The sequence below is a fragment of the Tinamus guttatus genome, unplaced genomic scaffold (genome assembly GCF_059628265.1).
Source record: "Tinamus guttatus ecotype Peru unplaced genomic scaffold, ASM5962826v1 Tinamus_guttatus_pri_ptg000909l, whole genome shotgun sequence".
NCBI lineage: Eukaryota > Metazoa > Chordata > Aves > Tinamiformes > Tinamidae > Tinamus > Tinamus guttatus.
Window position 1 is genome coordinate 216165 of NW_028289443.1, and position 125002 is coordinate 341166.

General features: G+C 40.1%; 5 protein-coding genes and 1 non-coding gene across 6 annotated transcripts; 2 read left to right on the forward strand and 4 right to left on the reverse strand.

The window, feature by feature from the left end:
* The first annotated feature begins 10724 nt into the window (after positions 1-10724).
* PTGER4 (prostaglandin E receptor 4) lies at positions 10725-20765 on the forward strand. The gene is made up of 2 exons (XM_010219150.2): positions 10725-11583; positions 19865-20765. Exons 1-2 carry the CDS (start codon positions 10759-10761, stop codon positions 20456-20458), a joined length of 1419 nt encoding a protein of 472 aa, XP_010217452.2. The 5' UTR covers positions 10725-10758; the 3' UTR covers positions 20459-20765.
* A 6654-nt stretch (positions 20766-27419) lies between these two features.
* TTC33 (tetratricopeptide repeat domain 33) lies at positions 27420-56970 on the reverse strand. Its single transcript, XM_010219148.2, has 4 exons — positions 56744-56970; positions 41702-41783; positions 34837-34968; positions 27420-28238 (listed from the first exon to the last, which is right to left on the reverse strand). The coding sequence occupies exons 1-4, from the start codon at positions 56962-56964 to the stop codon at positions 27891-27893; spliced, it is 783 nt and encodes a 260-aa protein (XP_010217450.2). The 5' UTR covers positions 56965-56970; the 3' UTR covers positions 27420-27890.
* Positions 56971-59997: 3027 nt separating this feature from the next.
* PRKAA1 (protein kinase AMP-activated catalytic subunit alpha 1) lies at positions 59998-74687 on the reverse strand. The gene is made up of 9 exons (XM_088537945.1): positions 74558-74687; positions 68620-68761; positions 67317-67410; positions 66787-66931; positions 65156-65243; positions 64199-64423; positions 62954-63440; positions 62429-62555; positions 59998-60675 (listed from the first exon to the last, which is right to left on the reverse strand). The coding sequence occupies exons 1-9, from the start codon at positions 74685-74687 to the stop codon at positions 60431-60433; spliced, it is 1683 nt and encodes a 560-aa protein (XP_088394071.1). The 3' UTR covers positions 59998-60430.
* A 4945-nt stretch (positions 74688-79632) lies between these two features.
* RPL37 (ribosomal protein L37) lies at positions 79633-81925 on the reverse strand. The gene is made up of 4 exons (XM_088537946.1): positions 81858-81925; positions 81331-81466; positions 81033-81117; positions 79633-79750 (listed from the first exon to the last, which is right to left on the reverse strand). Exons 1-4 carry the CDS (start codon positions 81858-81860, stop codon positions 79681-79683), a joined length of 294 nt encoding a protein of 97 aa, XP_088394072.1. The 5' UTR covers positions 81861-81925; the 3' UTR covers positions 79633-79680.
* Positions 79833-79913, reverse strand: LOC148591237 (small nucleolar RNA SNORD72). Its single transcript, XR_015914104.1, has one exon. It is a non-coding gene; the product is annotated as a small nucleolar RNA SNORD72 (small nucleolar RNA).
* A 6600-nt stretch (positions 81926-88525) lies between the features above and the next one.
* Positions 88526-110444, forward strand: C7 (complement C7). The gene is made up of 18 exons (XM_010211316.2): positions 88526-88636; positions 88945-89000; positions 89608-89683; positions 90460-90601; positions 91437-91578; positions 91654-91792; positions 92620-92754; positions 93911-94154; positions 94756-94869; positions 95619-95785; positions 96732-96960; positions 97770-97941; positions 98313-98400; positions 99734-99866; positions 101180-101371; positions 106253-106349; positions 108723-108907; positions 110029-110444. The coding sequence occupies exons 1-18, from the start codon at positions 88631-88633 to the stop codon at positions 110214-110216; spliced, it is 2505 nt and encodes an 834-aa protein (XP_010209618.2). The 5' UTR covers positions 88526-88630; the 3' UTR covers positions 110217-110444.
* The last annotated feature ends 14558 nt before the right edge of the window (positions 110445-125002 follow it).

Here is a 125002-nt window from a genome sequence, read left to right on the forward strand (position 1 = left end):
TACGGTGCCAGTTAAGAATTAGAGAAGGGATCCAGGAGTGAGGTACCTTTGCCAGAGTGGAGAAATACACTGATGACTGGTGGGAGCAAGAATCTGGGTAGACACCAGACAATAGAGTGTAAAACTCATCAGATGAAATTGACAGCACTTACAGTAATCCAGAAGAAAGGCATGAGAAAACAGCAAGAAGTCATCTGGATATACAAGGAGTGAAGCATCAGAGGAAAGAAACTGCACCTACAAAATAAGTCTTTTCCAGTTCTGCTTGTGGTTTTCTCTTCCACCAATTCCATCTTTTTATGCCACACCAACTGCCTTCTTGAAAGCTAGCATCTTTCCACAGCCTTACACATAATACCACTTCTCTCATCGCACTAATATAATTAACATGATTAGCCATTAATCATTAAAGTAAAACATTCCACGTGACTCTCTCTCCCTGAACATAGAAGAAATTGTTTTAGATTATTTGTAACTCAGATTGTAACCTCTCTAATTAGGGATACTGGACTAGATTCTCAATTGTGATTATGAGCTAGCACACTTGCAAGTATCCAATTTATATCATATGAGGATCTTACTTATCTAATTAGTATGGATCAGAGCATTATGCAGGAATGCTCTCCACATGGCATACATGTGCTTGAGCTGAGCAATCCATCACACACATTCCTTCGTGACTGAGATGTCGGTGTCTCACAGCATGGCTATATTTGCCCCACTGCTGTTCAGTTAGGTGTGGTGGAAGAATTGCTGCAATAAGCATATTTCAGATATATGTGCGGGAAGAAATCTCAAATGAGAAGGCATAAGCCTTTGTGATTTCCATAGGCTACTACCGTCCAAAAAGAAACACTGCTCCTTTGAATTGTTTTCCTCCTCCTTTCCTGACAGTGTGTCTCAAATTATCTCCCACAGCACAGAAATATTTGATACAAAACTTAATGCATCCTGAGCTATTGTCTTCCTGAGAACTGCCTGACCATTTGCAGGATTAGGTAATGTGTGTCATGCACCTGAAAGTTAGTTTACCCAGAAAAGAGGGAAGCACAGGGAAACTTCAGTTCCCATACTATAAATAATAGTTCTAACGGATGCTTGTCCACATAATGCAGTGGCAGTCTCAGGCTCCTTCCTTTCTTCCTCTCAGATGAGACCTGCAGCCACTTCACCCTAAATCCACCCTCAATTTCTTAAACAATTCTTCAGACATAAGCAAAATAATAATAATAAAAAAAAACACTACAAAAAACATTAGTGCAACACTGTAGGGATAGCAGTTACTTTTTTCCTACATAAGTAGGAAAGAATACCCTTGAGTCTACTCAGACCTTAGCCACTAGCATTTCTGAAATTAATATCAGGCTTAGCAGCACTGCACAAGATTATCACAGGCCTGTGTGATCACAGGTAATTACTCATACAGAGTGTAAATTGAGATTTCATCACAATCCCAAAACTGTTACAGCTGCATACAGTAGCTGTAGTAACTGAGCATTTAATCAAGAATACTTAATGATCTAAATGTTTCATCTTAAATGCGTACACATGTAAAATCCATTTACAATTTAGTAATACACATACTGAAAATACAGGGAAAATACATAAGAAACCATAAACCAAGGTTTATCTTGTGAAAATTTAGATTCCTGTCGACATGTGGAAGTTCAGGCTGTTGCAATCAAAAGGCGTGTTTGCAAGCCTAACATTTATAATTACACAAACATTCCCCCACCCTTATGTCAAACAGACCGAATGCTTTTCCAGCATTAAGAGGCTTTCCAGCTGGTGAAGAAAACAGCACCAGGAATTCAATTTGTGCGATATTATTACCTATCTACATTTCTAAAGAGAACAGAGTACATTTTTTATTCCTATTTGCTATTCTACTACAGCCAGACACTATAATGATGGATATGACATGTATATACCAGACACACACAGAATCACAGAATGCTCAGGGTTGGAAGGGACTTCTAGCGGTCATTTAGTCCAACCCCCTGCACACGCAGGGTCACCTAGAGCACGTGGCACAGGACTGCGTCCAAGCGGGTTTGGAAGATCTCCAGAGAAGGAGAGGGAGAAGGAGCACCCACGTGCGGGGACCCCCCTGTGCAGGGGGGTGCAGCCCCCCTACAGCGGCCACCCCGCGGCAGCCCCCCCGGCCGGCACTACATAGATCTTAGATCTTTGCCAAAATTTCTAAAGGCAAATACCAAAATTTATAAATATAAAGTTTCAAAGCCATTTTAAGTCAGTTCTCAGAGCAGGTAGTTCTGCATTTTCTCTCCTCATCTCAGTCTACTCTTTCTTGCCCATACTTTTCATCAGCATAAACACTTTTGTGCTTGTGATCCAAGTCATCAATCTAATCGAGACACATCCATATATATAAGGTCTCACCTATAAATGTCTCAAAAATATTACTATATTAACCTTGAATAAATGTTTAACTGATTATCGTAGAATACAGTAGTTTGCAGTAGATCTATGGCTATTTAGAGTACATTAACTGGTAACACGTATATTCTCCATCTGTAACCTATCTACAGCGACAGCCAACTAGCCACTAGCCCTTGCAAACTGCTTATCAGTGAAACAGTCTTAAGTTCAAGCTTAACCTTAAATCAACTATAAATGAGTCTATCTTCTCCAGACAAAGCCGTCTCCACTTTGGAAGGCAATCCAGGCAACTGAGATTGCAATGGACTAAAAAATTACAATTCTGGCACTGGAAAAGCTATTTCTGGTTCCTTCACCTGCCTTGGCCTGTTTCATGTTTAGGCAACAACTTTGGAGAAGCATTCAGCCCTGGCATCATTCCACATAAATACGATACGTAACCAAAGTGTCTGACCTAAGAGATTTGTTGTATAGGCTTCTTGTATAATCAGCAGAGAACATGACAAAAATCTTCTTCTACCAACCCGTGTAACAGTTTTTCTGTATTCCTTTGATTACAGAATTTGGGTCAAAAGTGGAAAAAAAAAGTAGTTCATTAGATTAGTTTAATCAGGAAACAAAACAAAATAAAAACAACAACAAAAAAACCTTCTAAAAACAAGTTAGATCCATTATTCATTTCTGGTATATTCTGTTTATATACAGTAACAATAATGTGTCATTTCTGAATGCAGACCCAAAATTGGAGGGAGCAAGGAGCTGAGGATGGGGAGGAGAAGGCTGGAACAGAGAAAGATACAAGTAAACTTGCCTTACAAATCAGCTGGCTGACTAGATACATTTTTAAAAAAGGAAAACAAAGTCCCATATACCAGAAAGGAAACACAAAAGTCATGAAAGTATCTTTATGGATGTTGGACACCAACCAGAGGTTATCATAGGTAAAGGGTTCGTAACTATAGGAAACAACAGGTTTCTTAAGGGATATTATGTTTTTTTTCTGGAGCAAATAGTATAGCAGTTCAAAACTGAAATATCAGCACAGTGGTCATTGTTTTTGATTTTTGAGTAGTCAAATGAATTGCAATAAAATACTAAATACCGGTTATTGATATATTGTTGTTCAGTTAAGTGGTTTATTAGTGGCAGGGCTAAAAATTCATGTGGCAACTGCAAGGTCCACAGAGTCCCACGGTGACATGAAGTACAAAACTGTGCTAAGTTTTCTCTGTGGGGCTTGTTATCAAAAATTCCCAGTGGACTAAACCACTCTCACTAGAAATCAGATTTAAAAAGCTAATATCTGTGAGAAAATGTATGATATCTAATGCTAATATCTATGAGGAGCTGCAGTGTTGCTTGGAATGGGAACAAATTCTGAATGATTAGGTTTCATCTGAACATGGCAGCAGAATAACTGCAGATCAACATCACTTTTTGTGATGTCCTTGCAAGGATTTGGTGCTCTCTGCATTCTTTAGTGCTTCCACCACAGAACTGCTGCTACTGCAGCAGTCACCCTCACCTCATGGGTGAGGGTGACAAAGGTACATGGACAGGACTATTGTGATGGCTGTTTTAAAATAAAGTATCAGGCCAGAGCAGAGCTCACAGGGTAGCCCCAGAGCCACTACACACTATCAGTGCATCAGAGAGCAGACGCAGCTCTGTACTGTGACAAAAAGCTCAGCTGTGACCACTGCAGCAGAGGCTACGCAGGCTCAGCTGAGGATGATATGGATGCTTAAGGGCTCACTGCTAGCAGGACCCCTGCCAGCTCGGCACTGTGTGCCTCTCTCCCCCAGTTAAGATACCCCTGTCCTAGAGTAAAGGACTCAGAACAGAAGCCATCACATTAGACCCCACCACAACACATTTTTAAGCATCTGTAAACAAGTCTAATACTCTTTGGCCAGAACGATTCTATGTATTCGGTATGAGAAGTTTGAAGCTCTATTTTATTAGCTTCCAGAAGAAACTAGCTCTTATGCACCAGGCTGATGACAAAACTGTTCTTTGCAGAAGCAGCAAACTGCAGAAATCCTTACAGGATAAAGGAAGTGCTTGGTAGCAGCACGTTGAATTTTACTTTACTCAGGTCCAGTCCCAAAAAAAATATGTTGTCACCTAAAAATGTCTCTGCATTTGTTAATCTGATGAGGTCAATCTGTTGAAGTTAATTTTTATTGCCCTGTCTCCAGATGAAAGGAAATGGGAATCATCCAGGCATCTTTCCTCATCATTCCTTCAACACACCTAGCTTCCCAGAGGATAAACTACCCTCTACTGGAATAACAGAGAATTTGCAGGCGAGAAAATATTTCCTTTATGACAATTTTGCACAGACCTTTCAGAAAAGCATGCAATTGTAAGTATAGTTTGCCTTTTGCTGCAGGCTTTCTAAAGCTTAGGTTCATTCCAGTGATTTTTAGCCTGTGTTCTCTTAGTGAAAGATAACTGACTCACCTAATAAATGAATCATTCCCACAAAATTAGCCATTCTTAAATGAGCACACATAGACTTTTTTCTTTTCTAAGAACCAAGCTGGCCTGCTGATTTACAGATAGTATCTAGTAGGTTGTTGGTGTGTCTTATTTTTCTTGGTCCTGGAATCTGTCAGAATTCAAAGCTAAACATGCTTCACATCATACAAGATCTGGCTACATAAAAGCTTCCTAAATTTATAGAATTCTAGACTTCGCCTTAGAATTACTGACATCTTTGGAGAATTCCTCACTAGTACAGAAAGCTGGAACACGACTTGCACAGAGGTGGTAGCTTTTCCAGAGGAACGTAGGCTTATTTTACAAGATCTTGAATAAAACTAAGCCAAGTATGACAACAAAGAAAGGAATATTACCAAATCATATCATGAACTGAGCCACTTCCATGAATTCTAATCTGGTTGCAAAAACCCCAGATCCACTGATTTCTTTAGAAGCACATTTAGCAGCCAGTTTCTAGCACTCGACAAAAGTTTCACCTTTCAAGTGGAAAATAACTTTTTTCTTCCAGCTACAGAGGCTGACTTTTTAATACACTACCAGGTCCAATTATCACACTTCAAGTGGAAAAAAAAAAAGACCAACACTTCATTTGAAAACCTGGCACACAGATATCATCAAAGAATTATAGACAATATCCCTAGAAAGAGTTTTGAGATTTCTCACCAAATATCTGTAGAACAGCTAGTCACCGGCAAGACCTGCCAGATATCTACTTCCTGTCAATGCTAGATTGATTCTTCTTCCATCACAAGCATGAAGTACCACCCCAGTTTACAACAAATTAAACCCCTCCACACTCAACTGTAGAAAACTAAACAAATATCAAAATTTTCAATTATTAGTGTTTATAAAATACCCCATAAATATGTTAAAGTTCCTTGTAAAATCAATCCAGCATATATTTTGAAAAGATATTAATTTACTTTAATGAAGCTGTGATAGCTTGTGCCTAAAAGGAATTTAGTTTATAGCAATTTTGTAGGAACTTACCTGCCTATTGGTAATTTGTCAGGTAAGATGTGAAATAGTTGGAATTATTTTAACAGCTTTGATATTAATAAACTATGTTGAAAGTTAATTACTAGCACTCTTTTATGAACTTTCCTTTAATGCTCTCTGAAAACTAAGAACTTCCAATCTTAAAAAAATCAGAAGCTATAAAATACAGCTATAAGCGACAATTAAAACAGAAGCTAATTTCATGTGTATAGCTCCAAAGAAATAGCTTGGGAAAAAATATCAGTTAAAAGTATTTTAACTGTTAATACAGACATAACTGCAAAATAGAACTATATGCTACTACAGGGACACATGTCAGTTAAAGAAAATGAATCATTCATTATCTTATGAAGTTTAATACTATAATTTGAACAGAAAAAAAATCCTTAAGCAACTTCAGTAGTGTGACTGACATACCCCATGACTGCGCAGTAAGGTGAGGGCAGTTTTGGCATGACAGTGCCCTATCAGGGTGCCCAAGTGCCCCGTCAGATGCTCCTGCAGTTCCCATTGAGGAGCCCTGCGGTGACAGTGCTGCAACTGGGCTGACCCCTCAGCACGGGAGATTCCTCCCCACCCCCCGCCCTGCTCAGGGAATTCCCCCATTCATCAAATTGTTTCATTAGGGATAAAGGAAAGGGTCAAGAAATACTAGTAATAATACTAGTCATATTAATAGTAACCAGACTTCTTGAAGTAAATTTAGTGTAAATACTGTATGCAAGGGCTTTACAAGAAAAGCAGTGGCAGGTTTAAAATATAAAAAGTTTTTTTTACTTACAGTGTTGTATTACAGAATTTCCCACATCCCTTTAAACTTGTTTTCAAGATGCTCCTTGTGTATTTTTCCTTCCTTTTGATCAACTGAAGAAAGACTTATGTAACATTTGGTTCTGTCTACTCCCATTGTCTATTAATAATGATTTTATTTTGGCATACAAAACATAGACGTAGTCTGGTAGTATTCATGTTAATGCTTCTTTTTTTCCTGGGGAAAAGAGGAAAAAAAAAAAAAAAAGACAAGCACATGGTAATTGAATTAGAATTGCTTACAGAAGAAACAAGAAAGTTTACCATAATCAAATTTCCCACTTTTGGTGGAAGGTTCACAAACTCTTGTGTAATTCAAACTGCTACTGAATCTCAAGTGTTAATGGGAGTTTAGCATGCAAAACATTTTTCAGACCTGCAACATGATAAGAACTCAGGCCACAGCTTTCAAAACTGGCTGTGTGCCAGCAATGAGGTTCTCCCACCTGATTTAGGAAGATGCTGAAAGCATAGCTCCTCTGTAAGCGGAGCTAACAGCAGCACCCCCAAACCAGAAATACCAATTTTGATGCCTACATGGGCATCAACACTACAAACAATTATTCCAACAACCTCTATGCAGTGCAAATAAGGCCTCAGAACACTACTTTGTCTAAAGTAGCTTTAAAGGGGTTATCATGTGGCAGCTGAGACAGGCTGAATAATTATGAGTTTCTCACCACACCACAGGGAAAAAAAAAAAAAAAGAAGTATGCTATTTTAAATGTCTTTCAGTGAGCAAAAACCACAATTAGTTATACAACTCAGCTAATCAAGCCATAGTAGTTCACTCATATATGTGAGTATAAATCCTCTAACAATTTAAAAGCATTGGAATCAGGAAGAAAATTTGCTCTGATGCAAGTAAAAGATTATCCTAACCGTTTTCATTAAATTTGATAATTCTGCTAGAGCTATAGGATATCACAATATATATCTGGCTTGATTTAAATACAACAAATGATAAAGAAAACAAAAACAATTCTAAATAATCTTCTTATATTTTTGTGCTGAATTAACCACATAAATACATTTATATTACTAATACTACATTTTTATACAGTATTTTTAATGAGGTATTTTCTTCCATAAATAATTATTTTTAACTTCAAAGCTTTTCTTTTTTCTTCATTATATTTTGACTTGTCACCCAAGTGGTTTTCACACAGACAGCTCCTTTGTGGTTACTCAATGTGTGACATTACAGCTATGACAACATGACTGCTCATGTTGCAGTGGAATTTCTTCAGTTTTTCGGTTCCACTTTAAGTCTCTTCTTTTATCTGAAGATTAAGTCTTTTGTGCAGTTATGATTCTCATCTTGACTAGGAACTCTAGATATAAGAACCATTAATTCAAAGGGACACTCCTAAAACTTAATATATTTTTGTAACAACTCTAAAAAAATTACACAATGTGTAGATATCGAAAGATCACATGTAAGCTGGTCCACAGTTCTCTGCCTGACTTCTACAGGGCTCTGCAGTTAATGAACTAACACTGTTTCAAGAAACTAATTTTAACATCCTTGCATTCAAAACCTGTTGTCTCTTCATTGATTCATCTTGTTTACTTGCATTATTAACCAGTTCTTTAGAAATATTCACTATAAAACAGACCTTGTGGAACAAAAAATGACACACATTCCTCCTCACCTAAACACGCACCCACAGGAGCACTCAAGCCTCTGCTGCTGCAGACTGAGGCTGCTCAAGACAAATACCCCGTTGAGAGATTGTCAAAATACCACGAGACTGCATCCGTGGATAAGCAAAAAGTCAAAAAAGCAGCAGTGCAGAAACACAAATCACTTCCTCTGCCCTAAGTCGCTACAAATCTTTGCATTGCTTAGAGGGAAACGGTAATTATTTTCCTGTACTAGTAATAACCTCTGCACCTGTTTTACCTTAATCCCACAATATTACCTCTCTCTAATGCCAGAGCACCAAAGTCTCAGCATATAAAACAAGGATCATTGAGAAAACAAGTATAATTACAGAGCTCGAATTTAGTGCTGCATACTTAGGACAACCTCCCTGGAACACCTGGGCCTGTGCTAACAAGGAAACACACAAAAGTATTTAAAAGATAAGAAAAGAGCAACCTGAGTACGGTGCTTTCTTTTGAAAGTGTTTTGAGTTGCTTAGAATTTGCCTCTGACATTTAGGCAACCTAATGGGACAGTCTCTGCTCCTGCATGTAGCTGTGCATTCTTCTGTGCTGCGGCAGAAGGATTTCTTAAAGCTAAAGTTAAAGCTAAAGATATTAGCAAAATATTAGCAGCACCTATATATAAAAAATATTTTCTCTGAGCACACCACCAGTTTCCAATTCAACTATTTATTTTTTAAACGGAATTTCTTTTTCAAAGTAATAAGATGACAACACTAAGCAACACTAAAAAAGCTAAATTATCAAATAATAAAAATTGCCTTTTTTTCTCCATATGGGCATAAAGCATTCAAAATGAAATTATTCATTTTCTCTCACATATTTTGTTCTGGCATTATATCATAACATTACCCAGAAATAAAGTGAAATATTTTAAGGAACACTAGTAAGCCCATAGGCATTACTGTCTATATTTTTTTTGTTTGTTTTGGGACGATATGATAATAATGTGTGAAAAAGAACAGACTTTTTCTTGAATTTGACAATTTGCTGCTATAGCAGAGAAAAGGTTTTTGCAAGGCCATAAACCCCGTGCTTCAGGGTACATGGTTTCTACCGCCTGCCAGCTAAAGTAAGAGAAAGGGCACGAGACCAGCCAGACCCACGTGGCTGACCCAATGTAACAGTCCCAAGGCTTTTTGTTTCTGACCTGACAAGAGTAGCACTAACCATTCCTGCTTTTCATTTCTCACCGAAATATCACTGTAAGCATCTGATAGGGTCGTAGCTTTTTGTTTTGCTTTTTGTTTTGCTTTTTGTGCGCACTTCCGCACTAGGGGCTCCACATTCACAGCTACTTTCACGAAAGCCCCCGCACGGGCATCAGATAAAGATAATTTGGGGCCCTCCATCAGTGCAGCTGGGAACAGAATTACACCCATCACGCTTTACCAGCAAGTGTTATCCTATTACCAGTCCCCTACGTGATCTTTCCACGGTCCGGAGAAGACGGGTGCTCGAAACAAACATCCAGCCGCCCCCGCGGGGCTCGCGCGCTCTCTGCGGGTCTGGCAGCGCGGGGCCGGGCACGGCGCAGAGGCAGCGCTGCGCGCGGGCGCCACGTTGACCCAGCGGCGCTTCGTCCTCGCTCCTCCGCCTCGCGCTCCCGCCTCCCTGCCCTCTCGCTTATCTTCCCGACAAGCGGCCCGCGGGGCTGCTCCCGGGGAAGGAGCGAGGGGCGAAGCGGGTTTCGCGCCGCGGGCGCTCGCGCTGCCGCGGCCGCCTCGCACCTTCCCCCGCAAGGGGAAGGCGGCTGCGAGCGGAGCGCTCGGGCAGGCGGCGCGCAGGTGGGGCCGGGGGCACGCGGCGCGTAACGGCCGGGAACGGCCAGTAACGGCCGCCAACGGCCGCGCCGCGGGCCGGGGCGCCCCCACGACCTGCCAATGGGGCGCGAGGGCGGGAAGGGGCGGCCGGGGCTGCTGCCCCCGCGCTCCCCGCCGCCAAGCGCGCCGGGAGCCCGCGCGGCCCCGCTCCCCTCCGCTCCGCTCCGCGCACGGGCGGCGGCGCCCGCGCTCTGCGAGGCGGCCGCGAGGGGCGGCGGGGCGGGCCGGGCGCGACCCCCGTGGCGGGCGGCGCCCGGCGGGGTGGGACGGGGGCGGAGGCAGCGGCGGGCGGGCGGGCAGGAGGGCAGGAGGCGGCGGCTCCCTCCGCCCCGCGCCCGCTGCCGCGCCGGGACCGCGCCGCGCCGGCCGCCGCCTCGGCTCCGCCTGAAATACGGCAGGGTTTTCTTCGCCCCTCTCGCATTTGAACTTTTGTTTTCACGCTGAACTTCCTCCCCTCCCCAGCCGGTCCCGGACTTTTTTTTTCTTTTTTTTTTTTTTTCTTCACTCTGCTCGCTGCCATCCAGCGGCGAGCAGCGCGGTCATCATGTCCTTCGACCCCACCTTGATGCCACCTGTGAACGGCTCCGCCAACGGGACAGCGAGCGAGGGCGGGAAGCCCCCCACCATCCCCACCGTCATGTTCATCTTCGGCGTCGTGGGCAACCTCATAGCCATCGTGGTGCTCTGCAAGTCCCGCAAGGAGCAGAAGGAGACCACTTTCTACACGCTGGTCTGCGGGCTGGCGGTCACCGACCTGCTGGGGACCTGCCTGGTGAGCCCGGTCACTATCGCCACTTACCTGCAGAATCGCTGGCCGGGAGGACCGGCGCTGTGTGAGTACAGCTCCTTCATCCTCCTCTTCTTCGGACTCTCTGGCCTCAGCATTATCTGTGCCATGTCTATAGAGAGGTATCTGGCCATCAACCATGCCTATTTCTACAACCACTATGTAGATAAGAAGCTGGCAGGGCTCACGCTCTTTGCCATCTACGCTTCCAACGTGCTGTTCTGCGCCCTCCCCAGCATGGGGCTCAGCAAATCCACCTTGCAGTACCCCGAGACTTGGTGTTTCATAGACTGGCGAGCCAAGGAGGCCACTCACGCAGCATACTCCTACATGTACGCCGGCTTTAGCTCCTTCCTGATCATGGTCACTGTGATCTGCAACATCCTGGTGTGCGTGGCCCTCATCCGCATGCACCGCCAGTTCATGCGGCGCACATCCTTGGGCACGGACACCACCTCCAGCCGCTTATCTGACTTTCGCAGACGCCGGAGCTTCCGTCGTATGGCTGGAGCGGAGATCCAGATGGTTATTCTGCTCATTGCCACTTCCCTGGTGGTGCTCATCTGCTCCATTCCTCTGGTGGTGAGTAATGTTGTGCAACCCTTCTCCTTCTCCATCACCCACACTGCTGAGTCTCTCTCTTCTGCTCATCACATTTAGCCAGTGCGGCTAACTGTCAGAGTAACTGCAACAAACCTACCTACCTCCTGATATAAATATGTTTTAATTTACATTTAGAAGAGGAAAAGGAGCACACATTCAAACCTCTAGGCTCTGATTGCTAAAAATTCAGTATCAGCAAACTTTTAAATATTTTTTTTTCTGTTTAAGTGGAATCCACACAGCAGAAAATGTAGTCAGAGCTCAAGATGCTTCAAAGTTCACCTGTAAAATTAATTTGTGACGAGTGAGTCTTGGGGCTAACCTGCATTTCTGCATAGTACCATGTTTTTTAAAGGGCTCACAATTTATTACCATGAGGAAGGAGGAGAGATCTGTGCATGTGCCAACAAACTTAGTGCTTTGCACCCCGCCATGAGACAGAGTTCTCCCACCCTGAGCTATTCACTGTCTTCGGGGTCAATCCTGCCACAACCTCCTAGGGAGAGAGGGCTAAAATCAGCTAAACCACTTGTTGGTATAATTTTCAGTTAAGAGAGAGTTCAAGAATCTGGCCCGCATAAGCCTCAAGATCTCACCAAACTGTCAGACAACATCACCACTAATTGCTTGCTAATTTCCTGAATCAGCTGATACTGTAATTGTCATTGAACCAAATGTGTGGGATCCACTTTCTTATATTCCTCCACCTTATCCCCAAGGAAGGGGGGGAAAAGGGAAGAAAAACAACAGAGCTCCGGGCTCGGTTCCCGCTTGCCACCCACCGCTATAAAGCTTGGCGAACGCCTCTCCTCTTCTGGCATGGAGATGTTAAACACGCAGTTGGCTTGACGTACTCGCCACCTTCCAAATACAACTCGGGAGCCAAGCAGTAGCTGTTAGACAAAAAGTGGTTTTAGAAGACGTTTAATTATGAGGGGAATTATCATAGGTAGGAACGTTCCTGCGGTAGTCCTGCATAGAGGGGTTACGCTGTGTGGGAAATACACTTGGCCAACTAGTGTCAAGAGAAAAAAACACCATGTAAAATGCAATACAGAGGTTTAGAAAAATCAGTCTGAAGGTGTTTGCGAGGTCAGTGAGTCCACCCCCCGCTCCAAAGGCGGCTCTAGATGTCAGGGACAGGCCAGTTTAGCCACATTACTGGCATATAGAGCAGGCAGTGAAGTGTGGCTGTGCCGCAGCGGGTTCTCCAGCTGCCGCTCAAGCCCCTTGTCCTTCAGGGCTGTCATTGCGCGTTGCATAGCCGAGCACGTTGCCGTGTGCCCGTTGCTGGTCGTCTGCAGGAAATGGGCCGTGCTGCTGGGGTTGCACACAGGGTGTCTCTGCGGGGAGCGGGTCCGTCAGCCCTAGGAACCTGCTCCGCGGCTTGCGGCAGCCGGAGGCTCCGCTCGCGGGCTGGGCAGCCCTGGACAGGGCCCGCGGGTGGACACAGCTTCATTAAACTAGTGCTGCAGCAGCCATTTCACAAAAGCATGATACTGTATTTTCAGAAGAGATGCTTGTAAATGCAAAGAATAGCTCCTGGGAGTGAAATAGAGTGATGTAAGGTGATACAGGATATCAGTTAATGGGCTCCAGCAGTTCTAGAAAAAAACCCAAGTCTGTAGCCACTGGAGGAACAGCTGAGGAAGGCTGAGAAGTCCACATGTAAAATACAAAAATTAAACTGTCCATATTCATTAGGAGTAGGTAGGCTCTTACAGAATAGCTTTAAAAAAAAGAGTGGGGGGAAGGGACTACCAGAAAGGGAACTGGATTGTTGACAATTAAAATTAATGAAGCTGGGTGGGGCAAAAGGTTTACCATTTAAACAGTTGCTGGTGGATAAGTTGCATATATCAGGTGGTGTGTGAAGGTGCAGGTGATGAAGTTCTGTAGTTCTCTCAGACCTTGATTCCCACTGCTTTAAAAGGCACCTTGTTGCCTTGGAACTGTTCGCACATGTCAGCTTTTCACAGATAAAGCAGCACACCTTTTCTGTATTTAAGATGGAATTAAAGACTTGGTCATTTCACTGTGTTTGTATTTCACTTAGAAGCACAATTTAAGAAAAAAAAAATGTTTTTTAAAAAAGAAAACCCACATATGGATTAATCATTATGATGTCCAGTATAATGAAGTTATGTTATTACAAAAGTAGCTTAAGTAATTTTGCCTCTCCTTGTGGGGAGAAAGCTGTAGCCATGCATTGCACATTAATACCACAACGTGCTACTGTGCAAACCACTTCATGCTGCACCCTCTGCTGTTGCATATAGATTGAGTTTACAAGTTCCAAAATAAGTTAAGAAGTAGCCATAGAAGCAATATCTCTATGATATAATTCCTTAGAAAGAAAGAATTCTATCTCTAGTCCTTAGAAAGAGGAATATAAGTAAGTCCCTCTTTCTAAGAGACAGGAAGATCACTCGTGTATGTATGTTTTTAATGACTCAAAGGAGTTCTGCAGAATTAAACGTGAGAGCTCTTCCGGCAAAGAAGGAAGAGAAGCAGCCTGGCAAACACACAGAAAAAGTGCAAGTAGTAAGTGGCGGTGGAGGCAAAGTTCAGTTACATAAAGCAGGCACAGAGTGTGCTTTGTGACTTACATTTTTCTGATGGCTGATTTCCTACTGATGATTTAACCAGAATAAAGTAAAGTTTAAGACAAAGCAAAACAACTTATGAAAGGGACCCAAAATTAACATTCTTTTTAAAAGTAAAAGTTATTTTGTAATTTCATAAAATTGTAGACAGAAATGATCTATGGGGTTATATTAGAGTTTGACCAAAAAAAAATCTTAGTCTTGAAATATTAAATAATATTTCAATAATATAAGTATAGGCTTGTCTGGTGTTGAAGTGTATAAAGAGCAGCAAACTGAGTCACAGAAAGTGGCAGTTTTTCATAATGAGATACTCCAGCCTGCAGTTGAAGCCGTCAGTGTTTGAGTGATTTATTCAGAAAATCAGCACGTCTTTACGACAAGTACTGTAACAAAATCATAAAGGATTGTCTAAAGTGAACTCGGCAGAACTGAAAGTTGATCAAATTTATCTACAATAGCATTGGAAGAAATGCATATTACTAAAAATAAACTTGCCATATAACCCGATGTGGTGTTGATATGCAGGAAAGTGATGTGGAAGGCATGAGCAAGAATCTGACAATAGTTTAAAAATGAAATAAGAAAAAAAAATGTACGCTGGGCTCTTATCCGCACTCTGGTTTGGTTATCTCACTTTTCTAAAAAAAAATAAAAATCAGAAATAGTTAAGTAGGGAATAAGTTATATTTAGAGAAAGTTCGTGAGAAATACAGAAGAAATTATTAACCAGCCTTAAAAAAAAATCTGGTTTTGTAAGGACATGAACATTTTCTGATTCGGATGGCTGAAAATTGTTGTTAAATCAAAATGAAAGAGAAGATATAAAATAGCATGCTCTAGATCTCATTGATCACACAAAAGAACTAGGAATTTAACTTAATGTTTAATGGATCTAAAAGTTTGGATTTGGCTTGGCTCGGTTTGCTTTTTCTTCTCCGCCATATCAGAGACTGCACGCAGGCAAGAGCAAGGTGGCAGACAGAGGTTTGGAGCAATGGGGTGATCTCCTACAGCAGGCACCAAGCCCTTGGAGGACAAAGGTTATTGGCTTGTAGAGCTGAAAAACTTGTTTCCTGCTTACTACTGTACCGTTTTCAAAGCTATTGGTATGTGTGGACATATATTATGAGAACAGCTGGAAATTACGGAGACAACTACTCCTCAAGTATTCTGTGCGAATCACTATAACTATGTATATATATGTATATGTGTGTGTGTATACGTATATCTATATATAAAACTGAAACAAGTCACTTGACAGTACTTCATAGAAATGGAAATTTTGATTATTTGTATTTTGTAAACAGAAAAGGGGGGCAGCAAACAGCACAGGGCTGTAGTTGATCCTACAATTACCCGTCACTTGAAGATAAACAATTGCAAACAAGCCTGTTCTACATGAAGTTCTACGTGAAAAAAATACATTTTCCACACTATGTTTTTCTTTTCTTCTAGTTTGCCTCTTTCCTAATTCGATTGAATTAATATGACTGTAAATTAAAATTCACATTGCATATATTCAAGCATCAGATTAGCTTCTGGTGTGTGAAGAAATGAAGAAAAAAAGATTTTTTTATCATATTTTGATTAAGACTCAGTCCAGCCAGGAGGCTGGAATTGCGGAATGCATTTAACATTCTTTGGGCTTGTATTAAGAGATGGCATAACCTTTCTGGCAAGTTGAAGCAGCTGTGCACAGTCCAAAGTTTTCCCTACATAGGATGATGTTAGGATTCTTATGCCCACATATCACACACCTGTCAAAAGGATATAAAGTGTCCAGAGATAAAAGATGTGCTGAGCAGTTAAACACTGTCCTTCCCAGCCACCGAACCAGTATTTAAACGTATTTTTGTCTTTCCATGAACTCTGCCAGATAGAGTGCCAGAAAGGTGAATTGGATACCTGCATTTCAGATATTTTCCTCAAAACAACAATCCCACAATTAAATTTCTAATGTATAGAAATCTGTAGCTACATTTTTAAAAAAGAAGGAAAGAATAGAAACATCTATGAAGTTGGACTATGTACTTCTTCAGCTATCAGAGTATAACTTCTGACTCAGTGATCTGGGTGAATTTATCAGTAAATACCCTTCCCTATCACTCCTCTAATCTTCCTGGTAATTAGTGCAGTTAGTAGTATTAGCTTTTGGAAGGTCTGCACTCCCACAGTGCTGTCCTTTGGACTCATACGTCTAACGGCAGGTACCTGTTCAATAGAAATGATCAAATACTTTGGCCAGCATTTACAGATCTCCAAGATGTATCCCTCTGCATGAGGAAGATCTCCTTACAGAATATAGGGAGGAAAATCTGGAAAGAACTGTAATGTAACTGTAAATCCTCTATTAAAAAAAATCTGTATCTAAAACCTTTCACCAGTTAGGGGAGGAGAAAAATCTCACACAAATGGCCAGTAGATATTTCAAGAACGGAGTTTAGCTGATGTTAAATGCACTCACATAAACTCACTTTTCATCCTTTCCATTTCAGAGTCTGACTGCTGCCTTTCAGGTTAGAGCTTGTGTCAGAAAAGAGCAGTTTTACTTGCCCAAACTTATAAATGAAGTCACAAAACTTTCACACAGCTGCGAAGTGTATCATTAGTAGCACACTTACTTTTGCTCACTCTCTTATTTCACGAAACTGCTCCCTGCTTCCCGTCAGCGCAGGGCTGCCAACAGGGCTCCTTTCCCTCTGGTTTTGAAGCCGGGGATGCTGTGACCGTATGACATCTGTGCCACCTAGCGGTGTGATGACGAATGCTGTAGTTAAGGCAGATGATTAAAAAAAGTGGCTTTCCTGGACCCATGCACAGACAAAGAGATTTTGAGTGCATTATTAAAAACATCATCAATAAGCACTAGCAAAATTGTAGATATGTGTAAGTTTTAGACTCCAGAGGGACTGGTCTTCTGTCAGCCAGTGGTACATGAAATCTTTTGCTGATGGACATCAGATGGCAATTGCAGCAGCATGGAAATAAGATAAAATGCCACATGATAATAAAACTCAAAGTAAATGTATCTCAATAAAAGAAAAAAAAACATAAAAATAAGCTTGATATATATATAGGAATACTTTTGAAGTACCTCAACTCCAGGTTTGACTGGGCAGAAAAAATCGGCTCAGTAGTAAGTATCTGTCAAAAAGAAATCTGCAGTAGTAGAAGTCATTAGAAAAGTAACAGAGAATAAAACTCCTACCCCTATATTGCTGGGTAAATTAATGATTTTCCCATTTAAAATTCTGTGGGAAAGTGTTATTACTCTTAAAACTAGGCAAAAGTACAGGGAGAAAGAAGAGAGCCAATTGCTGATTTGACAGTCACTGATTTGAGAGAGCCTGTGCATGTAGACTTGACAGTTTGAGGATGGGTGTCCCAAGAGCTTACAAAGTCCTGATGAAAACAGCAGTGGGGAACAGGAAAAGCCACTCATGGCCCCTCTTGCGACAGGAGAGCCAGAGACCACCTCAGTCACCTGGCAACATAGTCTGCCCATCAAGCCACAGATTTAAAACAAACAGGAAAAAGGAAATCGTTTTTCCCGCAACTCTACAGGCTGCTCTGCAGACCAGAACCCTGCAGGTTCCAGGCTGCTCTGCAGACCAGAAATGTAAATGCTCCAAAAAAAAAAAAAATAAACCTGATCCAAATTCATTCTTCAGCTTACGGAATCCTGGAATCACAGCTGATGGCTGGGAGGACATGCATGAAAGAGACCACTCGGCATTTCCCTGGTTCTTACACTTTTTCGTGAGCCTGTTGTTGACTACTGATGAGTTTTAGCAAGCCATAACTTACCCACCACATGAGTATAGAATGTTTTACTGTAGTATCAGAGTAGAGACTGCATCCACAGCCATCGTGGTCCTCCTGTCATCATGCTCAGCGACAGTAACAGCATCCTACATCACCCAGGAATTCTCAGGGCTCCTGTGCCTTTTGGCTCACCAAATCTGGTGGTTCTCCCCAGCTATTAGTTATTCATCACTGCGCTGATAAAACAAAGTACTTCAGATAATATTTTATGTGAAAGCTTGGTGAAGTATAGAGGAGGCTCAGGGAGGAGACCTAAGCAGACCAAAGAGCAGTTTGAGACCCCCTCAACTCTTTGCACCTGCCCCAAAGAGGGATTTCTGCATATATTTTTAACATTTTTTATAGCTTTAAAGCGCATTCAGCTCTGACTTCTGACAGGCAGATTACCAACCTCACACTGCTCTGCTCCAAAGCAAATTGTCAAATTTTTCACCAGACTCGGAGGGCTGCATACACACTACTTCTAATAAAAATGACTTAAGAAGGCTGTTTACATTTGGCTTCAGTTCATTTAAATGCTTGGCTGCCTCCCTGCCTGTAATATTCTCAGCTAGGCCAGACCGTCTTCTTTCCAGGAATCAAGGCCAAGGCCAAGATCAGACTTTAAAAAGCCTACAATATTGCTAGTAGATATTTACCAGATAAGAGAACTAGTTATTTACTTCCACTCACCTTAAAGACTCTGAAGAAAATGGCATCTTCTATAGAAACTTCTTTCCAAGAGCTTTCAAAGGACTTCCTAAAATTCACAGAATAGCGTAAGTCTTGCTAAAATGGAAAGCAGCTATTCGAGATGCTCAGCCTAATAAACTCACCTGATGTGATGCTCCTGGGTGTTATCGGAAAAACAGAAATTGATACCAAAGGAACTGGACTGCTCCTTGCTTACAGCAGAATTTACAAAAATCAGCCATAAACCACGGGATGGCCCAATTACCATTCTTTTCTTAGATTAAATATATATATATATATATATATATATATATATACCTGAAGGAGATACTTCTCTTTAGCCTTATTTTCTTTTTGTGCAATAAATTAGAAGTGATAGTCATTTAATCCAGCCACTTCAGACACCTTAATACCTTGACCATTTCATCCTTTTTTATGCATTTTTAAGTAGAACCAATATGTTGGCTTATGTGGGACAATAGAATATTCCAGTGCAGGAGTCACCCCAATCAACTAAAACCTGTGGCTGGGGGGTCATTTTCTCTCTCCTCAAAACATGCAGCAACAAGCACAGAGCTAAGGGTATTTCAACCTTGGAAAGTCCAGCAGTGGCAGCTGCCAGCAAAATGTATTTCTAAACTACAGAATAGACAGCTCTGGACTTGTTCCTAGAGACCAGTTTACTTCTTGGATTATAATCAGGGTTTCAGTTTCTAACCATACAATTGCTAGACCTTTGCGATAGCAACCACATATTGATTGAGCAGATCTCTGCTGTGGAGTCAGACATCGCTCTGCTGGCAGCATAGGGTTTGAGGTGCACAATGAAGCAATGAGTGCAGCTCTAAATCTTTGCAAGAAAGAAAAACAGCAGACAAAATTTGATATTAAAAATTTTCACAGGAAGAAGTAGCTGAATCTTTTAACCCTGAGGAAAGTGAACTTTCCTATCTACAACAAGGCAATTTACAGCAGATGCATCTAATTTTTTGCTATTTCCCAAAATAAACTTGTGATCATTGATCTGAGATTCCTGGCTTGGCCAGCCTCTTCTTTTGCTGTAATTTTCTGTTGCAAATCTAAATCCCTATTTTGAAACGTAAACTCTCCTGATGTAAATTTGTCTTTCTCCTCCCCACCCCCTCTTTGGGCAGGTCCGCGTCTTTGTGAACCAGCTGTACCAGCCTGAGACAGTGAGGGACATCAGACAAAACCCTGACCTGCAAGCCATCCGCATCGCCTCCGTGAACCCCATCTTGGATCCGTGGGTTTACATCCTGCTCCGCAAGACTGTGCTCAGCAAAGCCATCGAGAAGATCAAATGCCTCTTCTGCCGAATTGGTGGCGCTCGGCGGCAGCACCCGGGGGGCAATTTCAACTGCGTGGATGGCCGCAGGACCTCGTCTGCCATGTCCAGTCAGTCACCTTCCTGCATCTCCCGGGAGCTGAGGGAGATCAGCAGCACCTCCCAGACACTGCTCTACCCGCCAGAGTTAAGTGAAAGCAGCATCGGGGGCCGCGTGCTGCTCCCGGGCCCCGGCGCCAGTTTGGCTCAGTCCGACACTACATCGGTAAGGACACTGCGCAGCTCAGAGACCTCGGACTCTTCGCAGGGGCAGGACTCTGAGAACGTCTTCTTGGTGAATGAAATCCAGTCTGGCAGTGGGGCTAGCTCCCCAGCCAAGGGCAGCCCTCTCCAGGTCACCTTCCCCTCTGAAGCACTGAACTTATCAGAAAAATGCATATAGCAATGAAAGTCACCAACCCTTATGATCCTTCCTGGTACATTGGAAAAACTGGTGCAATAGATAGGTATTTTACCTGTGCAAGGGGATAGGGGTTCAGCTATGCTCCAAAGGGCTATTTTTCTCTTGCCATGTGATGGGTACATTGCTTTTAGACTACTGAGGATTGCATGGAACAGACACTGCACTTGTCCCTGTCATCAGAAATTGTACAAGACAGGTCTAACAGGACTGGAAGCACGAACTGTCGTGTTCCTGGACACAGGAGAGCTACAGGCTCTGAAGTAAAAAGATCCATCACCTGTTTTTGTTTCCTTTCATTATCTGCCCAAATCCGTAGAAATGTTTTTTTCTCTCCCTGCGGCTGCTCAGCTATCAAGGTTTCCAGCTTCTGGTACTAGAGCTAATGGTGAGGCAGCTACGCAGAACTGGACAGAGCTCTACTCTAACAGCTACCTGGGGCAGAATTTTAAAGGGTCTCACTAAAGCATGAAAATGTGAATTTTTACTGTTGTATATATGTCAGGATTGAAAATATTTAAAAGCGTATTCTTCTCTATGAGAAGGTTTTGTATTAATACAAGGTATATAGAAATGATCGCCAGCCTTCTCTTCCCCAAGTACTGTCTGCTGGGAAGACATTCTTGTTTTAGGTTTGTTGGCTATCCTAGATTCACAAGCTGATGCGAGTTAGTTCTCTATCTAAGAATAAATAAAATCTCGGAGTGAAATGGGAATATGTGCTACTACAAGAGAAAAAGAAAACATCCTTTCAGTTAAGAATATTCCTTTTCAGTACATGTACATACTAGAAAGCCAGATTTTATTTACGTGCTGAAAAATGTTTCTATAACACATCAGCTCCTCCTGGAGTGCTCCAGCCCACACTGTGCACACACTTAAACACACACTTAATGTTGCCCAACTGAGTAGTCCCTCTGCTGCCAGGGAGACTCCTTACATGTAAAGTTAAGGACATATAGAAATGCTTTTAAATATCAGGACCTAAAACTTTCAATCCCTGGTTAATCATCTTACTATTCACTTTAGTTAAAACATCACTGATATAATAAAGGTATTTTTTCATAGCATTTATCATTTTACTTTAAATAGTAAATAGAACTTTTATGACTGTGTAATCTGATATTCCATCAAATAAACATACAAAACCATGGAAGCAGAATCTTCATTTAAAAGTACAGTTTATGGAACACCATATCCTTATCTTGAACTCCTTGAAAATTACTTGTTCCTTGTGTTTTAATGGCAAAATCATCACACACAAAAAAACTGTTCATCAATGACAAAAAGGAATGTCGTGTTTTATTTTGTAAGGGTTAGATCTTGTTCCAGAAAAACTGTTTTATCAAAATCACTTTCTGTACAGATATCTGGAGGATGTTTTGTCAAATACTAGGCATGCTGCTTAAAGTGTTTTCATGTGAAATGCTTTATTGTTATGAAAATTTTGAGTGTTATGTCGATGATATGTTTAAGCAGTTGTATGGACCAAAATCATTTTGGGGATCACAATTAAATGGTAATGTTCTGCTTGATCTCAGAAGTCTATGCAGTTCTGCCACTCAGCGCCAACCCCTCACCTTTAATAAGCCACCCACTTTGGAACAGTTTGCACTTGGACACTCTTGAGATGCATACGTTGCTCTGCAAGTTCCCAAAACACCACAGCACCAACACCATCAGCAAGAGGAAGCCACCTTCAAAAACTGCCCTGAGAACACTGACACAGAGCCAAGAAAATTCTTCACACAATAAAAGAAAAATGATCAATGTATTTTCCATTAGCAGAGGAGCAGCTGAGCTTTATTTGATTGGCTGCAAGGGGAAAGTGAAGTTAACTCTCTGCACAAATATTTGCTCCAGAAATTACTATTGACTGGGATTAGGTGGAGAACAGTATTGCCCAACTTCCTACTGCAGCTAAAGATCTGTCCAAATTCTTTGCAATTAAACCACTTAGCTATGGTCTATTGCTTTACTAGTGACCAACAACTAGAACACACCTGCCCTTTTCCCAAGACAGGGTGTAGCACTTGACAGAGCAGGCAGGTGGAACTGCTATCTGTAGCTAAACAACCTATGCACATTTAAGGCAACACCTTTGGAGGTGAGATGAAACAGCACTCCAGTAATATTGGCACTGAATGTAACAACGGAATTAGAGAGCAACACATGATAAAAGTGTACGGTATTTAAATGAGCAAAATCTATATTTTACTGATGAAAAATAAATACAGGGGACCATCTTAAATAGTGGACCTTCTAGCAAAACGTGTTTCTTAGTATGTGTGTGATGAGCATTTGGTCCTCTTCTTGCCCACAGCATTGCTGGTATGTCAACAGCAAACTGGACTCAGAGCACACAGCAGATCATCAGTAATTCCCTCAACACTAAACTCAAGGATTGCCCATCAACTTACACGTTAAAAAGTTGCCTGAGGAACACAGTTGTCTATGAGAACTCTCAACATTAGAGCGCAAACACAAACAGGGAGCACCTAGATACAAACACAGCCTGATGTTCAGCATCAGCCTGGCGAATAGGACTGAGCAGGGTGAGACACTGCACCCCTGCCTGCCAGTCCCAACCTGCTTTGGAGCCTTCCTTCATTCTCACTGTACATGGACCACGAGTAGATTACTGAATTCTCTTTCTCAGCTTTCTTCAAGTTGTAACTAGTCCAGTAAAACAAGTAAATAAACTAGAAGTTCATAGAAATTAGATACATTAAAGTTAAAATAAAAGGTTATTTTCTTGCTAGGCATTATACATTTTTGAGGCGGTTTCCCATTCTCACGCATAAAAGCTCCCCTTCCGCTCCCAACTTCCCAGAGACCCATGCACCCCTGACAGAGCCTGCTTTCCACATCTGCATCCTTTCTCCGGCCATCTAAGGGTTCATTAAAAAAAATAAATAAATAAAAATCCCTGATCCAAATTACCTCTCCTTGACTCTGTCCTGCTTAGTTCTGTCAGCAGCAATCTTACACCAATGCTCTCAACAGCCAGCCTGCATCTACAACCCCCAACCCCAGCTTCACAAAAGCCTTTCCACTCCTCCACCCCATCCTGTTCTCAAAAACCCGCTCCTAATTCAGTCTGAGCCCGTGTCCTGCAGCATGGCCTGCAGAATGTACCCATCACGGGCAGGATGAGAGTAAATGCCTGTTGGAGACAGAATTCCCAAACAAAAACACAAGATAGCATTAGGGTTTAAGATAAAAATCTTAAACCAGTAGTGACTGGGCTGTAAGAGTGGGGCTGTAGAAACCTGTAATAAGACAAAATTTTGCACCTCTCTTGCCTGCAAAACTAGTACCATCTAACCCAAACTAGTGATATAGGTGAGATTGCAAAGCCTAAACAGTAATGCACTATTTTCAAATGGCAGCAGCCATCACCCCAACGAGGAAGCCTTCTATGAAGAATTGTAGTCCCTGTTCTGCTCCTAGATACAACTGTAAATTTAATTTACTCAGAACAGAATTAATAATATCAAAGCCACTAAATACCATCACACCTCATCACTCTAAGTATTAACTAAAGTATTAACTTTAGCTGATCTGGAAATGAACTACTGTACAAACAGCCTGCTCTCAAACCCAAATTCTGCTACTCAGTCTACATCTCCGATCTTTCCCCTTGATCCGTTCCTCCCTACAAACCACACAGGTCCGAGAGTCACTGCACCTGCAAACCAGCCTTAAAGCTAGGCCAGTGCATGCGAGAGCATTCAGCAGCCACCTGTTCTCACAAGCACCTCTTGCTTCTAAGCCTGTGCTCCCTGGACATACCACAGCCAAGGGACTCCAATCCACTGGAGAACATGATGTTAAATAGCACCGATGTTTACAGTAATCACATGCATTATGTGCAATCTGACAAACTAAGTCTTTAAAACTTCTGCCTTCTTCAATCCCACTCCTAACTACCCTTAGTTTCATAGACATTACATAAGCCATAATTAAAGTTTCAGAGAGCACTTGACCTCAACACAAGCTTTTACCTCCTCCCCATTGGTTTAAGCACATACAGGACACTTGCCCTTTACTGTTAAAACAGTTTTCTCAACATTACCTCTCATCTTAGCCCCAGGTACTACCAGTCACTTGAAGGTGGCTAGTAGGGTCTAGAAGACTAAACAAAACCACTAAGTTTCCTTTTTTTCCTCAACTACTTTTAAAATCCAGTGTTTTATCATATTATGAAATTAGTCACTGCTGTGTTACCTAGATAAACTTCCTTTATCCGTACTTTCTTTACCCTCTATTATCTTCAAAACATATGTTTTATACAGACATTTATCTCAGTCTAGAAGAGTAGAATTCATCCACCCTGTTTCAGTGCCTAAAGCCATCTGTCAGTCAGTCACCTTAGGCTTCCTTTGCAGTCGATGGGAATAATTAGGCACTTTGGGAGGCTGATTCATCTCATGCCAAGATAGCCATCTAACATCAGGCATACGAACGGCCCTCTGAAGCTGTGCATTTCTTTCTACTGAACATAAACGGAATCAAAGCAGAAAATTCAAAATTTAACGTCTAAAGATGTCTAAGCAAAACTAACCCCCTGTAACTAGTGTTGTCACTGAAACCTCCTTTTACTGCGTTGCAGCACTTTGTTAAGCGTTCAACTAGACACTTGTCACGGAAGGGGGATGCGCTGCAGCAAATGCAGCCACTGACAGGAACAAACTCCTGCTGGCAAAGCATGGATGTAATTCAGAACACACTACCTTATGTTTTGTGTCTCTCATTTGAGTACTTTTAAGCTGATTAAGCTGTACATTTAATTTACTCAGAACAGAATTAATAATATCAAAGCCACTAAATACCATCACACCTCATCACTCTAAGTATTAACTAACGTATTAACTTTAGCTGATCTGGAAATGAACTACTGTACAAACAGCCTGCTCTCAAACCCAAATTCTGCTACACTCAGCCTTTTAAGGGCTGAGCAATACTTTTTTAAACAGTTTTTTTTTTCCTGAGATATGATGTTTACTATACTCATTAACATGTTCAGAAACAACTGATTAAATGAATATCATCCTAGAAGCCAATGGTATCTTTGGCATAAACCAAAGAATAAAACGGCATCGCCAAGCAGCAGAAAGTCAATATTTTACTCAAACAGATCAAAATCAAAAACAGATGCAAAACATGACATGCTGTACAAAAAAACAGATGTCAAACTTCCCAGGTTGAGAATAACACATTGGTCACAAGAACTTACCTGCTGTTTGTTACAAGACATTAGCATCGTGACAACACCTAGAATTCACAGCCTAATCTAGTCAGAACAATAGGCACATTCAGCAGGAATTATGTGAATCTTTTCAGTGGGAGCAGATTCAGTGGTTACATGGACCTCTGAGGGGATGGAGGCCAAGTCTTAACTGTACCAGTAAATACCGACACCCTCATGCAAGCACACAAGGCTAAGAAAAGTGTTAGCTTACAAACCTTACTGCACCTTGCACGTATCTTCCTTGGTCAGATGATGTCTGTTCTTGTAGGAAATCTGTCCATACCCTTTTTACTAACTCTTCTTGTGGCTACTTAGCATGGCTTAAGTTGTTAGAAAAACAGCAAGATTACAAAATTCTTTAACAAGGACAATTCTAAACTTCCATCAAACAGTATGTTAATCAAATGTCTATTCAATAAGCATTTAAGGATCTGTCCTAGACCTGAATGAACAAATTAAAGTATAGCATTGTGTGGTGTCTGCATTAGATTTAGCATATTTTAATTACTGTAATTATAATTATTTTGAATACTCAGACAATAAAAGTAAAAGGATTGTCTGTGTGCATATAACTCCTCACAAATCTGAAAGTTACTGTATATACAAAATAAATTCAAGAATAATTTTGCAAAAATTAATGAAAACACAGTAACATTAGTACAACACTGCAATTAAATCTATTTCTGTACAGACTGTAAATGCCCTTTAAAGACTTAACAAGATTCAAATGAAACTATGATTTGAGCTAAATAATTTTTCTAGAATACATTTTGTTTTGCAAACAAAAAAGTAGGCTTCTCTAGTAAATCATGTAATTTTCTTTCAAAATGTCTTGAAACATTTTCATTTTTTATTTTAATTAAAAAATACTTCAATTTTGAAAAGATGAAAGAAATATTAAAAAGGCAGATAACTGATTCCAAAACTTTTTCCCTTTGCTACAAACCTATCTTTGCCATGCAAACATTTTGATTATTATCCAATTAAAAATATGACAATTATCCAATTATTCTGCAAAAAATATATGTTCCCGTATATACTCTGAATTATCTGGGAGTTCCTGAATTGATCCTTTTTCCCTAAAGTATCTTTGATTCATAGTCACTGCAACACTTAAAATACAGCTGTATATTATATAGACACTTAGGTAAGCTTATATGTGCCTGGAAATAAACAATAACTAAAATCTAGTTTTGCACCAGGAGGTAACTTCAGCAAAGTCAGTTTGCACAAGGTGGACATTTCTCGGTGCCTACTTCCACACTTGCCAAAGCAGCAGCCTCCCAAACGTCTCTGCAGGCAGTGGAGCCTCAGCCCGCGGCCAGGGAAGGAAGCGGCGCGACTGCTTCTCTGCACCGCCCTGTGAGGAGGCAACACGAGCTCCCCCGATGCAGAAAGACGGAGGTGGACAAAGAACCTTCCTAGATGAAGCATCTGCGTTAACACAATGCAAATACCCCCCACACTATCCAAAACCATGGAAGCTTTAAAAGGGAGACTGAGGCAACGCTGTCGTGAACCACTGGTTTCCCCAAGGAATGGTGGATTATAAGAACTATGAAAAAATATGGATTCCCTTTACAGGATTTTCATCCTTGGCGGGGAGGAAAGGGATTAAAATGTTACACTTCAGAGATGTACCTATTTCCAGCTCCTATTGCTTTCCTTTTGGTGCTATCTATAGTGCATTTGAAATAAGGACCAGCCAGACTTCTCAGAACAAGAGAACAGCTTACACTCAGCCTGGCTGATACTCATTAATGATTAAGGACTGAAACATAACATTTACAACAAATTGCCCTTTTGTTTTGTATTTTAAATTATAGCTAATTACTGGGAAAATGTAGACAGTAATTCGTACAATTATTAAATATGGTTACATTAAAAATGATGTTGTAATGTATTTAAGCATTTTAACACTGAATTTGCTCATGGGATTTTTAAAATCAACTCTTAGTTTTTGTCCCCAAAAGCAGAGAGGGAGGACAAATTCAGTCAGATTTATGTTTTTTTAAAAGAAAAATAATTTCAATCAAATCAGAATTTTCAAAAGAAAAAAAATAGCTTTTTTAGGCTCCCCACCTGGTTAAGAAAAAAAAAATCTCAACATAGAATAAATAACTAGTTCTCAAAACAGTACAGGCAATATCCCAGGGTGCCCTATCGGGCTCTGATAAAGTTGGTATCATCGGGAGTTGTTGCACGGTTTTCCTCCTCAGTAACAGTCTCTACTGCGCCTGACGCAGACACAATCACGACAGATTTAGCTTCTGAAAGAGCTTTCTCCTTCTCGGCGATGGCAGCACAGACTGCCACGATCTCATCGCTCTCGAAGTCATAGTCTGGGATTGGTTCTTGTGTAGCCTCTTTCGCCAGTGCTTGCATTGCCTCAGTCTTTGTTGCCTTCTCCTTATGTTCCTGGAGTTTTCTTGCCCAAGAAAGGTCCTCTTTCCATACTTCAGGGTTCATTGGAAAGATGTGCAAGGATACCTGAAAACTTCGGATTGCCTAGAAGCAGAACAGGGGGAAGAACACAGATTGGAATGTTTAAAGAATGCATACCACAGAAATTAACTGTAAATTAACGTTTTCCCAAAGACAACAATTATTTTGTTCCCATCTGCCTTTACTGGAACATCCTCCTAGCTGTAAGTTCAATTACAGTGTCACCCCCAAACAAATGCATGTGCAATTGGCGGAAAGAACCAAGAAGGCACAAATCGGGAACTTGACAATAAAGGCACAAATATAATTTCAGAAGCAAAGGTGGTCTATTTAGAGAAACAAACAGCCTTTAAAACCTTTCTTTTAAATGAAAATTTGGAAAAGAATTGTAGTACTTAATAGTACTACAATTGAACCAGCCTTATAAATTGACCTGCCTTATAAAGTATGAAACAGAAAAGAAGTGTCTAGAAGTGCAACATATGTGTTGAGACATTTTAAGAAGTGGCTTTTCCATATAAACTTGGCTGTTTGAAAGTACTTGTCACATGACCTCTTCATTCCAACAGAAAGAGGTCTAAAATAATATTCTAATTAAAGGGGGAAAAACAAAATATTTTCTGTTTTTACCATTTTTTATCCCAGTTTTCTCCTATCATCATATATACAGGAAGGTGTGAGCAGACAGATAAAAGTTCAAACAAATACAGAAATGGGACAACTGGGATGTGAAATTTCACCAGTATTACTCCCTCATAAATTAGCAGGTAGTGATTTCATATGTTGATTTAATATTAGAGTCACATATACCCATGGTAAGTAGCTTCTGTAAAATCGAGCAAATAAATTGAGCAAATTGGCTACAAATATCTAACCTCAGAGAAAAGTATAAAATTCCCATTCTAAGAACTCCTAACTCATTTAAATTGAGAAACGCACCACAAATACAAATATTCAATCCAGAACTTAAAAATAAATAAATAAATGAGATAATGAAGTAAGCATGGCATTTAGAAGTAATAAGATAAAACTGGAAAAATACTGGACCAAAATTTACAACTGTTTTGAAATTGTAATTATATTAACAATGAGAAGGTCAACACTGACTTTATCTACTGTAACTTATACATGTACATGCACATATTTATATTTTTCACATTTATAATTTGTGATCAGCAATGGAAGAAGTCACCTGAGCGACCAATTCTTCCTGCGGGGTAGAAAAACAGTGATGGTGCTGCTAGTTCATAGTTAAGATTTCAAGACATATGAACAACCACCAAATACCATGTTCTTCTGTGATTTATAAGCTCAGCTCTGCAGAGAGGGACCTGGGCATCAACGGTGGATGACAAGTTGACCATGAGGCAGCAGTGTGGCCTCGTGGCCAAGAAGGCCAATGGGATCCTGGGGTGCATTAAGAAGAGCGTCTCCAGCAGGTCGAGGGAGCTGATCCTGCCCCTCTACTCAGCCCTGGTGAGGCCACATCTGGAGTATTGTGACCAGTTCTGGGCTCCACAGTACAAGAGGGATGTGGAGCTGCTGGAGAGAGTCCAGCGCAGGGCTACAAGGATGATCAGGGGCCTGGAACATCTGCCCTATGAGGAGAGGCTGAGGGAGCTGGGCCTGTTCAGCCTGGAGAAAAGAAGGCTGAGAGGGGACCTGACCAGTGTCTATAAGTACCTCAAGGGAGGGAGTGAAGAGGATGGGACCGGCCTCTTTTCCCTGGTGGCCACCGACAGAACAAGAGGTAATGGCCACAAACTGAAACACCAAAAGTTCCACAGGAACTTAAGGAAAAAAATTTTAACCGTGAGGGTGACAGAGCACTGGAACAGGCTGCCCAGAGAGGTTGTGGAGTCTCCTTCTCTGGAGATCTTCCAAACCCGCTTGGACGCAGTCCTGTGCCACGTGCTCCAGGTGACCCTGTGTGTGCAGGGGGGTTGGACTAGATGAGCTCTAGAGGTCCCTTCCAACCTTAAGTATTCTGTGATTCTATAAATACTCAAAGCATGTACATTAGTTTGGAAAAGCAATACTTTCCATGTGGATCAACAGAAAGTGCTAATTATTATTTTCCTCCTGTCTGTATGACATGAACTGAACTCAGCACAGCAGACAAGACACTCAGATCTCTCATTTCTTTTAAGAAATGCTGATACACTGATAAGTAGCACTGCTGTTGTAATAGACAGACATTCAGTTCCAGGAAAAAAAAAAACACTCAATACTTTACCACTGGCCTACAGCCAGATCTGAAGTGTAGGAGCTTGCTGGTCTTAAGACATAAGGCGAACAGTCTAAATCTTGCAAAACAGTGTCAGTCAGTTTTGCTGACTTTTAATTTCAAGGGACAGAAGAGTTAGAAATAAACACTACATGCTCTCTTTTGTCATTTTTTTTTGAAAATAAAATATAAACAAACATCATCTGTTTTTAAACTTCCCATGAAAGAGGCCTCCCACCTAAAACCTGTCTACCATGTATAGTTATGCTCATGCACATTGAACACCAAACACAGTAATGAAACACAAATTTATAAGGTAGCCGCAGTTTTACAAACAGCAATGTTGTAGCTAATAAATTGAGATGTTTCCTTGATAATTCATGTAGATACAACACATAACAATCAGTTTTGTAAGCCTATTTGGGAAAAAAAATTGCACATGACAATTATAGAAGGGTATAACTATACTTCAAGAGGTGCAAATATTAGAGCATAAGCCTTAAAGCACCAATGCAATCCTGAAAAAATGCAGATTTGTCACTTACAGAGTATTTCATGTTGCCACTGCACCTGCCTCCAGTCATTCATTCATACTGTGACAAAAAAACTTAAAATCCAGGAGTATAAATGCCAAACTGGCACAGATAGCTCTTAAATCACTCTCTGATCTAACCATCCATCTGGAACTTGACAAATATAAGGTGCCAAAGTCATTTATATTCCTGTTTCTCATCCGGTTTATAATTTTAATCATTACAGAGCATTGCTAAAAGAAAATTTACAAGCAATACCAAACCCATTCACATGGGTCAATTCAAGTGCTAACACTAACTCCTGTCTGCATTGGCAGGGGAATCTTCTTACCTTACTGCAGTTGCCTGTCTGGCATTACCGGAAAAGTGTTTCAGCCTGATACACTTGATGCTTCTGATCTTGATTCAATAGGCAACTTTTGTCTCGAGAGACCCTACATCTAAGGGCTTATGAAATATAAAATCAGTATACATACACACTTTTGCTTTTACATCTACAATGGAGAGTATTACAAAAATCCACTGCAATACACTCTTGCTTGCTCAGTTACAGCTTTTGAAGGCTTCATACGTTCAAAATATTTTAAATTTCATCTCACTACTGGATATTCTACATGAAAAAAATCAAACCCCATCCATTTGCCTTGTGGTCAGGATTTCTTCTGTTGATGTGCAGAGTCTTTAATGTAAAGATCAGTTTTCATCAGACTAGTGTTCTTACCATGGTGGCTTTTCTGCAAAAATTGTGTATTCATATTCATTATGAGTAATACAAGAAGTAGCAGGCTTGAATTGCAGTAAAATGTGTTGGATATTAGAAAAAAGGATTATTAACCATCATGATTATTAAATGTAAACAACTATACATGCATACATGCGTGCAAAGTCCATCCTTTAAAACTGGTCAGATAGTATGAAGCTCTAATATGTGACATATGTAAACTACACAACCTCCCAAGATGCTCCCTAACCTTTTTAGGGGTAAAGGTCACCATACGTCTCATGCACAGAGCAATTGCCATCAGAATAAGAACACTGTCAGATCTTGAAGGTAAATGAATTTATTTTTGTGGAAAAACTTTAAATGAGGTAGATTTTTTTGTTTCTTTCTGTGTTTGTATCTTTTTGTATACAAGATTTCAACTGAGATTTTTTTTCTCTTCAAAAGTTTAGCCTGTTTAAGTAGATAGAAAAGCCTATTTGCCTTTCAGGTTAGACTGCATAAACTCTTAAAACTAGAGTTTTAAAAATTTAGAAATTAAGAGTTTTTCTGAATCTTTAAAAATTCAAAAAACATCTGAAAGAATTGGATTTTTTTGTAGTTTTAAAGAAGAGATGTAACATTTAAAGGCACTGGCCGAGTTCCTCACTGCATTTCTTGTTTAAAACAACAATAACAAAATCTACCTCATTGGGAAAAAAAAAAAAAAAAACCTTCCACCTTCAAGAAAGAGGGGATTAACTCTCTTGCAGTTCCTAAGCTTATTCTAAAGCACCCATGTTTTAACACTTAGGAGATATACAGTAGGACCTTTTCTGGATGTGGGAGATGAGATTTTTCCGTTAAACCTCTTGGAATTTGGTCAAGTTATAAACCTGCAAAAAATCCTTGTTCCCATACATTTGGTCTGTGAGCTGATGGCAGTTTAATTCTCCTATGTTTAACACTTTTCCCCCACAGGGAATTTTCACGGACTGGGCTGGGATGCATCATCCCCGGGCGACTCAGCACACGTCCACCCTCTCCCCACAGACACCAGAGGCCGCAGCTCCGCCCCAACCCTGAGGCGCGAGGGGAGCCACAGCCGCTCTTCACCTCACTGCCCTCACCCCTGGTCACCGTCTCAATACACATTACAGCTTCAGAGCATTTATCTGCCAGCTGCTGGCTCCGCTTTCAAGTTTTCCTCCAAGCTGCATTTTCCTTAATCCTATAACTTCCTTCGTTCTCCAGAGCTTGTTGCCTGTCTTTACAGTGGGGGAGCATCTTCACAGGTCATTGCCATGTGTTCTGTAAAAGTAACTGCTTTAGTAATTGTTTTTAACAGTAATATATAAAATACCACACAGCAGGACTGGAGATGAAAGGAGCTTACTCTCACTGGCTTCCCTACTTGAGACACACAGACATTCAGGGGGCAAAATACCTTGTGATAACTCACTTGCCAGTGACAGTTAGGGTCGAGATAACATAACTGCAGGTGTTATCTATAGTAGCAGTTCTGATGAGGAACTGCTTCGTGCAAATCTCCAGTTGTTCCCACTTAACATGCTGTGTTTTGCATTAGGGAAGAGTCTCAGGGAACAAACAGTGCTCCTTCCCAACTGAACCCTGCATTCCAAGACCGCAACTGAAGTGCTCCAAGCAATAGAGTTAATCTGAACAAAAGCAAAATGCATTTAATGCAGGGACGAGGGCCCCACCATTACAGCTATATACCCCCCTTACTGTCGTGATCTGACTTGCTAAGGCAGAGAGGTTAAGCAACGCGGTCAGCAGGCCTGGTGGTAAAACTCTACTAACTAGTAGATACTAACCAGTATCTACAGTTTTCATTACCATAACTGTAGCACTTACTGTAGGATAGACAGCATCAGTGACGTGATTTTTGAGCAAACACAGCTTCAAATTTCCTTACACTAGTGCATTTAAAGTCTCTGACATAATTTACAGAAGCAATTTCAGAAACTTAATTTAAAAATGATTTATAGATTGTAGACCAGAGCACTGTTTTGAGCAACTACATGGCAAAAGCCATGGAATATCACCAGTTATTTAACATAACATGATCCAGCTATATATGAATTTATATTAAATTTCACATTATGATGCCAGAACAACATAAAGTAGTTCACTGCACATCTGCAACACAAGACAGCTTTTGTCTGATGTTATTCTCATGCTTTATTTTTCAACACTTCATACTGTATTTTAGAAAGACACTGTTTTTGCATGATCTGTTAGTCCATTTAGAAAAATAACTTTCTTAAAAATTTTCGGTCAAGACATTTTAACTTTCTAAAAAGACTCTAAATCAATGAGAAAACTGTTTATTTGTATTAAAACAGCACACTGCTACCTATGTTAGAAGTGAAAGGAAGATACTGGTTTTATTTTATTGAGAGCTCATAATGAGTTATTTTTCTAATGGACTTTGCATACACATCTTAATTAAAAAGTTTCACTCACTGTGATTACTTACTAACTAGGAGAAAATATATAGTTACGTTACTTACACTACATTATTTAAGTTCTTTAGACCTGGGTGAGTGTTATGCAGGAAGGCTCTCCTTTTGCATCACACTGTGTGGCAGAGATGGTGCCACATCACAGGGCTGCAGACAGAGAAGATAAGTTCCAATTTTTGCTCCCTTCATCTGCCAAGCGAGGTCAATGATCCAGAAGCAAACATGAATGAGAATGTATGATTTGCTGATGCGAAGGGTAGTACGAGACAGGGAAATCGAGGCCCTAGAATTCCCTTAATATTTGTGTATAAAAGTGAGTATCAACGGGGCTTCACAGTTCCTCCAGTTTTAAACCATGGTAAACTAAACTGCAGCCATGCATCTACCTGGAATGCAGTATATGAAGGTGCATCAACATAATCATTTTGTTGCAAAAAACACAATGTAAATACAGCACGTGACAAAATCTTTGAGCTAGACAGATTTTCCACAGGTCCAGCAACAAAAACCACACAAGAAGTACCTATGAGAAACAAAGTGCAGGGAATATGGGAGATAAACATCAAGAACCTTTCTCCTTGCCTACCTGAAGCTGTATGAGGATATTAAGCTGCTTTGATATTTCAATACTTTCATTCTCTTAACACACAATTCAGAGGACGTGGTTAACAATTTTAGTTTACAGCTGCAGTATTTTTTCTCATTTTCCTACCAGTGCTATTTCTCCCAATCCAAGCTGGGCACGTCCCAAAGTCTGCCATGCATCCCAGGAACGCGGATTTCTCTGGATAGCCATTTCTGCTGCATGCACTGCTGGGAACATTTCATGCAAAGACATCAGGACCTACGACAAAGAAATAAGAATAACAGGAATAATTAGAGCTGAAAACAGAATTAAGTTTTCTGGTATTACCCAGAACCACCCTAGTTTCAGTAACTGAGGATCAAGATTCCTCCCGTCTAGCTTTTAGTCATTTAAAATTTAGTTGTCTAATCCAAGAGTCACCTAAATTTGTTCCATAGCCCACAGAGAGAAACAGGTATGCTAAAGCATGATTCATCTAACTTATTTAGGAAACTCTTAGAAGGAGATAAGTTGTTTCTGAAAGTGTCTCTCTCCCGCTCTCCAAATCTTAGCACTCTCAAGTAACCAAATCACTCTATTACACTAAAGGACAAGCAGGTTAAGAACCAAATGCAAGTATTTTTTCAAATAATACCGTTGTTTTATTTTTTGTTTTTAACAGAAGACCAAAATCTACCAAATACATTGTTAGTTCACATGATATAATAATGGAAACTATCCCTGTAATTCAGCATGGAAACAACTCTTAACAATGATTGTTATATTTGGAAGGTAGGTTTTGCTATTGCAGAATGCTTTATTTAGACATGAAATTGATTACATAAAATAGTATTTTTAAAGTGGTTTCCAAATGTAGAAACCTTTTATTCAACTGTACAGTTTAGCAGAAGTCAGTTACCATTCTATACCTCACACTGGATTTTTGTAAATAAACCTATAAATCATAGTTAAGAGACACAGAACTCAAAGCAACTCAAAGTTTGTCCCTGTTTCTGCAAAACCTCCATGAAATTGGCATGTTACCTGAACACCTACATTACTCTGAGATCATGACTGCAGACACCATGTGCTATGGTGATAGATACCAGTCTAAGAAACAAATGACAACTGCATTCCAATTGTATGATGAAAATGTCAACCACCAGAGTAAGACTCATGTGTGGGAGACCACTTTCTTCCCAACCGACCCGCAATCACGATGAGTACTATCGGAGCAGATTAAGACAACTACTGAAGTGTAAAAGGCATTTGCTTAACCCTTCTGCCCTGCAATATATTAAATATACAAATATGAGTGTGGAAAGGAACAAGACTAAAATGCCGTTAACTACCACAAAATACATGTGCAACACCAGGATAAGTACAGTAAAAGAATTAGACAGCTTTACAGCAGTAGCCCTGAACCCACAATTCCAAAAGGCACCTTGGATCCATATTCGCAACATTTTAATGACTAAATTTTTCTAGCGGATAGTCATCTAGGTCTCTCTTTAATTCCATTTGATAGGATGCACAGAGGAATTTGGAAAGTTGCTAAAAAAAACCCATAAGAGCCACCTCATAGCTGAATGCCATTTCTCCCCACACTTTTTTTTATAAACAGCAGTTCTCAACAATTATACTTTTCAAGCAAAGTCTGCAATGAGACAAAACCAGGCAAATACATTTTCACCTTAGTGAATGTTCTCATAAATGTGCTATCTTCTACCAGTGTTTTTCAGTGCAATATAGTACTAAAACACCTATGTAAGTATTCAAGGCATTTTATTATTATTATTTTTAATGACATTTCACTGTATTGTTTACTTTCATTGTATTGCATATGTTGTAAATCATAAAAGTGAGAACAGATTAGAAGAACTAGAAGAACTTTTCCATTTTGAAAATCTCTGATGTCTCTCAGAAATCAAATCAATGCTTAACCCCCTTCACTGAGAAGTACCAATCGGAATTTCCCTTGCTCAACTGCTGACCAGTGCCCTTCCGTGCACTCAAAATCCATCTTCTCTGTAACCCTACTAAGCAGTGAAGTTCTTCCAAATGAAATATATTGGACTAATACAAAACACTAAAATATTTACTAGCTTTCCAGCTTAAGCAGTTGAGATGTTACTGAAACTTTACATAATTTCAGCAAATCACAAACTGGTTCATCTCAAATATTATAAATCAGGAGTATTTGAACTCAGGCATTCAGGGTCAATAAAATAAGGGTCAATACTGACTAGGATTCCAAGAAGAATTTAGCAGTTCCTGTAGTGAATAACCTGAAGTTCATCTAATGTCACAAAGAATATCAAATGCAGTTCAAGTACAGCACAAAAAAACAGAGTAGGCAGATTATCTGCTCCAACCCTCTCCGTGAATCTCTTTTTAACTCTAAACAGATGCAATAGCACTGAACCATGACGTTGATTTCACTCAGAAATAGCACTTATTTTAAATACTAGAGTCCTATATGTTTTTGCTGTCTGCAAAAATGTACAATCCTTTTTCAATCAATAGACTTCAATACTTTTTTGTAGCAGAGTTTCAGAGTCTGCCACATGAAAACAGCAGTTTAGACTCTTGGAAGAGCACAATAAACTCAGTCCAAGCTGATTCATACCTACATGAAACACATGGACTGCAGTGGAGTCACATCTACCCCAAAGGTCTGTTCCAGGAAACAGATCTGTTCCAGGATTCTAGTGGGTCTGGGGCAGGGTGGGGAGTGGTGTGGAAAATCCACACGCATCCCTCTCCTCTCTTCCTTTACATTGTTATCGGACTCCTCAAACAGCTTGGGGGCAGTCACTGCCCAGCTCACCACCACAAACTGATCTTTCACCAGCAGGGCTAGTTTCAAATAAGTGCCAGTAATGTCCATGTAGCGCACCAACATATGTTTATATCAACTATATATAAACCAGCAATTATTAGCTGATTTGTTACAATACAAACCAAGCATTATGAATCTGGTCAAACCTTGGGAATCCTATCATTTCTCAAGCAGGAAGAGGGACAGGCTGGAGTTGAAATTATTTCTTTATTGAGTTAAGGCTTAAGAAACTCCTAAGAACGGGGGAGGGGATGGTTTCAATCTGAACATTATAGGCTTGGACTATAAAAGAGATATGCATCTGAAATGCTGCTCCATGAGTCCAAACCAAGAAGGCAGGGCTGTGGACAAACTAGATCTGCAGGCAACAAGGGACCAACCCCACACCCAAAAAGCTGATCGAATACAGCTCATTTCGACTGCTTACTGCTCTCGTTTGCAGGATGTATAAATACACGTGTGTGTGCATATATATATAAGCTATTTTATATATATACATAATTGCACTGCACACTTTGGGATTCCTGTGGATATGTAATTTTGTATTTATATTACTTTTAAACCTGAGTCACATTAAGCGTGAATTCAAGGAATGGTAAACAATTATACACATGATGTAGTGATCCCTGACAATCAAATATAGGAATATTTGTGCATCGTCAATACTAAACTATTATGTAAATTCAGGACACCAAAAGAATAGCAGGGATAGCACCATTTAGTTGCCTAAGGTGTTTGAGAATTTGTTATCTGAGACTTCTGGGGGACAAGTGCTGCTCAATAACCAACAATATGAAGTAGATTCTCAGGAGTGATGTGATACAGCTGAGTCCCCAAAACCCAAGAGCCCTAAGTGAGTTTATAACATGTATATTGTTATGTAACGAGTACGAGCCCTCTGAGTTCTTCTCCCCATCCTCTCACTATCCCCTAGCCACCCCCCAAAGAACCTCACGCGCTCCTCTGCAGAAAGACCCAAACTTAAAAAAATTCTTCAAAAGATCCTCTTTTGAAAGATCCTCCACTTTGTAATTCAAAACAGCAATAAAATAATCCAGCTAATACCCAAGATACGTAGCCTGCAATGAATCTCTTGCAGGCTTAGAGACAGTGTAATCTGGGTGATCTTACACACTATGATAAGATACACCTAAGATACTAGACACCTAATTTTGAAATTCATACTAAAGTTGTGGGTCTTTTGCAAAAGACTTTTACAGAAACACACACACAAATCTGTTTGTAGGAACACCAATTTCCCACTTAATATTCTTGTAACAACAAAAGAGTTTAAGTTGGTTAATGAATATGAAGTATTTAAACTGAAACAACTTGTACTCAAAGGACAACATCCATGTGCACCCTAACCTCTCCACATTCCAGAGCCATCTGTTTTTAAATGGATCAAAGAGTATCTGACAGCAATAGAAAGAAACTCATCAACTTTTAAGGGTTTTGAACCAAGATACGGTTGAGCAATTTCACAGTTCCCACATGATTTTCTGGAAACACACTTATTGCACCAGTCACTGAATATTAGAAACATTATTTCCGTTCTTCAGAAATGCTAAAGGACATTTGTCCAACAAAATGAAACATCTGTTAAAATACGTATCTTTAAGTTCTTTATATAAATGTTTACAGATTCCTACTATGTCTGCATATTTATTTGAGCTGTATATTAAACAACGGGGTATTTAAAATATATTATTTTGCTGATGACAGTAAATATTGACAAACAGGGAAGCTGCTTCACATTCTAACAAAGATTTATCTTAACAGCATACACAGATATTCAGAATACTGCATGTTAAGTGCTAATTCTCAAAAAAACAGGAACTTTTCCTCACTGAAAGTAGTATATGCCATAAAGAATCTCTGCATATAGTGCTAAGACAGGGTTAATATGAATCACACCCTATAGCATGTGCCTCACATACCAGGACAGGCAGACTTGCACAGTGCAACACTGGTCAAGCCCTGGCTCAAGCAGTGCTTGGTGGTTCTTCCACAATCTCAAGCTACCAAGACTTCCTCATCAAGCAGCACAACAGCAGCTTAAGCATTTGTGCAAGTGTGGTGGATTGGAACAACATACTCAACTGTAAAACAAGATAATTTGAATATCGACCATAATAATTTTGGAAGGAATTGCATATTCCTGCTTGGGCAAAAGTAGATTTTTACAGCTCACACCAGCCCCAAGGCCAAGCCAGCTTCCAGTAAGCATTAAGTCATACCACAAAGAACATCTGAAAAAGCTGTTTGTGTGTACTATAGAGATGATGCCCCCTTAAAGCAGTAAATACCATTTTTCTTTAAAAGATTTAAGAAATTTTATAAATATATTACTGTTTCTACATAAGTCTTTCTGCTATTGCACTGAAGGAGAACATGGGTATTATGCAATACCAGAAAGTGAAACCAAAGGGAGCAGCTGTCCAGCAGTGCTCTTTCCTTCAAGAAAGCAGACAAGAGGCGTGGTGGAAGCAAAGCACTGCCCTGCTTTCATTTTTCATTTTTCATTTTTCTCTAGTGGTATTGTTAAGCTGAACAATGAACCAGGAGCATCAAATAAGTATTACCTGCTAAGTATTAGACATTGCAGCCAGGGCACCAGTTGAATAGCGTTTTACTAAGCACACATACCTCACTGCACCCGTGGTATGGATCCTGGTGAACAAAATTCACTATTCTCCCATTCTTTCTACTGTGCATACATGTAATTTCAATAGAATTGCAATTAAATAGACAACTTGTGCAGAGCTTTGCTTTGTGTGCACACTGTTGCATTCACATAAGTTCACATTAACCATAATTATTTTTTTTTCTCTTTTAAACTTACTATCCAACTCATTTCTGAAATAGCCTTTCCTCTAGCTTTGATTTTCATCTCCATTTGCTTACCTGTTCTCTACCTTTTGTCACCACATATATAAATTGACAAAAGTCTGCAAGGATTCAGTGTTATTTAAGGATTCCAGAAAAGCTAAGTGAGGAAACAGCTCTCAGTTTTCTCTGAAATAACAGAGAAAAAAAAAATCTGAACATGCTTCTGTTGTGGCACATTAGCAGGGAAAAGGGCTTTTAAACTTCCAGAAAGAAGGAAGCCGAGGTGTCTGTCTGATGAGAAAAGCCCTATCCCTTACTGTTAGAATAGCTCTCATAAATATTTAACTTTCCTGCTTCTTGTTTCCCTCTCAACTGCCATGCTACTGACATCCTCTGCAAACGAAATATTGAAATACAAGTGAAATATTCAGCAGCTTGGCAATGTGTTATATTCTCATTTAATCTTACTCAAGATTTCAGCAAAAGAAATAAAAAGGACAACTTTAACAGATGTTAATATAAAGTAAATTGGGCCGTACATTTCTTATCCTCATCTTCAGTGCCGATTAAATATATATATACACTTTTTTTTGCAAAACAAGAGCTCTTCATTTAATACATAAAATTTATATTTTTGTATGTTGGCAAAGAGATTATGAGAAAAAAAATCTGACTTAAGCAAAACAACGGGTCATGGTAGCATAGAGACACACACTGAAATGACAAATTTATAAATGAAGTTACAATTTTAGTGAGGCATTGATGACTGCAGGCTTATTTCATCAATACAGCTGTAAAACAAGGGGTTGATGAATTGAAAGAAATGTATTTAGATGTTCTTTTCCAAGACTAATTTAATTTCTGTAAGACTGGATATCAACACAAACTGGAGCATGTATTTTTAGACAGCATCACTGCTAAACGGTGATGGTATTAAGCCAACACTTTACAAAGAGTGGATAGACTTTTTAATGGTAGAGTCAAATTTTCTCACCTGTCACAGTAACATGCTCTTTCCCTTCTGCTTGATATATATGTATATATAATATATATATAAAATGCATACATTTACATATACATTTAACAATTCAGCTGCATTTTCTAGGGCATGAATTACGATGCTACAATGCAAGAGAACATTCTTTGTGATTGACTAAGATTACAGCATATTTCCACTATGTGTTTAAGACCCTTTTGTGCTGAGAAGAAATGGAAGCCTTAAATTAATTATGCTGTAGTTTATGCATGCAAGCAATCATACAATATGATATGGTATCTGTTGAACAACCACGAAGTTTTATTTTTGATTTTCAAAACTGATTAATTGTCCTAATTTACCTGTGATTTCATCTCATAAAGTGTAGCATCCTCTGGAGTTAACTGAAGTGCTTCATCCCATTTGCGAATAGCCTCCTGGTACCTGTAATTAAAAGAGTACTTTTAGTGTCAATAGATTTTTTAAAACTGACTTACACTAAACAATTTTATTGATTTAGATCTTGACACTGTCTTAATTAAAGTGCCTCAGCATCTAATTAATATTTATGACTTTGCTAGCCACTTCCCCATATGTTATGCAGAACTGTTCTGAGGAGCTGGGTTCTTGTGACCAAACAGGTGCCAAACCCTAGTACAAAACCAGCCTTCAAGTGAATTACCAAGCATCTAAACTCTGCAATAAAAAGCATTCTCAAAAAGACTTTTTAAGAAATGTTGAAGTATTAGCTATTTGAGTATAAACGCAAGGCATCTTTTGTGAGCCCACAGTGACACTTCAGTAAAAAAATTTACAAATTATCCAGAACATAATTATCATTTTATCTTCTTGATCAAAATGGAGGAAAAAAAGAAGTAAATTACTTTAGATACATCTGGGATGGCTTCAGAGCACAAGATTTGATGTTTCTTGCCAGTTTTTATTTAAGGAGATACAAGAGGGCAGAACTCCCCCAAAGGAGTAACTGCTTTCTTCAGACATGCTACATCTGGGAGCTATACAGATTTGGCAGGTTCTAACCCAGCTTGCTAAATGTATGAAACGCTTCATGCTTACGATATTCACTTTCTCAATAACACTTTCAGAAAAATATCATCTCTTATACTCTCAAACAAAATCATTAGGCCAAATTCATATTTTCCATTAAAATGTATTTAATTGGAAGCTTCTGGGTAAAACTTATGGTTGAAAATCTGATCCCTGATGCGCATCTTGAGCCCAATGCATGTAATGTTAAACATGGTAACAGGATCTACAGTCCAGTAGCTTTACTCTTGATAGAAGTGCACAGTTGATGATGCTTCAGCAACATATTAAAACCTCAGGGCATGTTCAGACTGAAACTGAAAATACACGAAGACAGACCGAAGAACTGAGGCTATCAAATTTAGACAAAATGGAACAGGCAGATCACAGCAGCAGAGTATAAGGAGAAAAAAAAGAGGCAGTCTTGGAAGTCGTAAAAGATTTGAAGAGAATCTGAGAAAACATAAGCTAAAGAAGAAAAAAATATGGCTAGACAGGGTTAAGAAAGACAAGAGAGAGAAGATTTCAAGAAGAATATGAATAGTTGTCAAATGCTTATGGCAGATTATAGAGAATGAAGGTAGAATAAAGGCCTGTAACCACCAGAAACATTGTCAAAAACAATTTTATTCTGTGCCCAAATCAGCAAAGGCTCTGGTGGAACCAGAGAAAAAGAACACTAGACACTTAATGCACACCAGACATTATTATACACACTACATAAAGAGGAAAGGAAAATTTGACCACATTTTTGGATTTCCTTTTTAAATTGGGAGATGGTGCAGGATTACTCTACAGCATGAAAGATGTGAAGGAAAATGGCTGAAGGAGGAAACTAAAAAAAAAGGTATGAAGACAAATGAATGTAACAGCTTTTTCTGTGTTTAGCACAAAAGTTAAAAGTTTATGGTAAAATAGCTTCTATGCTGTCAGGAAAAAATAACTGGATAGCACTGTACATGGGCATCTAGAAAAAAATTAACACAGTTAACAAGTGTTGCTTGCAAAACCACCCAGATGATCCCATCCACAGTCAGTGCCATACAGCACATATAACCTCCCTGCTCTTTCACAAGATTATGCAGTTAGACACATGAAATACAACAGTACATGTTCTTTGGAACAGTCTTAGTAACCCACAAGATTTTTATTGCAGACAATTCGGACACTGCTGATGAGTTACCATCACTACATCTCAAACAGTATAGCTGCTTCATAGTAAACCAAGTGCCTGCAATTGTAGAGTGAAAAAAATAGTAGAGAGTAGACAGCTTTACCACCTGCTAAAACCTCTAATGAATCTTTTACAAAAATTTTACAGGATGATTTAGGTATGGCCACATTCACCAATTATCAGATTTTGCAATAGATATTAAATTCCAAAAGCCCAAAGAGAAAATATTTTGCAGATAACTTGAGTCTCAAGTCCATGCCATCTAATAAAGCAGAGTTTCGCTGTTTACTGAGGGTTTTTTTGATCAGTAAAAAATGAAGCCTTAAATACAAAGCTTTCCTTTCGCAAAATGGCTTCAAGAGTATTTCCTATGAAAGCAATTGGAAGAATAATATAGACAAAATGAACTGTGGTCCTGTGGTACTCTGGTCTTTCTTCAGAATTATTTACTTAGATACCCTTCAGAAACATAGTAATACATGCAGAACAATGCTTGTATTGTAAAAAAAATAAAAGAATAAAAAATAAAAATATTATTTTTTTAGTTGCAAAGATATTTTAGCTTTTCAACCTTTAAAATATTTGCACAGAAATGGCTGAAACCTCTGTTTCAGCTCATATCACAAGTTAGTCCTGAGAACTAGGACAGGAAATCATCAAAAACTGTCCAGAGTACCAGAAAAGCAAGGTCCTAGCACTTAAATAGCAGTAGTTCCTTCTCTCTATTAATATGAATTCTGTTAAAAGAAGCATTGGGAGGGAGAGACGATATTAAAGTCAAAAGTCTTAGTCTGTTCGTAATCTATTATTGTAGTTACTTTTAATAGAGATGATATACCATTGTTGCTGGTGCTAAATAACATAATTCTTCTTTTTCTTTCCCAAATTACTTCTAGTCATCTGTAATGTCTGCTGTTTTCAACACCACAGAGTAACAATGACATGAGTAATATTCAAAAAGAGGAAAAAAAGAGTTAAGGAGACAGGAAATAATTCTCTATGGCACTTTGAGATTTATAAAGAGTAACTACCATTTATTATTTATGAAAGAAGCAATTAAGGGAGCAGTTGCTTCTACAAACCTCCTCACATAGTACAACTGATTAGACTGTATTGATGTCAAATAACTATAAAATAGCAGTCCAAACACTAATAAGCAAAAACGTCATCTTGAGGGAAATGAAATATAGACATGTAATAAACAACACCTCATTTACGTACAAGATTAAAACACGCATGATAAAGACTGCACACAGGCAGGAACTTGATGGCACCATCCAGGACTGAAGCAATGTGTGTAAACCTGAAGTGGTTCATCTGCAAGCCAGGACACGTGTAGGTGACAAGCTGTGGGGCAGGAGAAATGGGCACCTGCAGGTTCATTTGGTATAAACGTTCTTAAAACGTTGGGCAGAAGAGGCGGACACAAGCTTGTGCTTCAACTGCCAAGAGACAGAGCTTATCAACATCCCTTAAATGCTATGTCTCTACTGTGGAGCAGCCTCATTTGCAAGTCAAAAAGAAGGTTAAGATTGGCGCACTTTTCACAGTGTAATTCTGCATACACACAATACTGCCCAAAGACTAACTGACCTATCTCCATGCGGCTTTCTCACAGCAGAGCAAGAAAAGAAAAGCGAAGCACAAAAAATTCAACACAACTCCCCTTTCATGCATTTTACTTACGCTGACTAAAGGACAGGAATTTTTTAAGCTATTTATAGCTCACAGTACCCTATGCTTTTGAATCCTAGCTAAACTCTTCTTCTCTCTCTGCTTTTATGACCCAATCTCATGTTCTGCCTAGGGGAGTAGATCTACAAAGAGTACTTTGAGTTCTGGCAGGGCTCCCTTTCTATTACCTTCTCCTTAAACTTCAGATTGATCCCACTGATTAAACAAATATAATTAAATATGATTCATAGATGCCTTAACATCCCTTTAAGTGCTCTTCCTGTATGGGAGGTATCATGCACAAACTCTAAAAACATCAAATATTCCTCTTAAGTTTAGACTTACACTATATTCACCTTGCTTTTTTCCAATTTTGCTCAGTATTTATATTTCAATCTCCTTTCACATTTATTATTGGAAAATGACAAACTGAGCTCCCTCACAATCAGTTAAAATATTTTAAAATATGCAAGTTATTTAGAAAGATGCATGCTAAAGATCTCTCCTGTGTTGATTATAACAAGGCATATAACAGCTGCTTGTACTAGCTATTTAAGTGAAACAGTCACATTTTATGACAGAAATTGATTCTTTAAAATAATTTCATTTTATTTACAGTTATGATCCTAATTTAATTTCTTTCCTTTAGTTTAAGACAAGCACTTCTAAATATTTCCTAGTATTCCTTCTCACTTCAAAGTCAACAAAAGAAATCATTTACTAAAAGAAATCATTTCTAAAATTACATTCATTCTATTCTATCACCAATAGAATCATAGAATCCCAGAATGCTCAGGGTTGGAAGGGACCTCTAGAGATCATCTAGTCCAACCCCCCTGCACACGCAGGGTCACCTAGAGCACGTGGCACAGGACTGCGTCCAAGCGGGTTTGGAAGATCTCCAGAGAGGGAGAGGGAGAAGGAGCACCCACGTGCGGTGACCCCCCTGTGCGGGGCACCACCACGCTGCAGCCCCCCACAGCGGCAGCCCCCCCCGGCCGGCACTACTTAGATCTTTGCCAAAGTTTCTAAAGGCAAATACCAAAATTTATGAATATAAAGTTTCAAAGCCATTTTAAGTCAGTTCTCAGAGCAGGTAGTTCTGCATTTTCTCTCCTCATCTCAGTCTACTCTTTCTTGCCCATACTTTTCACCAGCATAAACACTTTTGTGCTTGTGATCCAAGTCATCAATGTAATCCAGGTTAAAACAGATTGTCTTAAATGCCAAACAGTTCCCCAGTCTAATTCTCTGTTGTCTGCAAAACCACAAAGAGCAGAGTTTTGTTTTAATAGCAGTAACAGCTGGATTCATAGGACAGCAAAACATCAGCATTGCAAGTATATTTTTTTGGTTGTTGAAGCAGGACTTGACAAACTGATATTCACGAGATACAGAATGAGCTATAAAAATGGCATCTTTAGTAAGTAGTTCCCTATCACCTTCATATTAGGAGTGCGATGAAAAGAGGAGACTTTTCAGGTTGGCAGTGACAGAGAAAGATGGCCTTGCAATGGTCAACTAAAGCAAAATTGCATTCTCAATAGAAAATAGTGGAATGGTTTTGTTTCCATTGTCATATATGATTCCACCCTATCCCCAACATTGCCCCTATTTAAACCCTTTTCAAAGCCTCAAAAACATTAACCAAACTCCTAAGAGAAATACTCCTAGAAAATCCAAATGCTTCACTGAACTATGACTTCACTTGGGTATACTCAGTATTTCGAAGCCCAGGAACATAGGCCATGCCTGAGTAACCGCAGGGGAAGGACATCTTCTGGCAGACGGAACAGTTGCACTAACAGACCAAACTCAAGACAACAAAAAAAAAAAACTGTGTCTACATCATTGCAGGTGACCTCACACTCATCACTGGAGCCAATGGTCGCGGAACAGAAAGCTGCCATAAAGCTTCCACACAGACACACTTCAGACACACTAACATTTCCTGCAGAGGAACCTAAGCTGAGGAATTCCTCTCAACAAGCTATTTAACAAGTTTAATAGGTGTCTTCGATTTTTAACAGTAAAACCGGATTGTGGAGCCAGCTGGAGACGAGCCACTGTTCACTGCCAACTTCTCTTATCCCATCTACTTCAGAATCTACGGCTATTAACTGTATTTTGTCTTAACTGTCATTTTTTAATTTTTGCAGAGGTTTAGCAGCTTAAACCATGGTCTACTACATGCAATTTTTATTACCAGCTGACAGGTCAAAGACAAAACAAACTACATTTTCTAGCATTTGTCAGTTAGTTGCTAGAGTCAGCAAAATTCCAGAGCTTGCCATGAAAACATGTCCAGTACTCACCAAGGATGACAGGTCCAGAAAAATTATCAGTTTGAACTGGCTTCAGAATAGCAAACTTTAGTTCTTTGTGAAAACAAGATGGCTATGCTTTTTTTTTTCCTGAAAACATGAACAGGGTCCTCGTGTATTATCCCTTCACCTATATATATGCAGCATGAGCTATAAAATCCCAGTGATCTGGGCCCCATGCACATGTCCTTACAACTGAGCTAACTTCTTTTTTTGTCATCTTGTGAGATCAACTCTTAAATCATTAGCACTCCTAGAAGAATCAAGTATTGCCAATAAAAACAAACAAACAGAAGACTGTGGTGCTCTGCATGTCCCACCCACCATTTGAACTAACTTTGCAAAGGCCGGACTGAATAATTAAAGGTGATGTTTTGCCTGGACAGCTTTTATTCCAAGCTTTTACAACTTAAAAGCATGCTTTCTAATTCAAGATATTTCCATGCAATACATTAAGATGAGGAGAATATCATTTAGACAGAACTAGAAAGGAGCAGGCTGACATTAAGGCCTTTAGAAACCAAGATCTTTATCTAGGAAATTAACAGAAATCATCACCATCTCCTTCTTTCCAAAGCCACATCACCGCTGATTGACAATTATGATTGCTTAAATATAGTACACTTAAGTTTTAAAAGAACTCTCATGGGGACAGCAGGTACACATCTGATGCTAATCTTGCGATAGATACTTAATGGATTACTGCCTTAATATTACATTTCATGAATCATAAGAACAATCCAAACATTTTTTTAAATATATACTTTTTCAGCTACAATAACTAGACTTTGTTTAAAAGCACATAGACTAAGGCATTAAAATTAAGAAAATATGTATTTTTTGTCCTATAGCTTCCTTAAGAAAAGTAGAGATTAATCCATTTTCTTAAAATAAACGTAGTAGCTTTTATCTGTTTAATAAAATACCTTTTTTCCCCTTTAATGCCCAGCTAGACTGCTGTGTATATCACAACATAACTTGAGAGGTAAAGGGAGATGGTAACTTTTATAGAACACCATTAATATAGGGAATACTGGACAAAGCCAGCAGTATTTCAGCTGAGCAACTCTTGCCAGTGTCTGTCAAGTAAAAGTAAGATCAGAGTTACACAGCAGGGCCACGGATCATCACCCCGTGTCAGATGCTCTCAATGCCAGCAGATGGTCCTCGTACATTTATAATGTAGCTATATTGTTAATACTGAGAAACAGAAACTTTCAGATTGCAGTTTAAGCTCTTTAGTGGATTGAACTACAGTCCGCATATACCTCTTTTTCCTTACACTGTAAAGAAACCTTCAACAAACAGAGTCATAACTTGACTGCCTCCATAAAGTGCCTGAAGTTAGATGGGATAAATGTAGGCATCAGTTATACTGTGCTTTCCACTGAATTAATATCATATATGTATAAATGCATGTGCAGGCACAGAGTCTATAGTTACTCCATGACTTTTGCTTTCTCTTTCTTTGTATTTGCTTTCTTTTCCTTTCTGATTTTATTTATCGCAATTCGATACCCTCAAGTCACAATAATTCTAAAGAAAAGAGATGGTATCAAAATAATACTCCTGCACATACTTTCAGAAATGTCTGCAAAAAAATAGTAACTAATATTCAAAACCGAGCTCCATGTTTGCCAAATAATAACCAGCTGTTGGAAAATAATGCTTGCTGAGAAAGAAAAAAAAAAAAAAAGAACTTTACTAAAGGTAAACAGCAAATTAAACAAAAGGAACTGTTTAAAACAAATATGCAGCAAAAAACTTCCTCTTCAATGAGAAAGGCCAACCGGATGCACCACCAGGAAGCAAAAACTCTTTCAGTAAGTGAGAGAAACAATAAAGCTAGCAATAAAAGTTATCTTGAAGATAAAAATTGGAGTGTTACTTCAGGTACTAATTTATGAGAGGGCTTTTAACACAATAAAACATCCATACTTCCTTTTTTATTATTATTTCTATAGAAAGGTTATGAGGCTTGCAGAACAAACCGCGTACTCTGACTAAGCAGCAGAAAGCAGCAACAAGTATTATTGCCAAAAAAAAAAAAATCAGACAAGCAAGGTTGCATACATTCAGAACCTTTTAAGTCTCAGCTCATATACTTCGCATTCAAGATTTACAGTCCACATGCCCTTTATCTCATTTTAGTGAGCAGAATACGTGCAGGGCATTCCCAAGGGAGTGAACAGCACCAGAGCTGGACACATACAAGACAGTCAGACTAAACACTTAAAAGAATTAGTGTCATCAAGTATGTGGCCAGAAATCATTACAGTGTTATCAAGCCTCTATATGTCATATATAATTTTACTAAAAGTGACAAACCTACCTAATTTCTCCATGTTTTGTACAATCATTCTTAGAAAATACCTGATCCATCTAATTAGCGTGTACAATAACTTGGATTAACACTTTCCATTTTATTTGAAGTATTGGCCACTCACCCTGAAAGAGGTAAATGCTACATGGCAATACCTAATATGCAAATTACATCAAGAGACTGATACTAAGGAGGTATTTTTAATCCACAAGGATTGGTAGGAGTCACACCTACTATGTTATTTTTGTTTCACCATAAACATTTTCTGTCCATTTCTCCATATGAAATCCAACCACACAGGGATTTCAGATCACTCTTACAGAAAAATTAACACTCCACATTCAACCTAATAGTGGCCTGACAGGATTTTAAATTCTACACTGGGACCCGGGAATAAAAGCTAAACTTGAGGGCTCCCAAATTCCCTATAGTATCAATTCAACTTTGCTGGGCTGTGTGTTTCAGCACTTGCTCACCCTCACCTTGAAAAAGTTCGTGTTTAAAAGGACTCTCCTGAATTTCATTTTGTGTTCGTTGCCTCCTGTCCTGTTCCTGCACACCGCTGGGAACAGCCTGCCTCTGCCTTCTTCACTCCCCCAAAAGGGATTTATACACAGTGATAAGATCTCTCCTGAGCTTTCTCCTCCCTAGGCTGAGCAGCTCCAGCTCTCCCAGCTTCTTATGCGAGATGCTTCAGTCCCTTAATCATCTTTGCGGCCGCTCACGAGACTTGCTCCTGCAGACCCATGCCTCTCCTGCGCCAGGGAGCCCTCCTGCGCCAGGGAGCCAGATGCAGTAGCACAGGTGACAAGTAAAAGGAAAGGCCCTCTCTACTAACCTGCTGCAACGGGTTTCCTCAGACAAGCCAGGAGGCTGCTGTCCACCTTTGATAACAAGGGCACACTGCTGGCTGATGGTCAATTTGGTGCCCACGAGGACCCCCAGGTCCTTTTCTGCAAATCTGCTTTGTAGTCAGTCATTCGCCAGCCTGTACTGGTGCACCAGTTTTATCCCACCCCAAGAGCGGGGTTTCACATCTATCTTTTAGAATTATACCAGCTTCCTCTCCACCCATTTTTCTCATCTGTTGAGGACTTCTAAATGGCAGCATAACCACTTAATGTGCTTCTTTCTAGTTTTGCACTACCTGCAAACTTGTAGAAGGTGCATGTGCCCCACTTCTCAGGTCAGCAATGAAGAGGTTAAACGGTACCAGACTCATACTAACTCCAGGGGTCCATCACTAGCCAGAGGTCTAGCCTTCCATAAGACTTCATGCTGCTCGTCACTATACTTTGGGTGCAGCTGTTCAGCCAGTTTTGAATACAACTTCCCTGTCCACTTATCCAGTCGGTGTTTCATCAGTTTGTCTATGAGGATATTACGAGAGACAGTGTTGAAAGCCTTACTGAAGTCAAGATCAACAACATCCACTGCTTACCCACCTGGTCAGTTATCTCATCATAGAAGGCTACCAGGTTGGTCAAGCATGACTTATACTTCACAAATCCATGCTGACAACTCCGAATCACCTTCCTGTCCTTCACACATTTCAAAACAATTTCCAGAGACCAATTTGAGGTTGCCTGGCCTATAATTCCCCAAATCTTCCTTGAAGATATGACTGACCTTAGCTTTTTTTTCCAGTCCTTAGGAATTTCTTCCTAATCACCATGCTTGTTCAAAGATTGAGTTGCCTCACAATGACACCAGCTGCATCCCATCAGGTCCCATAAATTTATGCCTGTTCAATCAAACACTCCCTGTTCTTACGGGGTTTGGAGTTCTTGAAGGCAAGTCTTAAAAGTAAAAGCCAAAGCAAAGGTGGCACTGAGTACCTTGGACAGGGGACCCAGGGACAAAAGACATGGGAAAGTCCCATTCAACACTGGGCTCACATTTTCCCTAGTCTTCCTTTTGCTACCGATGCACTTAGACCCTTGTGTTGCCCTTCATATCCTTTCCAAATTTGATTCCAGCTGGGCTTTGGCTTTCCTAATCCGAATCCTGCATACTCCATATTCCTCCTGGATCCCCTAACCCAGCTTCCAGTTCTCTTATGCTTCCATTTTGTATCCTAGTTTTGCCAGGAACAACTTGTTTAATCCATGCAGACCTGCTATCACCTTTGATTTCCTGTTCACTGGAGTGGGTCAGTCTTGAGGCTGGGAGGAGAGTAATCCGTGGAACACAAAAACGAACAAAAGAGATCACTTAGCTCTCCTGAACCCCTCTTGTCTTTAATACAGCCCACTGCTAAAACTATCCCACATACTCTAAAGTACCTCACTTTTCCAAGGCCCCGGCAGTGTAACTAAGCTGCTGAAATGTTTCAAGCAAAGACAGCTGGTGGATCTTCTGGAAAACTTTATGAACATTTGCAGTGTGTAAGTTGCATCAATTTTATCCACCAAAGGTTTATCACAATTTCCACAGTGGTCTTTTCCCTTTGCCATGTTAGCTGTATCTAAACGAATTAACAAAGTAATTTGAAAGGAATTTTATTACTTTAGTGCTTGCCTAACTCATTAGTAATCAAGTACTTAACATAACCTAAACCTGAAAGACACTGTTAAATTCAGAGCAAATATAACCAATACATAATCACAACAGATTTTTTTTTAATAGATAGTAATCTTTTGCTCAATCTGCTAAACCTGTTTTTCATGACAGTTGACCCATTGACCACCACACTAAGCACTTATTTTAAAGAATTGTGAATGATAATCTCTTCACTGACATCTGACAGTGGCTAGCAAGCAGAACTCACTGTGGCATATATTGCCAAGGAATGACAAGCTAGGTATGTTGAAATGGCTCTGATATATTTGTGACAAAAAAAAAGTAAATCCGCATTTTAGCGATCGAGTTTACAATGGCATTTCACAAAAGTTGAACTTTTTTAAAAATAATAAAGTCAAAAAGCTGAACAGAACAACTCCTAAAGAATAATTTAGCTGGAAAAGTGAACTATTTCTGAGGACTAACCAATTATCTGCTCTGACTATAGCACTTCAGCTTCAAACAATAATTAGAGAATAATCAATTTCTCTAATAAACAGAGAAATTAAACTTGTCTGTTTAATTTGCTACTGCAAAATGGCAAATGGAAGAATAAATTTACCAGACTAATTTATATCAACGAATAAAGTGACAGTCACCTGTGTTTAAAATAAATAGTTTATTTTACAGATCAGCTAAAAGTTTGTTCCAGTTAAAGCTATGATCTTTCCAAACAATTACCAGCTTTAGAAATAGAGTTTTCTTTTTCTAAAATAGTGAAACGTAAAATGGAATAAGGAATAAATATAATTGGAAGTAAAAGAGCAGCATTAATATGATTTTTATTTACTACTACCTTTTCAAAACAATTGAAAAACTAAAACACAAATCTATAAAAACTTAAATCCGAAAGTGTCTCTTTGTAAAAAAAAAAAAAAAAAAGGTATTTAAGCTAGCATTTTTTTAGCTCATCTTCAGGATACTTTGAGAAGAGCTTGAACTCCACCTACTGGACAGTTACAAAAACTTTTGCTGTTTAAAGAGGAGACTGTGCTTGGGGTAAAGTAGAATAAACCATATCAATATGTAATTCAATTGTACTGAACATACTAGGCTGACACACACATTTTTCACTCCTTAATGTTAGTTCTCTACACATCAGTCAGTCTGAGGACACATTATTTAATCTCCCCTGCACTGATGCCTAAACCTGGATCTACATACAAAGGTGACTTACCAATCAAAATAACCTATTGCAAATTTGCCACTGCTTCCAAAAATGCCCATTTTTATCCTTGAAAGCAGTGATAAATTTAAAACTGTTTAGGACCATCCACACAAAACACCTAAACTGGACTTCTGAATGGGTTTATCTCACTTAATTCCAGTGTGTGGGGCACATTCATGCTGGTACCTCATTTTGGATAATCTGCCAGCATGTGAATTTCAGCCAAATATTTTCCATTCCTCCCACCAATTGATTGTTCTCTGTTTCACAGAAAAAAAAGAAAAGTCCTTGGTGGTGGGGTGGGGAGGGGAGTGGAAATTTTTAAATCATTCCTTCCCACATACCAAGCAGCAGGCAGATTTCAGCTCTTCCACTCATGAGCCTGTTGTTCTAACACTGCTACTCACTCACAAGTCATCCCCCTCCTGACTGCCCATTCAGGAAGCTTCTGGGTCAGAATTTCCTGGGCCACGACCTCCGGGTTACATTAGACCTGCCAGGATAACCAGCCTAGTGCATCACGCGTGTTCCTGCCTCTCCTTATTCTCTCTCGCCACTGCCACCCCACCCCATCCCACTCCCCACAAAAAAAAGATAAATAATAAATAAGTAAAAATGAAATGCGGATCACAAACTGTTTTCTTATGCGAGATTTCTTCCTGCTTCTCCTCAGGCTGAACAGGCTGCACACGCAGAGCCCCCAGGCAGCTCCCACGGAAGCTGAAAACCCAGTTTCGGAGGCGGCAGCCACCACGAGCTCACGGTGCCGTCCCCAGTTTGCCAGTCAGCAGCCGGCTCTGCCTCTACGGGCTTTTTCCCGGCAGCCCCAAGAAGAACTGAGGCTTAACCTACAAGCACAAGACAGCCCGAGCTCGCTCAGAGGCACTGCGTGTATGGAGACTAACAGCAGCAGCAGCCCGTGTGCGTGGCTGGGAGAGGGGAAGGCAACAACACCCGGCTCTCCCTTTCCAGGGAACAAGCTGCCAGGCTTAACCGAGCACAAAGGTCTCCATCGCTGTCCTAACTGAATAGAAAAGCCATCTTTGACTACATTAGTTTAATTTTCCTATGCATATGTTTGGAGTCCCTCTTTTGTAAGGAATGAAGATGAAGTTATTCTTTTCCATTCTTTCCTTTAGTTGGCCTCTAGCTCCTTTCGAAAGCTGTTCATTTCTTCTTCCCCTCTTCCTCCCTCCATCTTACAAATAAAACCAACTAAAATACCACCTTGGTTTCTCTAGCGCTCAGTCTCTGCATTTCCTTCTGGGTTTCTCCAGCAGAAACCCAGTCTCTTTGCTCTCCAGCAGAGCAAATACTGTCCTTTTCACGGAATGCTGCATTAATCAACCCAAAACCTGTCCTATAATACTACTGCATATAACAATTTATAGAGAAATAAAAAGCATTCGGTTCTTTGCATAAGCCTGTCTTACAAAAATGAATATTCAAAAAATAACTGTTTAAAATACAATTCCACCACACTGTTTTAGAAAAAATGAGTATTCTTTGCAGACTGTTTCCTCAAGTTACTCGTAGAGGTATGTCAACTATTCCATTTTTTTGCAGCAACTGACTACTCTGGGCAGTTCCCCTGAAAAGTGGAAACTACAATTTTCGTAAGTTTCCTCTCTTGGGCCTCAGATGTAATAGGGTTCACACTAAACTAAGAAAGAGCCTCCCAAAACTTGCATTTTAATTTTTGTGCTTGTTATGAGAGCTACTAGATAGTTTATAGTTACGCTGATGAAGGACATCTTTCATTAAATTAAAAAAATAAAGCGTTACTTAGAATAAATATAAACCAGTCTTCCTAACCTAATCCACAAATGTAACAATTATTTGCTGCTGTTTAGCAAGCATTTGCTAAAGCAAGCATGATTGCATTTTAAATAGTACATATGTTGCAAAACACCAACAACCACAAGGAACTGAGAATTCTTTGTTTACAACATATCAGAGGAAAAAAAAATGAAGAGGACTAGGCAAAGCTTATGCCTAATATACAGTAAATGGAATCCACATTAGCAGCTACAAGCTGTAGAGTTTTTTCCACTTCCTCAAGCTTGCAAACACAATTTCTATGAAATTGTGCATATGCACAAACAGTTCTCTGCAAAAAGCCTGGTCTAATTTATTTCCACTGTTAAAGACCTACACCTACACTGTAGGTTTTAAACTTCTGAATTGTCCCCTTCTACCTCACTCAGGGCACCTATTCTTACACTGAAATTTGTTAAAAGCAAGAATTTAACAGGAGCCTTCATAGACTTATTATGGAGATACGTATACCTGAAAGCTAAGCGTTATAACGTCACCTCTCTTCGGGGACACGAATAAAGCAGAGATGCTCGTACTACTAAACCATGCCAAGCAGTACAAGAGCTGCTGCTTTTGGAGGGATTCCTTCCCCTCCTCCCTTCCCCAGGGGGAATCTAGCCAAATAACTTAGTATGTAACTTGCACTCTCTCTCCTGTAGCCCCCTCCTTCTCACGGTTACTTGCTGCATGAAGCAGAAGAGGACGATGTCACTACCCTCCTGAAGCTGTGGAAGCCTCAAGGCTCAGCACTCGCCAACCAGAAGGGATGTTCAGGGCGATTACCTGAACGTCACTGCCTGCAAGGTGAACTGGAACCAGTGGATTCACCACGCACAGGTGCCCAGCAGTTTGCCTACTCCCTGTACCCACAGAGAAACTCACTCTTCAACAGAAGCAGAGACGTTATCACATATTCACAATTAGCAGTGTAGGCGCAGAAGAGCTACAACATGGCTTACGGCATGGCTCACCTCACAAAATTTTAGTTACCCTTTTAGTTTGCAGATCAAATCACTTTTTTAGTCCTCTACTTCTATCACGCACTTTTTTAACATTCAGAAACAAGACTGAACAGAGACTTCAATTCACAGGTGCCAAGAACAGCACCACATAAAACAACTACACGGCTGTTGTAGTGCTGATCCAAACAATTGATTCAGCAATAGAGAAAGTGCCTAAAGTGAAAAGAACTGCTTTCTTTTACAAACATGAAAACATGAATGTAACATCTAGCAAACTGCTTAACATTTGAAAAGGGATGAAAATAACCTTCAGCATTTACTCAGCCTAGAAATAGAAAAATAACATCAGTACCTGCTGTTTTCTGCCAGATTTGCACCTTCCTCCTTCAGCTGCTTGCTCTTCCTCACGCAGTCTTCCACAAGAACTTCCTTTCTCCTCTTGGCTGCGTGCACCCAGGCATCCTCCTCATCCTCGACCTGACTGGTATCATCGGCGGCCTCTGCTTCGAACTGCTGCGAAGTGGCTTTGGAAACTTTCTCGCCAATCTTTCGCTTCCATCCGAAAGAAGCCATTTAGAGCGCTAGGGAGAAGGGCGAAAGAACAACAGAGGAAAAAAAAAAAAAAAAAAACGGTTTTGACCGTTGGGCAGCTCCGCGTTTAAGGGCGGAGAGAAAGTCCCGAGCCCCCGCGCGCGCGCGGACACACAACGAGGGCCCCGGGAGCGGCCATGGCGGACGCGGGGCCGTCGCGGCCGGGGCGCGGAGCGAGGCGCGGGACGAGGCTTTGCCACGTCCCGCGCCTCGCTCCGCGCCCCGGCCGCGACGGCCCCGCCGCCTCCCGAACCCGGGAATCGCTACCTGCCCCGCTTGGTTCCGCCAGGAAAGCGCGGCCGCCCTTTCACCCCCGCGGCGGCAGGAAAGGGAGGGACGGGAAGGGGAGGGCTATGGCGCCCGCCCAGCTTTCTGCGTTGCCGGGGAGTTAAACGCTTAAAAAAAAAAGGGCGGCTAAACCTTAAAACGCAGCAACCCTCGTGTATTAATTTGACAGAAGCAGACGGTAGAAGAAAGCGTGCACACACAGGCCCAGGCATGGTGGTTAAGTATTTTATGTTTATTTAGGTTTAAGTCTTGAAAATTTAAAAAGTCATACAGTTATAAACAAGCATTTTTGCATTCAGCTTTGTCAAAAAAAAATCAACATAGGAAGTAGGCACATAGTTGTTAAGAGAACTGGACTTGATATCTTACAATGGTAATCAACTGGTCAAATAAAGTTTCCAAGTCTGTATTAAACACTTATGTCAAGACATACATGAAAGTTAAACTATTGCACCACCAAGATGAATATATGTTCTTTACCTAGTGAGTGATATTGCATACGGACAATCAGATGTATCCATGTTTTTCAAAAGTCACACTACAAAGGCAAGGTAATTCCAAATACTCCAAGGAGAGTAAGGTTGGGAATATGTAGTAATGAACTAGACCAAACTGCATAATTTGTAATTTGTCCCCTCACAGCCCTGTCAGATTTCTCGGTGAAAGTTTGTGGGCAGATACTAACACACCTTAAAAAAAAAGTCTGCAATATGAGTAGGAAATCCAGAGAAAGCAGTTTCAACACGAAGGCCTTTAAAAAGTGTAAGAAAGTCATGCAACAGACAACTGTGCCAGATCCAAATAGGCCATCAGTCGCCCTTCCTCCCTCCCCACCCAGTACAAAAACTTGAGCTCAGTCAGAAAACTTTTGGCCATCAAAACTGATTTATCATACCCACAAAATTTACTTTATTTAAAGCTATGCATACCGTACACATCTGCCAGAAACTTGTTTCAACCTCCAGATACCAAAACATGGTTGCCTTAAACTACAAGAGAGCCAAAAAAGTATATAAAAACTAAAAGCTATTTGCACCTTGACACCTTGCATTTGTCGTCAGCATGACAAATTTGCAAACCAGGAGCAGATATCACTTAAGCTTTTAGTCTAACATATACAAGAGATAGCTTTACTGATCCCATACCAATTTCAAATGAGGAATTACTGCAATAAAAAAAAAAATCTGTGCGTTTGTTATGTTTGTACAAGTGCAACATTCAACAACTTCAAAATACAGGGAAACAAAAGAATAATTACAATGATTTATTCAGTACATCAGAGGCAATTCTTAGAACACTAAGAAAAGGACTTAAGTAGAATTTGCAGTTGGTCCCTCATGTTAACATCTTAATATCAGCAGTATAAACCCCAAGCTTGATTTAAAGGAAAGCTTTCCATCTTGAGAAACAAGTAATATAACCCTGCATTACAGGGACCATATGCAACACTACTTGACCACAGGGGCCTGAACTTTTACCAGGGTTCTAGACAGACCACTCAATCACCCAGTTCAGCACACAGTTATAGCATTCTCTGGGGCTTTAACACTTTATTCAGACTCTTTAAGTGTTCCTAACAGATGAACTTCTGGACTGAAACCAGATGCCCTGGCTTCTGGGTTAAACTGTTCTTACAATCTGTAGCTAGCACTTAGTCATAGATGGAGTCTCCAGCTCACTGAAATCATTGGCAAAAATCCCCCAACCATTTTAAGTTTCATTCTATGTTAATACCTGCAATGCCAGTCTGTAAATATGAGTCCCTAGGCAGGTCCATTTTGAAAACAACACTTGTTCTTAAAAGTAAAACTAGCATGTTTTCTTGCACACACTTTACTGTTTAATGTTTACATCCATTATTGCTAGATGACAAAAGTAACTGCAGATAATACATCCGATTTTAGAAAATTTAAAATGTTTTGGTGCAAGGACTAGCTATAATTTTAATATTTGAGGATCACTTTTTCTGAAGTACTGCATACAGATTTGTCATCAGCAATTGCGGTCCATTCTTGAAAATATTCTGAATATTAGCACTCAGTTATTTGTCATGATCAATTTTAAGCAATCAACTGACCAGATGTACTCCTATGTTTTTATTTAAATGGCAAAACTTCCTATAAAGGTGGCTTGAGAAAGCCTGACCTACATGTGTGTAGTTTCAACTGCAAAGTGAATTCTATACAGTATATGCTGTGTCAACTTGTGATATAAACAGCTGTATCAGGAGAGAATTAACTTTTATTTATCTAAGAATCTGTCAATTTTAGATTCTGGAATAGCACGGATGCTCTTAGGCTGTGCTATTTGCTACATGCGCACAGTTCTGAAGAACGAGATCCTCAGCTTGCAGTAGCAGTGGGGAACTGGTTGGCTAATATCACACAAGGATGAGAGGTGGGTTCAATGCACATTGATCAGAAGTTGTGGACAGCTCTCCACAGAGCAACATTTTGTTTCATCCCTGGGGCACCAAATCATCCTTGTAGGAGCTCCTTGTCACCACTTGCAGCCTCAACTGTTCTACTTACAGCCCACAGAATTTCATCCTTAAGTGCTTCCTGAACATATACACGCATTAAGACATTTCAACTGGTTGGATTTGCCAGGATATACATTTGATCAAACCTAACCTATCAGTTATTAAAATAGTAAGTGATAAACACACTAATCTTGGTAATTTACCGTCAAAGGAAGAAGTATCAGTTTTAACACATTACTGTTAAGAAATAATTGATAGTTCTGATCAACTGAGGCACGACTGTAGATGGTGACCAACAAGACATCTTTCAGTCATTTAACTAGTAAGTGTACATTTACTTACAGTGCATCAGATGTACGCATCACCAGCAAAGAAGTCTTTGTGACCTAAATATTCTATGAAGCCTAATGTGCACTCAATATAAAATGTTACTAACATTGCCCAACAGGCACATGATTTCCTGTACCTGTATCAAGTTACTGGACAGCAGGTAATCAGAATTCCCTCCAGCATCAACACACTACAGCTAACTGCCCAGAATCATTTTCAGTCCCTGTGCAAATCGCATTTTGTGGCTAGTTTCTTCAGCGCCTTAATTTAATTTGATTATAACTGGAAGCATTTGACTATGATTTAGGCATGCTTATTGCTGTAAAAGAAATAAGCCCATCTTCAGAATTATTGTGCAAGTATTTTAATAAGATTTGCACACATCTCAAAAAATTCTATTGTATGACTCCCTGGTCTTGGGGTTAAATCAGCTGTAGAAGAGTCAAGCGAAGAGGTAACTGATGAGGTAAGGGATGTATCTGCTGATTTTCCTTGTGCATCAGCATCTGAATCCTTTTGACAGGATCTGTAGTTGCTCACGGAACCTGATCTCTGTGGAGTTGCAGTCCCAGACTTTGCTTCAGTAATTTCGTCTGTGAGAAAAAGGAGGTAAATGGGTTATCAATATCAGATCAGGAACAGCAAATATCTTTCCCTTCTCATCTAATCCTGTTTAATCTTTGAGTATGCAAGAAACTTTGGCAAACTGTATGCAGTTACTACAGATACTCAACAGCACTGAAGCACCAAGTTATTCCTATTCCTAAATTACTTATATTCCTAAAGTGCCCTAGCGTAAGTCATCTCTTACAGTACTTCTCAACTATGTTTCAGGGCTATTTGACCTAGTTCAGCCCAGCACAACTTGACATTTTTACACACTAATTTCCGTGGCTAATTTTTCAACTGCTTTAATAGTTCACTTAATCCATCTTTAAGCTTAACCTTATGATGCTAGCCCTCCTCACAAATACATAATATATAGTTAAGTAACATTTCAAACACTTTGCATATGCTTTTGTCAGCATTCAACTTATCCTTCACTTTTGGAAAGATTTTTCTGTAGTATGTTGCATGCTTGGGCTGCAGGGACTTAAGTTTTCCTCTGTTAAAAGGAAGAAATATTTCTATTTTAAGTAATAAAATTCTGCAGATTTACTTCTGTTCTTGCTTTAAATGCTGTTGGCAGTAAGATGGTATTTCCTAGTTAGCACAAGAAGGGACTGTCCTTTCAACAGCACTCAGAGGTGCTTCTAACTACCATTAGAGCAGAGGAACACAGAACAGTTAGCTAAGGCAGAGGAAAGAACCACAGATCTGCTTCGCTCTTGGAAGGTGGATGTCAAATCCACTTCCTTGGGTTGCATTTCTGCAAGAGCTGAAGCTATGACTGCAGCAGGCTGCCTTTCCCCATCTCCACGGCTCTACATGTTCCTCTTCCCTCTACCAGGGCTGAGACTCATCTCACACAGCAGCGGGCAAGGGCAGGAGAGTGATTAGCCCCATTAACAAGTACCACCAGATCTAAGCAAGCTCCCATATTATCAGAAGGGATGAGGCAAGACAGCACTGCCAGGTCAGATGATGCTAAAATGTCAGACACAGCCTTAGCGGTCCTATACTGCAATCCAGATACACTCTGGCAAACCTTTCTCCTAAGCTACATGTTTCTCTAGGCATGTTATGAACACTATTAGTAGTATATAATTTTGTTGTTCTGCCGCTATACTCTTAAATAGTTATGGACAGCCTACATTACCTCCTCCATTCATTTCCGTGAGAGTTCGCAATTCAGTTACATGATGTACATGGGTCTCAGTCCATAAAGTTAGAGCTTATTCTATAGGTTAAGCCACTTCTTTCAAGAATTACTGCAAGTGGATAATTATTGTCTCAAGTTTTGCCTACTACAGCACTAGATACAAAATATACAACCTGAAATCTAGCATGAAAATTTGATTTCAACTCTATCCTCACCAGAAGGAATATTCACCTGCTTACCCCAGATCTAAATCAACGCTCAAATCCAGCGGCAAGGCCCAACAAGCAGTTTAGGCTGATCCAAATCTAGTCTTTCAAACCTGTCCCTTTTTGCACCAGTAGCATTAATGCTGGTGCATACAGGAGTCAATATAGCCTAAAAGCTGTTATTTTTAAGTGGATGAACCAGCTAACCATGTGGACTCAGATACAACAGACAAGGAGAGAAGGAAGTAAAATACCAACTCAGATTTAGATCAGCTTAGACTGATACAGAGAAACTTTTCTATCCAAGTGAATTGAGACACGCAATAGAAATCATTTTAAGTGTACACCACTCCAGTAAGTTACCTAGTCTTCACATACCATCAATGCTACGGAAGTCCAGCAAGTACGTCCTACTGTCCACCTGATACAACTGTAGACTCATCTTAGAATATGCACTTGTCACTGGATTCTTCCTTCGAACACGCAAATAGTATGGATTTACAACCTAGTACAGAACAGATTTGAGTGAGTTTCTACTTAAGCTTCCCCAGGGAAAAAAAAAAAAAAAAAAGAGTACTGCATGAGTTTTTCTCCTCATTTCAACTCACTGGTTACAAACAGGTAATTTCTATCTGTCTTTTGTTGGAATATTGCTGTGTCGGGGGGGGGGGGGGGAGGGGGCGGGGAAGAAAGGAGAGACCACCAACCCCCCACCATCAGAAAGATCAGACATCAGCAAAACCTTTTCTACCAGCATAAACTGCAATCAAAAGCCCCATGTACACATAGGTACACCAGGTTTTCCAGTAGAGAAGCATCAAGAGAATATTAATTTCCAAATTTCTAGACTATGTAACTGAAAAGTTTACTGCTGTCTGTTGCAAAGATCCCTTATCGCCTTACTTTCCACTCATAATCCAGTTGTTTAATTGCTCGACAAACTTCAGCCATGATATCATTTGGTCGACTTTGGCTCCGTATTCCTAAATGCCACTTGGCTCTTCTCACACCTTGATGCTTTGATTTCTGTGGATTCAGTTCATCAAGAGTGTGGCGAGGCCGTGGTGCTTCAGCTACCAAGAATGGCACTCTTTCGGGATGAGGGCGAGACAGATGGTGATCATCAAGAAAAGAATCTGGTGGGCTTGTAGCCAAGTAGAAGTCTTTGGCCTCGTTCATTATTCTTCTATTATCTATAATGAGGTGATAAGCAACTGCTAGGGGGTCCTGATGATTTCGGCTGTATAGACAGCTTAACACTTCATCTTCAGTGCATTCAAACTTCTCACACACTTCTTTCAAGGCTTCATCATCAATCATGGTTGAGCTATATGATGGGTCTTCAGGAAACAGGTATTTAGGAAGATCCTGCTTAAACCATTCATGTTCCCTAGATTAAAAACATGAGACTAAATGTGTGTTCACAATAAGCATTTTAAGAATTACATTCATTTGAAAAGGAGTCCAACTTTGCAAGTAGAATATATTTTTTAGTTTGCACAAAATATAGGTGTCAGTAACACGTTAAACTGTTATACCATCTACTTCAGCCTGAAATTATAAGGATTCTTCCATGCAGCACAAATGAAAACAGCTGCATGTTAAAGCAACTGGCAATCTCTGCTTTAGAGAAAAAAAAAATCATCCTCCTCCTTCACCTCATTGCAAAAGGTTACAAGACATTTACCAGGAGAGACAATTGAGTGGGCAGGAAGAGGATGGAGGGAACCCACACACATTTTCCTAAGTGTTAAAATTACCTGACCTCCTAAAACACCTTAATGCAAAACTCAACTAGCTTTATCCACACACACACACTTGTTTTGAGAGTGAGTTTCAACTGAAATTCTTATGCTGCACCTCTTCAAGTAGTTGTGCCCTTCCCACACCATGCATTCATAATATATACTGAAGTGAAAAAAATGCTGAATAGCTGCAATAGTTGTCCTGAATACTCAAGTTTATGCCAAGGTTTTGTGATCTCCAAGGGATACTTCACTGTCCACTGTAGCTCAGAACTGCCAAGACTAAAGCTAGAAGTCAAGCTGATTTTTTTCATCTCAGATTCATGTATGAATTTCTCCATTCTGCATGTTTGCATTGGGATTATCACTTTAGCATCTGATCAGACACCATTAAGCATTTTACCTGATGTCTCTGATTGTTGCTCTCTTCATTGGATCCACCTGCAGCATATGTTTCAGAAGACTAATTACAGATGGATTCAGATACTGAGGAGTATAAAAGATACCATCACATATCTTCTTAAATAGCGTTGGCACATGATCATCATCAAATGGAAGTGTTCCACATAACAAAGCATAGAGAATAACCCCGCTGCTCCAAATATCTACTTCAGGACCTGCATATAACCTGGGAAAGAGTTAACTATTAGTGATTTGCATTTAATACATTTAAATATTTTTTTACTTGCTTACATTATAGCATGCAAATATGCAAATGTATGCAAGCTTGGAGCAACTGAATCTACAAATAGCATTTCATTTCACAGTCCTATCTTATGCCTCCCGTTAGCTTCAGGGACCTTTCCCTTCCAATATATAGTAAGAGCTGGGCCACAAATGCAGTTTTTGTATGGTGTTAAAACCCAAATATAATTTAACATCAGCAAACTGAAGGAAAGTTACATCTGCTACCAAGAAAGCTGTACAATGCATAACACCGTCAGATTACACGAAGTCCCCTGTCCTTCAAAACTGGTAAATTTAAAGTTTAAGGCAAGTCAATATAACAAGGCTGGACATATTTTCTATCCTGTTGCCTATAAACCTGGTTTCTGGTCTCCGATAAGGAGGCTATTACGTGGACTGCAAGAAAGAGACTTGAAAAACAGAGTCTAAAAAAAAAACCAACCAACCAACAACAAAAAAAAAAAAAAAGGTGGGGGGGCAAGTTCAGCCACAATGGTCATTCTTCAGCAGATATTCCACTGTACTTAATTTCACAACAGATCTCTGCTTGTAATTCTATTCACGCACCCCACTTTCTCTCAGTATCAAGTGGATCAAGTACACCAGTTTTGTAGCATTCAGCAGCAGAATGACTGAAGCACATGCACACATGCAACCAATATAAAAGAGCTACCTTCCCGAAATTACTTCTGGTGCAGCATAGTTAGGGGAACCACAGCTGGTTCTTAAAAATTCTCCATCTGACATCATATTTGACAGGCCTGAAACATAGAAGAGTAACTACTAAAAATTCAGAAAGCAAAATGATTTCATTCATTTCACTGCAGATACCTCTTAGAATGTGACTAGTACTTTTGAGTTAGAAACTTAACTAACATACTTCTGTGAGGAAGAATAATGGTTTGGAATGACCGACATTTACAGAAGGGCATATGACCCTGGATGGTCTCTGATTTCTGGTAAATTCTAACATCAGTCCATTATTGTATACAACCTAGGAATACTCAAAAACATACATTCACCCCAGGACACGGAAAAGGTCTTATCTTCATTGTACAGGTGTGGTAGAGAACACAGCTGCTCCAAGGCAGACAGAACAGCACAGCAAGGTAGGATTTTGGTCCTACCAAAGTTGCAATTAAAGTGTACTTTAAAATTAAGCTATCTTCACTCATCAGCCTTCAGCATGGCCTCCTTCCCCTGTATCAGTGAAGCCTTTAGCATAGCTGTGGAAAATATTTCCCAGTTTTCTCAGTGAAGGTTGCACGATAAAGAAAACTCAAGCTAAGTAAGACAAGGAGGGTGAAAGAACACACATCAACTAGCCTTCACACTCCAATATAAAACGATTTCGAATAGACAAATTAATAAACTAGTTGCAATTAATGTAACATGACTGCTTTGCTAACACTTGATTTGCAGATAGATAAAAGTTAATGTACTTCATGTGTTCACCAGGTAAGTTAGCTCACTCCAAAGCATTTTCTAGGCAGGAGAGAATCAATATGATTCCCAGTCCCCCTGTACTTGAACACCACACCTTTAAAACAGAATACTCAACATCACCAAGCACCTTTCACCAGGGATCTCAAAGTGATCTACAACGGCAGGTATTATTCACCATGTCTACAAGAGAAACACTATGATTACATAGTGGTATGAATATCTTGCTATATTGTCAGGTTTCCCATTTAAGATATTCTCAAGAACTAGCTACCAGTCTCTTCAGCCACTGTGTCTAAAACAGCTAATAAAGACAATTAGGCCTTCTGACTAATTAGGCTGCTTTACCTTAAAGAGAATAGGAGATTAAGAATTACTTGCTCTCACTTTACCTTCCATGATTTACCTCAATTATATTTACCAATCAGTTTTTAGAGCAAATTTAATGGTTTAATATAACAAGTAACATATTTTACTACAGCAATGTGGTTCTTAAACCTGACCAGCTAAGCGTTTGCATTTTACAAAAGGAAAAACAGGCAATAAGAGTCAATTTTGAATCAAGCAGCAGAGCAGTGAACTACTAAGTCCATCCAGCCTTTTGGAGGAAAAAAAGTTAAGCAGTTAAGACCAATCAGGTAGTTTAAAATTTTAAAGTTAAACACTCATAGGAAATGCCTGACTTGAAAAGACAGCTTGTGCAAAAAACACAATTTGTTTTACATTCACTCTTCAGGTTCACATATTACATCCAACCACCAAGACATTCAAATATTCTAACTGTATTTCAAAAGTCCTATTATAATAAACTACATCTGAATAGCAACAAAACAATTATCAGCTATAGAATACAATGCTTACCAAAGTCAGCTATCTTGGCATTCATGTGTGCATCAAGCAGCACATTTTCAGGTTTCAGATCTCTATGCACCACCATATGCCTGTGACAGTAGTCCACACCAGAAAGGATTTGCTGGAACAGACGTCTACTCTCTTTCTCATCAAGCTAAGAGACACAAACAGTTTTAAACAGCTTTACTTTGAGACACTGAAAGATAACATATTTCTCATTCCAAAGCATGGCTCAAATTCAAGTTTAGAATAAACTACTGATTTAGTCATTTTAAGGCCCCTGTTGCAACTGTTCCCAAACAACAGAGTTGCCAAAGCCCTTCATGTGAACATGTCCTAATCCATATCCATGTTCACCAGAATACACAATGGATCTCCAACATTTGTGAACATGCAACTGTTCTTAGCTTCAGAACAAAAGAGTCAGAAACTATCTTTAACTCCTAATAGCATTATAAAGACACACCTTCACTTAAAAATATTACAAAACCAATTACAGAATGCAAGCCATTGACTTGCAGCATTAGACTACTACTTACTCTTCCATTTTTACAGATATAATCAAACAGTTCTCCTCCTGATACATACTCCATCACCATAAAAATGTCAGTTGGTGTACTGATGACCTGGTACCTGATAAAAGAAGTTATCAGTTAGACCATACGCTTAATAAGGAACTATTTAAAATTACCTCAAACCAATATGATATTGGAAAATTCCAGTAAAATTCTACTTTTAACTACTTATCAGTCACCAATTCATAGTTCCTTCCATGCCAATGTTTTTCAGAAGCTATTTTACTCCTTTCACTATGCAATTTCATTGCAACAATCAGCAGGTAATTTATACTTACACTTGCCATTCCATTATTCTTGCTCAGGATGAGCTCTATAAAGCTATTTATAGTTACCTCACACACAGCTTATCACAGCAATATGGAAGGAATTTTAAGGAGACTTTGCCATTATGTAAGAGCTACACATCATTCCTTTTGATGAGGCAGTAAAACTGTCTGTCTTTACATGAAAGGAAATAGTGTACTTCAAGACTAAAGTGCAGAGCAGTTTGCTTTTACAAGATACCCTAAGTTCTGAAATAGCTTATGGTCAAACTTCCAAATACTGTGATTTTTATGTTTTCTATAATTCCTTACTTAAAAGGCATTATAAGGTATTATATTTAAGGATGCAAATATCTTCATTGACTTCATACGCATGCGACAGAATTGCAGGCAGTAAGGTCTTGTGTGCTTCAAGACAACGGTGAGCTTTTCTGGTTCAAGTGTGGGCACCTGGATTGTCATGGTTTATCTGTGACCAATCACAGTGCACAATTGTTCTCAAGTATCTCTACTCCACCGCAGGATCTCTAGAATAAATGCTCTGACTTGATGAAGACAATGCCTAGTGATATACAGGTCTGCTTGCACAAGCAATTGAGTTAGTCAGCTTGTTGTCCCAAAACAGAGATTTCTTTTGCATGACTCCTTTCAACTTTCTCATATGACCATGATCTTTGCTCATTTACTGACAGACAAATTTAACTCTTTGAGCTTGGTCCTATCATATTTTAGCAAGTTAGAAACAACAATACAAAGAGATGGATATTATTAGAAATCTCTTGTGCCTCTACCCTCTAAAGAATCAGAACTTCTCTACCTTGCACAGATCAATTTTGTGAAAATACATCACGAAGGACACCAAGAAAAGCTACACACTCAGAAGTTGGCTACTGTCCTAACAAGATGCTGCTAATATTATTTGCCCCTAAATGATTTTTCAAATCAGCAAGAGCAAAAGAAATTACAGCTTAAGCAGATTTGATTATAGCAAGCAAACTTACAGTTTAATTATATGAGGATGCCTGAAGAGCTTGAGGTTCTGAATCTCCCTGCGGATTTTTCCTACAACATCAAGGCTGCGAATCTTCTGTCGATTCAGGATCTTCACTGCCACTTTGTGCCCAGTTAACTCATGTTTGCCAACTGCAGGTAATAAAGAAGCATTTAGTCAGGTTTTTCAGCTGTTTTGTAAGAAAACTTTTTGAATGTAATTGAAATAGTTCATTAAATACCACAAGTGTTTAGATCCCACACCCCCAACTTCTGGGGCTAAACTGGGAACTAGATTACATGTCATTTCTACTGCCTTACCCCTATTTCCTCCCAGAATTTTACAGTTATCAGATTGGAAGTGTAGGGACAAACCTTAAATGCCCACATGTCTTGCTGCATTTCTGCATTTTTGCACTATTTCAGTGTTCTATATCCCCAAAATATCGATAACCTTGCTAATTACTTTTCTTTTCTAGTTTAAGTCCCTCTAAGCTTTGGCTCCCTCCTCTGACACAGTCTTTTTGAAGCTTGCAGCTCTTCTACTCAATGTCTACAAGCATTGCTCGTACTAAACCATTGGTTCTCTCCCAGGGACATTTCAGCATTTGCTCTGAACCACTGCTAAGAGTGCCTGACCACAACTTGCTTAAAATATATATATAATTATTCATCTGTACTTGGAGTTTTCTAACATGATATAAGCTATTTATTCTGTGTGTTGAACAAGAACATCACACCAAATCACATTTTTTATCTAAGGCAGATAAGCTACGTAAAATGTAGGAAATAAGGAGAATCCAGCAGCAGTTATTCTGAACAAGGCAAACTTGCAACCTCTTCCATAACTTAAACTTGTGAAAGAAACTGAGGTAACAAACTCTCCTGTAACAGAGGAACTGGAACTAGTCTAAAACACATTCTAGACAGTTATTCTAAGAGGCTATTTGGTTCTGCTACTCCTGACTTAGTCATGACTAGTTCCAGTAGCAGCTGCAAAATTAAGGTGCTAAGAACATTCTCTTTAGCCCCAACACCAGATCATAAGCAAGCCAGAAGAGCATTGCTTCCAACGCTCAGCGAGAGTTTGCCACCCACATTAGTTTTTGCATGCAGTGATTCTATACAACTACTATCGACAATCCTTTCAAGACCCCAGCAGCCACTCTGCTTCCTACCTTTAAAGGCAAGTCAGATTAAAGGGATATCTACGTGGTTCTTCCTTGCACACTCAAGTGGATTTTTGTAGTTCACCTCTTTCCTATCCTTAGCCATGCTTCCAAGGCAATTTCTTCATATTAGATATTGGTTGAGAGAAAATATCACAATATACTGAAGGCCATGAGACATGTGAGGTTCTTCACCTGTATTGTATCTTGCAAAAGTAGTGCAATCCAGCCTTTAATTCCTAAGCAGCACTGAACACAGTACTTGCTCACTTGGCTGCATCCAATCACCTGAAAAGCTAACAAAGCCTCAGCTTTGTTTAAAGTATAACTATCCATTGGAAGTTGGGATAAAACATTTGAAAGGAATTCCAAAGGGAAAAATGCATTCATCTGTAGGTACTTTTTATACAAGAAACAAAACACATAAAAGCAGAAAGCATGTTATTACACATTAGTGAGAATATCAAGGCAAGTACAGACCCTGAAAACAGAACTAAAAATTAGGCTCTCAGATAGTGAAGCTAGATACCAGTGCTAAAGGCCAGGCTGTCCCTTCTGAGTGCAGAAGAGATAGTTCTTTACTCTCATTTTACTGCAAGCAATCCACAAAAATCATTCTTCATTCACCTGATAATTGATGAAATTAGAAAAAGACCGTCAATTTACAAATTTAATTTCCAACACAAGACTTTGCTGTTGCTTTTCCTCTGTATTGATGTAAGAAGTAAGGTAACCAAGAAGAAATTCCTGCTCTTGGCAGAAAGGCAAGAACAGTGGGTATCAAAACTAATAATCAGATTATTCTTCAGACAAAAAGACAGCTGCTATGTAAAATAATGCAATTAGTCTGAATTTCAGCACGGAAGCATCTAAGCTGTGGACCCTGAACATGCAGTTGTGGTGGTGGAGATGCTTTCTTTAACCTCAGAATAAGGCACTGATATCCTGAATCAGAGAAGCCATTACCTAAAAAGGGCCACAATAACAACAGCTCTGGACAAGCAGGTTCACATTGCTGAGGAACATAGCAAAAAGCAAACACTAATCACAAGTTCTAGCCAGGCCACACAGACTCGTTGCCTAGAGTGTTAAACCATAACCCATACAGGAGGAATAATTTGCTTTTGGACAAAACTACAATTAGAGCATTGTTTTATTATGGTCCTTTTGTTTTCTTAAATTCAATGAAAATTAAAGTTTAAGAGGAACCCATCTGATCATATCATCAGTACTCAAAATTTAGAGAAACATTTTTTGTTAGCAGAAGACACTAGAGAAGCAACTCTTATGCAAATGCATTGTTATTTGTAGAACAGCAACATGAGCTGAGGCAAGCCAGGAGTATTTCAAAACTAATCAGTAGGTTAATTTAACAATAATTAAGTTGAACTTGTAAGAGGCTACTTCTTAGAAACTAGCTAGAAATCATTTAAGCATACGAACTTCCTTTTCATTTTGGTTAAGGGTACCAAATTAAGTACCTTTAATATGAAAGTTAGGCAGTTTTACAGCTTAGTATTCCTATATTCAATGTAATTTTTTTAAGTCATTTATCAGCCAATTACTGCTTCATTTGAGTTGTCAGGCTAGATGAAAATTGGAATTTATAACTCAAAACTAACAAAGTCATCTATAAGATCTATTGTATTTCCTTTCTCCACTATTAAAATTGCCTGGCAACTTTATTATTTCTTGTGTACCATCACATTAGAACAAATTTCCTAACTGCAAGGGGAAGAAGCACTAGAAGACTGTTCTGGTTTTAAGTTTTTACCCACGTGCCACAAGACCTTCTTGTAAGATGAAGCAGTTAAAAGTATCCGGCATTAGCCAAACATCACACATTTACTGGCAGCAGACTGCTGGCTATTTTTCAATTCAGCCTAGAAACAGTATTGCAAGTAAGACTTCAGATAATATCACCTTATCACTGTCTTGATCAGCAAGGACTGCCTGCAGCAGTTTTGAATTCTGTGCAAATCAAAGTTCCGGTGTCTGGAATAAATATTAACATACATTCATAAACTTAAGGAGCATCTTCGTTTGATCTATACAAGTCAGTGCTACTCTTTCCTTCATGAAAGTTTGCTATTCAAAATATCTGGAAAAAGTTTTGCACTTGGTTTTTTTGGCAGGAAACATGTGCAACCGTTTTTCCAAGAAGAAACCACAGACCAAAAAAAAAAAAAAAAAAAAAAAAGAGGAGAAAGCTACAATAGGGATAACTGAACACTGTCGGAATTTAAATGAAAAAAGGGCTTCAAAAAACAATTAGATTTTCCGTACCTTTTTGTACTACAGTTTTTCATTTCAACGACATTTCATTTTGGTCTAGATACCACTGACAAGTGACTTTCTTCCCCACAAACGCCAATTCAAGGAATTGAGCAGGTGCATTAACTATCACAGTTGACGTCAATACAGCCAGATGAACAGTTAAACCGTTACTGACCAGCAGGTCAGTATCAATTACCTACGAGGGTGAAGGGGGCGTATAGCCCCTGAATTCTCTCCGTGGCTTCCTCGCCTGCAGGAGACCTTTAGCAGCTGCTACATGAGGCATGGGCCCTCCGGCCAACCTTATGGTGTTGTGAGAAAACCCAAGAAAGAATGCACTCAAGGACATTCTTTCACTGTTGCTGATGGACAAAACAGTGGATGTTGCCGGTATATCATGAGAAAACGTCAACAAAACAGCAAAGATCAGTTGAAGACAAAGAAAAGGACCACTGTATCTTCACGGAATTGTCTGAAACTGGGCAGTAGGACCAAAACAGGGCCTTTTGAACCAGAATGAGGCCAAATATGGAAGTAAGTTCCGGGACATCATTGAGTGGACACAGACAGACGATCACCAGGGGGTCTCTAAAGGCCACCAGAGACCACCAAAGGGGCAGAGGGCACACACACATGAAGCTGGGATTGGTTGTAACTAGTTCTGGGAAATAGAATGAATATGTATGATCATTCCTAGAGTTTAAAGCATATGTAGATAACAGAGAAATAAAAGTTTTAGCAAAGACACCTTAGGGCATGCACAATAGGTGGAGCTATGCCCTGCACACCCAGCGCTGCAATAAAGTGAATGCCTGCTTCTTAATACTACATTGGTGTTAAGAGGTTAGCCCTTCAAGCTAACCATATCCAGTAAATATAAAGAACAACCTTTGTTTATGTCAATCTTAGCAGCAGCCCCAACAATTAACCATCTTTCAGCATTTCAACTTCAGGCACTTTTTGCCCACGCAGGCAAAAGCACGAGCAGTACACGGTGTCACAGGAGGGCTCCCTGAACCGTGAGAACAAACATGTCAGAACATCGCTGGGCATGGCCGCTGTAGCTCCGTGAAGCCCATTGTGCAAGGGGAGAAAACAACTTCTCCCCCAACCAAGCAATCCCATGGTGAGTGATGAGAAAATTTGATGTCCATCTCTGACAGTCCCTTGCCTCATTTCCTCTGTTCTTAAGGAGGTGGTAATTTCTCAAGACATTATAAGCAGTTCTGCTGCCTCTCAGGTCTCTGATCCGGAATGAATTGGTAAAACTTCTGAGAAGGTATTCTTTCAAGACTGACTTTCGATGACTTTACTCTGGAGATACTCACTGCTGCTTTCCCAGGCATTGTTAGAGAAAAACACATTTCTATAGCATGTTGCAAGCTACTTGCTAAAAAGCAGCTACCAGATAGTTTGTTTCTTCCACTACTGCCCCATAGCACCACTGTTGCAATTTCTACAGCTCATGTGAGAGGGAAATGCAACTTCTTCACGCCCTCCTTATTCAATCAGCCCAGAGATATACCAATATTCTGATGCTAATTCTGGTAGGAATAATTTAAATTGAAGATAAGAAAACAGGCTGCCAAAGTATCAGTATTTTCTGCCTGGGAGAGCTGATGGAGCATACATACAATGAGAACATTTACACTGAAAAAAAAATACCACGTCAAAAGACCAGCTAACATATTGGATAGAACAGGATGAGCACATTTTGCATTAATTATAAACATGAACAACTCGCTATAATAACCATAACAGTTTAATTTATATAAAAGTACCACTTAGGTCTCACTCAAGGCACCTGTGAAAGGGTATTTTCAACCTGCAGTCCCAGCATTTGAGCAGTTCACAGAAACATTCGAACAGTTGGAAAAGTAGAAGCCTATGCAGTTTTTTTTTTTTTTTCTCCTCCACCTATGATCAATGGAATTTAAAAGAGGAAAGAAAAGACCTATTGCTGCTAGGTTCCGGGTTTGCTGCGTGGCACCTGCAGCCTTACAAGTAGAAGCCGTCGGAGCGCGAGCTGGAAGATGCCGACAGCCACCAGCCACCTGGGCTCGCACGGAGTTTTCCACGCCCGGCTGCCAGCTGCGCTGCTCCTCAGCCGAGGGATCCCGGGCCCATCACTTTTTCGTGCTTGTTGCTGCCTCCCCAAAGTGAGAAAACTCGCTCTCCTCCCTAGGGCACCCAGGGCCGATGTAACCGCGGACATCGCGAGCGCACGGAGGGCAGCGCCGCCCGCAGCAGGGGCGGCCTCACGCGGGCAGTGGGGCCCCTTTCCCCCCTTATTTGCGGCTCGAAGCCCGCGGCTCCCCGGCCCAGCCCCAGCCCGCGCCGGACACCGCCCGGCAGCGCCCAACGGCCCCAACGGCTCCTGCCGCGGCGCCGGAGCGGGGCCCCTTCCCGCCGCCGAACCCCGGGGCCCCGCGGCCGCCACGGCGGCCCGTGGCGCGGCGGGGAGCCCGCTCGGCCGCGCGCGGCCCGGGGCGCTGCCGCTCACCCTTGACTTTCCCGAAGGTGCCGACGCCCAGCGTGTCGCCCAGGATGTAGTGGCCGATCTTCACCCGCCCGTGCTCATGTTTCTGTTTTTCCGCCGCCGCCATCTTGAGCCAGGGCCCGAGCTTGCGCATAGCGCGCGGCGAGGCCGGGCGCGCCGGCGGGGGAGGAGTCGCAACCGCAGCGCGCCCGCCCGCACCGAAACCCGGAAGCGAAGCGCGCGCTTATGGGCTGCCCGCCTCCCCCGGGACGAACCATTGCGGCTCGGTGGCGGTGGGGGGGAGGAGGGACGAGCCCGGCCGCGGTGGCGGGGACCGCGGCCCCTGCGAGGCGAAGAACGGCGCTCGCGGCCGTTAGGAAGGCGGAGAGCGGGCGCTGGGGACGTTTGCGACCGGGGGCGGCTGCCTCGAGGAGGGGCCTCCCGCTGCCCTCCGCCCGCGTCCCCCCGCTCCCTGGGCGCGGCGGCGAAGGCGGCTGACGCGCCCTCTCCTGCTCCCTCCTCAGCGCAGGCCTGGGGCGCTCGCAGGGCCACCAACGTGTTGCAGAAGCGACATAAACCTTAAATCCTAAATCCTGTCAGCATGTCGTGAGGTTAAAAGATAGATTTTTTTTTCCAGCTAGTGGCTTGAGAAGCCTGATTCAAAGGCCATCCGCTGTTACCTGTCTTGTCGTCAGTTTAACACCAAAGTTGAGGAGAAAAAGAGCCTGGGGACCCTAGAAAATCTTGATATTTTAAAACATCCTGCTACTCTAGTGGGCCAAAAAAATAAAAACTGTTCATTCGTTCTGATGGAAGAAAAATTCTGAAAGGTTTCACAGGAATTAGAGAAGCCTTTTTCTTGATAAAGCCAAGCAACAAAGCTAATGGAGATACTGCTCCGCACTACTTGCAGTTAGTGACAGGTTGAACAACATGAAATAATGACATGGAAAAAAAAGCTACATTTTAAATGGTCAAGGAAAATAATGGAAGATAGAACTGAGGATTTAAATTTGGGTCGTTTAGATTTTTAATGAAAACATTTTCTTGATGATTATTGCTGAGCAGAAAAATGTGAGCAGCTTTCAGGCAGCACCAGCTAACCAGTACACAGCATTACATAAGTCTGCGTTTTTTCCTACCTGTCATCTTTCTGCAAAAATTACAGTTGAAAACAAGACGATTTAATATGTGTCAGATACAACCCTACCAAATGGTTGGCCATTTCGGTTAGTTTCCTCCACGCTTTGCAGACTGAGTGAATTCCAGTAGAAGAGAAGAAACACCAGGCTGAAATATCTCTATTAATACTGACCTCAAGTTAGAGGCTGCATCTAACACCCTGAACATTTTAGCATTTATCTTCAGACATCTAAATGCTGTCTAGGATTCAGTATGTGGCTTTGTGCTAAGGCTCATCAGTAGTATTTCCGATGTAGGAAAAGCAGCAAATTTGCAGAAACATGCACTTGAGATTTATAGAGAAGACTACACCATGATTTCCACTAGTTGCTTTGGCAAATTGAAAAATAAATTACATATTGACCCACATTACGCTAACTGTTTTTTTCTCCACCGTTTTCCACTTGTAGAAACGTGTTGTTATACGGACCTTTTAAACATGTCCATAGTTCATGTTGTTCCTTTTTGTTTCATTGAAATTCTCTTCATGGTTTCTAAAAGGTATGCATGGATATTCACAAGTTCAGCGTTTTATTGATAAAATTTATCAGCTTTCGTGCTTGCTTGTGATGTTTCTTAAGGTCTTGTTTCATTATACAAGAAAGATGGAGTGGTGTACTTGGGATAAAAAATGGGAATCTGAGATTATTTGATTTCAAATATCCACCCTATTCTGGAAGACACAGCATTAAAAAAAATCCTTCAATTATTCTTTTGAAACTCCTATGGGATGATCCTTTGCTCCTTCAGTAGCAATGCTCCTACTGCGATAATTATCAGATGGATTATTTGAAAGAGTTACAATGGTATTTATAGGTGGAGTAGGGAACCTTCTGGTACAAATTACCTGCTTTTTATCAACTTGCTCACAAGCTGTATTAAGGCAATGGTCCTCAATACAAACCGATTAACCAATTTACCTACAGAAATGAAAAATAATTTTAAATTGGAACTTTTCATGCTTTATTTGCATGGTTTTTATGGACACAATTTATGTCAATTTTGCCATGGGGAATATACAATTCTAGATAGGGCAATTAGCATTAGTCAAATATGTGGTATTTTGTTATTAAAAAAAAAAAGTGCAGTGTAAGGCCTGAGTGCGTAATGTTCTTATATAGGGCCCTGGATCAGGTTTTAATTGAGAAGTCTAAGAAACAGTTACAGATTTGTGTAGAAAGTTAGAAAATTGTCATGAACTAAGTACGCTGCCTTTTCATTTAAATGCAGAGGAAAAATGTCTCCTGCCCTTTCTTCCCCTGACATTCCTCAGGAAGCACCCCATCCCATGTTAGGGCCACTCTGCTTTCCAGAGGGCCATTAAAATCCAATGTTTTGTCATCTCACTGCAGCAGAAGCAGGTGGACAAGACTAGTACAGAGGTACTAGTTAGCCCAATACAGCCGTGGAGCAATTAATCTCCCCTTAACTCAGATTAATTGAAATTAGCACCATTTTATGTCATCATACAATATCCAAGAAGTGTATTTTGGTTGAAGCATCCAGTATGTTGCTCTGTTGCTCTGCAGTATCTCCTCTACAGGTAGAAAGGCAGTCCCAGGGTGTTAAAGAGTTAAAATTCATTCATCCTGCTGGGTTTGCCAGTTCTAAACTAAACCAGGCAATGGTATTTTCATATCTCTACGGGAAATAAAGTGGTACTACCTGAAGTCAGTTCTGAGGGACTCCATTAGCTTTATCAACTTTTTAAGAATTAGTACAGGCATATGTATATTTCTTTCATACACTCCATAGTCTATACAAAAACATGGGAACATGTAACTCCAGATCTAAGGCAACTCCCTGGTTCGTTGCCTGGTAAAGGTCAGTAAAGATTTTGACTATGGCTCATTGTGCATTCAAGAGCTGCACTAGGTCTTGCCACTCTTTCAAGTTACAGCATTGACTGACACGCAGGCAAAAAACTGCTCCATGGCACTAAGCTGAACTCCCATCTATAAGCTCAAGAAATTCCATGGTGACAAAGATCCTTTTTTCTTCTCAGATTCTGACACACATTACACGTTTGGAGCTAGACATGCCAAAGGGGTCCATCTTTTGCCACCGCAGGCACTCAAGTAGCACTTCTTGCCTCAAGACAATGACTTTTGCTATACATTCGACCAAAATGAAGTTTAATGAGCTCTGATATAACTTAGACAAGACCATCTAATGGTCTTTGGGATTGACTGCAACATGCTCATTGGCCTGAAGAATTGAGAAAAATCACGAACATAATCCCAAAAAGTGTCAATGGACAATTATAGGTCAATCACAGGAAGACTAAGAATTAGCTTTAGCAGATATAGTTTTGAAGCACTTAGATTTTGTAGTGCTTTCTTGAACACTGAAAGCTGAACTACTGCCTCACTAGTTGCCAAGTATATCCTGCCTTTATCAAGGAAAAAGATTTACTACTTCCTCCTGCTATTTGCCAGTATCTCATCATAAAACACATTTTAGATGCACCTGAGTCCTATTAATCAGTGCACTACATACATGAAAGCTTTACAGCTTATTTGCAGGAAGGTGGACAGTAGAGCAAGATTTTTGTTTTTGTTCAGAAGCAGCCTAAGTAAATACACTCATGTTACAAAAGAATAGAACTATATTTCATTTGGAAGAAAGTATAACCAGCTGCACTGCAGTTTCAAATCTTTCTGAAAATTTCATCTACGATTTGCACATACTGATACATTCTTTAACTGCTCACCCTTCAGTACAAAGCAGCACTGTTCCTCAGAACTCATGGTGAAAACATCAGTAAAAATCGCCTCAGAAGCTCAAGGTCTAATCAGGAGATGTTCAGATCTTGTCTCTCTTTTTAAAGGAAAATTCTTTAAATACTTGCAGCAATTAACACCCTCCATATTCCTGTAACTCTCAATAACAGCATCATATGACCATCTTCAAAGCCAATTTAAAATTAAAAAGCTGAGTGACTCAGTAAAATTCCCATTTAAGGTGCAAATTTATCAAGTAACAACCCACAACTCCGGGATGCTCCCAGCTGACCTGTTCACTTCCTTGCTCCATTTCCTTGTTTACACCCACAAATCTGATCTACTTGTGTCTCAGCTCTACACACATACCTTCCTGGACTACTAGGTTAAATTTGTTTTTCTACAGTGGAAGGGAAACACTTCAAACACCCGCACCTGTATTTACCTGGAGAGATGTCTCAAACACAGCAGGTCTCCAACCCCCTACTGCTTAGGGGTGAAAGCCCCTCCAGGTGTGGAAGTTTCTTCTTGCCCAACAAGCAATGGCCCACTGAACAAGCAGCACTCTGGACAGGCTTCTCCAAACTGCCAGTCACAGAACACTCAGTAACAGCTAAAACCAGGACTACCCTCAAACTCTTCCTTCCCGAACCACCACTTAGAGCTACTTTTCAAGTTACTATCTTTGAGTCAAAATCTACTCCACGCTAGAGTACCTCGAGTAATTTATGGTCACAGACTTACAGGCAAGTAGGGCAAGGCTACAGTGTCAATGTTGCACTTTCCTTGCAAAAGGATTACTCCTCTACAGCAAATAAAAAGTCTGTTCTCCCTCTCTGAAATCTCATCATACTAAATTAGTATGTATCAGCCAAAAGCTTATTGTTCCATTAGTTGCCATCTAAGTTAGATTTCTAAAAAAGAACGGGTTAAGGGAGTACCAGAAAAAAAAAAAAAAAAAAACTTGTCAGTTAAATATATCAATTAGCTGGTGGTTAATGAACAAATAGAAGCCTTTAAGGTCATCAGACATTATGATCCTTTTCAACATGGCGATGCTGTCAAAAGTCAATTAATGGATTGCGTTCAATGAATCATCTCAATTCATCACCAAGTTTCGTGTGTGTGTGTGTGTGTGAACATACCTATTTTTTCTAGGAATACTTAATTGAATTAAAACACATATAAAAGCTAGAGGTTTTTCTGAATAAGACCATTTATTTTTAGCAAACAGATGAGTCTTTACGAAGAACTGGAGGCGGCAACAGCTGCTCTCTTGGGCTTCGGTGTGGTCCCCTCACGGAATCCATTCCTGCAAGTAGAAATGAAGTTACTGCTCCAGCTTATATATTCTAAGTAGTAATGCTTTAGGTAAAATTAATTAGTTTTTGTCCAGCTCGTCTCAGTAATGCACTGAAATCACTCTGAGGTTCATATGTTCAGACATTTTTAATATGAAACATCATTGACAAGCTGTGTGGAATGAGCAGGTAAGTTTTTCCCTCTCCTGCTAGAGCAAATTCCATTTCTTCAAACAGGAAGATTTCAGCAACTGACTGAACACTTCAAGACTGAATCGAACACAGCAGGGCTACCAGAGGCACTCTGTACTTTATGGCCCTACTAAGCAACACAGTTAAAGGTAGTTTCATTTTTGATAGCACCAAAGTACAAGTACTGGTCAAAAAATTTTTCAATACAGAAAATGCATAACACAACAACAATAAAAGTCAAGTTCAAGCTCACTTTTGGATACGGCATTTCTACTTCAGCAATGTTTGGTGGAAAGTAGCAGCCTGCAGTTCAGTTACCTTCTGGCTGCTCCTAGGCAAAGACTGTGACTGACCATAAAAAGCAGTTGAAATAATTGTGCCCTGGTGCCTGGACTTCAGACCCCCACTTCCACTTACTAAATTTAGGAAATTATCATTTCCTAGATTTTTAAGAAAAGATTTTTGGAATTACTTGATCTAATAGTTACAAAAATCTAATTTAGAACATGGAGACAATACAAAAATTCTTAATGAGTTTCTCAGAAACATTACAGTATCCCCACAGCACCTAAGTACAACTCAAAGCTTTGTAGGAAACTTTAGTCTGATTTTACAGCTAACAAGCTACTATTAAATCCCAAATAACGCAGCAACTACTGAAATATTTAAATTCCAAACTTTGTGTGCAGGGCAAGTGCAAGCCATCTCAAAGTTCATCTTACAAAGATCCACATAAGTGCTATCACTAAGAAATCCACCAATAAAGGCAGTTCTACATGAAACATCATGTATTTTGAAGCATGGTCATTTAAAAGCAAGAACCAATGCTTTGTACTATCTACCCTTATTAGAAACACTTGCTATGCATCCTATGCATGACAAAAGACAAGTATGACTAATGAGTAAGCTCTTTATCCCAGAAAGATCAGGCTGCCAGAAAACAAGGCATTCCTTATTTCAAAATATACTTTAAAAGTCCAAGATACATCACACTAAATATATTAAACTTAACATTGCATTTTTCTTAAGTGATACACCTTACAACAAGGCATAACCCATGAAACATTTCCCACTACAGCAGCCTGCACTGAAACACCCTACCTGAATCGACGGTAGACCTTTTTCAGGTGCCTCATGCGACCCGTACCCGTGGTGTTGCGTCTCTTAGCCTTAGCACTCCAGTTATCTAGGAGAGATACATTACTGTTACTCATCTGCACGATTAATTCTCCCATACACGTGAACAGCACACCTACACAATCCACCAGAAAGATAAAGGTAATTAGAACACGTTCTATTAAGACGAGCCCGCTCCCGTGCAGCGCTGCCACACGGCTGCGGCGGGACGCACCGCGCAGGGGGTGCCAGGCCCGAGGCCCACGCGCGGCCGCTCACTCACACTTTCTCTTGCGCTTCGCGGGGTAGCCGCACTTGCCGCACGTGGACTTCTGCAGGTGGTAGGCCTTGGAGCCGCAGCGGCGGCACAGCGTGTGCGTCTTGTTGCGCCGCTTGCCGAACGACGAAGTGCCCTTCGTCTGAAACGCATTTCGGGACGCGGTCACAAGCAGAGCCGGCACGCACGAGCCGCACGCGTTAAAGCGCAGGCTGCGCCCTGCGGCGCTGGGGACGCGGGCACGGGGCCGCCCCGTCCGTCACCAAACGGCCGCATCACCCTCCGGCCCCCCCAGCCCAGCCCCGCCAACCCTCGCGGCGGCACCAGCGCGGCAGCCCCGGCCCCGGCCCGGCGTCCCGCGGCTGCGGCAAGGAATCGCGGCCGAGGCGGGCGCCCCGCGGCCCCTCGCCCCTCCGCGGCCTCGCGCGCCGCTCCGAGGTGTCCCCGGCCCCACCGCCGGCCCCGCGGGCGCGCAGGGCGCGCGGATGGCGGCGGATGGCGGCGGCGGCGCCGCGGCCGCGTTCAGCGCTCACCATCTTCGCGGGCCGCTACCGCCAAAGAGGCCGCGCCCCGCCCCGCTTCCGCTATATCCCTGCCCGCACTTCCGCTTGCGCGCCCGAAGTGCTCCGGCCGGGCACCGGGGCCGGGCGCGGAGGGACCGGCCTGGAGGAGGGGAGTTCGTGGGGCCGAGTCCGACCCCGGGAAGCTGGTAAAGAAAATGGCCAAGGCTGCAAAGGGGCTTTGGCTGCACGCTGGGCCTGTCTGTGCTGAGCTCAGGTTCACCGCGCAACTGCTCTCACATAAAGCTCCGCTTCAGGCCACGGAATAAAAAAACTACTTCCATGATTGAAATCGGAGAGTTTCTTGTCTGTGACAGCTTGCGCTTTGGAGCGGAGCTGCCATAAAACCAACGTCCCCGCTGCACTCGCTGCCCGTGCACGGCCCTTTCCCTTGTGCGCATCAGCGACAGCCCAGGCAGCGCCTGGAGCACTGCGATGGCACCGTTCATGTAGAAATAAATAAATAAAACCATCATTTGAATTTCTCTTATAAGAGTTGATTTGGGAAAAGAGGTGTATGCACAGAGACGTTTGTATTGACCTTACCACTAGTTCAACATTTCCTCTTCTGGAGCACATTTCCTCAGAGATGCAAGCAAGCTCAAGCTATTGTTATTTTTAAATGTGTTCTCTTTGGTCAAAGGAATGCTTTTTTGCTCTTCTAGGGAATGGAGCAGTTTGGCCAAGGTAACATGGTCGCAAGATGTCTATAGGAGAAATGAAGAATTCAAGGGCAACATTTTCATGAAGTTCAGTTTGGATGCCTTTGTTTCTGGATATCATCTTGTTTTTCAGAGGTAGACACCTCTTTGGAGTTTGTGAGGAATAAGCCACCTTTAATATCCGTTAAAAAGCACTCACATATCAAATCATAAATTCACTTTCATGGTATCTAGATTCTTTGTTTTGAAAAGAAAGCTTTCATATGTGCATTGGAATCAGGAACATTCATTCGCCACGAGATGACAGTATAGTTCAAGTAAAACCTTTATCCTCAACAATTCTGGAGAAACTCTGAACAGTAACAGTGAATTAAATCAAATCAATAAATTGAAAATAATATCACTTCTATGCAGTCCTTAAATCTCTACAACAATAACAGCATTGCTTATGGAAAAGGTTGCTGCTAAGAAACCAATGAATATAATACAAAAGACTGTCTATTCTTTAAAAATAAAAGCGAGTAGAAGAAAATTAAACAGCTGTCACTGATCGACAGTGAATTATTCATTACAAATAGAGGGTAAATGGTCAAAAATGATCTCAAACACTTCATATAGCAAAGCATATAAATTATCTTTGATGCTCCTGCTTCCTGCAAGCATTCCTCAGTGGGAAAGGAAAAGCTCCTTTATCATTACTGTATGTTATTTCCGCAGAGCCAGATGCTTATTTTTCCATGGAAAACAGCAGAAAGAAATGACATTACATGTAGCATGCTGAAATGAATGCCGGGGTTTAAAAAATACAAATCAGTTATTAGAAATCATATGTAAAATGTTCCCTAAGTGTTTGTTCTCGGTACTGAATTAGAAAGAAATACTCAGAAACACTAATCCACGATTCCATGAAAAATACATATGCTCAAGGAAGGTAAGGTCAAGGAAGAAAACACCAGAGAAGCTAGCACGCTCATGAGGTGGAAGGTCAAGGAAGAAAACACCGAGAAGCTAGGGTACTCATGTGCAAACACATAAATAAATAAAAATTCAAATTAAATCTAATGTATAGTTTCTTACTTATTTATTTTATTTCACATCTCATGTCAGTATTCCTAAAAATTTACATTTGTCTTTCCCTGGGACTATGAAAAATTATGACTTTCACTGGTGAGCCTGTCCACTCTCTAAAAAGTGAAACAAAGCTCACTTTAAAGTAGGAAAACCTGTCACTTGTGCACCATTTTTGCCAGTATTAAATTTAGTAGGCAGATGTGAGACATAAACTATAGGAGAAATAGATTTCTTCATAAAATGAAGAGGACAACTCAAGTTCTAAATGTATTACAGATACAGACTATTCCCCAGGACAAGATAAATTCATCTTTCTTCCTCAAAATAGCTTTTTTTTTTTTTTTTTTTTTTTTCATTTTATTATTTTCACCAGCTCAGGACTTGCCCTAAGTACAATGCTATGTTAACATAGTGTTATCTTCTGTTTATTCTGGAAGATATTTTTATGTATCAGGCATTTTTTAGCTTTCCAGTTACTGGAATTGAGGCATTAGGAAATTCCCCTAACATTCAAGTAAACTGTCCATTTCACACTTCTTCACTTTAATAAAAATAGAGGGTTAAATATTGTCCAGACTTATTAGTGTGTACACCAGGATTTAGGAAAGAAGTGGAGCTTTTTGTATCTGATGCTGATACAAACTGTTTCTTTTAAGTTCTACTTGCATTTTCTTTCTAATTCTCTTTTGTAAGAGCAGAATAAGTTCTGCTTACTGATAAATATTTTATAGGTTTTAAACTCAAAATACTTGGAAACTTTCAGAGGGAAAGTGATGAATTTAGAGGAAATATTTTTGTTCAAACATTATTGCATGGAGAATTTTACCCTTCTAACTGGCTACAGCTCTAAATAGTCCTAAAATATTTAATGCACATGTACCTCTGAGAAAAAAAAATCTGAAATATAGAAACATTGACAAGGTTGCTAATGACTGATGTTTGGTGTTCTATTTGTTATGCAAAGAACAATCAGACAGAGGACATCAAACTAAAAAAGACCTAGATCATCAATTCTTAAATCCTGGTATTTCAGATATTTCATATAAATCTGCTTATGAATTTATTAAACTGTATGAATTAAATCTGTAGTTCAACAATATAGAAGACTACGCACACACAAAAAAAAACAGCAATAAAAACTTGAAATGTTGGTTTTGTGTGAAAAATCTACATTTTCTTCCTTTGAGAATTGGCTGCTCTGAGCAGACTCCACAATTCTCCACATGGCTTAGTTTCTAATACACCCCTTTTTGTGCTACGTAAGGTCTTGTGTCATTGACTTTAAATGCAAATGTAATAATTGTTCCACATTAGTCTACTTGTGACTTTTCCTGTATTATTTAAAGTGTTTAAATGATCAGCCTCGTTCTGTGGTTTGTGAAGGACATATATTTTGTATGTATAAAAACTCACACCTCTGTATTCCTGCATGGGAATATGTGAGTGCAGTAATATCTTACTGACATTGTACCTCTGCTGTACACACAGCTAGTAAGTGAGCAGTCAGCAAAGCTGGTGCTGAAGCCCTCACCCCTGTGAATTTCTATGTAGGATTTTCAAGCTGAGATAGTCTTAGAGCGGACCTAACCCGGTTCCTAACCCCCAGTGATAAACACCGCTGAAAATCTCACCCATACTTGCTATCCATTCTTTGCACAGTCGTTTCCAAAAGCAGGTGGTTTAAGCCTCAGCATACAAATGCAATGGCTGCTGCTTCTTGGACGCAGGTGCTAGGAAATTAGAAACTCAAAGTCAGCACCAGACATGTGGAGGGAAGGCACAGTGCAGGTTTAAAGAGAAAGCAGGGAAGAGTGGAAAAGAGCAGAAGTAACTCACCATTTGGAGAGAGATTTCCAGCCCCTAAACTAGTTCATCATGTGAAGTGATCACAAGACCAGAATCTTACTGGAAAGAATAATAACAATTTGTTTGTCCAGTGATAACCTTTGTGCACATGCAGGCTGAAATACCTATGCTCTAGATAGATTTGAGGTATTAATTATAGACTACGAAATCTCTTTGCATTTTGAATTACAAACCAGTTCATTCCAACTAGAATTCTCATAGCCCGTGTTTGTTTTGTGTAGTTTCTGCAGCATACATATTCCAGTATCTAAGGAAATACTGCTCCATGAGGTCCCTTGAGAGAGAATTATTTGTACTACACTTAGCACAGCCCTATTTTATGTATTCATAGAGACACATCCCTCAAAACATGACAACTACATTAACAGAAAACAGGCAATTAAAACCTCTTCAAAAAATCAGATGGCATTAGCAAACAGAAACAAATCCTCAAAACACTCCATGTCGATTTCACAGTTTAAAACCATAATGACAAGGTTGTTTTTCCTCCACTCAGTGGTCACTGGATCCTTTGTGTTTGCAGCAATCACGACTCACAGACTGTCTTTAGGGCTGACTGGATAATGCACTTGGACAATAAAGAGGCAAGTCCTGCCCTATAAGCTATTGAGCAACTTAGCATCAATTCTGTAAAATGCTGGAAGTATATAGGAAATAGCATTGATATAACTGTGTTCTGGCTGACCTTATTGTGAAGCAAAATACAGACAATAGCATTTCATGCTGTCTCTAGATCAGGCAGGATATCATTAGCCTAGCAAGTGAAACACTGCGTTAAGACAAGAAAAGCCTTGCCTTATGGCTAAATTTTTACGTCTTCCTCAAACTACTAATCTCTTACTCCCTAAAAGTTTCTTGCTGGATCTAAGGAGGATTAATTTCTGAATAGACAGTAAAAATGCTTAGTTGCTATGATAAAGCGTTTTTTATTGCAAAAGGGATAGTAGAGCAGGAATTATTTCCCTTTTCACCAAGAATAAAAATAAAAAAAAAAAAAAAAAAAAAAAAAGATCAGCTGTATCTTCCTTTTAAGTCATATTTTCTCCCTTACTTCTGTGTACTCTGGGAAAGTAATTGGAGAGCTCAAGCAGGCAACTCAAGCAGAGTTGCAGGCTCAAGCAACATCATTATATGTGTTGTAGAAGTGCCCATGAAAATAGTCATGGATTGAGACAGTGTTAGGTGCTACGTATTCCCTAACTGCAAAGATGTTGTGTAAATAGATTGTCATGCAACTGTAAATAGACTTATGTATCAAAAACATTCTAAAGTAAGAAATTCTAATGGTATCAACCCTAAGTAGAAAAAGAGTTACTGAAACTACTCTGTTAGATGAAACAAGCAGCAGCTATGCATGGTCTTCTTGGTGCAGAGGAGACTGAAGGGCAGAGCCCAGTCATCTGTGTAAAGCACCACAGGAACTGTGGAAATACAGTCCTAGGAGGGATACAAGTGCTGAAATGACAAATATGGAGATTACACAAAAAACACAGTTTTGTCTTCTTGCAAGTCATACTTCTTGCGAGTAGTTTCTTGCAAAACAACTTATTTTAATAAGGTACAGTTACTGTCAGTGGCTTTACTAAATGCGGAGCCCCAACACATACAGTTACTCTTTGCTAGCTGTATTCGGCCTCTTTTGTGTTTATTTGCATGCTTGTCTGTGGGTAAATTATAGCGTATTCTTACCTTGGGAGTTATTATAGCTAATAATGTGCTTGCGCAAACTTAAATTGCTATCTAAGCTATTAAAACAGACAGCTGCAAGATCAAGACATATGTCTGGAAAGATAAAATATTCTCCTGAGTTCCCATATGAATTCTTTACTCATTCTGGGCCTATTAGAGGGCTTAATTTGGTTTTAATCCCTTCTTACACAGGCAAATGACCACTAACAATGTTGTATTAATCAAACGTCAAACTGAATAGCATCATGAGGATTTCAGCCAAAAGCAGGAACATATGTGCGCAAATGATCAAAGAGTATGAATCACTTTATCAAAGAGGTTCATAGTCACTAACCCTGAAAAATCCCCCAAGGAAGCTCTACCTTAACTAAATTAGCTCTGGGGAATGAACACAGTATCCCTGGTGTGGATGGAGTAACATGACCCAAGATCTAGTCAACATCTTCAAGAAAGCAGGTCATGCCAACAGGATGCAGCATTTTAAAGGCACTGCAGAACAATACTCTGATATAAAGTGTCTGGCTTTCTGAGAACTATGCAAAATTGTACTAACTAGATATTGTGTTTGACCAGTTTTCAGATGGGGAGCTGCTTTCCCATGAGGGTTTCACCCAGACTCTGCTAAGTGGAAGTTTCCCCAACCTGGGAAGTTTCCCCCATATTTCCTACATGACTTTCCACATCAAAATGTGATGTTTTAATGGTGTAACTGGAATGAATCAGATCTGGAAATAATAAAAGATGAAAGAGAAAACAAGAAGGCATGGCAAGGGGGAAAGGAAAAAGTGAGAAAAAACTACTCTGTAAGAGCACCTGCACAGAAAACCAAATGTCAGCGTTCCGTTGAAACCAGGGGCTGTGGGGCAGAACCACATGAAAAACAGACTGAGACTTGCATTCAGATCCTTAGACTGATTGATTTTTGGCATGAAAATTGATGCGCAACTGCAGAAGTGCAGAATGGAGATTTGTGAGCAGAATTTAAGTTTTGCAACATCAGCTGGAATCTAGAGTAGCTCTTCCCGTTGAAGCTAGGGACTGAGCTCTGGTCTAGGGTAAGGGACACCAGCCCTTAACCCGTAACCAGATTGAGACCTCTGAAAAGTTTTGTTCAGAGGAAAAAAACTGTGACACAGAAGATAAGCAAAAAGGAATGTTCTTCCAGTAAGTATTTCCCACAGCTTCCCAGTCCCAGGCAGCCTTGCCAAGCCTTGATTTATATGTCTTAAAAACGTCAAGCAGTTCCAGCAGACTGGGTCCCTGAAGGGGATTAGATGGGGTTAAGATAAATATTTCTCTGCAATATTTAGCCTTTCGTGGGGATGAAAAGCATAATAGCAAGGCAGAGTAAGAAGAGACATATGGAAGCAGACAGACAGACTGACTTCTTCAGCTGCTGAATTGAGTGGAAGTGCATTTTCCTCAGTAATTGCTGGATATCTGAGTATTTCATCTATCATGAAGGTAAGACAAATGCTTTCTTAAATTGCACTAATGAAGTAAATGCATCAAGTGCCATGAAATATTAATTTATCAAGAGAAATATTTGTCTGAAAATGTGGTTGGTCAGTATCACAAGAGGAAAGAAAACTAAAATCCTGCAGCTTGCGCAAAGAAGCTGAGCAATTAGCTCGATCTTATTATCCTGACCCCCTGTCCTTTCTTTGTTAAGATGTCTATTGTAAAGACTGCAGGAAGTTAGAACAGCTGCTTTTAGAACATCTATAAGAAGAAGCAGAAAAGCAAAGTAAGCTTTTGCTTCTCTTTTTCAGGTGCTGGGGATTTTTATCTTGCTGGAGGTTTCAGGCTTCTTTCCTGTTTTTTGCAGGTGATTATTACTTTAGAAAACTATATACTGAAGACTGAGCATGTATAGTTGAACAGACAATTTCTCCCAGTGCAGGGCAGGGCTTAGAACTTTCTTCAGGTATGTTTTGACATGGGGCTCAGTGGGATCTTTAAATATGTTTTTGTGGAAGAAATCACATTCTTCTGACACCAGTCTGTGCTGGCACTTCCACTGCCATAAGTGGCAACAAGAGTGAGGAATTATGGTGTCCATCAGTTCCACCCACATTGAGCAAGACAGAAGAGCCCAGTTTGCAAACTCACTGTATGAGAGCTGCTGTGGGATGGTCTCTTGCACACACTCCTATGGAGCTTCAGGAGGCAGGGAATGGGCCTAGTTTCTTCTGTTGATTAATGCCTGGAAAGCACAACTGGGAACCATGCTCATTATTTTCACACTTGGTCAAATCTCAGTGGTTTCAGAGGGTGTCTGATCATGCACCATATTTTTATTGAAGGTTTGCTTTGCTGTTTCAGAAAGCTTTGCATTAATGCTTACGATTGCAGTCCCTGACAATTTTCTTTTTTTTTCTTTTTTTTTTTTTTTTTTTTACCCCTAATAATCACATAAAACACTCCTGGAGCAGCCCTTCCCATCCAATCCATTGCCGCTGGAATGCTTTTGGACCTTGGTCTGAGTGTGATGGCTGCACTAAAAAACAGGTATATACAGACACACTTTTTCTCCAATCATGACTTCACAAACATATTCCTGTATTTAGGGAGCCACTGTATCTTTTAAACCTTGATTGGATGATTTTCTGTCTATAGCTCTATCACATTAGATATAAAAATTCACAAGAGGTCATTCTGAGATGATGATGAAATGGAGGAAAAAGATAAGCAAAAACATTTTTCCTAGCAGAATGAGAAGATTATCGGGCTCTAGAGAAGGGAAAGTCTCCATGCTCCCCTCTCTATGTTCCCTTCAAATCTATGGTATCCATGTTAAGAAATAATTAGTGCAGTGTTTATTTTGATGATAGTTCCAAAAAGCTCCTGTTCTGTAAACTAAGAAAATTTTGCAGCTGTCAGTAATCAATTTGTACCACCTCTGCTGATTTTTCATTAGAGGAGTAAGGCACCAAAAAGAGAAGGCTTTGTTGCAAATATTATCCCCAATTAAAACAAGTTGATGATTTTTACATTTCAGCTCTATTCATGTTGAAGTTATTTTTGCTTTTGACTTTCCATCTTGTTTCCATTTATGTTGCATGAATTAGGAAAGAATTAATCGACATTAAAGATCTGAACTGAGAATGAAATAGAGTATTTTTAGAAACAAGAAGTAGCTCATGTAATGTTAGCCGTTAACATTTTCCTTTAGGATATTGCTTATGTTGAAAGATTTTAGCATATTAAGCATGATGTTCTCAATCAAAGGATTTCTCCTTTTCATTTTCTTGTATTTTCTAAATTTTCCTTTGATTTGCATTCAGATTCGGAGACGGACAATAGCAGTTTATGGCCAGTTTGGGGGAAATCCCTGCTCTGGGGATGCCTTTGAGACAAGGCAATGCACTCCAACACGGGGATGCCCAACAGAGGATGGCTGTGATGATCGGTTCAGGTGTTTTTCAGGTATCATCAAGATTTTTTTTGTTGTTTTCTACTCCTTAAAATTAAGAAAACCTTGTGGTGCTTGAAATTTGGCCAATGGGTATTTACTTCCCAGAACTCTTGATCTACAGCTAGCTTTGATTCAACAGGAAGTTTCCTTTTGTTCTACCTTGGCTATGCATGCTTTTAATTTCATTTGGGTGTATTCCAAAACTTTACAGATAATATGTTGTAGTTCTGTGAGTCTCCTTAAATCATTCTGCTTCACTAATACACTCCAGAGTAAGATATATATATACACTTTTCATTATGAGACAGTAATTAAAGAATGCAACTTTAGATGTGATTCTCCAAAGCCATGTTTTAGGATACATCCAAACATTTTGGAGATCACTTACATGATGAAAGCTAAGGTTCCCTAGAGAAATGCTAGTATCTACACAGCTTCTGTTTCCATCACAAAACACCACATTACCTCAGCAGGTAGATATTTATCAAAGAGCAACAGAATAAACACATCTTGGGCTATCACAGTCACACAGGATATGATCAAAGGATGAAAATTCAGAAAAAAACAGGAAATAAATTTAAAAGCCAACTGTTTTTTTTTAATGTATTATAAGCCTGGAATGGCTATAGCTCCCTCAAGTGTATATATGCACTTATTTATTTATGTCTACTTCTACTGTAGTTTTGCAAGGTATTCTGGGAACTATGGGATTGAATGAGCTAATTAATGTGGTAAGAACTGTGTTTTTTTTCTTTGTGTGTTTTTTTTTGTTTTTAAGTTAGGTGATTTATTTTTAAATAGATTTTTAAAAATCTCCTATCCATGTGCATTGTTATTTTGATTTAGGTCAGTGTATTAGCAGGTCTCTTGTGTGCAATGGAGATCAGGACTGTGAGGAAGACGGTGCTGATGAAGATCAATGTGAAGAGAAGAGGACTGTGTGTGATAGTGATAAAACACCTCCAAATTCAGACCTTACAGGAACAGGGTAATTTCTGTGCAATTTTTAGCCGCTGTTCTAAAGTCTGCTAGCTGAGTGCCTTTCATGTTTTTCTTCTCATAGTTTTGATGCCATTACTGGTGAGACTAAGGGAAGAGTGATTCATACAAGAAGCTTTGGAGGACAATGCAGAAAGGTGTTCAGTGGTGACAGGAAAGAATACTACAGGCTGAGTGAGAGCGTTCTTGCTTATACATTCCAAGTACGTTTCCATTAACTCCACCTTTATCTTTAGAGTCTTGATTAAAGCAGGTACAGTGAGGCAAAAGAGGTAAGGTCCCTTGGCAAGGAGGTTACTTTAAACATAGATGAATGAACCCTGTATCTTCCACCCAGTCTGTTCATTCCACTTGCAGCTCTTCCACCATGAACTGAGAGAAGGATCCTAAGCCTAAGTCTCCTGAATAAATATCAAACAAACAACAGTAGCAAAACCTTCAGTGCATAGAAGTTGTCATGTGCCACCACATGCTAAGGTTGTGGCATTCTTCTCCAGAGAGGATGGCATTTTATTATTTTAAAATACTAACTTGTCAGTATGTTGCTATAAAGAATGGGAAAAGAATAGTCATTTTCTGGATGTCATTTCTACTTCTCTCACAGTAAAACTGAATGCCAAGACACCTACTTAGCATAATCTGCAACCTGAAACACCCTAAGAATTTTTTTGTGCATAGAGCTTTGAGGTGCTTCGTGGAGACCTTGCAGAGACACATTATATATTTATTTCTCTTTTCAAATCACAAGTCAAAGGCATGCTAAATAATCCTTAATGCATCATATTACTTTATAAACACATATATATACAGATACCTTGTACATATGTATTTACATGTAATACTCTTTTCAGACAACTGTTTCTTCCAGTGTCTACTTCTTCTAGTGTTTATGTATCATTTCAAATGAATATAGCCTGAAGATGTATCCGTATTTTTTTTTACATCAGAAAGTATCGGATCTGCTCTATGTTATTGTTTTTAACATCCTTCATAAAGCTCTTTATATAGAATTTTATCTTCCATCTTCTAGGTTAAAATTCAGAATGATTTTAGTTATGAGTTTTTCAACAGTAGCTGGTCTTATATGAAGCACACAGAGAGCTATGAAACATCAAACCATGGACACAGATTTTCACAGAATAAAAATCTGCAAAGCAATCAAAAGGTATGTTTAGAGTGTCAGTGTTAGTATTTTGCATAAATGTTCTAGTTGTGATTTTTGTTTGCACTTTCACAGTAACATGTGAGTATTTATTTTATCCAGATATTTTTTACATAAAGTCCACAAAAGAAAAATCTCATTAAACCTTTACAAATGCATTGCTAGTCTAGGTTAAGATGTGTTTGGTGCTATTGTTGCTTTTGCATTTTACCTGCTTATTATTAATTTGTTTATTTGCTAGTTGCTTTTCCTTATTTGAGAAAGTAAAACATCAACATCTCATAACTGTTTTTTTTTTCATTTTCTTCTAACAGTTTAATGCACTTTTTCTTAATATTTTTGTCAGTATCTTGGAGTGAAAGAGTTCTATACAATAAAATCAGTTTTAATCACAGAGTTATTTCCCTTCCCCCTAGCAGGAAATCAAGAAAGATAGCCAGCATCCTATGCAGTTAGTAAACTGGAGTGCTTATTATGCCTTTGCCTTGCCCTTATTGAAAAACAAAGGTTAAAAAATAATTTGAGAATGGTCAATTAAGAGGTAAAATCTTTATCTTAAAGTGAATAAAAGCAAGTAACAAATGCATGTATTTGATGGGTTGATGTAGTTGTTACTAGACTAACAGTGATATACATTATGTTTTTTTCAGAACAAAGTTCGATATCAATATTGAGAAACTGAGTTGACCATTCTTGTGTAGGTATTGCATAGGAGTTAAGATTTCCTCAAAACATACTCAATATGGCTAGAGCACCTTAGCAAAAAAGAAGAAAAAAAAGTCTCTCCCACAGAAATCAGGATGCAAAGCAGACTTTTTAATTCCTTATTACTGCCATGTTGCCAATGCTGGAAACCACCATTAGTGATTGCATCATATTAGTGAATAGTGATATTTTCATTATTCATTTGAATTAGACTAGTTTTCTGGTACACAGGAAGAAAAGAAAGACAATGCAGCAGCTACAAATGAAAGACAAAAATGTACTTCATATCTTCAGAATATTTTTTTTCACATTTACTTGGTTGCTTAGACATAACTAATAATATAGACGCTAATACTCATACTGTTGGTCAGTAGCTAATATAACATATATCCTCTGACTCATAGTGAAATGGCTGCATGACTGATCCAAGACTGTTTTATTTTCCTTCCATCAGAGTCAGCAGCTGATGGTCATTGAAAACAGTGTGGAAGTCGCTCAGTTTATTAACAACCGCCCAGACTTTCTCACTCTTGCAGAACCATTCTGGAAGGAACTTGCCAACCTCCCTGTGGTCTATGATTATAACACCTACCGAAGATTTATTGAGCATTTTGGGACTCATTTTTTACACTCTGGATCCCTAGGAGGACATTACAAAGTTATTTTTAAAATGGATACTGACAAAATGAAAGCCGAAGGTAGAGCATTAGAGCATTTGTTATAAGAAACAAAGTGGAAAACAAACAAACAAACAACAAAAAAAACCCCGTATCTCTTTGCATGTTCTCTATGGTAGTATGTAAAATCAAGTAAGAGTTTGATAATTGTAGTTCAAGACCTCATCAGGCTGCACTTGAATTCTAATGCTAGCTTGAATGTCAAATAATCTTAAAGTTTAAGATTAAAGATTAAAGTTTAAGTCCTCCATTTATTTGAAGATAGAGGTTGAGTAAAACTGTAAAGAGCAAGATAAATCACAAATGAAGCAAACATCAAAGTGACAAGTGAGGATACGCAGTGGTAAACAGTGCTGTAAGATTAGGGATTGCTGAGAAAAGGGGTGAAAGGAACAAAAAACTTTTGCCAGATAAAACTTTTGTCTCAGCCTCCATCCACAGGTTTTGACATTATGTGGACATCCCTCAAAGACCTGCTTTTTAGTTGCCTCCTAATTCTAGCAGAAAAGGTGGTAGTTTCTTTTCTAAAAGCCCTTTCAAGTCAATGGGAAACTGAGAGATTAATTTAAAATATACACCAACTTTCAATGTACAGTATGATTAATGGACCTATTTTCTGCAGGTCTGAGCCTTACAGACATGTACAAGTGTACCACATCAGGCTGGAATGCAATCATTGTAAAGAAGAAGAAAACAGAATGTTCTAAACTGGACGAAATACTACGAGCTTCCTCGGGTAAATGTTCAGTAGTAACTTGCACAGTTCCCATGTATCCAACTTTCATTTCTTCTTAAAGAACCATCAAAATGAGGAGCAGGTGTTGGTAGCTTTGCGGAACTTTATTTTAAAATGTAGAACCCAGACACCGACTGCCCCATTTAAAAGGCTCTCAAAGATGCAATTAGTGCTAACACTTTCCCAACAGCTAATATATTCCAGACACCTTACATCTAGAGATGCTAATACAGTTCTTAAAAAACATATGGCTTATATTGCTGTACACGTGAGTCTTCTTGATGCAAGCATGCATGCTTGATTTGTCTAGGATTGTAGAACCCATTTCCACCACTGAATCCAGGGCCTGTTGAACAGGTCCGATATGGAGATGTATGTGGAGGTGTAAGCTTGGGTGTTGAGCTGTTTGTGCAGCTGGTTTCTGTGACAGAAAAGAATAAATCACTTTACAGATGCTCACCAAGTTAGTCACCTCAGCCTGCTTTGCAGATGTTGCAGAATTTCCAGCTTTTGTCTTCTCTGCACTGCATTTTAATCCTAAGGCAATATTTTTTTCTCTTTTTAGGAAATACTGCTGCAGGATTTGATACAGTGTTTACTATTGAGGACAAAGTAATCTCATAATTGCATTCTGCACTGATGTGTTGTCTCACTACTTGCTAGTATAGTTTTTGCATATATTGTTTCTATTCCCATTTGTAAATATACCAATGTGCCTATTTTCTGTATTTCTCTTCCTCAACCTACAGGAAGTAGTGGCAATAAGATTAAAGGAGACCATTACATAGAAGGAGGAAGCCCAGGTGCTGTTGCTGGCCTAAGCTATCTGGAGCTGAATAATCCTGCTGGGAACAGTCAAAGGTATTCTTTTTGGGCTGGATCAGTGACAACCTATCCCAGAGTAATCAAACAAAAGGTAAGGCTATTTTTGTGAAACGCAGATGAGCAGATGGGATTACTCAAGTGATTAAATTATAGATGGTGATTAATCAGGCTGTAGTCCGTTATCATTTTGTGTTCAGATCACTTAAGAAAAGTAAAAAGATTTTACAGGAAGAATATTCTAGGAAGCAGTTTGCTGTATTACAAATCTCACCTCTGAATGGAAGATACCTGCAGGTCTTACAAGCTTTTGGCGATTTTAGTGGAGTCCTGCTCCACTACTGAATTACATGTTGACAAGTCTGTGTGTCTTCCACACAGACTTCTGTCCTCTATGCATCCCTTTTGTACCTCTCCCTTTCCTATGTGTGTACAAATTTGTCATGTTTGAGGATTCTGGAAACCAGACATCTGGAAGTTGGCACAAGAGCATTCACCACTACCTTGTCCAAGTCCCCTTTGGGAGCAGCTTAAATGTTGAAGAATCGAGTAAAAGCAGTAGAATTCCATCAGGGAGTTTTCAATTAAATGTGAGAATATAAGATATAAAATCTGCCATAGGAATGAAAAATATTTTTGCTTACTGCCGTCTTTAATCACTGCTTAATTAAATGACATGCTTATGCAAATGTCTAGCTTTTTAGACTGGAATTACCTTGGTGATGACAGGTTATTGCACATTGGCGGACTGTGTTATGGTACACGTAAAGCTCATCTGTAATCTCTTGTCTCAAATGTGTTCAAACACAACTAAGATGCCAGTTACTTTAAGAAACATAGAGTTGACTTTGCAGACAGAAGCTAATGTTGAAAACTAATTTAATATTTTAGTTAGTTAGCTAACAAACTAGGTAGGGCATTTTTCAAGACTCATGCCCAGAAATATAATTCACAAATTATCTTATATGAAAAAATGTGTTGATAAACTGTTCTGCCCTTAATATAGCTTTTTGTGTAAATTCTTATTCTTCTGTGTGTAGCTAACACCGCTGTATGAGCTGGTAAAGGAAGTACCCTGTTCTTCAGTCAAAAAGCACTACCTAAAACAAGCCATTGAAGAATATATGGCTGAAAACGATCCCTGCAAATGTCGTCCTTGCCAGAACGGTGGCGAGCCTGCCGTGGAAGGAACTCAGTGTGTGTGTTACTGCAAGCCTTACACCTTCGGAGCAGCCTGTGAACTGGGAACTCTTGTGCAAGATCAGCCAGGTCAGCACTTAAGCTTGTGAGAGTTTAAAAGTAGTAAGTGCACTGTCCTGTTTCCAGAGTCTGTTTATCCTGCCGCACAGACGGAATGAGCAGCTGATGTTGTCTCTGCTTAGCCTGTATAAACAGTACTTTACAAAGAACTGTTTTCATAATTATTATTAAATACAGTGGATATAACCACTCACAGTGTACCCCTCCATAATTAAATACATACTCTGAAAGCACAGGTATTTTTTAGTTCCCACAAATGGTTCTGTACCAATCCATCCGCAAGTAGGGGAATGTAATAACAGGCCAAATACACTGTTGCCAAAGTAGGATGAAAACACTTTCACTATTAATTCTGAGTGCCATGGACTTGCTGCAAAAGTGTAGCATCAGTCAGCATGTGATGTGTGCATCAGTCCAGGAGCAAAGTCAGCCAAGTTTTGAATTGGGAAATTGCCATAAGGAACTGCAGAATCCAGAAGAGTGAGAAAATTTGCAGATTCTTCAAACATGCAAGTCACACATGGCTGGTGTTCCCTTAGACACAAAATTTAGGAAAGGGAATTGATTGGTTGAACAGGGAATCAGCTCAGCCTTTAATACTGTGACTTATACATGTGTCCAGAAGTCAAAGACCCAGTGAAATCAGAAAGACAGATTTAGAGGTGTCTTTGTGAGGTTGGGCAGGCTGGGTAAGGGAACAGAGATCATTACAACAGGGAATTCTTTGTAAGGTCATAGTATTTGAATTGGCTTTGGATAGTACTTGCCTTTTTTAGAACAAAAATCCTTAATGTGAAATAGTCCTGAATGCTACACAGGTGTCATTGATGGACACTGGAGCTGCTGGTCTTCCTGGAGTCCTTGTTCAGGAGGAAGGAAATCAAGGAGTCGAGTCTGCAACAACCCCTCACCACAAGGTGGTGGGAAGGCTTGCACAGGAGAACATCATGAGAGCAGATCCTGTGAAGATGAGGAGTTGCAACATTTTCGGTAAGCAGAGAAGAAAGTTTTGGAGCACTTATTACACAAATAATTTAAAAGTTAATTCAAAATGGTTCACATATTTTTGCAGAAGAATGTCGCTGACTGACCTGCTATTTTTTATATTTAAGTTGAAACAAAATGCAGCTCAGGAACTGAATCTGACATGACCAGAATATAGGGTAAATGTCAGTAAAATTGACACCATTCTGTTTAATAATGACTTCTTCAAGTATTCTGGTGGTGCTAAATTTTAATATAGTTGTTATGTAAATGGGACACATAATGGTCTTGAAAATGAACTTCGTTGAGAAATATACTATTTTCAAAGGACAAATGACTAAAATTAAAAATTAGTAATACTTCTGTCTGTTTTATAGCTTGATTGAACCACACTGCTTTGATGTATCTATAAGGCCTACAGAATTCTGTTCACCTCCTCCTCTCTTGGAAAATGGATTTGTTCGAGTAAGTTATTTCTAACATTTTTTCATCTGCCCTATTCCTACCTGTAGTATCGCAGCTTAAGTTGATAAAGAGGTTCATATGAAATTGTGTATTTCTCTTTATATGTTTAGTATTGATAAGTTTAGGATCAAAACTTCTGCATAGCATCTTTCTCAGCATTGTTCTCCTTGCTTAAGTTTACAAGATGTTAGTCAAGATTTTACACATGAAACATTCATGCTCATGCACACACTAACAAACTGAAATCTTTGCTTTTCTGCGCCATGGAACTTGTAGAAATAAGAAATCCTGCCCTGACCCTGTACACACAGTCAAAACATTTCTGTGCCACACATATTACAGATTAAAATATGGAAAAACAGAGAAACAGATCAGAAAGAATAAATGTCCAAGCTCATTCAGCAAACCCATAAGAAAATTATAAACAGATTTTATGACCTTTGATTTTCCATCCTATGACTAACCATTGTAATTTCTTATTCCCTGGTGGAACTATGGTGAGATAACTTATTTTTCTGACTGTATTACAAAGGTGGGTCTATTTAGCAAGGGAGACTAAATTTCTCAGGATATTGGTTATGCCTTCTCTATGCTGTGAGGCTGTCTAGATTCTTCCTAATCAATAAAATAAATATAATGATTAGTTAAGAATCCATTAGTTATCTCTGCACAACTGAGCTTGAGACAGGATCCAAAATTTTGTCATGACTTTTTTAATCAATTTCTCTCTCCCATATTGATATCCTTCATTCACCAACGGTGGAATATTCTCAATCTGTGGAATATTCTCCTCTCACTTTAGAACAGATAGGGATATAAAATGAGAAAAAGTCTGTGTCTTCAAGGCCAATTCTCCTAAGTAATCCTATCATATTAAACATGTATAAGCTTCCAACCTGCCATCCTAAGAATTAGCAAAACCAGTATTCTCACTGGAAAATTGTTCAAGAGCCTAATTCTACTAATGTTGAATAACGGCCATATTTGTAGTCAGTTTATATGCTGGCAGAATAGCATTGATCTATTTATCCTATATAACACAGTCAGACTCCTGTGATAAGGTACATTCAGCTCTAACCCCTCATCTGCTAAGTCAGCCAGAATCTTCTATATTCTACCAGTTCTTTTTTTTTCAGCATCTTTTCCATTTTGAACACATTGCTACTATATTCCAGACAGTCCTACCAGGTCTTGTAGAATGGCGCGAATACTTCACACTAAACAGTCCCAAACTACTGCATCCCAAGATAATGCCCCGAGATCAAAAGGAGTTTGACACTGCTGCTTTTTCCTAGATCATATATTCAATTTCCTCCTATAACTTTTATTTCAGAATGCTGAAAACTTATACCCCGTTGGGAAAAGCATCGTTTACACTTGCAAAGATGGATATTCTCTTGTTGGTGATCCTGCTGCCAAGTGTGGCAGTAATTTACAGTGGCAAGCTGGAGACAGATACTGCCAGAGTATGTTTAACTGATTTAATTATGAAATATAACTTAATTCCTGAATTCTAGTGAGAGTTTTTTCCATGTCTGATTTCTAACAATAAGGAGGAAAGAAATACATATCTGTATTTTCTCACTTCCCTAGGCAGAATCAGGTTTAAATTGACTTTCTTTTCTTTGAATCAGATATTGTTACATTGAAAGAGAAAAATTTCCATAATCTCTGGATATAAAGGAGATTAGAAGTGAAACAAAAGCCCAGCACACCTGGTCAAAATGATATATTATATGTAGAAAGAGTTTTATTATACTCTGAACAAGGTTTGTACCCATTGGCATATAAGCCAAAATCACAAAGACTGATGATCAGTAAATCCTATAATCTCTGTTAGAGGAGCAGCAATTTTCTCATGTTTACATTATGACTGAGATTCTCTGTAGTTCTCCGTAATCCTTCTAAACTGGCAGTAAATTGCAGCATAAACCGTTCTCATACACTGTCATCCCTGATGAATACTCCATATAAGAAGCTCCCTCTTCAAGACTCTAAACAATACCCTAGAGTGTGGGAGAAATTACTTGCTGTGGGAACAAACTTTGTTTCACAATTCAGTCTTGTGGCTATTGCCAGGAACCATTGCGATGAGCCCATGTCCCTTGCTGGCCAAATGGAGTGAAAGGTCCAGAGGCAGCTCTGGGCACCCACAGAGTTCTCAAATAACTCTGTCATTGTAGGAGCTTAACTCCAGGGACCTTTTTACAGCTCGGATATAAACTTCACTCCTTTCCACTAACCCCATTAGTAAGCATTAGGGTATTTTCTCCCTCAAGTGTTATTTTTGGATCAACTTTGAGTGCAATCAGCAAGACCTGGGAGTTTTCAGGACTGTTGTTCAACACCCTGCTTTCCCCCTTCCAACCAGAATTTATTGTCAAAAAATCCTAGCCCAAATGCTAGTACTGTGTATCAGTACACAGGGTCCTGTATGTATGATCTGTCCTTACTAGGATGCTAGTTACCAGCACAAACCTTAACAGAAGCACAGGTTTAAGAAAATAGACTTTCTGTTGAAGGTATGACCAAATGTGCAAGCAATAGGAGAAGATATTGTCACTCTGTCCTTGGTATTGCATGTACTCTTGGCTGGGGTAACGAGTCAATATTCTTTGCTAATGTGTTTGCTATATTTCTAGAAGAAAACAGCTAATATTTCTCTCTCTCTCTTTTTTTTTTTTTTTTTTTTTTTTGCATTTGAGGCAAGATAAAATATGTGACTGCTTTCTGCAACTCACTGCTTCAGCATGACTATCTCAAATGCTTTGTTCTTTAGAAACTGCTTGTCTCCTGCCTGTGTTGGAGGTGGGGTTGCAAGGAGAGCCATGGAAACCTCTCTATGAGATTGGTGAGAGGGTCACTCTGTCCTGTCCACCTGGCATGCACTTGGAAGGGGAAGGCTCCATTTTGTGTGAGCCCAGCCTCAAGTGGTCTCCTGACATGACAACTATCCAGTGCAAGAAACCAGGTAAGTCATTGCAGCCCCCTGAATGCTGTTCAGAAGTGTCTTTCATGTACAGATTGTGGCTGATATAGATATAGATACCTAGATCTCTATCAATAACATAAAACACAAAAGACACAAATGTGTGCTTCAGCATGGGCCAAGAAAACTGACCATCTTCTACAAGCTGTTCAAACACAATGCCTTAAGACATTTATTTTGAGGTTTCCCTCTGGCTTGTTGCTTCCCATATAGATATGAAGCATTATCACCAACAATATTTTAGGAGATTGTCTAGGATATATGCCACCTATTCTGCCCCCAAAATACACTCCACTTCCCACCCATGCTGTGTAAAACCACCACCATATGAACTGCACCACAGAGACATGACTTCTCTGGAAGTCATCTGGAACCAGTTCGGTGCACGGAGACCTCATAGAGCAGAGAAGAGCTGGGGCTGGGTGACTGTTTTTGCTCATTTGGTAATAAGACTGCAGGAGGTGAAGGAGAGGGTTATGGATTGTCCAGCTCATAGTAACATAGAGCTGCTTAAACTCTGGGTTGATAGTGGCTGGCACTATCAGAGAGAGAAGCAGGCCGTACCATAAAACAGCTTAGTCTCAATTCATATTTTCCAGCTGTGGAGGGCAGACAAGACTTTCTCTTGTATGTTCCTGCAATGCTGGCTAGTGATGCACAGCATCCAAGCAACTTGCTACTTCAGTCACCCACATCCTTACCCCACATCCCAGATGTATCCCTTGTCACACCCTTTCCTGGAGAAAACTAACAGCTACTGCTCTTCCCCAGGGAACAGAAGGAATAATAGACCTGTAATCAAAAAGAGAGCAAAAAAAAAAAAGGCTTGTAGTTGCTGTCATACAAAAACACTAGTGCTACAGAACTAGTGTTGCTTGTTGCCTTGTTCCTTAGGCTTAGCCTTAGTGACTGATTTTCATCAGTTTTGGTTACACCATGTATTCGAACTATAGTAATGACTAGAAACAGTCATGAATGTTTCCATCTTTAGAAACAACTTGTTTCTTCCTGTATGGGAATATTATTAGCACAACAGAAAGAACACAGTTAAAAAACTATGAGGAATATGAAATAAAAATGGAAAAAAATTAAAAATATACTTACAGAGACACATTGGCACATATCTAGTTGACCTTACTGAAATATAGCGGGATGAGAGTGTTTACTCAAGTAATAGCATTGATAACAGGCAATTACAGAGGACAGGCACAACCAGCAGTCCCAGACCTGGGACACTCTAGTGGTGTTTGGTGGAAATTTCCCCTTCGCAGGCAGACAAGGTTATGTCTGGTGTTTGTGCTGCAGAGCTCTACAGGTCCATTTTTTTCCTTCTCTCTCAATTTCTGCCTGTTGCTTGGCAAGCCTTAATCTGTAAGGGAGATTTATTTTAAAAACGTAACAATGTTCAGGGATATTAAAGTTCCAAGTTAAATAGAATACTACAGACACCTAATCTAACACACAAATCAGGATAAATCTTTCTCAGAAAACCTGCCTGTATGGATTAAAAAAAATTTTGCTAATACTTGTTACAGAAATCTCTAGAGGAATGTTTAGTAAAGGCTTTTTTTTTATTTCAAAGCTTACAGTATAATGTAGCAGCCAAATAACAAAACTTGCAATTGTGAAAATTCCCCAAGAATCATTATTGCTTTTATTTTTTAAATTGGCTTGAAGACTATGTGCTGGAACTTGCAGTTACAATCAGTGATTATAGGTACTAAGATTCACTGTTTCTACACAGGGCTTTGGGCTCAGCTTTTCTAGTCTCAGCAATGAAGCCATTAATTAAGGAAGGACAGGCTGGGAAGGTGAGGTGGTGGAGTTGCTCTTTATGTGAGAGAGCAACTGGAATGCATGGAGCTCAACCTGGGAGTCGAGGATGAGCGAGTTGAGAGCTTGTGGGTAAGGATTAGAGGGCAGGCTAATGTGGGAGACACTGTGGTGGGTGTCTGCTACAGGCCACCTGACCAAGACGAGGAGGTTGATGAGGCCTTCTATAGGCAGCTGGATGTTGCCTCACGGTCACAGGCCCTGGTTCTCATGGGGGACTTCAACTACCCCGACATCAACTGGGAGGACAACACAGCCAGGCATAAGCAGTCCTGGAGGTTCCTGCAGAGCGTCAACGATAACTTTTTGACGCAGGTTGTGGAGGAGCCGACGAGGAGAGGTGGGCTACTGGACCTCGTGCTATCAAATAGGGAGGGCCTAGTAGGAGATGTTAAGGTGGGGGGTAGCCTCGGCTGCAGTGACCATGAGTTGGTGGAGTTCAGGATTCAACGAGGAGGAGGCAGGGCTGTAAGTAGCCTTGTGATGATGGACTTCAGGAGGGCCAACTTTAGCCTCTTCAGAGACCTCCTCAGTAGAATCCCATGGGCTAGTGCTCTAGAAGGAAGGGGGGCCCAAGAGAGCTGGTTAGTTTTCAAGCGGCACTTCCTCCACGTCCAGCAACAGTGCATCCCTGTGTGTAGGAAGGGAGGCAGAGGGGGCAGGCGACCTGCGTGGATGAGCCGGGAGCTTGTGACAATGCTCAAGCGGAAGGCAGCGGTATACAGAATGTGGAAAAAAGGACAGGCCCCCTGGGAGAAATACGGGAACGTAGTCAGGGAGTGCAGAGATGCGACAAGGAAAGCTAAGGCACGTCTGGAAGGCAGGCTGGCAAGGGACGTTAAAAATAACAAAAAAAATTTCTTCAAATACATTAACAGCAAAAGGAAGATCAGGGAAAACGTGGGTCCGCTGGAGGATGGGATGGGCACCTTGGTTACAAATAACACAGAAAAAGCAGAGTTGCTCAATGCCTTCTTTGCTTCGGTGTTTACCAAGGGCAGCCCTTTAGAGCCCCAGGCCCTAGAGACAAGAGAAGAAGCTGGTGGAGAGGAAGACTTGCCCTGGGTAGAGGAAGATTGGGTCAGAGAGCACCTAAGGAACCTCGATACCCACAAATCCATGGGCCCTGATGGGATGCACCCCAGAGTGCTGCGGGAGCTGGCAGATGCCATAGCTAAGCCGCTCTCCATCATCTTTGAAAGATCCTGGAGAACGGGGGAGGTGCCGGAAGACTGGAAGAAGGCCAATGTCACGCCAGTCTTCAAAAAAGGCAAGAAGGAGGACCCAGGAAACTACAGGCCAGTCAGCCTCACCTCCGTCCCCGGAAAAGTGATGGAACGGCTCATACTGGCCGTTGTCTCCAGGCACATGGAGGACAAGAAGGTGCTCAAGAGTAGTCAGCATGGATTCACCAAGGGGAAATCTTGCCTGACTAACCTGATAGCCTTCTATGATGAAATGACCGGCTGGATAGACGAGGGGAGAGCGGTGGATGTCGTCTATCTCGACTTCACCAAGGCTTTTGACACCGTCCCTCACAACATCCTCCTGGGCAAGCTCCGGAAGTGTGGGATAGATGAGTGGACAGTGAGATGGATTAGGAACTGGCTGGATGGCAGGGCCCAGAGAGTGGTGATCAGCGGTGCAGAGTCTAGTTGGAGGCCTGTGACTAGTGGGGTCCCCCAGGGGTCAGTCCTTGGTCCAGTCCTGTTCAATTTATTCATCAATGACCTGGATGAAGGCACAGAGTGCTCCCTCAGCAAGTTTGCTGATGACACGAAACTGGGAGGAGTAGCCGATACCCCAGAAGGCTGCGCTGCCATCCAGAGGGACATGGACACACTGGACAACTGGGCGGTGAAAAACCTCATGCAATTCAACAAGGCCAAGTTCAAGGTCCTGCACCTGGGGAGGAATAACCCCAGACACCAGTACAGGCTGGGGACCGACCTTCTGGAGAGCAGCTCTGCAGAGAGGGACCTGGGTGTCATGGTGGATGATAAGTTGACCATGAGGCAGCAGTGTGCCCTCGTGGCCAAGAAGGCCAATGGGATCCTGGGGTGCATTAAGAAGAGCGTCTCCAACAGGTCGAGGGAGCTGATCCTGCCCCTCTACTCAGCCCTGGTGAGGCCGCATCTGGAGTATTGTGTCCAGTTCTGGGCTCCACAGTACAAGAGGGATGTGGAGCTGCTGGAGAGAGTCCAGCGCAGGGCTACAAGGATGATCAGGGGCCTGGAACATCTGCCCTATGAGGAGAGGCTGAGGGAGCTGGGCCTGTTCAGCCTGGAGAAGAGAAGGCTGAGAGGGGATCTAATCGGTGTATATAAATACCTCAAGGGAGGGAGTGCAGAGAACGGTGATGGTCTCTTTTCAGTGGTGGCCACTGACAGAACTAGAGGTAATGGCCACAAACTGAAGCATCAAAAGTTCCACAGGAACTTAAGGAAAAATTTCTTAACAGTGAGGGTGACAGAGCACTGGAACAGGCTGCCCAGAGAGGTTGTAGAGTCTCCGTTTCTGGAGATCTTCAAAACCCGCTTGGATGCAGTCCTGGGCCAAGTGCTCTAGGTGTCCCTGCGTATGCAGGGGGGTTGGACTAGATGATCTCTAGAGGTCCCTTCCAACCCTAAGCATTCTATGATTCTATGATTCTATGATTCTGAAACTTCATGATAAAGCTGTTGCCAACATTTGCTAGATGTGATTCAGCACAGTTTAGCAGAAACAGACAGCCACTGCAGAGCTGGAATTGATGTTTAGTCTTGAACACAGCACCTGTCTCCTTCAGCCTGACTCTTGGGCTATTGATCAATTACTGCTCAATAACTCTGAAAATCTTATTATAGTTTTTTAATACTGCAGCTTCCTTCTATGAAATAGTTGCTTTTAATGAACTTGTAGAATGTGATTCATGTCACAGTTATATAATCCAGCCCCTTTTAAGATCAACTGATAGGATGATTTCAGAGTAGACCTTTAACAGGCTTTGCTTTTCTGGCCATTAATAGTGCTGCCTGTGTTCTACTTCAGTTCCCCGGGTGGAACCAGAAGCGACAGAGCCTAAATGTCAGCCCTGGGAGAAAGTCCAGCAGTCACAATGTGTGTGCAAACTGCCCTATGAGTGTGGGTAAGTTCAGGCTGAATTTGGCAATGACTTTCTCACTTTATTCAAGACAAATTAAATTTCTTAAGTCTTCAGTCCATGACAGATTAGAAAGCTTTTCTCATATGAGAAGGAGGCATAGTGCTTTGTTTGCTTTACAGCTCAATCAATGTCCTGTTCATCACTTACCTGCCTTGTCAGAGCTGTCAGTGGGTATTAGCAGTGATGGAATTTGGTTAGAAGACAGAAGGTGAAGGAATAATTTCAGCTTCACTTGATCTGTGAAATTGATGAAAAAAAGATAAAATGGTATTTTTAAGATTTAGAAGATGGAGGAAAAGTTAGAACAGATGCCCTTGGGACATAAGCCATCAAAGCTAAGACAAGTAAGCTAGAGAAATAAAGCAGATTTCTTTGCTGAAAAACTGGAGAGATATGAAAGGTACAATAATATAATCTCTTATTTACAGAGCAGTCTGTAAAGAGCAATTCTCTTCAGACCACTCATGTCACCTTTTATCACCTCATAACTTGCAGAGCAGAGTTTATTGTTTTTTATTTACTTAGTGATCTAAGCCTACCTTCTGTGATAGGTAAAGCAGGACAAACATGGCATTGATTCACTTACTGTGTTCTTTGCCAGCTTTTGAGGGAACAGAACCATAAATGAAAAGTAACAAGAAGACACTCAAGACTGGTGTCTTCTAACACCAGTGCTAATAGCCAGATGGTCCAAGGACCTCAGCAGTCAAATATCTGGGATAATTTTCATAGGACACCAGTATAGTAGATGTGAGATTTAGACATGAAATCTTACCAAGTGTACCACCACAGAAACTGAAAGGTTTGAAACCTCCAGGGTAACAGGCAAGGCTTTTCTTTTCCCACCACAGTAGGATGAAGAAAATTGAAGTCCTTGCAAATTATTTGGAGGTAGCAGAACTTCTCAGTGGAATATGTACGTGCATCAGACACATAGTTACAAGCCCTGCATAGTTACTCCGGTGCTAAACCAAAATTAGCCCACCTTAAACATCTGAGAATTAATATTGGTGAGCCTTGTTTAGGTTTTGTAGTTCCACTGGACACTTTCCTAGGGTTTGAGGCCATTACATTGTCCTGTAGTTAGATTTCAGTTTGCTACCTGTTTCTATTTTTTAATTACTTTCAAAATGGCAGGAAGATAGAGAACAGTCATTGTTCTTACCTGATGCCATCTCTTCATTCTGCCCTGAAATAACACGTGAAATAGCAGGATAAATCATCAGCTGGCTAAGCAGGCTTATCCGCTAGCCTGTGGAGGTTGGAGGGTTGAAGCATGTAACGTGATCTCAGGCCTCCTGCTAAGAGTGGTGGAAGTAACCTGTTTTGCTTTGCTGGGATGGTGACTCTCAACAGCAGCTGCAGCTCAGAGCAATTCGTAAGGAATACAGATGGGTTTCAGCCCATCATTAGTTTTTCCATTTTTCAAGAAACAAGCATTAGAAACTACAGGGATGGCACAAGAACCCCACAAGAGACTGCTGCCGTGGGTGCAAAATGTTGCCAGGAGAGCATGTGAATTACCTACTCTGCACATTTTGTTCACTCCACATAGACATCACCAATTGCATGAAGTACAAGAGCTTGATATTTAAATCCAGAACCCTCCTACATCTCCAGCATGAAATACAAATGATAATACCTTCCTAGAACTGTCCCTGAAGCAAATACTGCTCAAGATTGTCCAGGAATCATTATTATTGCTTTTACAAGTGAATTTTTTTTGGATGTTAGCACAGTTTCTAAATTTGAAGAAATAAACAAGTAAATCCCCTGTATGAACAGAGCATTGTTTTGATAAAATTTCTGTGAAGATTTTATATTTGTATTTCCAGAAATTTCTCTGGTTTCTCACGTTTTATCATAACTTTTTATTTGGTAAAATCTGAGGCTTTTAAAGGAGAGGAAGGAATAGTCTCCTCTCATAATAAATAAATAATTATGAAATAATAATATACATGCCAATATGCATATATCATTTTACATATGTAAAAACATTTGTTGTGGGCACATATATATATATGGATGTATAATATGTTAAAGAATATTTGAGGTCTGAACTCTTAAGTAGTGAAATCTAGATTTCATTGTCACTGAGGTCAACAGCAAGATATTCAATAATACCCTTGAGCTTCAAAGGGGGCACACTCTGGTTCTGCTCACATGCAGCATTCTGTGGGAAAGGAAGAAATCTGATTTATTCATGAATCTATGTCCTGAGTTCCTTTGCTGCCCTTTTAGGAGGTACTTTAATGAATATGCAAAGCAGAATGGGACCCTGAATATTTTCCAGTTCCTCAGCTTTTTTTAAAAGGTAGCACATTTAAATAGTGCTATTCCTCCTTTTGTTTTCAGTCCTTCCATGGACATCTGTGCTACAGATGAAAGAACCAAGAGAAATACACTTTTAACTGTTTGTAAAATGCATGCATTGGAGTGCATGGGCAGAAAATACTCTCTTACTAATGTAGAAAACTGCAGAATACCTCAGGCAGATGAAAAGTCCTGTGGATTATGCCGTCCATGGGAAAAATGTGATGGTAAGACATCCTTCATAATCGTAAGTAACAAAGTGAAATTTTTATCCCTACTTATACATTGATCATATTTCTATGCTTACAAAGCAACTCCTGATCCTCCCAGAAGGATCAGACACACAAACTACTACTTTTGTTTGTACTTCATTGCGTATCCCTCATTCCTCACATTATAAGCAAAGGTGAATAAATACTCCCTCAGAGTAAACAGTCTCAGTCTTTTGCAGTCTGTCTTCAATGGAACCTTTTCCATTCCCTGATCTAATTTCCCTGAGTGTTCTTCAGTACATTGCCTTTACTGGAGGATGACCAGAAATGGAAGGATAAAGGAGTAAATTAAGTTTTCAGACATGTCCCATTTAGAAGACACTGTTATTAAAATATTTTGAAAATGAAAATATTATTTAATAGGAATTTGTCTAACAGGTTGAATATATAAAAATAATAGCAAAAAGTCATCAAAATTGGTTGAAGCTTCAGCTGAGACAAATGCTGGCAAAAGTTAACATGCAAAACCAAAGAAAGCACAAGTTATGAAAAATAAATCTCAAAAAGGGACTTTACTCTTATCTGATTATTTAGCTGTTCTCACTGGTACATTTATTCATGACTATTTATTCATAGGATTGGGTTATCTGATCTTAATGAAACTGCTAGTATGTAAGCAAAAAGACAAGTTTTAAGTGTTTGCACGATAAGAGTTCAATCAGAGTTTGTTACTTTCCAAGGAGCCCTCTCATGTCATCTGGAGCAATAGATATGATAACTGGTACTAGCAGATTTGAAGCAGTATGATCAGAGAGGTATTCAAGACCTGTATCTCAAGCATCTTCAGAAAGCTTTTCCCACAAAAGCAAACAATTTATCAAATTTGGAGAAGCCCCTCTAGGTACATCAGATTCCTGTGACAGCAAAGTGCCACTTGGTTGCACCTCCAGTTTTTCCATTGACCCCAAATATTAGTTATTGTTACTTCTGTCTAGGAAGAGCACCCTTCACAAGTCACTCAGTTACTGCTATAGTATCACCAGAAATATATTAGCCTGTTTTTCATTGGATGAGTTCATAGCCTCCTTGTGAACAGATCCCATCCTAAGTGTTTTTTCTTCTCTGCTTTTCCTCAGCTGAATCCAACGGCTGTGTTTGCCGCGAGGACAGGCAGTGCGAGGAGGGAGGCGTTCAGGTCTGTGCTGAAGTGAGCGGCTCTGCTGTCCCTCAGACCATGACTGAATGCGAGGCTGGGCTCCGCAAGTGCCAGGGGGAGACTGTCACCCTTGTCAGCATAAAGCCCTGTGATGTTCAGGGCAAATAAGATATTTTACAGTTCATTTTGCTTATTACCATGAGATATGTCAAAATGTGTCAACTGTTAGCCAGACTATACTTCAAATTTTGCTCTATCATGTATAAACTACTATGAAGTCCACCATCGATGATGAGATTATGTTCTTTGGCTCTGAATCAGAGCTTTTCATTAGGCAGAGCTACATTCACCACTACCACTCACAAAAGGGCCCTTAGCCTAGATTATGACTTAGCATTGACAAGTTTACTTTGCATCTTTACTTTGCAGAATTAAAAAAACATTCCTGACCTGCAAGCACCAAACTAGTATTTATAGGGATACAGTATAGTGTCTGACACTTGTAAATACATTTTTCTTAGACACAATATATGCACTGATCAGATTTATATTTTTTAAAAAAAGCTTTACAAAACAATCCATATAATTCTTCTCTTTTTAATAGTGCAGCTTCTTCCTATTTTATCTTATTCAGCTGAGCAAAAGTATTCACAGCATTGAGCCTGTCACTGTGCCTGAAGCCTTTAAAGGTCAAAAAGTGCATTAATAGTAAAGTCAGCTTAAAATAATGAAAATAATTTTTAAGCTCATGGCTTCTTATAAAGAGAGCCGCATCATGAAAACCTGTCATTTTATATTGTCACAACCATCACCAAGAGCTAAACTTGTAAGCAAGGACAGCTCAGTTGCATTTGTCACATGCATTTGTGTTTAGTCCAAGCACTACTCTGCTTACAGATCATTGTACATGGAAGTCTTCAACCATAACAAAACTTTCTAAAAGTGAGTTATTAGGGAAAGTATGTCCTCATAGAAACAGAGAATGTCTGCATACTGACCCCTGGAGATACCCATGGACAATCTTCTAAGATTGTTCCTAAATAAAGTGGGTTTCTTGTACCCCTTCCCTTACACACCTGAGCATGATATTATCCAGTGACTCTTTTCCTCACACATATGTGCCCAGCAAGTCAATTCAGGTACCTGTTTTAGAAATCTGTCTTCTCCTGACTATTCTCAAATGCCAGCAGGGATAAACAGCAGATATCAAACAGGGTGGTTGATAAAGCAAATGTAAGACAATCAACAAGAAGCTTGTATGTTTTTAAAGTATCAAAAAGTGTATACCAGATAAAATCTGTTAGTTTGCACATTTGTACCTGTAATTTCCTCATGTAAATAAATGCTACCCTCAGCATGATAGGCTTTGTTTGCTGTGGCGCTGGGGTGAAAATTAAGCCAGAATTCCAAACAATCTGTTTTTCCTTGGCAATCGCCTGCCTTGGAGGCAGCTATGGTGGTGGGAAAGAGTTTGCCACTGTGACCCTTGGCTGTCACCGCTCTGCACACCCAGAGGCACCTGTGCTGACAGGAGGGGACGGGGTAGCAGGCTGTGATGGGCATGTTTCAAGCAGGAAGGATAAGTTGTACAGTTGAATCCTAGAACAAAACTGAGAAATCATAAAAGGTCAAGAACCCTTCCTCTTGCCTGAAAATGCTTTCATAGTAACAGAGGAAAAGCTTTATACTCCGTAACTTAAACAGGCTACACAAAGAGTAAACAGATAATCAGGCAATGGAGATACGACAGCAAATACATGTGCAACAGTGATATGAAATACTGGCTGCTAAAGTTATAGCCATATAAATGAAAATAAAAAGAAATATAAAAATAAGAACAGGGGAGACTTAAGGAATAAAGATTTCAGATACCTCTAATATGAGAAATAAGTGCTAAGGCACAATACTAACATCTCAAAATTCTCAAAAAGAGGATCATTTGTTACTTCTTAATATAAGATAACCTCGCCTACAGAAATGATTGCATATCATTATGCCATCTTATCAAAATAATTTAAAATTATGCTTAGTGGCTAAATGGTACTGAAGCTATTTTTTTCTAATCTTTCACCCACAGAAAGCCTCGACTCATCTCTGTCTTGCACCTCCAATAATTTTTTGTCTGACTTAACCATTGCAAAGTGAGTTAACTGCCTGTGAATTACTCAGAAAAGCTAAATCTCTTGTACATGTCCCATTCTTTTTTTAAATAGCTATCATATGCCTATGTGACCTATATCACTATACACTAAATATCAGATTTAGGTTTACTAAAAGAGATAGGGTTGATAAAGAGAGTTCTCTAGTACTCACCTCTGTTTACAGAAGTTGTTTGAAGGATGCACTCCTGCTATTACCCTTGTTTACCTACAGAGTCCCACCTGAAAAATGCAAACTGTGCTGTCCAAACTGTAGCGCTACTTACTTGTTCTGGGAGACATTTCTCTTGTTCTGTCATTTGACCTTGGTCATAAGTGCATCTCCTCCCTAGATCACTATTGTTAGAACTTGTTTGGTTGGCTGGCCAAATTGTCTTTTGTTTGCACCTTCCACTAAAAATGGGTCAGATCCTGCAATTCCTTGTCCTGTTAAGTAGTAAATACTGATATGAAAAAAAGATCCCAGAGATTGATTTAAATGGTAGTAGTTAAAAAACACATTAAAAAATGTGAACCAGTTTTTGATTACTTTGAACTTTTGGCCAGTGGTTATCAAAGGTAACTCCATAGGTTACTTTTGGCTTTAATAGCTACTAATTCAATTTTCCAATAATGGTGTGCTGGCCAGGCTGGGCTAATAACAATCATCATGAATAGTAATAGTCCTGCTTCAAGTTTTGTATTAGGAGACTTTCATCCCTTGTAGAGAGGCTGCCAGAGGGATACTGGCATACAACCCAAAAGCATAACACATTAACTTCTGTAGAATAAGACAACTTTCAAAGGGTGAATACAGGGCCTTATTTTGGGAGATTGGGTAGTAAGCCTGTGTGCATTCAACTTGGCTGCACCATCATGCTTTGGGTTTGAGGGTTTCGGAGGAAAAGTTTGTCAAAAGAGAATTCCTGGGAATGTCAATGCCCACCATCTTTTCATCTTTCAGAATGATCCAGTGCATTTGGATTTCTTTTCTTTTAACATTATAAAGTGACTGTGACAATCACTCCTGGAAAAGGAAACTGAGTGTCAGATAGCTGAGTCAAAAAAAAAAAAAAAAATCCTTTACTTCCCTTGTCCACACTAGAAAGCTAACAGGTGCACTCATCACTGTTATGTTCCCCCAGCCCAGATCTGGGTACAATGATTCAGCTCAGCCTGAAGATTCCAAATAGCAAATTTATGGATGGGGCTAGCACAGGCTCCCTTTATTCACTCTTCTCACTAGACTGTATGTAAAATCAGATGTAACAGCAAGTACCCAGAGCTTCAGTATGAGTGCCGCTTTGGCTCCCTCAGCCCTTTCCCCAGGAATTTTATTCTTATTTCTGATGATCATATAGCTGTAGAGATTTTTTTTAAAAACATTCTTTGATATAGTAGAATGAGATTTTTAAATTATTATTCTTTCTTTATTATATAGTTTAAAAAGTTGTTTGGAGTGGATGCTGGAACTAATCTCCCTTCGCTACGTCCCAGGGAAGCCATAACAAAATATAATGAGATACTGTCTGGCACACAGAAGCCTGTGTAATGGGACATGACAACTGCTTAGCCACTCACAGACACACAAAACAAACTTGGGATGAGAAAGGAAGAATTTGATATCCATAGAAATAGTGCCAGGGTAATTCAGTTTTCAGAATTAGTTTAGCCAAAGTTGAATTAAGGCATGTTGATCTAATAATGATAACTTACCCAACCATGTGATTAGCTGCATATCAGGCTGCTTGGTCAAGACATCTCTTTTCAGTTTCTAAGTGAATATGTTATTTCCTGGTAATAGTAAAGAACCAAAGGCTCTATCCCAGATCAGGGCCCTACTGTTCTCTGAGCTGCACAGAGAAAGACAGGCCCAAAGAGTTTATAGGTTAAATGGAGAACAAAAATAAGAAGTGAAAGAAACTTTCACCCTAATTTCACAAGCAGCAGCTAAGGGAGTGGTGGTTTTTGTTTTGCACAAAGTTAGGAATCAGCCTGGTGCAATAGACAGGAAAATCCTTTTTTGGGCTCACCAATTAGATATCAGGGCATCCTTATTTCTTTCTGACAAGACTAGCCTTAGATACAGTAACTTTTAAGTATATCAATGCAAATATTAACAAAGATGAATTCTGAGCTAATAAATGAAAGGATTTACACTGGGAACCTGACTAAGTACTAGGAGACCTTTATCCTATATGGAACCTATCCACACTTTTTGTTTTTAAGAAAACTTCAATTTTTTTCAGGCTGCTTACAAATAAAAATAAGTAGAATAAAGAACTAATAAATTAAATTTATTTGCTCTGAAATATCTATTCAGGAGGAACATTTTTGAAGAGCTGCTGAACTTTTGCCCCCCCTAGCTTACTTGCCTGCAGTTTTTAGCCTTTGTCTGAGAGCAGCTGACATGATCTGTGAACTGACAGTGATCTCTCTGGGTAGCCATACTGGAGCCAAGACAAATCATGTGGATTTTTTTCTGATAAATAACAGAGAAATAGTGGTGTCTCAGTGATTCATGTCTTCAAACATAGAGAAATGTAGAAAACCACCAGAGGACCTCAAGAAATCTTGAGAATTCCTGCTTAAGAAATCCAGTAAGGTTGGCAGATAATCACCTCAATATATCAGCAAATACAAATCTCCAGGTCCATAAAATGAATTAGTCCAAGAAAAGACAGACAAAACATTAATGAAGGCTGCATTTCAAATATTTCATCTAATCCCTTGGATCTCACTTGTTTCTCTGACACGTCTAAGTCTTCTCAGGACCCATTTGTTGCTTCTTTTCCTTTCTAATTACCCACTCCATCTTTCCCTCCCTCTCTCCCCTGCCGCCACTGGAATTCAGCATGGGTCTCTGCAAGAGCAGTTTGTGTTGTGACTCCTCACTCCTTTTCCCACTGAACTTTTACCACATTTTCTGTCTTGTATTTGCCCAGAACAAAAAATACTTCTACCGTCCTTTATGAAACTGAGGACAACAATTTAGAAGCAACATTAAGGGGTTTTTTTTTCTTTTTTTAAATGATTAAAGCTGCTAGACAGGAAGTATGGTGGGTAGGTAGAAGCTTGATTTAAACCTGTGTGACTACTTAATGAAAGAGAAGTAAGTTAGTTTAGGATCAGTGACTGGGAAGACACGCTATCCAGTCATTCCTGTATCCCTACAGCATGCACATCCGCTGGTAGCACTTGGGCCCCTGAAGCTCAGAAGTTCAGAAACGCTACTAAGGCTGTTGTACATCCCTTCACCCTGCTGCTACATTAAACTAATGTGTGACTGCAGAACATTTCCTTTCAGTGAGAAAGCAAAATGAGATAATTTAGCATTATTAAAAAAAAAGAGGGGCAGAAAAAGGAATAAAAATAACTAAAAAAGGAGGCTGCAGTTCCACAGAGACAACCAGCTTTACAAAGCTGCCCAGCAGATATTGGCACTGCCTTCTGTTTGACATGGAATAAATGACCACATGCTTCTTCTGGGCAAGCATTTGCCCTATCATGCATGCCAGGACACCGGGGAGAAATCGGATATAGTGTCCTCAGAGCTTGGGGAAGTTGAACTCCTACACAACATATGTGGCTAAATAGTGCTGCCAAGAGCTCTAAATCCTGTAACACCTTCACACCAAGAGCCTAGCCAAAATTCAGGGCCTGCCAAGGCCAGGAGAAGCCAGTGACAGAGGCCAGATGGAGTCACAGTGTGGGCTGCTATTTACATATAAGGTACACAAAGTCCTTTTCCCCAAAACATGGCAGAAAGAGCAGCAGGTTACTTAAGGGACAAGCAGCAGGAACTGGGCTCTTTCAGAGTACTGAGAGCCTCTTTCTTCTCTCTTGTTTTCACATTTTCCAGTCTATAAGGCCAGATCCCCTAAGCCCTGTAGTCATCGATGTTTTAAGAGGAAATGTCTTAGCGCTAATACTCATGCAGTATAATAAATATCTGCTTCTGCTATTAATGAAATAGGATCCTCCAGGAATGTGTAGGGGGACCAACAGTTTCATATATTGTGTGAAGAATACCAAGGAGAAAATGACAGCAAGCTGGTAAATTTTTGTAAATGACATTCAACTAGAGCTAAAAGCAAAACAAAACAAAGCCAAAAAAATGCTATAAGAAGTTGCTGGGAGACAGAAATCTATCGGGAAATTGAGTGATGCTGCAGCAGATGAATTTCAACTCATATTGAGACACGGTAAACTTGTTACCCATACTGATGAGCTAGACTCAGGATCATCTGAGGCCGGTGGCTTAGACAGTATCACTACAAACTGCTCAAAAAAAAGGATTGCCTGATGCAGAGCAGCACATGCAAAGACAGTGTGGAGGGTCTTCAAAAAAAAAAAACAAAACAAAGAAAAAACATCATAATGCTGAAAAAAATCCTCCTAGTTAAAACTGTTGGAAAACCAGTACTTGCATGAGATTCATCTGTGACTGCAACCTCAACCTGATTTTCTAGGCATTATTTCTCTATGTAGATTCTCTGATGATTGTCTACATGCAGTAGTGAAGTCCACACTGCATCCTTTCCCTCTGAGAGAAAAAAAAAAAAAAACTTCTTCTAACAGCTTCCTTTTATGCAAACAGCTAACATAGTTAGCTAGCATAGCTGTTTGCACAAAAGATATCACAGAATTGGTGCTTTTTGAGACCTCCAGCTTTCAATAACATGTGTTGAAAAACTGGCTGGCAGGTTCAAACACTATTGAACTAAACAAACATGTAATTAACATGCTAAATTAACAACAGTAGCACTGATCACATGAGATACCATTTGCAAATATCTTCACCGGAGATAGTACATCCTCAGCAGCCGTGACTATGTCGGTGCTTCTGACAAGCCCTGGAGCTCACTCCTTCAATCTTCACCTTCACCTGCAGGTCTGTGCTGCCTCTCAGGGCGAGAGACAACCTGAGCATGAGGCTGTGCTTCCCGAAGCACTAAGCAGGAATTACCCCAGCAAATCCAGTTTGGTGACAACGGATCAGCGATCTAGTGCTCTGCCTATAGCAAAACATCACTAGTCAAACAAAAGTGTTACAAGGGAAAACAGAACTTGAAAACACTAAAATGGTAGATGTAAATTACATTTACAGGGTACATCCTGTCAAGTCCCTCTTTTTCAGATTTCTACCCAAAATTGCCCTTTGTTTTTCTCTCCTGTTCTGTTAATGCCTTCCTTATATATCTGCAGTCAAGGAAGCTTCCCTTAATTCACCCCTTTGCTCGTAGGGCTTAGTTTGTTGTTCTTTTTGCAAGTTCATAATCTGATGAAGCAAGCTTGTGATTTCCTTAGAGACAAATCTTTAAATGTGATGATTTTGCCCACTGTCCTCCAACCTAGAAAGCTGCTCCACAGTTTCTTTCTCCAGGCCCAGTAGAAATGCAATGAAAAAAATCGCCTCCTCTGGTCTTGTCACAACCCAAGGATGTTGCATTACTGTATTCATAATATTATAGATCAGTTCCACTTCCACCACCCTGTGGCTCCAGTGCATTGCTCACTCTGATAAGCCATGAGCCTAAGTAATAGCAGAGCCATTACCACATAGGACAGGAGGCTCAGGAACATAAACTGCAATTGATTTCTTTCTGTACCACAAGACAGAAAAGATTTCTCTGAACAGCATAAGGAGGGTGCTGGCACCACAAGGATGCAGAAGCTCTTCTAGCCCAGCTCTGGACACCTCAGGTGCTCTGGGAGCCCCTGTGCGGCTCTGCTGCGTGTGCTCCTCAGGTGACCATCCTCCTCTCCTGTGGTCAGGGTCCAGTGGGCAGAGTTCTGCCCCAAGACAGGCAGGCCAGAGCTACTAGCTCACTTTAGCATTACTGCAAACGGACTCTTAGAACAGTGCTAAATATGAATATACAGAATAAATTTCAGCAAGAGGGAAGCTGTGACAGACAGCTGCAAATATTGCTGCTTTTGAACAGGGCAGTAGCGTAACCTGACTAGATCACAAGCTTTCGGCAAATCAAAATTATATTTTTATGTTTTATTGTTGACCGTTATTACACTAATACTATATGTGAGACTAGTTTGAGGTCCATCAATGCCATATATTCACATATATTCACAAGATGCATGACCTTACTGACCTTGCTTATGTTATGACCTCTATTGTTGGAGATGCAACTAATGTATCTACTTCTGTAAATAAAAAAAAAATCTTGAATTTTGAGAACTGTTACTCAGGTAATCAAATATTATATTGGGAAGGGATATATAATTACTGTCGCAGGTTACAACTCTTTACGTATTCAACTAGTCCAGGCATGCAGAGCGGTTTTGGCAAAATCTGCTGCAAGTCCTCTGCAAATTTCATGAGTGTAATTTTCTAAGACTAAGACACGAAGGCTGAAGTTTCTTGACCAAGAATGAGTTAATTTTGATCACCTTTACGTATGCTAGATTGCTGTCTTAATTTTAACACATGCTCCCAGCGTACAGGATACTATTTTTCTGCATAAAGCTCCCATCAAAAAAGCAATAAAGCTGTTTTGAAACCTTTGGACATTGGCTACACAAAAGGAAGCAGCATTTTGATTTTGAATGGAAGAATCTGGGGGATTACCTACAGAACAGTAGGAGTTTATTCTACCCCCCTCTCATTTTTAAATTGGATTCTGTGGCAGTTCATCAATAAAATACCTTTCTAAAAAGGGCAAATTCCCCAAAGATAGCCTCAGGTTTTGTGTATGTGTTCTCCTCGCTCTTCTGGGCACAAGATAGCCTGATCTGGGGACTGTATGGCTGAGTTAATAAGCCCTGGGCGGATCAGGATGGATTAGCCAGAGCACAGAGCAGTGCTTTGAGACTAGAGCCAGCATTTAGACAGAACAGGAGTAGCATGAAGCAAAGCTGTGGCCAGCACTGACAGCCACAACTTCATCTGGCAGAGGACTGATTCCTCATAGCCATTATAGCCACAGGTCTGGTTGATTTTAGAAATGGGGGACATATATCAAAGTCAAAGTCTTTGGTAGAATCTCAGTTGTGCACACTCACATATGCAGGCTAACTACAGCCCAAATGGCCACTGCAATATCCACATCTGCATCAGTAATGAGAGCACACAGCAGTGCTGGCCAGCATTAAAGCACTTTCAATCCCTCCAGTAAACGTGTTTTTGCACAAATGTGCGGACACACACAGGCACATGTCCATGCCAATAAGGAATGCAGCTGCTACCCAGCTTTTTCTTGGAAGAGCTCTGTGCATAGTGTGAGCCAAGAAAAATTTTACATTTACAGGAAAACCCACGTCTGTTCTCACCCTGTTATGCAGTAAATCAGTGTTGCACAATGAATGTTGACACAATAATTCTCAGAGGGATTTCACAGACAAAACAACCATGTATTTAGAGCTGCTAACAAAATAACCCTCAGTTTTACATATTTACTCAGAAAAGATTCTCTAGCAAACTAAACCAAAGATATGAGTATCACAGATCATCTTATATCATTATGTATTGTACGTTGCAGGTTTAAGCTAGAGGATCTGAAAGAAAGCAGTATTGCTTGGGTTTCAGCCAATATTTAAGAAAGATCTTAGTTGCTCAAAACTGGCCAACCCACTAAGGTCCCAGATGACTGAAATGTTGCCAGTAAGTTTAATTTATACTGCAAAACCTGGAACATTTCTCTGGCCCTGACCAGGGCCACTGTTATCTGTCCCCAGAGCATACAGAGGGTTTCAGAACAGATATGGGTATGCAATAAAGTAAGTTTGAGCTAGGAAACCCTGGGAAAGAGCATATGTTTATAGCAGTAAGAATTCCTTAAATAACTGTTGATTTGTGCCCAGATGTTGCCTGGGGAAGCTCTACCTGGCACAGACCAAAAACCATGTTACTAAATTCAACCGGAGAGAAAATTACATGGCCTTTCTTCAAGGCAACCCCCCTTCACACATGCAGTGAAGTTAAAGAACAGCTGCTTCACTGCACAGCATCTGAACACCTAAGGGGGATTTATTGCTTCCTCAGCCTACCTAAATCACTTTTCATCCCCACAAGTTGTTTCTAACACCTTGACCACAGTTTGGCCAGGGATGGAGGTCATCAGGCTAGTACTTGCCAGGTCACACTTGCTTGTTAGAGGCCTCAGAGTCCCAGCTGGCACACAGGTACTTACAGAACTTTTGTGCAATAGCTTTCACAGAATCACAGAATGGTTAAGGTTGGAAGGGAACAGATCATCTAGTCCAACCCCCCTGCTCCAGCAGGGACACCTAGAGCACATGGCACACGGTGGCATCCAGGCGGGTTTGGAAGATCTCCAGAGAAGCAGACTCCACAACCTCTCTGGGCAGCCTGTTCCAGGGCTCTGTCACCCTCACAGTAAAGTTCTTCCTCACATGGAGATAGAACTTCATGTGTTTCAGCTTGTTCCCATTACACCTTGTCCCGTCACTGGCCACCACAGAGAAGAATTTGGCCCCGTCCTCCCCACATTCATCCCTAAGGTACTTGTCCATATTGATCAGATCTCCTCTCAGTGTTCTCTTCTCTCGACTAAACAGGCCCAGCTCGCTTAGTCTTTCCTCATAAGATAGATGCTCCAGTCCCTTAATCATCTTTGTTGCCCTGTGCTTCATCCTCTCTAGAAGCTCCACGTCCTATTTGATTTGCCCAAGAAAAAAGATGTGGCCATGGGAAGACTAAAAACCTCTTACTGGTTATGTAGTTTCCATGATGCTCATGTCAGGATCTGGCAAGGGCAGCAAGAGGTGATAAGTATCACTCTTTTAGCAAATCCTGGCTGACAGGGACTGGTAAAGGGAGAAAGTCCCTAATAATCACATTTTGTTCTGAACAAAGGAAGTATTACAAGTCTGCACATGCCTATCCTAGCCAGCTCTTTACCTTGTTGTCAGGATGCCTCATGCATCTCAGTGGCTCCTGGGGTTGGTGTCAGGGCCCATGGGGCAGAGATGGGCCTGTCCCCCTCCATAAGGACAGCAGGGTGGCTCCAGCATCAGACATTACAGCAGGGATGGGATGGGGGGCCTATGGTCAGGCCATGGGATGGCTGATGCAGAGGGAAAAAGGCAAACAGGCTTCACCTAAAGAAAAAAAAAGTTAATATAATTTTTCCTACACTCTGCTTAATTCTGTTATCAGAAGTTCTAGCCCAGCTACACCACAGCCCCAGCAAGTACCATTCATCCTGGGCTCCCCAACTGTTCTCAGGTGCTTTGCCCACTAGGATAAAATGCACTAAAATAACCCCATCTGTAGCTTGTCAGTGGCTGACTATATATCAAATAAAGATATATTCATTGTATTCCACCCACAGATGATTAATGCTCTGCTAATATCAACTGTTTCTGATTCATAGGGCATGCAGCATAAAAGCAACACAGGCACCTCATTTAGCACTCAGCACCACTTTGAGGACCAGACCTCCAGTAAAGTGTTGTTGCAACTTATCACAGCTTTAGCTCTTTAGGCATCTACCACAAAACTCTTCCAAATATTCCTGAGAAGGACCAATTTCCTTTGGACATATGGAAGACAAATTCTAATCTAAAAGACAAAAAATCCAGTGCAGGAAAATTAGCAGATAGGCATTAGGAACATACACCTGTGTGTGCATGTTTCTATACACATATGCATCCAGTTTTAACAAGAGGAAGGTTTTATTTCACCAAACTTTAGACATCTATAGCAGAGCTATTTATATCTGGCCTAACCACCCCAGTCTCCCTTCACAGTCAACAGATAAGACAGGCGTCTTTATGACATGACTCATCTGACCTGATTTTAGGTATCTAACTAAAAAGAACAAAAAAATCACATCCCTAACAGGTTGTTTCTCTCCTTCACTGATTAAAGGGTAGGCAAAGATGATTAGCTTGGATGGAGATAGACACTTTTAAGTGAAGCTCACTCCTAAAAGCCAAGATCGCTGTACCCAAAGCTCTCCACATTAGGAATGTTCATATCTATCCCAAAAAGCTTTTGCCATATCTGTATGCAGAAGTTAAAAGCATTGGGGGAGCCAGTTGAAGGACCTCTTTATAGCCAGATTGACTCCTCTTGCTACAGGCTTGTTAAATCTGGTTGCATTTTAGATGCAGAAGCATCATTTTTGCTGTCTTTATCCACATACTCCACAAGGAGAGCTGGGTCAGCTCTGCTGCACATATTTGAAGCACAGTACACACAGAAGCTTCTTTCTCTATGATCTCCTGATAAGCAGGAAACATGACGGACATCTTCCTCCAAATAAAAAAAACCTGAATCCACAGAATTGGAGCTATCAGAAATGGCACTAATGGAGCTGTTTTTTGAAATCCAGCCCTGAATGCAGGCTCGTGAGCACATTAGAGCAACAGTGATTCCAAAAAGAATCTGACTGGAACAACGTCCTAATACCACCTCCAGCTTATCACTCACTTTGAAACATCATCAGTGAAAACATTGGTACTGATCTCCTACTTGACTTGCTGCATAAAGTGACTTTGCATGAGCAGGTATCTAGCATGTGCATCTAATAATCACAACATATTTTGCACTGAACTGTTAAGAGATACCTACCTCCCACATAACAGTTGAAGTAAAAGGACTCGAGCATTTAACGCAAGATGCTCCCTAGGACTTGGAAAAAGAAAACAGCACCTGCAATAATTATGCAATGGTCTGTTGATAAATATTTGGCTTTTGAACTCTACCCTTCCTTCCATACTGTCAAGGAGGTACTGGATTTCCACTTTATGAGGCATCATGAAGATAAATATTTAAATAGACACTGTATCTATATACTTTTCTTTTTATATTTGGTCAAATATTTCATTCTACTTTACAGTTGCAATGACTATTTACAGAGAAGCCCAGAATGCTGGCTGCTAATTGTCCAGAAGTTGTATCATGCCTCAGCTGTCAGGCTGGGGTAAATGTATTCTATATACACTCCACATATTGTCAAAACAGGGAAAAAAATAGAAATGCTGGGATGCTGTACTGAGTTGTTTGCGTCACTAAAAAGGCTCATTATATTCATTTTGGATAATACCTCTTCTCGTTGACATTAAAAATAAACAGAAGCAATTTTTCTGTGCACTGGAGAAACTACATTACTGAGAAAGCCGTCCTTTGAGAATCAGTACAGTCCTTGTACCTCTGGCTATCCTGACAGATGCAGTTCAGGTGTTTCTTCACCTTCACCAGTTATAATTTATGGCTCTAGGCAATGATCCATCAAACCAGACATTACTTGAAGCTTACAGTAGCAAAGGCAAGCAGGCATTTCCTGCCACCAATGAACAAGAAAATTATCATCACCTAATATAAATTATCACAGTAAAAAAGGAGAGTTTATTTAAGACAGAAATATATGTATATTGCAGAAAACATTAAAAAGCCCAGCTTTTTGAGAAACCTGTTAGAGTCTCCTGTGATACAAGCACAGAAAAAAACTTCTAAATCATTGCAAATAGAGTCTCAACTCTACTGAAACCTACAATGAAGCTTCTACCAGTTTCAGCAAGCAGAAGATATCATCTGGATTCAGTCCATTGCTGAACCACCACCATGCCTGCTAGTGAGTGACAGCTGACATATCCTTTCTGTCCCTTAATGCTCAACTGCAAAAATGAAAACTTCAGGAGTCACCCTCCCCAACAGAAAAAGAGAATACCACAAGTCTTGAATGCCTATAAAGCACACAATCGTTTTGAAAAAGGAGGTACTAGAGAAATGGGGCAGCAAGTGAATTCTGAGCTCAAAAACAAGCAAACAAACAAACAAACCAACACAAAATAACTTAATCCAGCAATATATCATGGTGAAAAATGTGGCAGAAAAATGCTAGACAGTAACATCACATTCAGGTCCTGTAATGAAAAGTTAGTATTAAGGATGGAAAGTCACAAAATCTTCACCACTTGCTGAGGGTGCAGAAGGCACAAGCAACGTTTCTGAGTAATTACTATTCTTGGAAATGTGACCAGCAAGCAAAAATTAGGGTATTAAAAAACAGAAGCTAGGGATAATCAAATATACAACCCCCTCCCAGCCTATTAATATGAATCTTCAATTGGAGGAAAGAAGTAGAGACTCATAAGGCCCAACCCAGTTGTTTATTTCAATCATTTTACTATAAACTTTAAGCAGGAAAACGCAATGCAGCAGGATTCACCACTTTTTTCCTTGGACTCCATTCATTTGACACAGGCTGTACTTGATCTGGGGAGCTCAGCAACACCCTAGAGTGTAGGGTTCTAACAATTTCTTAGAGGTGAAATTACTGTTCCAACTCAAGCTCCACATCTTGCTCCTGAACAACTCTGCTCAGCCCCTGGCAACCTGTGATGGATATTCATAAAATGGGTTATTTGCAGACAGATACTTGTCATTATACTTTTTCCCCCCTTCTAATTTTCTTTTTTTTTCTTTTTTTTTTTTTGTGGTAATATAAGAAAGTGATCTTCAGATTTCTTTCCTTCATTTGAAGGCAAGTTTCTAATTTTCAGTTTTGCAAATCCTGAGCCTAAGACTCAAAATCAACAGACAAATCCAGAAGCAATTTCCCCCTTCATATAAACTGATTAAAAATCTCATGATTTTGAACACCTCACTCACTGTGCCAATGTATGTGCAGTTGGCAGTACTGTGGACCATTCCCTGAACTTGTACCTCTAGCGCCCGTGCAGGTGACTGCCTTCATGACCACATGCCAAATCTTCCTACTGACTGCTACATACCTGGCAGAAGCGAAAGGATGGAGCCATAAATAGCTGAGGAAAGAAAAAGTTTCAGTCGACACAAGGAGAAACCAGAGGGAGAACCAGAGGCAG

Bases quoted from the DNA above. Each gene is read 5' to 3' on its own strand.
- RPL37 (XM_088537946.1), bottom strand. The intron at 81,118-81,330 runs GTGAGTGAGCGG...TATCTCTCCTAG, and splicing joins CGCGAAGCGCAAGAGAAAGT to ATAACTGGAGTGCTAAGGCT. The intron at 79,751-81,032 runs GTAGGGTGTTTC...TTCTACTTGCAG, and splicing joins AAGGTCTACCGTCGATTCAG to GAATGGATTCCGTGAGGGGA.
- TTC33 (XM_010219148.2), bottom strand. From the start codon at position 56,964: ATGGCTTCTTTCGGATGGAAGCGAAAGATTGGCGAGAAAGTTTCCAAA. The intron at 41,784-56,743 runs GTACTGATGTTA...TTTTAATTACAG, and splicing joins AATCTGGCAGAAAACAGCAG to GTACCAGGAGGCTATTCGCA. The intron at 28,239-34,836 runs GTAGGAAAATGA...TTCTGCTTCTAG, and splicing joins GATTGGGAGAAATAGCACTG to GCAATCCGAAGTTTTCAGGT.
- PRKAA1 (XM_088537945.1), bottom strand. From the start codon at position 74,687: ATGCGCAAGCTCGGGCCCTGGCTCAAGATGGCGGCGGCGGAAAAACAG. The intron at 68,762-74,557 runs GTGAGCGGCAGC...TATTACCTGCAG, and splicing joins CACCTTCGGGAAAGTCAAGG to TTGGCAAACATGAGTTAACT. The intron at 64,424-65,155 runs GTAGCTCTTTTA...ACTCTTTCCCAG, and splicing joins CCAGAAGTAATTTCGGGAAG to GTTATATGCAGGTCCTGAAG.
- PTGER4 (XM_010219150.2), top strand. From the start codon at position 10,759: ATGTCCTTCGACCCCACCTTGATGCCACCTGTGAACGGCTCCGCCAAC. The intron at 11,584-19,864 runs GTGAGTAATGTT...CTCTTTGGGCAG, and splicing joins TCTGCTCCATTCCTCTGGTG to GTCCGCGTCTTTGTGAACCA.
- C7 (XM_010211316.2), top strand. The intron at 90,602-91,436 runs GTATCATCAAGA...ATTTTGATTTAG, and splicing joins TCGGTTCAGGTGTTTTTCAG to GTCAGTGTATTAGCAGGTCT. The intron at 95,786-96,731 runs GTAAGGCTATTT...TTCTGTGTGTAG, and splicing joins CCAGAGTAATCAAACAAAAG to CTAACACCGCTGTATGAGCT.